At 41.6% G+C, this 144,179-nt stretch overlaps 1 protein-coding gene across 4 annotated transcripts; it reads right to left on the bottom strand.

Moving 5' to 3' along the window:
• Nucleotides 1-56,517: 56,517 nt before the first annotated feature.
• Nucleotides 56,518-106,057, bottom strand: PIK3CG (phosphatidylinositol-4,5-bisphosphate 3-kinase catalytic subunit gamma). Of its 4 annotated transcripts, none has more exons than XM_032761354.2 (11): nucleotides 105,913-106,057; nucleotides 101,772-103,778; nucleotides 98,719-98,784; nucleotides 98,383-98,608; nucleotides 96,510-96,613; nucleotides 91,937-92,083; nucleotides 89,401-89,491; nucleotides 88,442-88,572; nucleotides 87,348-87,459; nucleotides 85,343-85,500; nucleotides 65,382-66,095 (listed from the first exon to the last, which is right to left on the bottom strand). In XM_032761354.2, exons 2-11 carry the CDS (start codon nucleotides 103,764-103,766, stop codon nucleotides 65,817-65,819), a joined length of 3,309 nt encoding a protein of 1,102 aa, XP_032617245.1. In that variant the 5' UTR covers nucleotides 103,767-103,778; nucleotides 105,913-106,057; the 3' UTR covers nucleotides 65,382-65,816. The 4 variants fall into 4 exon arrangements, with proteins under 4 accessions (XP_058281777.1, XP_032617245.1, XP_032617244.1 ...); XM_032761353.2 differs by lacking the exon at nucleotides 105,913-106,057 and adding an exon at nucleotides 105,557-105,860; XM_058425794.1 differs by lacking the exons at nucleotides 65,382-66,095; nucleotides 105,913-106,057 and adding an exon at nucleotides 56,518-56,658 and having other exon boundaries at nucleotides 101,772-103,679.
• Between the last annotated feature and the right edge of the window lie 38,122 nt (nucleotides 106,058-144,179).

The following is a 144,179-nucleotide window of genomic DNA, read 5'->3' as shown; positions in this document are numbered from 1 at the left end:
CCTATGTGATAAGCACATACGCTTCAAGTTGCTGTTATTTTTCCATTTTAGGCAAAGATAAAATATTCAATGCATAATGTAAGATCCAGTGTTTACTGTGCATGATATGCTCCATATTAACATCTAGGTTTCTAGAACATAAGTGTGGCATTGTTTCCATCACAGTCACATTTTTAAAAATTCCTCTAAACTCAGTATAAAATAAACAATGTTTTAAAATTTTAACTTAATTAAAATCCTAGTGCAGATGCATTTATTACTAGGTCTACTAATTAAGTAGGGGAAGGAGGAAGGCAAATAAATTATTTCAACCCCAAACTCAACCCCTCCTATTCCCCTACATGCAAGGGATTACATGAGATTTGTGCCAAGAGATGAGAATTTCCATCCTGTTTGGATTATGCTGGAATGCTTTTGGAAGATACGTAAGAGAAGAAAACAGTATGATTCTCTATTTACTTCTTTTTTTGGATACACATTTACAAGCCCTCAGAAGCATGCCTCAAGAAAGCATGATTTCTAATCTAAAGTAAGGAGAAGCTGGGGTTTTTGAACGGAATGGCAGAATTGCCTCAGAGGGGATCCTCTCCGGTGATAATGGCTGCTGTTTCCATGGCAATTGCAGATTCACCTGCACATCCAGTCTCTGCTCCTTTTGTTCATAGCAAACTATCATTAAGCCGCAACCAGTACTATCAGCAAGGCAGAGGCATTTAAGGAAACTGGTTCCCACCATTCTGTGTTCAGATCTTTTGTTCTGTAATGGATCTGTAACTCCCTAGTGTCTTGTTGACATAATAGCATGAGGGTGCTAGAAAAAAATGTTTGTGATCTCACCTGGGCCAAATTTTTCTGAGAAAGTGGTAGTGTTTAATTCTCATATCCAGTGATTCCCAAACACTAGTATGTTTCAGAATCCCTTAAATTTCCAAAAATTCCCAGGCCCTACCTCCAGAGAATCTGACTTAGTAGGTCTGAGATGGGGGACAGGTTTGAGGTGGAGCTGAGGACTGATTTTTTTTTTTTTTTGAGAGGGAGTCTCGCTCTGTTGCCCAGGCTGGAGTGCAGTGGCGCAATCTCGGCTCACTGCAAGCTCCGCCTCCCGGGTTCACGCCATTCTCCTGCCTCAGCCTCTCTGAGTAGCTGGGACTACAGGCGCCCGCCACCACGCCCGGCTAATTTTTTTGTATTTTTAGTAGAGACAGGGTTTCACCGTGGTCTTGATCTCCTGACCTCGTGATCCGCCCACCTCGGCCTCCCAAAGTGCTGGGATTACAAGCGTGAGCCACCGCGCCCGGCTGATTTTTTTTTTTGAGACAGAGTCTTGCTGTGTCGCCAGGCTGGAGTGCAGTGGCGTGATCTCAGCTCACTGCAAACTCTGCCTCCCAGGTTCACGCCATTCTCCTGCCTCAGCCTCCCGAGTAGCTGGGACTATAGGTGCCTGCCACCCCATCCAGCTTATTTTTTGTTATTTTTAGGAGAGAAGGGATTTCACTGTGTTAGGCAGGATGGTCTCGATCTCCTGACCCCGTGATCTGCCCACCTTGGCCTCCCAAAGTGCTGGGATTACAGGCGCGAGCCACCGCGCCTGGCGGAGGACTGAATTTTTAACAGGTATCATAGTTTATTCAGTTACAGATGGTCCCAAGACAATATGTCAGGGACACCTTATTTTGGATACTCTCCAAATAATCCAGAAGAGGAGAGAATTGGACACTGTCCCCTTCATAATTTTAAAGAAGCTTATGATTTTAAAGAGAACAGTTGAATCTCAAGGAATTTCTCTGGCAAAGAATCTAGTTTGAATGTACTCAGGCCATATGGCTTTAGTTAGGTGGCAAAGTCATTTTAGGATAGGCCTGAGTGTTAGATTTGCTTTTGAGGCTCGGATCATTATAACTCATTTTCAGGGCTCCCTCAGAGCAGTATCTAACATCTGCTTTCTCATCTATAGAAAAGACAAGAAACTATTCCCATGGCAGGACCAGGCCAGCTTCAGAAAACAGGCAGGTGGGGCTGTTACTTCCAAGGGCAAAACAAAGATCAAGTACTAAACCATGCTCTACCTTTCTCATAAAGGTCAGTGTGGGCTTCAGCTTTAGGAAGGCTGGAGCTTCAAAGCTGTAGGAGGGAGAAGAAGGCATCTCTTTGATTCCTTTTCTTGCTGATGCTTAAAAAAGCTGTGAGCCCCATACCTTGAAGATGACCTCCTGTAGTAATCTCTCTTCCTTCATCTTTCAATTTTTCAGCCTCCTAGGCTTTAGGTGTTCTAAGATAAAGTCTCTCCCCACTCTTTTAGTGTCTAGGTTGTGCTGATGCCTCTTTTAAACATACTGTGTTTGTTAGATACAGACTACTGCAGGCACTTGCCTCTGGGGATGGCCTTGGAAAAGACTATGGTACATCTAGGAAACCTTCCCACAGAGTTGGCATTTAAGGTACACAGGAATCACACATGGTGGCTTAAGTTTAAATTCAGAGCATCTTAAGTACACTTTGCTCCTGCCCCAACCCCCACCGTCCCCCATTTCAGAAATAACTTCAGCGTGCGTGTGCCAAAGCGCTGCAGGTGGTACTTGAGCTTTTATTCAAATGCAGTTTCTCTTTGAAGGAGAACAAAGTAGATTGGAATAAAAGTCCTCTTTTTGGAAAAGAGAAGTGATGCCCTGATAGATATTTGCAATGTAAAAACTCCTTTCTATAGGAAAGCATCCTCAATTACTTCACTTTCTTTACAGCAGGTGACTCAGGAAGAGCTCCAAATCACAGCAAGTACCTGTTGACTATGACTGCTTGTATTGCTGGTAACTTGGTAGCTTTTCCCATTTTCACAAAATGAGAACAAAATGACTGATTTCCATTGCAATATGTAGGCAATTGTTGGCAACCGCTTTTATTTTTATTTTATTTTTTAACCTCTACTCATTGTTGTGAACTAGAACCTCCCTTGCATCAATAACTACAGGGCCAGCTTTGTAAACAAGTCACAGTTTAGGGGTGAGTACAGAGGTGCTGAGTTATTATCCATGTCAAATGAAATACAACATGGAGTTGCTCTACTTTGAAAGTGGCAGAGAAAAGAAGCAGTAAAATGTGATGATGAAACCTGCAAGTTTGTGAACCAGGATGCCTGAGTACTAATCCATGCTGTACTGCATTCTCAACAGGCTCCTCATCTGTAAAATGGGAATAATGAGAGCTGGGGAGAATTATACAAGGTGCCTTTAGTGGAGGGCCAGCACTTAGCCAGGGCCCAGTACACATTTGCTATTCTGGATGTGCTATTCAATGGAGTGATAACTCAGTGGACACTCCTAGATTTATTTGGAAGATCAGGGAGACAATGCTATCACTGATTTGGACTAGAAGAGTTAGCTTTCTGGTTGCCATCTTGTATTCATGGGATGGATGCTCAAATCAGCCCCTGTGAATCCCTTAAACAAGCAAGTGGGAGCAAGCATGCCAATAGAGTTGAATTTGGTGCTAGCCATTTGTTTCCTTCCGACCAAGATCCCCTTTCCTACACACCCAGGTTCCATGATCGGATCTCTTTATCAGATCTTGTGGCTTGCCTCTTCAATATTAAGAACTGCCATTTAGGGCCAGGTACAGTGGCTCAGGCCTGTAATCCCAGCACTTTGGGAGGCTGAGGTGGGTGGATCACTTGAGGTCAGGAGTTCTAGACCAGCCTGGCCAACATGGTAAGAACCCATCTCTACTAAGCACACACACACACACACACACACACACACACACACACACACACACACCACACACACACACACACACACACACACACACACACACACACACACACACACACATTAGCTGGGCATGGTGGCGTGTGCCTATAATCCCAGCTACTCAGAAGGCTGAGGCTGGAGAATCACTTGAACCTGGGAGGTGGAGATTGTAGTGAGCCAAGATGGCGCCACTGCACTCCAGCATGGGCAACAGAGCGAGACTCCATCTCAAAAAAAAAAAAAAAGATCTGTCATTTAGCCATTTATTGTCAAGCTCTTTTTACTATCTAAAAAGAAATCAAGGGACTCTATGTCTCAATGGAATCATTTCTTCCTGTGCAGTTGAATAAAGCAGAAGGGTTTGGAATAAATAAGGAAAAATCCAGCTCTCCTTGATGCCTCCAACCCCTCACCTCTTAATCTCTTCATCCCTTCTTCATATGTCCATTGAGTACCTATCCTGTGTGCTAAGTGCTAATGACACACAGTGAAGCAGATAAACATGGTCCTGCCCTCAAGACACTCATATTCTAGAGGGAGAATGATCATAAACAAGAAAATGGACAAAGAAGCAATTTTATGTTGTAATAAGTGTTTTAGTAAAAAGAAAGAACGAAGGGGCTGAAGGAAGAGAACAGTGGATCAGAGAGTTGGGGTACTGCGATAGGGTGGTCAGGGAAGGGGCTGCTATGGGTGGGACCCTAAGCTGAGAAAAGACTGCCTCTTTGCGAGGTGATTGTGGGCAAGGTGATGTTTTTAACAATGAGCCAGGCTTGGGTTGAGATGAGGAGGTAAAAGTTCTTTGAAAAAGGCTGAGATTACGATGCTGGTGCTGGGCTCAGAGCATATACCCCAGAGGACTCAGGGAAATATGTATATGGGGTGGGTCCTTGGGTTCCTGGCAGATCAGGTGTATACAGAACACAATGCTAATTCATTCAGTCATTCTTTCACTCCACAAGTTTATGGAGTATTATAATAGGTCATGTACTATTCTGTGTGCTTAGACTACATTAACAAACAAAACAAAGATTTCCACTCTGGAGCTTGTGTTCTAGCTGGAGGAAATAGAAAACAACTAACAAAAGTAACATGCAAGAAAATTATGTCCGATATTGGAAGGTGTTAAGTGCTATCAAAAAAAATAAGACAAGGTACATTAAGGTAAGAAGGAATTGGGAATGCCAGGGGTAAAGGTATCTGCACACACATTGTACATATGTTTGTGTGTAATTAATTTAAAATAGAATGGTCAGCATAGGCCATGTCAGAAGGGAGTGTCTTAGTCCATTTTATGTTGCTATTGCAGAATACCACAGACTGGATGATATATAATGAACAAAAATTTATTTGGCTCACAGTTCAGGAAGCTGGGAAGTTTAAGAGCATGGTCTTCGCATCTGGTAAGGACATTTGTGCCATGTTGTCCCATGGTGGAAGGCAGAGGGTAAGTGAGGGTGAGAGTGAGAGACAGAGAGGGCTAAACTTGTCTTTATAATAGCACAGTCTTGAGATGATGAACCCACTGTTATGATAATGCCATTAATCCACTCATGAGGATGGAGCCCTCATGGCTTAATAACCTTTTAATAGTTTTACCTCTTAATACCATCACAATGGCAGTTAAATTTCAACATGAGTTTTGGAGGGGACGCTCAAATAATAGCAGTGAGATTGAAGGTGAGGGGTTTAGCCTTACAGGTAACTGGGGAAAGGGGTCCAAGTAGACTGAATAGCCAGTACAAAGGCTGGAAAGTAGGACATGAGACTCTGGTAATGAGTATCTGGGGGACCTGGACCTCTGGGGTGACTAAGCAGGGATGTGAGGCACCGTGAGCCAGTCCTGAGGGTCTCTGAGATGAAGTGGGGCTGCAGCTCCTAAGGCACACCGCACTGGTGCTCACAGCAGCTGCCACTCTAGAGGCTGGAGCTGGTGTTGCAGGTTTATGAGCTGAGACTCAGGAGGCTGTGGGTGGGACACTGCCAGGTACTGGGGTCATACAAAGATGCTAACCTGCTTCTCTCCCTGCCTCCAATATTTCTGAAACCTTTCTCTGTAGCACCACTCTGGCTTCCTCAGCCTCCTAAAAGGCTTCATGGACCCAAATTGCCGGTATCCTCTTCTAGTCCTATCTTGTTCAATCCCAACCCCAACTCCTCAATGCAGAGGATCTCAGTGAGAGGTTAGGAGGGAAGCAACCAACCTGAGCTAACAACCCAGGGCTTTCTGGGGTGGCAGGAGTTTTGACTGAATTCCTGGAAGTGCCTGTGGCTGGGGTGCTGTGTAAGCTGATGAGTTATGGGACTGACTACACTTGGCATTTAGATGGTAGAAAAGCAGAATATTCAAGGTCAGACAAATTTTGGTTTACATTTCACCTTTGCCACTTTTTTTTTTTTTTTTTTTTTTAGACGGAGTCTTGCTCTGTCCCCCAGGCTGGAGTGCAGTGGCACGATCTCGGCTCACTGCAAGATCCGCCTCCCGGGTTCACGCCATTCTCCTGCCTCAGCCTCCCGAGTAGCTGGGACTATAGGCGCCCGCCAGCACACCCGGCTAATTTTTTGTATTTTTAGTAGAGATGGGGTTTCACCATGTTAGCCAGGATGGTCTTGATCTCCTGACCTCGTGATCCGCCTGCCTCGGCCTCCCAAAGTGCTGGGATTACAGGCTTGAGCCACTGCGCCCGGCTTTACCTTTGCCACTTTTTAACTGAGAGACCTTGCAAAAGTTATTCTGTTATTCTCAGGCTCTCCTAGAAGCCTCAGGGAACCCTGGGCAGCTTTTGGATTTTGAAACCCCCACCTTTGGACATATTTATGCAAATATATATATTTGAAGATATAATTCACATACCATAAAATTCAACATTTTAAAGTGTACAATTCAGTGGTTCTTCTATTCATAAGGTTGTACAACCATCACTAATATCTCATCCCAGACACCCCAAAAAAACTCATATACATTGGCAATCTCTCCACATTTGCTCCTGCCCCCAGCCCCAGCAATTATGAAACTACTTTTTGTGAATTTGTCTATTCTGGACATTTCATATAAATGGAATCATAGAATATGTGTCCTTTTGTGACTGGTTTCTTTCATTTTGCATAATGTTTTCAAGGTTCATTCACATTGTAGCATGTATTAGTACTTCCTTCCTTTGTTATGGCTGAATAACATTCCCCTTGGATTTATCTTATTTTATTTTATTTTTATTTTTTGAGACAGAGTCTCTGTCACCCAGGATGGAGTGCAGTGGTATGATCATAGCTCATTGCAGCCTCGACCTCCCAGGCCCAAGCAATCCTCCTGCCCCAGCCTCCCAAGTAGTTGAAACTCCAGGCACACACCACCATGCCTGGCTAATTTTATTTATTTTTTGTACAGACAAGCTCTCGCTATGTTGCCCAGGCTGGTCTTAACCTCCTGGGCTCAAGTGATCCTCCCACCTTGGCCTCCCAAAGTGCTGGGATTACAGATGTGAGCCACCACACTGGGTGGTCCCTCTGGATTTAGTTAGCAACAGGGATCAGTGGATTTCTGTAAGACCTCTGTGATGAGGCTTCACCCTACTTTCCACACAGATTTGCCATCCATTAGCAGTCTATACCTCCATCCCCTAAGCTTGATGCCTGTATACAAATGCTTTTACTTTTATTGCCTTCTAGATCCTGGGTATTTATCCCCATTGGGCTGTTGTCGAGCTGTAAATGAGACATACTAATTGCTATCTTACGTGTTGTGGTAAGGGCAAATGAAACAGCTTATAAAAGCATCTACCCTCCCCCTTTGCACTGTATATGCTTCATAGAGGACTCCATTAGTTCAGGAAATACCTTGCTCTCCAGCCACTCAGCAGGAATGTTTCTAGTCTCCTTGTTCCTGTGATATGTCTGGGAGCAGGGCTTTCTGGGGTGGCAGGAGTTTTGATTGAGTTCTTGGGGGTGCCTGTGGCTGGGGTGCTGTGTAAGGTGCCTACCTGCTTCACCTGCTGAGCCCCAGGGTGAACAATATGCAGTGGGTGTCTGGGGGAAGCTTGGATAGTGTTTTTAGATAAAGGCCTGAAAGGAAAGCTGATAAGTGACTGTAACTGACATGATGAGACCCCTTGGTCTCCAGCCAAAAGTGTTAAGTCTTAGCTGGTGTCCCAGCACAGCCAGTTCCTCATCTTATTGCCTCACTTCTCTGGCCTAGCCAGTCACCATTTCTCCTTGCCACTACTCACCATCAGTGAGTGACCCTCTGGAATAAGAGGAGTGTTTTTCACATAGCCTCAGACAACTTGCAGGCTCTGTGGCTCTAATCTGAGCTGCAGAGAGGGAGACTTCTTGGCACTGAGAATCCAGGCTGGGCGGTAGGGTATGGTAGAAAGGAGAGGCCTTGAAAACACCAGAAGGAAAACGCCTTTCTTAGGACATTTAGGAAGAACCCTGGAAAGATCCAGAAATTCAGGCAAAAAGGGAATGGTTTGGGAAAGACCGGAGAAAAGAAGTAACAGCACACTGGTTTGGTTTTGGGGGTACCTCTGTACTGTGATCCACCCCTCTTATCATCACAGGTCTGCCTCTCTTGTTTGAGCACCTGGAGCAGTAGTTCTTTTGTTTTTTAGATGGAGTCTTGCTCTGTCACCCAGGCTGGAGTGCAGTGGCACGTTCTTGGCCCACTGCAACCTCTGCCTCCCAGGTTCAAGTGATTCTCCTGCCTCAGCCTCCTGAATTGCCTCAGCCTGGGATTGCAGGCACATGCCACCACACCTGGCTAATTTTTGTATTTTTAGTAGAGACGGGGTTTCACCATGTTCGTCAGGCTAGTCTTGAACTCATGACCTCGTGGTCCGCCCACCTCGGCCTCCCAAAGTGCTGGGATTACAGGCATGAGCCACCGCGCCTGGCCTTGGAGCAGTAGTTCTAAGTCACCCCTGTGAAGCAGAATCACCTGGGGAACCTTTAAATATACAGATTCCTAGGCCCTTCTCTCAGTGATTCTGATTCCCCTAGGGTGGGGTCCTGGCAGTAAGTATTCCTTCCTTTTTTCCTTCCCTTCCTCATCCTCTCTCTCTCTCTTCTTTCTCTCTTTCTCCCTCCCTCCCTTCCTCCCTTCCTCCCTTCCTCCCTCCCTCTCTCTCTCTCTCTGTTTCTTTCTTTCTTCCCAGGGTCTCGCCTGTTGCCCAGGCTGGAGGGCAGTGCTGTCACACAGCTCACTGCTGCCTCAACCTCGTGAGCCCCAGTGATCCCCCAATTTCAGCCTCCCAAGTAGCTGGGACCATAGGCAGGTGCCACTATGCCAGCTTTTTTTTTTTTTTTTTTAATCTTTGTGGAGACAGGGTTTCCCTATGTTGCCCAAGATGGTCTTGAATTCTTGGGTTCAAGTGATCCACTCATCTAGGCCTCTCAAAGAGCTGGGATTACAGGCATGAGCCACCATGCCTGACCAACATAGGGAGACCCTATCTCTACAAAAATAAAAATAAAAAAATAGCTGGCATAGAGGTACCTGCCTGTGGTCTCAGCTACTTGGGAGGCTGAGGTTGGGGGATCACCTGGGCCTGGGAGGTTGAGGCTGCAGTGAGTTGTGATTGCAAAAGTGGGCAAGGGACATGAACAGATACTTTTAAAAGAAGACATACACGTGGCCAACAATCATATAAAAGATTATTTTATGATAATCATAAAGTAATCTGATCATTGGAGAAATGCAAATCAAAACCACAATGAGATCATTGGAGAAATGATCACTGGAGAATCACTGATCATTGAAGAAATGCAAATCAAAACCGCAATGAGATACCATCTCACACCAGTCAGAATGACTATTAATAAAAAGACAAAAAATAACAGATGCTGGTGAGGTTGTAGTGAAATATAAGTGTAGCACTTATACACTGTTAGTGGGAGGGTAAATTAGTTCAACCATTGTGGAAGACAGTGTGGTGATTCCTCAAACACCTAAAAACAGAAATATCATTCAACCCAGCAATCCCATTACTGGGTATATACCCAAAAGAATATAGGTTTTTCTGTTATAAAGACACATGAACACATATGTTGATTGCAGCATTATTCACAATAGCAAAGACATGGAATCAACCTAAATTTAGCCCATCAATAATAGACTGGATAAAGAAAATGTGGTGCATATACACCATGGAATACTATGCAGCCCTAAAAAAGAATGAGATCATGTACTTTGCAGGGATTTGGATGGAGTTGGAGGCCATTAGCCTTAACGAACTAATATAGGAACAGAAAACCAAATATTGCATATTCTCACTTATAAGTGGAAGCTAAATGATGAGAACACATGGACACAAAGAGGGGAACAACCCACACTGGGACATATCAGAGGATGGAGGATGGGAAGAAGGAGAGGATCAGGAAAAATAACTAATGAGTACTAGGCTTAATATCTGGGTGATGAAATAATCTATACAACAAACCCCCATGACACAAGTTTACCTATATAACAAACCTGCATGTGTACCCCTGAACTTGAAATAAAAGTTAAAGAAAGGTGTCCAGGTGATTCTAATGTGCACAAGGTTAAGGAGCACTGAGTTGGAGTCACCTCTCCGTCACCTCCAAGGAAACTTTCTGTAGGCTGTCATACAGGGGCCAGCAAGATGCAGTCTTCTACACATCTTGGAGAAAGCCTGTGTCTTAGTCCGTTCATATTGCTGTTACAAAAAATCTTAGACTGGGCAATCTATAAATAGCAGAAATTTATTGTTTACAGTTCTGGAGGATAGGAAGTCCAAAATCAAGGTGCCAGCAGATTCAGTGTCTGGTGAGGGCTTGCATTCTGCTTCCAAGATGGCACTTTCTTGCTGTGTCCTCATATGACAGAAGGGGCAAGGGAGCTCTCTTCAACTTTTTTTTTTTTTTTTTTGGTAAGGGCATTAATCCCATGACCTAATCACTTGCCAAAGGCCCTAACTCCTAATACCATTACCTTGGGGGTTGGCTCTCAACATCTGAATTTTGGACCATAGTAGCCTGCTTTCAGAGTTGAGGGAATCCCTGATCTAGCAGGAGTTCATCAGAGGCATTCCCCTGCCTTTACACTGATCTGATCACTGCCATTACTGCCTGTTTGGCTTTGTGGCCATGGGCAGCCACTTCTGGAGCAGGCTGAGTCTGTTCCTCCAGAGCAGTAGTCTGTGCTAATATTTGTCTAGGTTGGAAGGCATGGGAGGGAAGCCAGCAGAACCCACAGCAAGGCGATGTGGGCAGGGTAACTAGTCATAGAAAGTGGGCTAAGGCTTCAGGACTATCTCCTATCAGCTCTAGTATTTGATTATTTGTGAGGTCCATATTTCTTCTTCTTTTTTTGGAGACAGAATCTCACTCTGTCACCCAAACTGGAGTTCAGTGGTGAGATCTCAGCTCACCGCAACCTCCACCTCTTAGGTTCAAGAGATTCACAGCCTCCCAAGTAGATGGGACTACAGGCGCACGCCACCACGCCTGGCTAATTTTTGTATTTTTAGTAGAGACGGGGTTTCACTTGTTGGCCAAGCTGGTCTGGAACTCCTGACCTCAAGTGATCCACCTGCCTTGGCCTCCCAAATTGCTGGAATTACAGGTATGAGCCACCGCGCCTGGCCTGTGAGTTCCATATTTCTAATCTCAACAACTTTCCTAAATGATTGTTATGAGGTTCCAATAAAACAATGTATTCATGAAAGGGCACTGCAAATTGTGAAGTTCAACAGAAACATTCATTATATTATTATGGAGTGGCCTCAAGTCCCTCTTTTCTTTTGAGTGCTTAGACATCACCCCATTAGATTGGAACCCATCTCTGTCCCAGGAGTTTGGGGGCTCAAACAACAAAGGGTCAGGAGCAAACCTGTAGATTAGTAAATCTCTTTGTAAACATATTTACAAAACATGATGCTGCCAAACTGGATGGTGAGGACAGAGTGAAATTTTTTTTTCCAACAAAGGGGATAAAAGGATAGAAAACAAAATGAGCCCGGCATGGCTGGATTCATTGGAATCCTGAGCTCCTGTGACGGCTCGAAACTCTCTTACTTTTTTTTTTAGACAGAGTCTCGCTTTGTCACCCTGGCTGGAGTGCAGTGGTGTGATCTCTGCTTACTGCAACCTCTGCCTCCCAGGTTCAAGCAATTTTCCTGCCTCATCCTCCTAAGTAGCTGGGATTATAGGCACCCGCCACTATGCCTGGCTAATTTTTGTCTTTTTTTTTTTTTTTTTTTTTGAGATGGAGTTTCGCTCTTGTTGCCCAGGCTGGAGTGCAATGGTGTGATCTCAGCTCACTGCAACCTCCGCCTCCTGGATTCAAGTGATACTCCTGCCTCAGCCTCCTGGGTAGCTGGGATTACAGGCATGCACCACCACCCCTGGCAAGTTTTTTGTATTTTTAATAGAGACGGGGTTTCTCCGTGTTGGTCAGGCTGGTCTCGAACTCCCCACCTCAGGTGATTCACCCGCCTCGGCCTCCCAAAGTACTGGGAATATAGGCATGAGCCACTGCGCCTGGCCATCTTTTTTTTTTTTTTTTTTAAGTAGAGACAGGGTTTCACCATGTTGGCCAGGCTGGTCTCGAACTTCTGACCTCAAGTGATCTGCCTGCCTTGGCCTCCCAAAGTGCTGGGATTACAGGTGTGAGCCACCGCACCCGGCCTGGAAACTCTCTTTCTGAGAGAAAGCTGAGACCAATGCAAGGACAGGTCAGTGCAATGGAGCCCATGGGAGGCCAGGGACAAGGGAGAGCCTTCCCAGGATGGGGCTAGGTGAAATGGGGATGCGAAGGGGCTGCAACTTGAGTGGGTGGAGAGAGAATGCAGACAGGGCTAGGCGTCCTCTGAGATACCACGCAACAACCTAGCTGCTTTTGCTCCCCTAAGGGAGCTCCCTGAGGGCCCCCAAAAGTTCTCTAAGGACCTGATGTGCTTGTCTATACCATCACAGAAAAATCCCCACTCCCTCCTCCCATCCTTACCATCCTTGCTGAGGCCAGCACATTTCTCCCATACTGGCAGGGGGAAGGAGGGGCATCTTCTCCTTGTACTCAAAGGTAGAGGCGGGTGGAGTGTGCAGCAGATCCTGCAGCAGGCCCGTTTTTCACCAGTAATGCCATTTATGGGGAAGCAGGGAGATGAGGAATCTGAGCAGGAGGAAGTGGGTGGAGAGTGCAGGAGTCTAGAGGATTTGTATTTTGCTGTTGCTGGGCAGGGCTCTGAGAAAAGGGAAGAAAGGAAAGAAAAGCACAGCCCTAGTCATCATTCTGGTCACTGTCACCACGGCCACAGCGGGGCCATGGCTCAAGCTGAGCAGGAAGAAAGTGGTGTGTTGCTCATGTGACCAGAGCTGAGGTCTCCAGGCAAGCTCTTATTGAACCCCACAAAACTGCTTCAGGAGGAGGGGATATAGGCTTTGTGAAAATACCTAGATAAATTCCCAATTATTCGTGTGCCTCATTCCCATTTTAAGAAATACTTTACCTTTTAACTCTTTGGATTCTCACAAGAAGTCTGGAAAGGAAGTTGAGCCAATATGAGCAATTCCATTTTATAGGGAAGAAACCTGGGGTTTGCAAAGGTGAAATGAATCATCTAAGAGTCTGGACTTGTAGGTGGTAGTGCTGTGAGTTGGACACATGCTGACTTTAAGTTGTTTGGTATTTGCTCACTTTTCATTTTTGTTTCTCTCTCCAGTGCCTTGGATTTGGCCCTACCAATTCTGCAGGTGGGCAGATCAGGTCGCCGGGCCCTCCGATCTGACATCCCTTCCCTCCAGCTCTCTGGGCAAGCTCACGATGTGATCATGTTTGTGTCTTGGCTCCACTGGCCAGAGACCGGGTTTTTGGCTAATGTGCGAACTTGAGCTCCTGCTTTTGCTCTATGCATTGTGTGTATTTAATCATGTTTGACGGAATTTACTTTAGCCCAAGTTCAGCCTGTTAGCCATTTTCCTCTCATTGTCTCTTTCATTTTTACCAACACTCCATGCAAGTGATTTGTCTTCCCTTAGACTTCAAATAGACAGTTCCCTCTCACCACCCACACTGCCACAGAAGATGCTATCCTTTAAGAACCTCTCGCTCTTGCGCTTGGAAGGGGCATTTACTTTTGGGATAGACTCTTGCCTTTGGAAGAGAAGCCAAAGTTTTTTTGGCTCTTCTTCTTTAAGCTGCACATTTGTTTTACTCTTCCTTTCCCTGTCTTAGTTATTTTCCAAGTTTCTTTCCTGGACTGACTTGAGACTTCCCCTGCAAAGTCAGCCTGACATTTTCCTGCTGCTCTGAGCCCTTCCCCATTTAATTATTCCAACCAAAAATTATACTAACTTTTTGTTCTTGTTAAAAAGAAAATAAACAAAAAATTAGGGACCAATATTTTAATGTGCAGTTCTCTTCTGGGTTAAAGTGACAGGCAGGGGCCCGATCATGGGATGGTTGCACGTTTGCAGAGTGTGTTCTCATGCATTTGATTGTCACAACAACGATGACAATGATATGAGGCTGGCAGTGTGAGAATTATCATCCCCATTTTACAGAGGAGGAAATGGAGGATCACAGAGGTTGGCTGGCTCATCAAGGGTCATCTAACTTCAATATTGGCCTTCAATTATGATTGTGAATTTTGCATAAGAAAACTTACTGTTTTGGAGTAGAGTATACAAGTTCAAATACAGAGTCTAAGTTGATATTGGGGGTGCTTAGGAGATATCAGCTTGACTTCTAACACATTATACATCTTAGTGAATTAACTCTGGCCCAAGGGCTGGCCAGTCCTCAGACCTGAAGTCTCACAAGCTCAGTTCAGCCCTGTCTATGTTCCAGAGGTGATCAGGTATTGGTTGCTGACACATCCTATCCAAGCTCCAAGGTTGCACATTTTTTAAGATAAGTTAAACATATTACGGTCAAATGTTGCAGTTCTAAGAGCTAGTAACTTCCTATACCTCCAATCTCATCTATTAAGTGCTGATTTATATTTACTCTCAGAGAGCCATCTTACTTCTGTTTCTTACGGAACATCTCACTGTCACTTCCACGTACCACTTATAGGGCCAAGAGAGGTCTGTTTACTCTCAGTTAAGCTGACTTTTCCTCTTTTTGCTCCAATTATCCTATTTTGGTAATTTCGTTGATATTCACAGATTCTTCATTTCTTGCGGCAGGGAAGACAGATGCTATATCTCACCTTCTGCATTGTGTTAATATAGGATTCTTACTCATTGTTTCCATGAAAAATCAGACTCAGGAAACTCTTATTTCCATTTTAATTTAATAACACTTTCTTTTGGGAGACTAATCTTGGAGACAGAAGGAATCTAACACAGTGATAACATTCTTACCTCAATAAACACTTCTCGACCGGGCGCGGTGGCTCACGCTTGTAATCCTAGCACTTTGGGAGGCCGAGGCGGGTGGATCATGAGGTCAGGAGATCGAGACCACGGTGAAACCCCGTCTCTACTAAAAATACAAAAAAAATTAGCCGGGCGTGATGGTGGGCGCCTGTAGTCCCAGCTACTCGGAGAGGCTGAGGCAGGAGAATGGCGTGAACCCGGGAGGCGGAGCTTGCAGTGAGCCGAGATTGCGTCACTGCACTCCAGCCTGGGCGACAGAGCGAGACTCCGTCTCAAAAAAAAAAAACAAACACTTCTCTAAACCCTGCCTGAAATGTTCACTTCATTGTTGTTAGACTGCCTGTAAACCTATTCATTTCAGATTTCACTTTGAAAAACTGTGAAAACAATTGGATCAATTATTTGTCCATTAATTCAGCAAATGTTTCTTTAGCACTCTCTCCATGCCAGACACTGTATTATGTATGCTTCGGGTACGCTGAGGCAAGGAGTCTTTGTTCTCTGGAAGCTTGCAGGCTTATGTGGAAACCAGAAAATGTGCAAAAAATTATACGATGGAGCATTATAAAAGATAGCATGGGAATCCTTGGGTTTATGTGTGGACGTTCTAATCCTCTAGGCAGCAACGGCATCTCCCAACAATTACACTTTTAAATGCTTGACACCCTCTTTCTCCCCATGGCTCCAGCTCTCCCTGGGCTCTGATATTATTTCCTCTCCTTGTCTCTTCATTCCTGGTGTGGTGGTGGTTTCCTACCATTGCTAATCTATGGGCACACCATCTTCCTTTGTTGATTCACTTAACTCTTCCCACGCCTCTGAAAGTGGTTCTTTCATTCAAGTGTCTTCATTTGAACCACCTTAGGTGAGTTCTATTTCTGCCAGGACTGCTGTTATTGATACAGGCACCAGAACAAGAGGGATTTCTGCACATGCAGGGAACTAAATGTAGTAAGTAGGACCCAAGTATAGGGTGTGAGGTGGAGGGAGGATAGATGAATGGTTAGGGATGGGGCTGAAAGACGCCAACTCACGAATGCTGGAGATTTTTATTCTGAAAGCTCTGATTAGCCATTGAAGGATTTTAAGCAAGAGAGAGACATCGTTAGATTTCTACTTTAGAAGGAAAGCTGGCTGGGCATGGTGGCTCACGCTTGTAATCCCAACACTTTGGGAGGCCCAGGCGGGTGGATCACGAGCTCAGGAGATCGAGACCATCCTGGCTAACATGGTGAAACCCTGTCTCCACTAAAAATACAAAAAATTAGCCAGGTGTGGTGGCGGGTGCCTGTAGTCCCAGCTACTTGGGAGGCTGAGGCAGGAGAATGGCGTGAACCTGGGAGGTGGAGCTTGCAGTGAGCCGAGATCGCACCACTGCACTCCAGCCTGGGTGACAGAGCGAGACTTAGTCTCAAAAAAATAAAAATAAAAAATAAAATAAAAAGCTTATTGGCTACTGTATGTAGACTGGATTGTCAAGGTGGTATGGGAGTGGTTAAGACAAGATTAGCTAGGAGGTACATAAGCACATGAGATGACTGGAGCTGAATCAGCTAATGGTAAACCTTAGAAGGTTTCTTACCTCTGTAAGCCATTGGTTCCTCCATCCTCCCTGAGGATGAAGTTGCTCAGGGAGAGGTCTAGTTAGTCAGTTTTTCTTCAGTTTCGGGGAGCTACCCAGTATCTTTCTGATATGTGTGTGTGTGTTTGTGTATTTTTTTTTCTTATAACCAATTTTCCAGAACTAGTTTCTGTTGTTTGCAACAAAAAATCCTGATAAAAGATTCAAAGAAGAAATGAATAGAGTCCATATGGGATGGGTCCATTCCATAGATACTTAGGAATAAGTACAACTGACTGAACTTGATGATAGAAAGAATGCATGTGGCCAAGTGGCCAAGGGAGAGAGGAGTCAAGAATGACTCTTGGTTTTTAGATTTGAGACTGGGTAGATGATGCACCATTCACTAAGATGAAGGATATTGGAGGAGGATCACATTTCCCACTCCCACTGTCGGGGAGGGATGAGTAATTCAGTTTTGACAAGCTGAGTTTAAAGTGCTTATGGAAATGTCCAATAGATACTCGGTTATGTGGCTCCAGAATTTAGGAAAAAGATCTGGCTGCAGATGGAAATTTGGAAAGCATCAGCTTATTAGTAGCAGCTGAAGCTGTGGGAGTAGATGAAGTCACTCAGGGAGAGTATGTAATATGAAAACAGGAGAGAGAAGAGCTGGGAAGAGAAAAGAAGTCTACCGGCCAGGCGCGGTGGCTCACGCCTGTAATCCCAGCACTTTGGGAGGCCGAGGCGGGCGGATCACGAGGTCAGGAGATGGAGACCATCCTGGCTAACACGGTGAAACCCCGTCTCTACTAAAAATACAAAAATTAGCCGGGCGAGGTGGCAGGCGCCTGTAGTCCCAGCTACGTGGGAGGCTGAGGCAGGAGAATGGCGTGAACCCCGGGGGGCGGAGCCTGCAGTGAGCTGAGATCGCGCCACTGCACTCCAGCCTGGGTGAAAGGGCGAGACTCCGTCTCAAAAAAAAAAAAAAAAAAAAAGAAAAGAAGTCCACCTATTGAGAAATTGGAGATGGTAGAGTACAAGGGATTGAAGTGAGCATGGAATCTAGGGTGGAAAAGAGTAAAGGAAACTGCTGCCTCCAGTCCTAGGTGGGATTCAGAACTGGCGGTAGCAGTCTGGTTGAATGGTGGCTGTATTGTGATGATCTAGAAGAACAGAATGTGGTGGTGGAGGTGGAAGTGGTATTGGAGTCTAAGATTTCCAAGATGGAGCAATTCTGGGGAGTAATTAAACTCAAGGTGTGGTCATGAGAGTCAAGGTACTGTAAGCCTAAGGTGGCTTATGTATGGAGATTTAAAGTCCTCCAGGTGGAAGTAGTGACCCAGTTGGCCGAGTTTATGTTGAATGTGTAGTGAGGTCAGAGATGAGAATGACAATGAGTGACTAAAGGAAGTATTAATAGTTTGGAAGCAGAACAGGAGAATTCTGCAACCTTCCTTGCAATACACACAAACAGAGCTTGAAAATACAGAACAGCTCTTACTCCAGTCCCAGAGGACTGCAGAAATGTGGTGTCACAGGTACTGCAGAGCTTCACTCTATGCAAGGAGAGTAGAGAGCAGGGAATTTATTTGAACAGGTTGAGAATAATAAAGAAGTTTGTTTACCACCAAATGGGGAATCCAGATGATAATAAGAATGAAGGAGGAAAATTGTGGAAAATTGGATTTTGGGAGCAGAATAGGGAAGGGGATAGATGATAACTGTGTTCAAGGATGATGGAGGTGTTACTGGAATTCTGACAAAAGTTAAGTTTATGCTGGTGCTCAAGCTTGGTCATTACCCATGAATGGTGGCCTTTCCTTTTCTTTGTCCTTCCACAGGACAAAAGTGAAAACAACTGGGCTGCAAGAAACTTTGGGATATTTGTTTTCTCTCAAGAAAGTAATTTTGACTGTAACATAAGGAATTCTGATAGGAATATCCCCCAAAATTAAGTGTTAACCTGACATTTTAACACCATAAACATTTTAAACATTAGTTCTTAGTTTTTGCCTTTGCCATACTCTACATCTGAGGTCAGATACAAATGTGCTTCTGTGAAATGGTTTTCTGAAAAGTTTTTGTGAATTATAATTTATATATATACATAATGTATTTTTTTCTAAAAAGATACATACAGTAGTTTCAAGACAAGGAGGAAGAATTATATCAGCGTGAAAATAGAAGCTATTTGGTCTAAGTTGGAAAACCAGCAAAGAACATTATTTCTTGCTAAAGGATTAGGAAAGACTTAAAATAGTTGTCTAAATTGTCAAGTCAGGAACATTTTTGTGCAATATACAAAGGGTTCATTAGCCTACTCACAATGATTTTTGACATTGCCTCTTCTTTTTGTCATCCAGACCTACTCTGATATCTTCAGGTAAAGAGATGTAAGAAAGTTCTTTGGAGAAAATTTCAATTCTCTCACAACAGATAAGAGTATGCTCTCCAGAGAAATAGAGCTGAGGGTTCTTGAGCTAATGACTAAAACCCCTAAGGCCACTTCTAGTTGGTTAATTCTGACCCCTGGGGGTTGGTTTCTGCAAACGCATCTACTTCAACATGAAGGCAGGACATGCATTACTATAAACTGGCTGGTACTGCTTTTAAAAAAGAACCTTCACTGAGCTGAAGCAAGAATGTGGACCCATTTATTACTAAATTGAAGAGAAAAAGTGGTATTACGAGGCACTTAAATGCAAAAGTGAACTCATTTAAAAAATAAAACAAAACAAAGGACTTCATAATGTACTGGCAATAATAATTACCCAGAAAAGGATGCATTATTTACAAAATCATAAAATGTCATTGTCTGTCAATTTTCTTCATAAAGACAAAAACTGGTAAATCACAGTACCTCTTTCTCTTTCTTTCTTTCTTTCTTTCTTTCTTTCTTTCTTTCTTTCTTTCTTTCTTTTTTTTGGCAGATTCTCGCTCTGTTGTCGAAGCTGGAGTGCAATGGTGTGATCTTAGCTCACTGCAACTTCTGCCTCCCAGGTTCAAGTGATTCTCCTGTGTCAGCCTCCTGAGTAGCTGGGATTACAGGCCCTTGCCACCATGCCCAGCTAATTTTTGTATTCTCAGTAGAGATGTAGTTTCACCAGGTTGGCGAGGCTGGTCTAGAACTCCTGACCTCAGGTGATCCACCTGCCCTGGCCTCCCAAAATGCTGGGATTACAGGCGTGAGCCACCGCACCCGACCCTACAGTACCTCTTTCATTAAAGCATCAAATATGTGCCAGGTATATGCAAATGTATTGTTACATGGCCCATGTAACGAGAGAGTAGGATGGTGCCATTTAGCTCTGGGGAAGCTTATATTGGTAATAGATGGAATTAGTAAAGGTAGGAATCTTCACTTATAATTTTATTTTAAAAAGGCACGATAAGTGTGAGAATGAAAAAAGATTCAGCATATGAGACTAAGGCTGCAAGGAATTCAGTATTTTTCTCATTTGTCCTAATACCTCATAGTGGAGAATAGGCCCTCGGTTTGCTAAATCTGTAGGTTTGTGAAAGACTCAGAGTTGAATTGCTGCTAATGCCAAGTCCCCAAAATAAAATAAAAAACTAGTTAGTTGAAATTCCTGAAGGTCTTTAATATCACCACAAAATACAGATCATGTGAAAGAGAGATTTTGCTCAAGAGCATCTTCTAAAAATTCTCAAGAATACTTTCCCCATTATTTCAACTATTCAGCCATTGATTGATAGAACTGGCTATAGCATAGAACTGTTTCTATGCAGTGGCATTTGATGAGTAGGGTCTCATTTGTGCAAATAGGGTGGAGGTAGGGAAACCTTCTAGTCCTAATACAACTGTGGCCAAGTGGAAGGCTTCGAGTATTTCTGCTAGAAAATGTTGTTTTCTGGTTTGACCCCAGAAATTAAATGGTGGGCAACCCAGTAGATCTTAATCAAAATTGTGAGGCAAAATTTGTCCTTGGTCTGTTCATCAACACTCTTTTAAGCTTTTTCTTTTTTGAGCACGTAGGCCAGGCACGATGGCTCACGCCTGTAATCCCAGCACTTTGGGAGGCTGAGGCGGGTGGATCACTTGAGCTTAGGAGTTCGAGATCAGCCTGGACAACAAGGCAAAACCCTGACTCTAGAAAAAATACAAAAATTAGTCAGGCATGGTAGTGCGTGCCTGTAGTCCCAGACACCCAGGAGGCTGAGGTGGGAAGATTGCTTGAGCCCAGGAGATGGAGGATGCAGTGAGCCTGGATCGTGCCACTGCACTCCAGCCTGGGTGACAGAGTAGGGCCCTGTCTCAATAAATAAATAAATAAATAAATAAATAAATAAAACACTTATTATGTGTCAGGCATAGGTACTAGGGATACTTGGTCCTAATCCTAGTGAAATGCATATTCTAATGAGAGAATAAAATAATGACTACACATTTTGATGGATATTATTTGGGAAACAGACAAGGGAAACAAAAAAATGGGAAATATTTAAACTGGGCTTTAAAGATGAAAAGGAGCTTGAGTTGGGGAAGATCTTAGTGGGTCCAAGAATCTGAGAAAGGCTAGTTGGAGTTTTGTAAGATAGAGGAGAGAAAGTAGGATGAGGCTGGAATTGGTATCTTCTTACCTATCATTTCAGTCTCGCTCTCCACCTTCCGTGACCCAAAGCACAGTGTGTTGTCAATCATTCATTTATTCTGTCAATGTGTAGGCACTATTCCAGCTGCTCAGAATAGGAGAGAGAACCAAACAGACCAAATTCCTGCTCATATGGCTCTTACATTGTAGTAAACCCCAGGACATTGATTTGATTACTGTCTTTTATAATGCTTGATGTGAAAGCTGGATATGTGGATGGAAAGAGATAGAGGTGAAGTGGGAGTTGGGGGAAGGAGGGAAACTTGATACAGGGTGGTCTGGGAAGGCTCTATGATAAGGTGACTATTGTCAGCTTTTCAAAATAGAAAAAAAAGATAACCCTACGGCCAACAGGATGTTAGTTGATTGGCTCAAGATGTTGCTTGTCCTTGGAGTATTTTATTCAACACTTGACACAAAATGCATTGGGGTAGTCCATTTGCTCCCTAGAAGTGGTTGGAATGCAGACTAGGGGTGAATATGTATGGGAATTAGAGAAAGATTCCTGGAGAAGATAGAAACAAGTAAGGTTTTGACAGACAAAAGAAAGAATAATATTCCCGGCTGAGAGAACGACTTGAACAGAAGCCTCGAGGTATTGAAGTATGCTTTTATTGTGTAAGTTTTTTGTCACTGTGGGAAGAGGGAGTGGTGCATCTTTGTCAGTTTAGCCCGAAAACACACAGCACTTTAGGTATTTCAAGAAGAGGAAATGTAATGCAGAGAATAGGGTATGTAAGTGATGGAAGGGCTAAGAAGTCAAACAAAGGCGGTGAGGCAGCTCAGAGTTCAGCGTACCAGGGAGCTGCTGCTTCCTCTAGGACTGGAGGGAAAGAAGGTGGTGCTACCACAGCCCAGGTTCTGGGGCCATCTTGTGGAAGTGGGAATCACAGTAGACCTTCCTTAAGGGAATGGGGTCTATGAAGGAAGACAATGTTGCATGGGAACTGGGAACAAGCCAGGGGAGGAGGTCAGCGTTAAAGATGCTGACCTGAAGCAGAGCGAGGGGCAGGATTCCGGCCTTTCCCCGACTCCTGCCGTCCAGTCTCCTGCCGCAGCACCCACTGGCCAACGCTACTCCAAAGCTAGAGAGAGGGAAAGCGAGCTTGGGAAGTGTAGTTTCTGGGGTACAGAGCAAAGGGAGAAGGGCAGGGAGTGGATGTGAGAGCAAACAAGCAAATTACCACCAAGTGGATGAGGGGAGCAAAAGAAGGAGGGCAGGGCAGTTGAGATTCAGGAAATGAGGCTGCAAGGGAGGGGTAGATCAGAAACAAATCATGGCAGCCTTTGGTAGCTAAGGAGATTGGGCTTTATTTTTTGGCCACAGGGAGCCATAGTAGGATTTTTAAGAAGATACTAATTTTTATGAGTTTTTTAAATTATAAAAATAATATACATTCATCATAAAAACATTCTAACAGTACATAAATTTAAAGACAACAGTAAAATCAAGGTTCTCAACCTCCTTCTAGACTAACTACCTCTCCTCCCATCCCACTCTGCACAGGTTAGCAGTTTGGTACTGCCACCGACATTCCTGAAGTGTGTACAAACAACACATATGCACATGCTCTGCTGTGTATAAGACTCATTTATTATCTATATATGCATACTCTACCCCATTTATGTATTTATATATAAAGTACATACAGATACACAAATAGGGTCATATTATGCATATTTATATACATAAATACATAAATGGGTTCATATTAAACATTCTCTTCTGTAACTTTCTTTTTTCCACTAAAAATACGTCTTGGACATTTTCCATGTCAATACATATAAATATATGCATCTATCTTAATCTTATTAATGGCTATATAGTATTCTAGGGTATGGATTTTATTTAACTAGTGCCTTATTAAGGGGCATTTAGACTGTTTCCAGCATTTTGTTCTGATGAGCAATGTTTCAGTTAATAACTTTATACAGGCCTGGTGTGCTGGCTCACGCCTGTAATCCCAGCACTTTGGGAGGCCGAGGTGGGTGGATCACCTGAGGTCAGCAATTTGAGGCCAGCCTGGCCAACATGATGAAACCCTGCCTCTACAAAAAATACAAAAATTAGCCGGGCATGGTGGCAGATGCCTGTAATCCCAGCTACTCAGAGGCTGAGGCAGGAGAATTGCTTGAACCTGGGAGATGGAGGCTGCAGTGAGCCAAGATCGTGCCACTGCACTCCAGCCTGGGCAACAGAGCGAGACTCCATCTCCAAAAAGAAAAACAAAACAACAACAAAAAACAACTTTGTACATAGTCATGCATTTTTGACTAAGTATTTAAAATTGTTAGGTAAAAGGGAATGCACCTTCCTAATTGAAAATACATGATCAGACCACTGATGGTGGCTCATACCTGTAATCCCAGCACTTTGGGAGGCCAAGGCAGGAGGATTGCTTGAGGCCAGGAAATTAGACCAGCCTGAGCCTGAACAACACTGCAAGATCCCATCTCTACAGGAAAATTTTTAAAAAATTAGTTGGGAATGGTGGTGCATGCCTATAGTCCTAGCTACTTGGTTGGCTGAGGTGGAAGATCACTTGAGCCCATGAGTTTGAGGCAGCCATGAGCTATGATTGCATCACTGCATTGTAGCTTGGGTGACAGAATACTACCCTGTCCCTTAAAAAAAAATGTGGGCCAGGGGCCGGGCGCGGTGGCTCACACCTGTAATCCCAGCATTTTGGGAGTCCGAGGCAGGTGGATCACGAGGTCAGGAGATTGAGACCATCCTGGCTAACACGGTGAAACCCCGTCTCTACTAAAAATACAAAAAATTAGCTGGGCGAGGTGGTGGGCGCCTGTAGTCCCAGCTACTAGGGAGGCTGAGCCAGGAGAATGGTGTGAACCAGGGAGGCGGAGCTTGCAGTGAGCTGAGATTGTGCCACTGCACTCCAGCCTGGGCAATAGAGCGAGACTCTGTCTCAAAAAAAAAAAAAAAAAAAATGTGGGCCAGGCATGGTGGCTCATGCCCGTAATCCCAGCACTTTCGGAGGCCGAGGCAGGCGGATCACGAGGTCAGGAGATGGAGACCATCCTGGTTGACATGGTGAAACCCCATTTCTACTAAAAATACAAAAATTAGCTGGGTGTGGTTGTGCGCACCTGTAGTCCCAGCTACCCTGGAGGCTGAGGCATGAGGATCACTTGAACCCAGGAGGCGGAGGTTGCAGTGAGCTGAGATCGTACCACTACACTCCAGCCTGACAACAGAGCAAGACTCTATCTTAAAAAAAAAAAAGTATACACACACACATAAATGTATACACACACACATATATATGAATTTGTGTATATATGTATATATAACCAAATTGCCTTTCAAATCGCCACTGCACCAGTCTATGTTCCCACCTACAGTAAATCAAACTGTTTATCCCATATCCTCAGCAAACTGATTATTGTGATTTATGTCTTAGTTAATCTGGTAGTTGAAAAGTGATATTTAATTGTTCTTTAAAATTTACATTTATTTAATAGTAAAGAAATAGAATATTTCTCATATTTATTAGTCATTTATATGTCTTTTGTCCATTTTTCTCATTGAAGGGTCAAGTCTTTTTTTTTCATGATGAATTTCTTTTTTTTTATTATTATACTTTAGGTTTTAGGGTACATGTGCACAATGTGCAGGTTTGTCACATATGTATCCATGTGCCATGTTGGTTTGCTGCACCCATTAACTCGTCATTTAGCATTAGGTGTATCTCCTAATGCTGTCCCTCCCCCCTCCCCCCGGGTCAAGTCTTTTCTTACTGATTTTTTTTTTGTCCATGTTTCTCATTGAAGGGTCAAGTCTTTTCTTACTGATTTTTTTTTTTTTTTTTTGAGATGGAGTCTTGTTTTGTCACCCAGACTGGAGTGCAGTGGTGCAATTTCGGCTCACTGTAACCTCTGCCTCCTGGGTTCACGCGATTCTTCTGCCTCAGCCTCCTGAGCAGCTGGGATTACAGGCATGCACACACCACCATGCCCAGCTAATTTTTTGTATTTTTAGTAGAGACAGCGTTTTACCATGTTGGCCAGGCTGGTCTCAAAATCCTGACCTCAGGTGATCTACCCATCTCAGCCTCCCAAACTGCTGGGATTACAGGCATGAGCCACCACACCTGGCCACTTACTTTTTTTTTCTTTTTAGGCAGAGTCTCACTCTGTTGCCCAGGCTGGAGTGCAGTGGTATGATCTCGGCTCACTGCAACCTCCGTCTCCTGGGTTCAAGCGATTCTCATGCCTCAGCCTCCTGAGTAGCTGAGATTACAGACACCTGACACCACACCTGGCTAATTTTTTGTATTTTTAGTAGAGAAGGGGTTTCACCGTCTTGGCTAGGCTGGTCTCGAACTCCTGACCTTGTGATCCACCTGCCTCAGCCTCCCAAAGTGCTGGGATTACAGGCGTGAGCCACTGCGCCTGACCTCCCACTTACTATTTTTAATTGCTCTTTGTGTTTTATGTAAATTAGTCCCTAGACTTTAATTTGTGTTGCAAATATTTCTCCCTATTTGCTAACTAAAAAATATTTAAAAGGGTCATTAGATTTTCTGGACAGTCAAACTAACCAGTAAGCTGTATCTAGTTGGCCTATCAAAGACTAACTTTCAGGGTTAATAAAAAGTGGGGGCCAGATGCAGATGCTCATGCCTGTAATGCCAGCACTTAGGGAGGCTGAGGTGGGCGAATCACTTGAGTTCAGGAGTTTGAGACCAGCCTGGGCAACATGATGAAACCTATCTCTACAAAAAATAAAAAAAATTAGCTGGGTGTAGTGGCTTGTACCTGTAGTTCTAGCTACTTGGGAGACCAAGGTGAGAGGATCTCCTGAGCCCAGGAGGTTGAGGCTGCAGTGAACAGTGAACCGTGATTGTGCCGCTGCACTCCAATCTGGGCAATACAGTGAGACCCTGTCTCAAAAAAAAAAAAAAAAGTAAAATGAGTATGATGTTAGGGTAAGTAGCTGAAGCTTTAGAGGAAAGTGGGAAAATATAATGGATCTGACGTTGTTGAAAATAGATGGCATTCACAGCTAGAGGATTAAGGCATTTATTTAGAATTGTGTTCTACAAGACAATGTTTTTCTGTAATTGTCACAGAGAAACCTCATTGTTTGCCTTAAGAGAACACTTCATTAATCCTGTGGTGCAGAAAGGAAGTTGGAATCTTACATTTGTCTGTGAGTGTCTCAACTGTTTATGTATTACATTGGTGGATTTTAAGGTGTTGGTATTATGTGGAGAGGTATTTAAAGAAAAATCCAACTGTTGAGGGAATCTAAAAACACCCAGAATTTTTTTTCTTTTTTTTTTTTTTTGAGACAGAGTCTCACTCTGTCGTCCAGGCTGGAGTGTAGTGGCACGATCTAGGCTCACTGCAAGCTCCACCTCCCGGGTTCACGCCATTCTCTTGCCTCAGCCTCCCAAGTAGCTGGGACTACAGGCGCCCACCACCACACCCAGCTAATTTTTTGTAATTTTAGTAGAGATGGGGTTTCACCGTGTTAGCCAGGATGGTCTCGATCTCTTGACCTCGTGATCTACCCCCCTCGGCCTCCCAAAGTGGCTGGGATTACAGGCGTGAGCCCCCGCGCCCGGCCAAAACACCCAGATGTTTTAAGATCATAAAGAATTAAATAATTTTCCAACAGACTCTCTGGTTTATTTTCCAAGCTTCCTCTGCTTTTCTGGCTTTTCATTGTTCTTTCTTTTGGAGGACACAAATCTCCACTGAAAAGATATTTAGGGCTTCAATATTGTTTTAACTGGGTCAGCGAACAGGAGGAAATGATCTGTAACAGTGAGTAGAAGACCTTGTATAGGGCTGATTGCTCGATAATTGTATTTTGTTCAATGTCTTAGGAGCTACTGGGAATATTAAACATGAGAAAAGCTTTGGGAAATCATCAACTAAATACCAATGCTAATGGATGGTATTTGTCACAGACTGTGGTATAGCAAAGTTATTTGTAGCTGGGAGTGGTAGCTTACACCTGTAATCCCAGCACTCTGGAAGACTGAGGTGGGCAGGTTGCTTGAGCCTAGTAGTTTAAGACCAACCTGGACAACATGGCGAAACCCTATTTCTACAAAAGTACCAAAAATTAGCTGGGCCTGGTGATGTGCACCTGTAGTCCCAGCTACTTGGGAGGCTGAGGTGGAAGGATTGCTTGAGCCCAGGAAGTCAAGGCTGCAGCGAGCCACAATTGCAGCACTGCATCATGGCACTCCAGCCTGGGTGACACAGTGAGACTCTAAAACAAACAAACAAACAACCCAATCAACCAACCAATCAACCAAACAAACAAAAAAGCCAAAAAACATAGTCATTTATGCCCTTTATCCACTCATTAGACTAAGATCCTTGGGATTTGTATCTGAATCACTTCTTAACCCCCAGCATACTGCATATAATATTCAGTAATCATTGTGCCAAAATGAAATTTCATTTAAAAACACAAATTTCACCATCTTAAGGAAACTAGAATCCCATCAGCATGGAAATATGAAAAAAGCACAAATTAAATATAAGTGGGGAAAAGCCTTAGTGTGCTGAGCTCTTATTGCATTAAAATTATTCAATTATTCCATTATCCATTATTGAACTTTTCTAGATAGAGGGATATCTCAGCCAGAACTTTCTATAAGAGCTTTTGAGACAATCTAATAAAAAGTTTGGCCTGAGAGCAGGCTACCATCTAAATATGCTGGGTAGAAGAGAGAAAAACTGATAGAACCCCAATCTAAATTTAAATTTTAAAATTTAAAATCACATATTAGTGTTTCTCCTCCAGTCTGCTCTTCTTTCTATCTTCTTGGAGAGCTTCTCTTACCCATGGAAAGCTATCTTTGTAGCTCTTTTCTTCACACCCTCCAGTGACTGGTTTCAGATTTTTAGAAGGCTGTGGTATGTATGTATGTATGTATGTATTTATTTATTTATTAATTATTATACTTTAAGTTCTAGGGTACATGTGTACAACATGCAGGTTTGTTACATATGTATACATGTGCCATGTTGGTGTGCTGCACCCATTAACTCATCATTTATATTAGGTATATCTCCTAATGCTATCCCTCCCCACTCCCCCCACCCCATGACAGGCCCCAGTGTGTGATGTTCCCCTTCCTGTGTCCAGGTGTTCTCATTGTTCAATTCTCACCTATAAGTGGGAACATGCGGTGTTTGGTTTTCTGTCCTTGCGATAGATTGCTGAGAATGATGGTTTCCAGCTTCATCCATGTCCCTACAAAGGACATGAACTCATCCTTTTTTATGGCTGCATAGTATTTTATGGTATATATGTGTCACATTTTCTTAATCCAGTCTATCATTGATGAACATTTGGGTTGGTTCCAAGTCTTTGCTATTGTGCATAGTGCTACAATAAACATATGTGGGCATGTGTCTTTATAGCAGCATGATTTATAATCCTTTGGGTATATACCCAGTAATGGGATGGCTGGGACAAATGGTATTTCTAGTTCCAGATCCTTGAGGAATCACCACACTGTCTTCCACAATGATTAAAGTAGCTTACAGTCCCACCAACAGTGTAAAAGTGTTCCTATTTCTCCACATCCTCTCCAGCACCTGTTGTTTCCTGACTTTTTAATGATCGCCATTCTAACTCATGTGAGATCGTGTCTCATTGTGGTTTTGATTTGCATTTCTCTGATGGCTAGTGATGATGAGCATTTCTTCATGTGTCTGTTGGCTGCACAAATGTCTTCTTTTGAGAAGTGTCTGTTCATATCTTTTGCCCACTTGTTGATGGGGTTGTTTGATTTTTTTCTTGTAAATTTGTTTAAGTTTTTTGTAGATTCTGGATATTAGCCTTTTGTCAGATGGAAAGATTGCAAAAATTTTCTCCCATTCTGTAGGTTGCCTGTTCACTCTGCTGGTAGTTTCTTTTGCTGTACAGAAGCTCTTTAGTTTAATTAAATCCCATTTGTCAATTTTGGCTTTTGTTGCCATTGCTTTTGGTGTTTTAGACATGAAGTCCTTGCCCATGCCTATGTCCTGAATGGTAATAGCTAGGCTTTCTTCTAGGGTTTTTATGGCTTTAGGTCTAACATGTAAGTCTTTAATCCATCTTGAATTAGTTTTTGTATAAGGTGTAAGGAAGGGATCCAGTTTCAGTTTCTACATATGGCTAGCCAGTTATCCCAGCATCATTTATTAAATAGGGAATCCTTTCCCCATTTCTTGTTTTTGTCAGGTTTGTCAAAGATCAGATGGTTGTAGATGTGTGGTATTATTTCTGAGGGCTCTGTTCTGTTCCATTGGTCTATATGTCTGTTTTGGTACCAGTACCATGCTGTTTTGGTTACTGCAGGAAAGCTGTGGTATTTAAAGGCTGGCTGCGGTGACTCATGCCTGTAATCCCAGCACTCTGGGAGGCCAAGGCGGGAGGATCACGAGGTCAAGAGATCGAGACAATCCTGGCCAACGTGGTGAAACCTTATCTCTACTAAAAATACAAAAATTAGTTGGGCGTGGTGGTGGGCGCCTGTAGTCCCAGCTACTCGGGAGGCTAAGGCAGGAGAATCGCTTGAACCCGGGAGGTGGAGGTTGCAGTCAGCCGAGATCCCGCCACTGCATTCCAGCCTGGAGACAGAGTGAGAATCTGTCTCAAAAAAAAAAAAAAAAAAAAAAAAAAAAATGGCTGTAGTATTTAAAAATCTGCTGGTACCAAAGTGCTAAAGGCATCAGTCAAAAAGAAGTTAATGCCTTCAAATTAAGGCACATGAAAGCACCCATGGACAGAAGAAAAGGACCTTTTGGGTTTGGCAATATTGTAAAATAGTAATCAATATCATACTGTTTTTTTTTTTGAGATAGAGTCCTGCTCTGTCATCCAGGCTGGAGTGCAGTGGCATGATCTTGGCTCACTGCAACCTCCACCTCCTGGGTTCAAGCAGTTCTCCTGTCTCAGCCCTCTGAATAGCTGGGGCTACAGGTGTGCACCACCATACCTGGTTAGTTTTTATATTTTTAGTAGAGACAGGGTTTCACCATGTTGGCCAAGCTGGTCTCAAACTCCTGACATCAGTTGATCCACCCACCTTGGCCTCTCAAAGTGCTGGGATTACAGGTGTGAGCCACCGCATCCCATCTGGCCTATCATACCATTTTTGAAAAAGATGCTGTTGATATTGAGCAATACCTTTCTTTTTGTACATGAACATAGTTACCACACAGTAGCCCGTGAAATTGATAGGATCCGGTGATTTCATTTTAGAAATCACAGTAGGGAGCGATGAAAGCAGGGTGAAATTAATTCATTTGTATAGCATCACTTTTGTCCTAAATTAAGATGTGAGACTGAATCAATACTTACAGTAGGATAAGACCAGGGGAACAGAAGCATATTAATACCAGGGTCTTAGTTTTAGAATAGAAAGAAAAATACCCAGAAAAATAGGCAACAGTAATTACTATATTAATGTTTTCTCCTCAGTGGCAATTAATCTTAGCTTAAAATCTAACACGAGGTTTGTCTTAGGGAAGACTGGGTTGATTAAGGGAGTTGTTAGAATTGGAATGAAGACCTGATGGATTCACTTTTTCTTAAGGGCCTGCAAACAGCAGATTTTCATCTAGTGTTATTACACAGATGTTGTAGCTGAAAGCAGCATAGATAAGTTAACTTAATTCTTGGTGAGTCTTCTGATCTTAGGGTTCAATGATAGAAGAATTGGTATTTCCTGGTATTGTCTCTGATTTACATTCAGTAGAAGAGTTTTAAGATATAATTCACATACCAATCTTCATTTAAAGTGAAGAGTTTTAGTATATTCACACAGTTGTGTAACCATCACAATCAATTTTAGAACATTTGTATCACCCCTAAAACAAACCCCATAACCATTAACAGTCACTCCCCATTTGCTTTCAATCATCCCAGTGCCAGGCCTAGGCAAGCTCTAATATATTTTCTGTCTCTACAGATTTACCAATTCTGGACATTTAATGTAAGTTGAGTCATACAATATGTGGTCTTCTGTGACTGGCTTCTTTTACTTAGCATATATTTTCAAGGTTCATCCATGTTGTAGCATGTATTAGTACCTAGTTCCTTTTATTAATTAATATTTCATTGTATGACTACATTATATTTTATTTACCCATTCATCAATTGGACATTTGGGTTGCTTCCAGCTTATGTCTATTATGAATAATGCTGCTATTACTGTACCAGTTTTTGTGTGGACATAGGTTTTCATTTCTCTTGGTATATATTTAAGAGTGGAATAATTGGGTCACATAATAACTTGATGTTTAATCTTTTGAGGAACTGCCAGACTGTTTTCCAAAGGAGCTGTGCCATTTTACATTCCCACCAGCAGTTTATGAGGATCCCAGTTTCTCTATATCTTTGCCAACACTCATTGTTCTCTGTTTGATTATAGCCATCTCAGTAGGTATGAAGTGGTATGTCACTGAGGGGTTGATTTATATTTCCCTTATGGCTAATGTTGTTGAGCAAACTTTCATGTGCTTATTTAATACTTTCTATGGAGAAATGTCTATTTAAATCCTTTGCCCTTGTCAAAATTGAATTATTTTTCTCTTTTTTTTCTTTTTTAATTTTAGAGACAGTATCTTGCTCTGTCACCCAGGCTGGAGTGCAGTGGCAGGATCATGGCTTACTGCAGCCTTGACTTCCTGGGCTGAAGTAATCCTCTGCCTCAGCCTCCCGAGTAGCTGGGACTACAGGTGTGTGCCACCATGCCTGGCTAATTTAAAAAAAGTTATTTTTTGTAGCGGTAGGGGTGTCTCACTATGTTGCCCAGGCTGGTCTTGAACTCCTGGCCTCAAGCAATCCTCCTGCCTTGGTCTCCCAAAGTGCTGGGATTACAGGTGTGAGCCGCTGCACCTGGCTTTATTTCTGTTTTTATTATTGAGTTATAAGAGTTTTTTATTCATCCTAGATACAAGTGTCTTATCAGATATATAATTTGAAAATATTTTTTTCCATTCTGTGTGGGTTTTATTTTATTTATTTATTTAGTTTGAGACAGAGTCTCACTCTGTTGCCCAGGCTGGAGTGCAGAGGTGCGATCTTGGCTCACTGCAAGCTCCTCTCCTGGGTTCACGCCATTCTCCTGCCTCAGCCCCCCAAGTAGCTGGGACTACAGGCAACTGCCACCACACCGGCAAATTTTTTGTATTTTTACTAGAGATGGGGTTTCACCGTGTTAGCCAGGATAGTCTCCATCTCCTGACCTCGTGATCTGCCCGCCTTGTTATTTCAGGTGCGAGCCACCGTTGGCCTGGTTTTCTTTTTCTCCTTGGACTCCCATGAGACGGAGTCTCGCTCTGTCACCCAGGCTGGAGTGCGGTGGCGCGATCTCGGCTCACTGCAAGCTCCGCCTCCTGGGTTCACGCCATTCTCCTGCCTCAGCCTCTCTGAGTAGCTGGGACTACAGGCGCCCGCCACCACGCCCGGCTAATTTTTTTGTATTTTTAGTAGAGACGGGGTTTCACCGTGGTCTCGATTTCCTGACCTCGTGATCCGCCCGCCTCGGCCTCCCAAAGTGCTGGGGTTACAAGCGTGAGCCACCGCGCCCGGCCTAATTTTTTGTATTTTTAATAGAGACGGGGTTTCACCGTGTTAGCCAGGATGGTCTCGGTCTCCTGACCTCGTGATCCACCCGCCTCGTCCTCCCAAAGTGCTGGGATTACAGGCGTGAGCCACCGCGCCCGGCCATATGTTGTTTTTTTAGTGTTCTTGATGGTATCCTCAGAAGCACAAAAGTTCTTAATTTTGATGAAATTCAATTTATTTTTTTCTTCTGTTGCTTGTTCTTTTGGTATCATATCCAAAAAACCCATTGCCTAATCCAATGTCATGAAGATTATATCTAAGATTTCTTCTAAGAGTTTTATAATTTTAGCACTTAGATTTAGATGTTGGAGTCATTTTGAGTTAATTTTTGCATATGGTATGAGGTAGAGTCCAACTTTACTTTTTTGCTTGTGGATATCCAGTTGTCCCAGCATAGTTAGTTGAAAAGACTGTTCTTTCCTCATGGAATTGTCTTTGCACCCTTGCTGAAAACCACCCGAACATAAATGTAAGCATTGGCCAGGTGTGGTGGCTCAAGCCTGTAATCCCAGCACTTTAGGAGGCTGAGGTGGGTGGATCACCTGAGGCCAGGAGTTCAAGACCAGCCTGACAACATGGTGAAGCCCTGTCTCTACTAAAAGTACAAAACTTAGCTGGGTGTGGTGGCACACACCTGTAGTTCCAGCCACTGTACTCCAGCCTGGGAGACAGAACAAGACTCAGTCTCAAAAAAATAAAATAAAATAAAAATAAATAAATGTGATCACTTATTTCTGGACTCTCAATTCTAGTCTATTCATCTATGTGTCTGCCCTTATGCCAGGACCACGTGGTCTTGGTTATCATACCTTTTAAAATAAGTTTTGGAATTGGGAAGTTTGAATCCTCCAACTTTGTTTTTTGTTTTTGAATATGTTTTAGTTATTCTGGGTCCCTTGCATTTCCTTATTAGGATCAGCGTGTCAATTTCTGCAATGAAACCAGCTGGGATTTTTTTTTTTTGAGACAAGAGTCTCGCTTTGTCACCCAGACTGGAGTGCAGTGGCGCGATCTCGGCTCACTGCAAGCTCCGCTTCAGCTGAGATTTTTAAAATGTAGATTATGTAGAATCTTTTTGAGTCTCTGATCCATGTAAATGAATGTGTTTTCATTTATTTAGGTCTTTAATTTATTTCAATAATGTTTGGTATTTTGCAGAATGTAAGTTTTGCACGTTTTTTGTTAAATTTATTATTAAGTATTTTATTCTTTTTGTGATTGTAAGTAAAATTTTTTTAAAATCTCATTTTTTAAAAATTTCATTTTCAGATTATACATCGCAAAGTCTACAGAAATACAATTGATTTTTGTTATTTGATTTACTTTTGCTTTAAGGTAATAATTAATCTGGTAACAGAAAATCTAGCTGCAAGAAATATGTCCTAAATAGATTATGCTAATGAAATAGAACATTATAGCGTAAACAGTAGCTTCGTTTTGTCCTAGGGTGAAAATATCTAATTAAAAAGCAGATACATAATGCAAAGGCATTTAAATATATCATAGCAGTCCCATAGATAGCTTTTAATGCTCAAGTACCCCAGAATATGTGAATAGCATCGTCTGTTTCTGTATTTACATAATTTTCACCAGCAGCAGTTAATAATTTAACTACTGGCACTCTAATGCTCTCCTTTCAAGTCTCAACTCAGATGTCAATTCCCCAGAAGGCCTTTCCTGACTCACCTATATATGGTTGCCTGCCTGTATTTACTTGGTAACACATAATCTATTTCTTTAATGACACTTATTACAATCCATAATTATCTGGTTTATTGTCTGTCTCTCCCACAGAGTGTAAACAAGCCTATCAATTTATCACAGCCTAAGTTTACATATTACTTGACTCATTCATCATCACATTAAGTAATCTGAAAACATTTGAGTTACAACTAGAAGCCTCTAAAAGAAACCTTGCCTCTATAATACAAGGGAGAGCTAGGTCCTTGGCACATTCAGGTTTAAATAGTGGAATATCGAATATAGCCATGGACTTGTTCATATCACATATCTGATCCAATGCTAAATTTAATTTTATATCTGTATCTATAATTTTGGATGAGAACCATCACTACTTAAGTCCTCTTTACTTTTTACTCCTCACCTCATACACTAGTGTTTGATATTCTTTAGGTGGCAATTTTTAACTTTACAAAACCCAATTAAAAGACATTACTTCATGAGGACTGATATACACTCTAAAGAATCGTAGAGATATGAGGGCCTGGCCCAGTGGCTCATGCCTGTAATCCCAGCACTTTGGGAGGCCAAAGCGGGTGGATCACGAGGTCAGGAGATCGAGACCATCCTGGCTAACACGGTGAAACCTCGTCTCTACTAAAAATACAAAAAATTAGCCGGGCATGGTGGCTGGCGCCTATAGTCCCAGCTACTCGGGAGGCTGAGGCAGGAGAATGGCGTGAACCTGGGAGGCGGAGCTTGCAGTGAGCCCAGATCACACCACTGCACTCCAGCCTGGGTGACAGAGCGAGACAACTTCTCAAAAAAAAAAAAAAAGGAATTGTAGAGATATGAATATGATGGGTCAACTCACCTATTAGCTAAATGCTTCAACCCTCACATCAGCCTCAAAGCCTGGATTCAAAGTTAGTTTCTTACAAAAAATGATCAATTAGTACTAACAAACCTTCAGATTTGCTCTTCACTAGTTGGGTTCTTGGTTGTTAGATCTGCAAGTGTCTGTGCTATACTTTGTGGTTGTCTCAGGGATGTTAATGAAAGGTTTTTAAAAATCTACATACGTTTAGATTCTAGTAATTCTAATTGTCATAATAATATTAATCATTTGATTATTTAGTCCAATTAATTACACACCCAGAAATCTTTCATTCTATTTCATAGTTTCTGCATCTAGATCTGTGTAACTTCAAAATATTCTCAAGTCAATTCAAATGCTTAGTAAGCCAGGTACGGTGGCTGACACCTGTAATCCTCAAGCTCAGGAGTTCGAGACCATCCTGGGCAACAGAGTGAGACCCCATCTCTGCAAAACAATACGAAAAAATTAGCCAGGTCTGGTGGCACACACCTGTGTTCCAGCTACTCAGGAGGCTGAGATGGGAGGATAGTTTGAGCCCTAGAGGCAGAGGTTGCAGTGAGCCAAGATCGTGCCACTGCACTCCAGCCTGGGTGACAGAGCCAAAAGCTGTCTTAAAAATAAATAAATAGATTAAAAAAACCTGGCCAGGCACGGTGGCTCACGCCTGTAATCCCAGCAGTTTTGGAGGCCGAGGTGGGCGGATCATGAGGTCAGAAGATCGAGACCACCCTGGCTAACAAGGTGAAACCTTGTCTCTACTAAAAATACAAAAGCAAAATTAGCCGGGTGCCTGTAGTCCCAGCTACTGAGGCAGGAGAATGGCTTGAACATGGCAGGCAGAGCTTGCAGTGAGCCGAGATAACACCACTGTACACGAGCCTGGGCGACAGAGCAAGACTCCGTCTCAAAAACAAACAAAAACCAAAACAGAACAAAAAACCTTTAAAAAAAGTACTTAGTAAAGACAAAATATTCCAAGTATTCAAAATTGCCTTACATATTTGCCTTACCATAAATATAACATTTTCAGAGCATTCTGGAAATTTCGAGAAAAAGGGAATGCAGCTTTTAGTTATGAACCAACACATTTTAAATTTGTGATTTGCAGACACAGAGCAGTGAATTTAGAGGGCAGAGCCACTAACAGAATGATAAGCCCTCACTGATCTTTGCAGGAGAGTTGATGGCAGTTCTTGCTCACACAAATCCTATGTTCATTTGGATTGCTGGCTTCACTTTAGGGCTAAGAAGAGCAAAGGCCAGGAAGGATAAGAATCATTCATCAGTGATAAACATTGGAAGAACTTGAGCTCTTGTGTTTTAGAAAAATTTAGAAAGCCAAGTTTATATGAGAAAGTTTTTCCTAAATAACAGTTCATCCAGACTAATTAGGGAACATGATTAAAGTTTTCCTAAAAGTGAGCCAGGAAAAGATACAGGTAGAAGACATAAAATTACCCTATCTCTGAAGAAATTGTGTGTTATTCTGAATTCCAAATATTCCATGGTGTCTGGCACAGAAATGTTTGAAAATCATATTGAAAGAGAAGGGACATTATCCTGAAAGTAGATTGGGTAGTTTCAGCTTTGACCTCCTGGCATCCTAAGTGTTGAGGATGGTTTCAAGTAGAAAGAGGGATGCTGTTTTGGAGGCTTTGATTAGTAAGGGAGACTGGAGTAAGCACTGCTTGGGCTATTATTTCTTTCCCTTGCCTATTCAAGACTTGTGAGTGTTATAGTTGTACTGCCTGTTCTGATCTATTAAATGGAGTCATGCAGTCTCTTCCATATCTTAGAATGATACTCCCTTGTCCTATGTGATTTTCATCTGCTGTATTGATGTTGGACATGAGAGAAGACCTTGATACCAAGATATAGGACTCATGCCTTAAAATATCAAGAGTTTCCTTGTTGGACATTTGGCTTGGTTCCAAGTTTTTGCTGTTGTGAATAGTGCCCTGGATCAAGAAAATGTGGCACATATACACCATGGAATACTATGCAGCCATAAAAAATTATGAGTTCATGTCCTTTGTAGGGGCATGGATGAATCTGGAAACCATCATTTCAGCAAACTATCACAAGGACAAAAAACCAAACACCGCATGTTCTCACTCATAGGTGGGAATTGAACAATGAGAACACATGGACACAGGAAGGGGAACATCACACACTGGGGCCTGTTGTGGGGTGGGGGGAGGGGGGAGGGATAGCTTTAGGAGATATACCTAATGCTAAATGACGAGTTAATGGGTGCAGCACACCAACATGGCACATGTATACATATGTAACAAACCTGTACGTTGTGCACATGTACCCTAAAACTTAAAGTATAATAATAATAAAAAAAAACATATCAAGAGTTTCCAAGGAAGAAATAACATGGAGCTTCCAAGATAAGCATCTTTATATTAGAGGCTAAGATCACAGAGGCAAGCTGATTTCTTCCCGATAAAAACCCTGGGTGTTAAGGAGATGGAAGTGAGGAGGAAACAGGAAGATGACTGAAATATTGCAGTGGAAGGAGGGGTCCTTAATGCTATGATCTAAATGTTTATGTCTTTCCAAAATTCATATTTTGAAACCCTAATCCCCATGTGATGCTTTTGGAGAAGCCCTTGGGACATAATTAGGCCATGAGAGTGCAGCCCGCATGAATGGAATTAATGCCCTTATAAAAGAGGCCCAAGAGAGACCCCTTGTCCCTTCTGCCACGTGAGGACACAGCAAGAAGTTACCGTTTATGAAATGGGCCCTCACCTGACACTGAATCTGCTGGTGCCTTGTTCTTGGACTTCCCAGCCTTTCAACAGTAACAAATAAATTTCTGTTGTTTATAAGCTACACAGTCTATGGTATTTTGTTATATCAGCCCAAATGGACTTAGATGCTTATATAAGCCTGGCTGTCTATAATATATCCCCTTATGCCAGATAAGAATCATTCTCAACCTAGCTTCCTTGGCACTTTGGGAATTAAGGAATCAATAGTCTCTGAAATTCTGCAAACTTGATAGTTCTTTGCCCCTTCCTCCCTCTCTCTCTCTTTCCTCTTCTCTTCTCTTCTTTTCTTCTTTCTTTTCCTTCTTTGTTTCAGACAGGGTCTCACTCTGTCACCCAGGCTGGAGTGGAGTGGTGCAAGCTTGGCTCACTGCAACCTCTGCCTCCCAGGTTCAAGCAATTCTCCTACCTCAGTCTCCTGAGTAGCTGGGACTACAGGTATGTGCCACCAAGCCCGGCTAATTTTTGTATTTTTTGGTAGAGACAGGGTTTCACTATGTTGGCCGGGCTGGTCTCGAACTCCTGACCTCAAGTGGTCTGCCCGCCTCGACCTCCCAAAGTGCTGGGATTACAGGCATGAGCTGCCACATTCAGCCCTCTTTCTTTTCTTCTCTTTTCTTTGTCTTTCTCCCTCCCTCTCTCTCTCCCTCCCTCCCTCACTCCCTCCTGTCTCTCTCTCTCTCTCTTTCTTACCTTACCCAAGACTCTGTAAGGTCACAGCTATTAGAAAAGGCCCTGAGAGACCTGCCCTTTTCCAGGTTACTTTTATTCTAATCTGCAATGAGGTCTGAACATGACTGCATTGAGAATTCAGATTCAAATAATTTTTAATAATCAGTAAACTATCTCCTCTTGTTCCCTGAGAAATCCTCATCACCCATTCTGATATACACTATAGGACTTCCTCTGCTTCTCTTTGATAAGCCAGAACTTGCAAATCCTTCAAAAGATGTCAAAAGCTACCTGAGCATGTTTTTCTCACTGAACAAGCTGCTAAAGAGAGACTTGACATTAAATAACCTTAAGCAAAATAAGCCCAACCACTGTTCCTGGAGCTACAACTGAGGAACCCTGGCCTTGACCCTTTAGCGGATAGCCTAGGGCAGGGAAGAGTCCTCAAGCTGCAGCACCTGCTTCTTGAGAAGGTGCATGTGCAAGCTCTTTAGAAAAGGTTTCCAGGGAAACCATATAACTTGTATTCTTCTTTTCTGAAATTTATTAAGCGCTAAACGTGCCTGCTAGTGCCTGGAGTTCTCATTTGAAGTCAGAAGCTGCTGAAGAAAAGCGTTTGCATGAAACACACCCACATATCCAGAAATCATTTTTATGCTTCCTTCACTAAATGTCAGCTGCATACTCCACTGGGGAGAACTAATGACCCGAGTTCACTTAAAGGGTGAAAGAAAGGAGGATTAACTTCTGTTAGATGAATTGCTTTTCTTTCGTGTCGTTGTGATGGCTATTAATGAATGATAGTGATGTTCAGTTTAAGCAGTGGTGTCTTCCCAGTGAGACCCTATGTACCTAGGCTATGCAGAAAACGTGAATACCAGAGAATGTGTTTTTTTTTCAATGTTTATTTTAGATTCAGAGGGTACATGTGCAGGTTTGTTACCTGAGTATATTGCATGTTGCAAAGGTTTGGGGTATAAATTATTCCATCACCCAGGTACTGAGCATACTACCCAACAATGAGTTTTTCAACCCTCCCTCAACTCCCTTCTCTGGTAGTCCCTCGTTTCTACTGTTGCCGTCTTTATGTCCATAAGCACCCGATTTTTAGCTCTCACTTATAAGTAAGAACATGCAGTATTCGGTTTTCTGTACCTGTGTGTAATTCACTTAGGAGAATAGCCTCCACCTGTATCCATGTTGCTGCAAAGGACACAATTTCATTCTTTTCCGTGGCTGCATAGTATTCCATGCTGTATATGTACCATTTTTTTTTTATCCAATCCACTATTATTGAGTACCTAGGTTGATACCATATCTTTGCAATTGTGAACAGTGCTGTGATGACCACGTGAGTGCATGAGTCTTTTAGGTAGAACAATTTGTTTTCTTTTGGATATATACCCAGTCACGGGATTGCTGGGTCAAATGGTAGTTCTAGCTTAAGTTCTTTGAGAAATCTCCAAACAGCTTTCCATAGTGGCTGAACTAATTTATATTCTTACCAACACTGTGTGTTTCCTTTTCTTTGCCTCACCAGCATCTGTTGTTTTTTGAGTCTTTAGTAACAGCCATTCTGACTGGTGTGAGATGGTATTTCATTGTGGTTTTGATTTGCATTTCTCTGATGATTAGTGATGATGAACAGTTTTTCAGGTTTGTTGGTCGCTTATATGTCTTCTTTGGAGAGTGTCTGTTCATGTCTTTTGCCCAACTTTTAATGACATTATTTGTTTTATGCTTGTTAAATTGTTTAAATTCCTTCTAGATTCTGGATATTAGATCTTTGTCTGATGCCTAGTTTGTGAATATCTTCTCCCATTCTGTAGGTTGTGTATTTGCTCTGTTGATAGTTTCTTTTTTTTTTTTTTTGAGGTGGAGCCTCACTCTGTCACCCAAGCTGGAGTGCAATGGTGTGATCTCAGCTCACTACAACCTCTGCCTCCCGGGCTCCAGTGATTCTCTTGCCTCAGCCTCCTGAGTAGTTGGGATTACAGGCACCCACCACCACGCCTGACTAATTTTTGTATTTTTAGTAGAGAGGGGGTTTCACCATGTTGGCCAGGCTGGTCGTTCAAGACTGGTGAGGCTGGTCCTGACCTCAGGTGGTCCGCCCACCTTGACAGTTTCTTTTGCTGTGCAGAAGCTCTTTAGTTTAATAGGTCCTACTCGTCAATTTTTGTTTCTGTTGCAATTGCTTTTGAGGACTTAGTCATGAATTCTTTCCCAAGCCTGATGTCTAGAATGGTGTTTCCTCTAGGATTCTTTTTTATTTTTATTTTTTGAGAGTCTCCCTCTGTCGACCAGACTGGAGTGCAGTGGTGTGATCTCGGCTCATTGCAACCTCTGCCTCCCAGGATCAAGCAATTTTTTTTTTTTTTGAGACGGAGTCTTGCTCTGTCGCCCAGGCTGGAGTGCAGTGGCACGATCTCGGCTCACTGCAAGCTCCACCTGCCGTGTTCACGCCATTCTCCTGCCTCAGCCTCCTGCGTAGCTGGGACTACAGGTGTCCGCCATCATGCCCGGCTAATTTTTTGTATTTTTAGTAGAGATGGGGTTTCACCATGTTAGCCAGGATGGTCTCGATCTCCTGACCTTGTGATCCGCCCGCCTCGGCCTCCCAAAGTGCTGGGATTACAGGCTTGAGCCACCACGCCTGGCCTCTTTTTTTTTTTTTTTTTTTTAAATTTTATTATTATTATACTTTAAGTTTTAGGGTACATGTGCACAATGTACATGTTTGTTACATATGTATTCATGTGCCATGTTGGTGTGCTGCACCCATTAACTCGTCATTTAGCATTAGGTATATCTCCTAATGCTATCCCTCCCCACTCCCCCCACCCCACAACAGTCCCTGGAGTGTGAAGTTCCCCTTCCTGTGTCCATGTGTTCTCATTGTTCAGTTCCCACCTATGAGTGAGAACATGCGGTGTTTGGTTTTTTGTCCTTGCGATAGTTTGCTGAGAATGATGGTTTCCAGTTTCATCCATGTCCCTACAGAGGACATGAACTCATCATTTTTTGTGGCTGCATAGTATTCCATGATATATATGTGCCACATTTTCTTAATCCAGTCTATCGTTGTTGGACATTTGGATTGGTTCCAAGTCTTTGCTATTGTGGATAGTGCTGCAATAAACATACGTGTGCATGTGTCTTTATAGCAGCATGATTTATAGTCCTTTGGGTATATACCCAGTAATGGGATGGCTGGGTCAAATGGTATTTCTAGTTCTAGATCCCTGAGGAATCGCCACACTGACTTCCACAATGGTTGAACTAGTTTACAGTCCCACCAACAGTGTAAAAGTGTTCCTATTTCTCCACATCCTCTCCAGCACCTGTTGTTTCCTGACTTTTTAATGATGGCCATTCTAACTGGTGTGAGATGGTATCTCATTGTGGTTTTGATTTGTATTTCTCTGATGGCCAGTGATGATGAGCATTTTTTCATGTGTTTTTTGGCTGCATAAATGTCTTCTTTTGAGAAGTGTCTGTTCATATCCTTCGCCCACTTTTTGATGGGGTTGTTTTGTTCTTATAAATTTGTTTGAGTTCATTGTAGATTCTGGATATTAGCCCTTTGTCAGATGAGTAGGTTGTGAAAATTTTCTCCCATTTTGTAGGTTGCCTGTTCGCTCCAATGGTAGTTTCTTTTGCTGTGCGGAAGCTCTTTAGTTTAATTAGATCCCATTTGGCAATTTTGGCTTTTGTTGCCATTGCTTTTGGTGTTTTAGACATGAAGTCCTTGCCCATGCCTATGTCCTGAATGGTATTGCCTAGATTTTCTTCTAGGGTTTTTATGGTTTTAGGTCTAACATGTAAGTCTTTAATCCATCTTGAATTAATTTTTGTATAAGGTGTAAGGAAGGGATCCAGTTTCAGCTTTCTATATATGGCTAGCCAGTTTTCCCAGCACCATTTATTAAATAGGGAATCCTTTCCCCATTTCTTGTTTTTGTCAGATTTGTCAAAGATCAGATGGTTGTAGATATGCGGCGTTATTTCTGAGGGCTCTGTTCCGTTCCATTGATCTATATCTCTGTTTTGGTACCAGTACCATGCTGTTTTGGTTACTGTGGCCTTGTAGTATAGTTTGAAGTCAGGTAGCATGATGCCTCCAGCTTTGTTCTTTTGGCTTAGGATTGACTTGGCGATGTGGGCTCTTTTTTGGTTCCATATGAACTTTATTTTTTATTTTTTATTTTTATTTTTGAGAAGGAGTCTCGCACTTTCACCCAGGCTGGAGTGCAGTGGCGCGATCTCGGCTCACTGCAGGCTCCACCCCCCAGGGTTCATGCCATTCTCCAGCCTCAGCCTCCCGAGTAGCTGGGACTATAGGCGCCCGCTACCTCGCCCGGCTAATTTTTTTGTATTTTTAGTAGAGATGGGGTTTCACCGTGTTAGCCAGGATGGTCTCGATCTCCTGACCTCGTGATCCACCCGCCTCGGCCTCCCAAAGTGCTGGGATTACAGGCGTGAGCCACTGCGCCCGGCCCATATGAACTTTAAAGTAGTTTTTTTTCCAATTCTGTGAAGAAAGTCATTGGTAGCTTGATGGGGATGGCACTGAATCTATAAATTACATTGGGCAGTGTGGCCATTTTCACGATATTGATTCTTCCTACCCATGAGCATGGAATGTTCTTCCATTTGTTTGTGTCGTCTTTTATTTCATTGAGCATGCCTCAGCCTCCTGAGTAGCTGGGACTGCAGGTGTGTCGGTGCACCCAGCCAATTTTTTTTGTATTTTTTGTAGAGACAGGATTTCCTCATGTTGGCCAGGCTGGTCTCTAAATCCTGGCCTCAAGCAATCCTTCACATAGTCCCCCCAAATTTCTGGGATTACAGGTGTGAGTCACTGTGCCTGGCCTAGGATTCTTATAGTTTGAGGTCTTACATTTAAATATTTAATCCTTCTTGAGTTAATTTTTGCATATGGTGAAAGGTGGAGTCCAGCTTCATTCTTCTGCATATGGCTAGCCAGCTATCCCAGCACCATTTATTGAACAGGGAGTCTTTTCCCTATTGCTTAGTTTTGTCAACTTTGTTGAAGAGCAGATGAGTGTTGATGTGCAGCTTTTTTCTTGGTTTCCCTATTCTGTTCCATTGGTCTATGTGTCTGTTTTTGTAACAGTACTATGCTGTTTTGGTTACCATAGCCTTGTAATGTAGTTTGAAATTGGGTGATGTGACGCTTCTGGCTTTGTTCTTTTTGTTTAGGATTGCTTTGGCTACTCAGGCTCTTTTTTGGTTCCATATGAATTTTAGAGTAGCTTTTTCCAGTTCTGTGAAAAATTGATGTTGGTAGTTTGATAGGAATAGCATTGAATCTGTATATTGCTTTGGGCTTTTTGTTTATTTATTCAGAGATAAGATCTCACTCTGCCATGCAGGCCGGAGTGCAGTGGTGATATCATAGCTCAGTGCAGCCTTGAACACCTGGGCTCAAGTGATCCTTCAAGCCCAGCCACTTGAGTGGCTAGGAATACAGGTGTGTGCTACCATGCTATTAAATTTTTTTTTGTAAAGATGGGGTCTGGCTGGTCTCAACTCCTGGCCTCAAGCAGTCCTCCTGCCTTGGCCTCCCAAAGTGCTAGGAATAGGCATGAGCCACTGCCCCTAGCGCCTGAGAATATCTTGATGTACAGTTTTTTTTTTAGACAAGGCCTCACTCTGTCACACAAATTAGAGTACAGTGGTGATCACAGCTCACTACACCCTCAACCTCCTGGGCATAAGTGATCCTCCTACCTCGGCCTCCTGAGTAGCTGGGACCACAGTTGTGCACCACCATAATCAGCTAATTATTAGAAATTTTTTTTTTTTTTTGAGATGGAGTCTCACTCTGTTGCCCAGGCTGGAGTGCAGTGGCGCGATCTCGGCTCACTGCAAGCTCCGCCTCCTGGGTTCATGCCATTCTCCTGCCTCAGCCTCCGGAGTAGCTGGGACTACAGGTGCCCACCACTGCACCTGGCTAATTTTTTGTATTTTTAGTAGAGACGGGGTTTCACCGTGGTCTTGATCTCCTGACCTTGTGATCCACCCGCCTCGGCCTCCCAAAGTGCTGGGATTACAGGCGTGAGCCACTGTGCCCGGCCTAGAAATTTTTTTGTAGAGACAGGGTCTTACTATGTTGCCCAGTTTGATCTCAAATTCCTGGTCTCAGGCAATCCACCTGCCTCTGCCTACCAAAGTATTGGGATTACTGGCATGAACCATCTGATGTACATTTTTAAATATGCAAATAAATATTTGAATAAGAAGTATTTATTTGAATATTTAATATGCAAATAAATATTTGAATCAGAAAATTACAGAAAATTAGGCTGAAATATTTCTATATCTACATATCTGCATTAATGACCAAAGAATTTGAGATATAGCCATCCCTTGGTACCTGCAGGACCCCCTGCATAAACCAAAATTTGCACATGTTCAAGTTCTATAATCAGCCTTGCAGAACCTGGATACATGAGGAGTCAGCCTTCTGTACATGGGATTTTGCATTTGTGAATATTGTTTTGTTGAAAAAAAGCTGCATGTAAGTGGCCCCATGCAATTCAAACCCATGTTATTCAAGGGTCAACTATGCTTGGTCTGCCATGTTTCCAGTGTCATGGGGTAGATCCCAGCAGCCACATCTCCACCATGTGATCCCACATCCCTGATCATAACTGATGGGCCCTGATGTGGACTCTTGACCAAAAGCTCAGCCAATGCCATTTGAAGTAGAACAAAAGATTCTGGAAGTTTAAACTAAGTAATCAAATCAGAGGAGAGCTGAGAGGCATCCCTGCTTAACCACCTACTCACTCAAAGAAGGAAAGCTGATATGCAGGGAGAGAAAGAGATTAGAGTCCACACAGAGAAAGATAAAGCAGAGGGAGGGAGAGAGAGGAAAAGAGAGATTGGAAGAACTTGTGTTGGCTTTCTAGTTCCTGTTTCTTTGCCTGGGAAGCCTGGGTGTACTCTCTATTGCAAGATTTTGTGAGACAGATTGATATCCTCAAAATAAATTCAACTTCGTTCTTTTTTTTTGATGATTTTTCTAGGTATTTTTTGCAACTTTTTTTTTTTTATTATACTTTAAGTTCTAGGGTACATGTGCACAACGTGCAGGTTTGTTACATAGGTATACATGTGCCATGTTGGTTTGCTGCACCCATCAATTTGTCATTTACATTAGGTATTTCTCCTAATGCTATCCCTCCCCGGGCCCCCCACCCCGTGACAGTTGCTGGTGTGTGATGTTCCCCACCCTGTGTCCATGTGTTCTTGTTGTTCAACTGCCACCAATGAGTGAGAACATGTGGTGTTTGGTTTTCTGTCCTTGTGAGAGTTTGCTTAGAATGATGGTTTCCAGCTTCATCCATGTCCCTATAAAGGACATGAACTCATCCATTTTTATGGCTGCATAGTATTCCATGGTGTATATGTGCCACATTTTCTTAATCCAGTCTATCATTGATGGACATTTGGGTTGGTTCTAAGTCTTTGCTATTGTGAACAGTGCCACAATAAACATACATGTGCATGTGTCTTTATAGTAGCATGATTTATAATCCTTTGGGTATATAGCCAGTAATGGGATGGCTGGATCAGATGGTATTTCTAGTTCTAGATCCTTGAGGAATTGCCACAGTGTCTTCCACAATGGTTGAACTAGTTTACACTCCCACCAACAGTGTAAAAGTGTTACTATTTCTCCACGTCCTTTCTACTATCTGTTGTTTCCTGACATTTTAATGATCGCCATTCTAACTGGCGTGAGATGGTATCTCATCGTGGTTTGTTTTGCATTTCTCTGATGACCAGTGATGATGAGCATTTTTTCATATGTCTATGGGCTGCATAAATGTCTTCTTTTGAGAAGTGGCTGTTCATATCCTTTGCCCACTTTTTGATGGGGTTGTTTGTTTTTTTCTTCTAAATTTGTTTAAGTTCTTTGTAGATTCTGGATATTAGCACTTTGTCAGATGGGTAGGTTGCAAAGATTCTCTCTCATTCTATAGGTTGCATGTTCACTCGGATGATAGTTTCTTTTGCTGTGCAGAAGCTCTTTAGTTTACTTAGATTGCATTTGTCTATTTTGGCTTTTGTTGCCATTGCTTTTGGTGTTTTAGTCATGAAGTCTTTGCCCATGCCTATGTCCTGAATGATACTGCCTAGGTTTTCTTCTAGGATTTTTATGATGTTAGGTCTTACATTTAAGTCTTTAATCCATCTTGAGTTAATTTTTGTATACAGTGTAAAGAAGGGATCCAGTTTCAGCTTTCTACATATGGCTAGCCAGTTTTCCCAGTACCATTTATAAAATAGGGAATCCTTTCCCCATTGCTTGTTTTTGTCAGGTTTTTCAAATATCAGATGGTTGTAGATGTGTGGTGTTATTTCTGAGGCCTCTGTTCTGTTCCATCGGTCTATATATCTGTTTTTGTACCAGTACCATGCTGTTTTGGTTACTGTGGCCTTGTAGTATAGTTTGAAGTCAGGTAGCGTGATGCCTCCAGCTTTGTTCTCTTTGCTTAGGATTGTCTTGGCTATGTGGGCTGTTTTTTGGTTCCATATGAACTTTAAAGTAGTTTTTTCCAATTCTGTGAAGAAAGTCAGTGGTAGCTTGATGGGGGTACCATTGAATCTTTAAATTACCTTGGACAGTATGGCCATTTTCACGATATTGATTCTTCCTATCCATGAGCATGGAATGTTCTTCCATTTGTTTGTGTCCTCTTTCATTTCATTGAACAGTGGTTTTTAGTTCTCCTTGAAGAGGTCCTTTGCATCCCTTGTAAGTTGGATTCCTAGGTATTTCATTCTCTTTGAAATAATTGTGAATGGGAGTTCACTCATGATTTGGCTCTCTGTTTATTATTGGTGTATAGGAATGCTTGTGATTTTTGCACGTTGATTTTGTATGCTGAGACTTTGCTGAAGTTGCTTATCAGCTTAAGGAGTTTTTGGGCTGAGACAATGGGGTTTTCTAAATATACAATCATGTCATCTGCAAACAGGGACAATTTGACTTCCTCTTTTCTGAACTGAAGACACTTTATTTATTTCTCTTGCCTGATTTCCCTAGCCAGAACTTCCAACACTATGTTGAATTGGAGTGGTGAGAGATGGCATCCTTGTCTTGTGCCGGTTTTCAAAGGGAATGCTTCCAGTTTTTGCCCATTCAGTATGATATTGGCTGTGAGTTTGTCATAAATAGCTCCTCTTATTTTGAGATACATTCCGTCAATACCTAGTTTATTGAGAGTTTTTAGCATGAAGGGCTGTTAAATTTTGTCAAAGGCCTTTTCTGCATCTATTGAAATAACCATGTGGTTTTTGTCATTGGTTATGTTTATGTGATGGATTACTCTTACTGATTTGCATATGTTGAGACAGCCTTGCATCCCAGGGATGAAGCCGACTTCATCGTGGTGGATAAGCTTTTTGATTCGGTTTGCCGGATTTTTGCTGTTGGATTCGGTTTGCCAGTATTTTATTGAGGATTTTCTCATCGATGTTCATCAGAGATATTGGCCTAAAATTCTCTTTTTTTGTTGTGTCTCTACCAGACTTTGGTATCAGGATGATGCTAGCCCCATAAAATGAGTTAGGGAGGGTTCCCTGTTTTTCTATTGATTGAAATAGTTTCAGATGGAATGGTACCCGCTCCTCTTTGTACCTCTGCTAAAATTCGGGCTGTGAATCCGTCTAGTCCTGGACTTTTTTTTTGGTTGGTAGGCTATTAATTATTACCTCAATTTCAGAACCCGTTATTGGTCTATTCAGAGGTTAAACTTCTTCCTGGTTTAGTCTTGGGAGGGTGTATGTGTCCAGGAATTTATCCATTTCTTCTAGATTTTCTAATTTATTTGAGTAGATGTGTTTATAGTATTCTCTGATGGTAGTTTATATTTCTCTGGGATCGGTGGTGATATCCCCTTTATCATTTTTTATTGCATCTATTTGATTCTTCTCTTTTTCTTCTTTATTAGTCTTGCTAGTGGTCTATTTTGTTGATCTTTTCAAAAAATCAGCTTCTGGATTCATTGATTTTTTGAAGGGTATTTTTTATCTCTATCTCCTTCAGTTCTGCTCTGATCCTAGTTATTTCTTGCCTTCTGCTGGCTTTTGAATTTGTTTGCTCTTGCTTCTCTAGTTCTTTTAATTGTGATGTTAGGGTGTCAATTTTAGATCTTTCCTGCTTTCTCTTGTGGGCATTTAGTATGTAAATTTCCCTCTACACAGTGCTTTAAATGTGTCCCAGAGATTCTGGTATGTTGTTTCTTTGTTCTAATTGGTTTCCAAGAACATCTTTATTTCTGCCTTAATTTCATTATTTACCCAGTAGTCATTCAGGAGCAGGTTGCTTGGTTTCCATGTAGTTGTGCAGTTTTGAGTGAGTTTCTTAATCCTGAGTTCTAATTTGATTGCACCATGGTCTGAGAGACAGTTTGTTTTGATTTCTGTTCTTTTACATTTGCTGTGGAGTGTTTTACTAATAATTATGTGGTCAATTTTAGAATAAGTGTGATGTGGTGCTGAGAATAATGTATATTCTGTTGATTTGGGGTGGAGAGTTCTGTAGATGTCTATTAGGTCTGCTTGGTGCAGAGCTGAGTTCAATTCCTGGATATCCTCGTTAATTTTCTGCCTCGTTGATCTGTCTAATATTGACAGTGGGGTGTTAAAGTCTCCCATTATTATTGTGTAGGAGTCTAAGTCTCTTTGTTGGTCTCTAAGGGCTTGCTTTATGAATCTGGGTGCTCCTGTATTGGGTGCATATATATTTAGGATAGTTAGCTCTTGTTGAATTGATCCCTTTACCATTATGTAGTGGCCTTCTTTGTCTCTGTTGATCTTTGTTGGTTTAAAGTCTGTTTTATCAGAAACTAGGATTGTAATCCCTGCTTTTTTTTTTTTTTCCATTTGCTTGGTAGATCTTCCACCATCCCTTTATTTTGAGCCTATGTGCGTTTTTGCATGTGAGAGGGGTCTCCTGAATACAGCATACCAATGGGTCTTGACTCTTTATCCAATTTGCCAGTCTGTGTCTTTTAAGTGGGGCATTTAGCCCATTTGCATTTAAGGGTTATATTGTTATTTGCGAATTTGATCCTGTCATTATGATGTTAGCTGGTTATTTTGCCCATTAATTGATGCAGTTTCTTCATAGCATCAATGGTCTTTACCATTTGGTATGTTTTTGCAGTGGTTGGTACCGGTTGTTCCTTTCCATGTTTAGTGCTTCCTTCAGGAGCTCTTGTATGGCAGGCCTGGTGGTGACAAAATCTCTCAGCATTTGCTTGTCTGTAAAGGATTTTATTTCTCCTTCACTTATGAAGCTTAGTTTGGCTGGATATGAGATTCTGGGTTGAAAGTTCTTTTCTTTAAGAATGTTGCATGTTGGCCTCCACTCTCTTCTGGCTTGTAGGGTTTCTGCCAAGAGATTCGCTATTAGTCTGATGGGCTTCCCTTTGTGGGTAACCCGACCTTTCTCTCTGGCTGCCCTTAATATTTTTGCCTTCATTTCAACCTTGGTGAATCTGACAATTACGTGTCTTGGGGTTGCTCTTCTCAAGGAGTATCTTTGTGGTGTTCTCTGTATTTCCTGAAGTTGAATGTTGGCCTGCCTTGCTAGGTTGGGGAAGTTCTCCTGGATAATACCCTGAGGAGTGTTTTCTAACTTGGTTCCATTCTGCCCATCATTTTCCAGTACACCAATCAAATGTATATTTGGTCTTTTCACATAGTTCCATATTTCTTGGAGGCTTTGTTCATTTCTTTTCACTCTTTTTTCTCTAATCTTGTCTTCTTGCTTTATTTCATTAATTTGATCTTCAATCACTGATATCTTTTCTTCCACTTGATCCAATCGGCTACTGAAGCTTGTGCGTGCATTACGAAGTTCTCTAGCCGTGGTTTTCAGCTCCATCAGGTCATTTAAGGTCTTCTCTACACTGTTTATTCCAGTTAGCCATTCGTCTATCCTTTTTTCAAGGTTTTTATCTTCCTTGCGATGGGTTAGAACATGCTCCTTTAGCTCGGAGAAGTTTGTTATTACCGACCTTCTGAAGCCTACTTCTGTCAACTCATCAAACTCATTCTCTGTCCAGTTTTGTTCCGTTGCTGGCAAGGAGCTGTGATCCTTTGGAGGAGAAGAGGTGCTCTGTTTTTTGGAATTTTCTGCTTTCTTGCTCTGGTTTCTCCCCATCTTTGTGGTTTTATATACCTTTGGTCTTGATGTTGGTGACCTACAGATGGGGTTTTGGTGTGGATGTCCTTTTTGTTGATGTTGATGTTATTCCTTTACTGTTTGTTAGTTTTTCTTCTAACATTCAGACCCCTCAGCTGCAGGTCTGTTGGAGTTTGCTAGAGGTCCACCCCAGACCCTGTTTGCCTGGATATCACCAGTGGAGGCTGCAGAATGGCAAATATTGCTGCCTGATCCTTCCTCTGGAAGCTTTGTCCCAGAGGGGTACCCATCTGTTTGAGGTGTCTGTCAGCCCCTACTGGGAGGTGTTTCCCAGTCAGGCTACATGGGGGTCAGGGACCCAATTGAGGGGGCAGTCTGTCCATTCTCCAAGCTCGAATGCCATGCTGAGAGAACACTGCTCTCTTCAGAGCTGTCAGACAGGGACGTTTAAGTCTGCAGAAGCTGTCTGCTGCCTTTTGTTCTACTATGCCCTGCCCTCAGAGGTGGACTCTATAGAGGCAGTAGGCCTTACTGAGCTGTGGTGAGCTCTGCCCAGTTCGTGCTTCCTGGCCTCTTTGTTTACACTGTGAGCTACTCAAGCCTCAGCAATGGTGGATGCCCCTCCCTCCGCCAGTCTGCAGCATTGCAGGTTGATCTCAGACTGTTGCACTATCAGTGGGTGTGGGACCCACTGAGCCAGGCATGGGAGAGTATGTCCTGGTCTGCTGGTTGCTAAGACTGTGGGAAAAGTGCAGTATTTGGTCAGGAGTGTACCCTTTCTCCAGGTACAGTCTGTCATGGCTTCCCTTGGCTAGGAAAGGAAATCCCCTGACCCCTTGCAATTCCCGGGTGAGGCGACGCCCTGCCCTGCTTCAGCTCGCCCTCCATGGGCTGCACCCACTGTCCAACCAGTCCCAATGTGATGAACCAGGTACCTCAGTTGGAAATGCAGAAATCATCTGTCTTCTGCGTCGATCTCGCTGGGAGCTGTAGACTGGAGCTCTTCCCATTCGGCCATCTTGGAAGCCAGTGCCCCAACTTTGCTCTTCATGAGAGTGATTTTCCGTTATTTCCAACCAAAAGGCCCCTCATAAAAACACTGAGCTTTGCTAGACCCGTCCTTTACCCCATTTCTTTCCAAATGGGCAGGGCTTGCTGGTTGTTGGGCCTGCCATTTCTGAACTAAGCTGTGCTGTGCTCCATGTTCTATGTTATAGGACTGCAAGGGCGACGTCCTCCTGCACTGGCCATCTGAGGGGTGGGTGGCATGACTGTGGCCATGCTCTTCACACTGGAGGTGGCTGTTGACCTATCCAGGAATGCTGCTCCCCAACCATGTGGTATTATATTTTTCTGGTGACAGTGACCATGGGGCTTTTTGTAGAACTGACACAGAGCAGGTTGGCTAGGGAAACAGAGTCAGGGAGATTCAAAGTTTTCCCTGTGAAGGAAACTCCTAGGTTTGGGGAACTTTTGGGTTTAGGATCATAAAATGGTAGACAAGAAAGGGACCTTTGGCAAAGTCCAGCTCTACTTCTTCTTTGTCCAGATAAGAATCAGGGAGCCCAGGAGGCTGGCATGTCTTGCCCCAGGGTGGAGCCAGGACTCCCCATGTCCCAGATTCTCTCCCCATCCCATCTGCTTCTAGTACTTTCTTGATGAAAAGAGAATCCTGCATTTTTCCATTTGGGGCTATGGTAGTAATATATAGAATAGAGTTCTTATGTCACATATATGGCTATGGATTTTATAATCCTAGTGTTGAAATTTAAGTCATTTCTTTTTAAAGCAAATTGAAGAGAAATGTGAATCCACAGGCAGTATGAAAGAATAATTTTTTTTTCTTTCAGTAGACCTGTGTACATAGTGTTTGTCTGACTTCAACCCAAGTTGTCTTAGGTTGTGCTTATTCTGATATCCGGTAAACCATGATAACCCATTAAGGTCACCTGAACTTATTTAACATGGGTAGAAACATGCTAAATAGAAGAAATCAAGTTTTGACTTTGTACCATATTGCCCCCCAGACCATGTTTATTACAAAGACGATTCCCAAATCTACTTCTCTCTTGATCCCTAGACACTCTGTGTGAAGTCCTGAACAACTATTTGGTCCATGCCATGCCCATGATCCTGTCCTGATTCACACCATTTTGTCTCTTGTCTACTCTATTGTAGAGTTTTCCTTGCCTCTGGGATACTCTTCTCTCTCTGTTTTTTTTTTTTTTTTTTTTTTTTGAGACAAAGTCTTGCTCTGTCACCCAGGCTGGAGTGCAGTGGTGCGATCTTGGCTCACTGCAACCTCTGCCTCCCAGGTTCAAGTGATTCTCCTGCCCCAGCCTCCCCAGTACCTGGGATTATAAGCACGTGCCACTATGCCCTGCTAATTTTCTGTATTTTTAGTAGAGACAGGGTTTCACCATGTTGGCCAGGCTGGTCTCGAACTCCTGACCTCAGGTGATCCACCTACTTCAGCCTCCCAAAGTGCTGGGATTGCAGGCATGAGCCACCACGCCTGACCTCTCTCTCAATTTTCTTCAACAGATTACCGCTGGAATAATTTTTTTCTATTTTTTAATGAACAGTTTCTTTTGCCAGATTTGCAACCATTTCTTCTTTTGAAAACAGCACTTAGACTTTCCTTTAAGTAACACCCCCCTTCCGCTGTAAATGAGTTAATGAGGCTTAGATGGTGCTGACCCTACTCTGTCTCCAAGGGTAAGCAATGTATTCCCCTGGCTGTGGTGTTCATATTTGTACTGGGTGACCAAAGTTATCACATGAGACTCAGCCCAGGATCTTGATGGAACTACTGGGGAAGAAGCAATCTCTTCTCCCAAGGGAATCCAAGCTATTAGGATATAAGCCTCAAGCTGATTTGATTTGCCATCTTTGCCACATCTTTGGCAAGAACTCCCTTGAGAAAGAAATCAAGAAGAGGAAAGCAGAGCCAAGAGATGACATCATTTTATTCCTTGGCATCAGTTGAGCCTGAAGCCAGATGCATCTTTGAACTTCCCAGTTAAATGAACCAATACATTCTTTGTTGCCTAAGGCAATTTGAATTAGGTTTCAGTGACTAGCAACCTAAAGTGTTCTTACTAATGAACGGCCATATCACTATTGTTCTTAAGTTATTAATGCCTTTCTATTTATTGCAGAATAAATCCAGCCTCCTCTCCTCAGTTTCAAGACCCTTGTAACCTCTGCTTCTACTTTTCAACATTAAGCTGGCATTCCTGCCATAGTGCTCTATTGGTATTTCTTGACTCACCTTGCATGTTCGCCCCTTGCTGTCTTTGTCTTGCTGCTCTCACTCTCACCGCATTTGGAATGCTCTGACCCACATGTTGAGATCCTACTTACACCTCAAGACCTATCTCAAATGTCACTTTCTCTAGAAAGCCTTTCCTGGTCCCTTAGTTGGAAAAGCTCTTACCACCTTCGTAAGAGCTCTTTATTTATACTTTGAATATAACCCGTCACAATCTGTCATGTGTTCCTAGTCAAGAGGTCTTGTTTCTATTCCTGCCCCCATGCTCAAGCCTAGAACAGAACGGGCATCAGTAGATCATGATTTATCACAGATTTTCTTCTATTATACTCAAGTGTGCATGAGCCTGTTCCCTCCATCAGACAGTGCCTGACTTATTTTTGTTTCCACAGGATGATCTAGTATGGGTGAGGGCCACATGCATAATAGACGCTGAATAAATGTCTGCTGAATGTGGATTTGGTTTTAGAGGCTTTCACAGTGATTTTCATAGAGGTTTTGGTGGTACTGAGCCAGTTTCAACCACTGGTTTCAATGCTTTCATCTGTGACTTTACTCCAGCGCTCAGCACCATCTTATTAGCCACCCTAGCCAGTTTTAGGTACCTCTGAGTGATCTGTGGCAGTGTTTGCTAAAATCTAAATGAAGGCAGAAGCAAAAGCATGGCTAACAATTATTCAGGCCTTTTGAGGGCTTCTGCATGAGCTGTCTGAATGCTGATCCTTTTCTTTCTTTCTAGCTGAGGATGAATGGCTGTTACTGCTGTTAAGAGAGTAGCAGCTTTAAGCCTGGGACTGACTTCCCTTAAATGTTTCTTGATAGTTTCCATTTGGCTTGATGCTTGCGGTTGAACTTGCTTCTTTGAATAAACTAGAAGTTAGGAGAGGGGAAATAAGAAGAAAAAGTGGGATCATCATTTTACAAAACACAGCTGAGTGGGAGCTCCCCTTCCACCATCATCATCATCATCAACATCGTTATCATCATTATCATCATTGCCTGAGTACCTGCTGGGGTACTTGATCCTGCTCTAAGATCTAGGGGAAAAAAAAACAATCTTACATTTTATTTTATTTTATTTTATTTATTTATTTATTTTTTTGAGATAAAGTCTCACTCTTGTCCCCCAGGCTGTAGTGCAATGGCGCGATCTTGGCTCACTGCAACCCCTGCCTCTGGGTTCAATCGAGTCTCCTGCCTCAGCCTCTCGAGTAGCTGGGATTACTGGCATCTGCCACCAGCCCGGCTAATTTTTTTTGTGTGTGTTTTTTTTTTTTTTTTTTTTTTTTAGTAGAGGCGGGGTTTCACTATGTTGGCTAGGCTGGTCTCGAACTCCTGACCTCAGGTGATCCACCCACCTTGGCCTCCCAAAGTGCTGGGATTACAGGCGTGAGCCACCACACCTGGCCCAATCTTACATTTTAAAAGTGGGTTTGTTTGGGAGGCTGAGGTGGGCGGATCACGAGGTCAGGAGATCGAGACCACGGTGAAACCCCGTCTCTACTAAAAATACAAAAAATTAGCCAGGCGTGGTGGCGGGCACCTGTAGTCCCAGCTACTCGGAGAGGCTGAGGCAGGAGAATGGCGTGAACCCGGGAGGTGGAGCTTGCAGTGAGCCGAGATTGCGCCACTGCACTCCAGGCTGGGCGACAGAGCGAGACTCCGTCTCAAAAAAAAAAAGTGGGTTTGTCTATGTATATGTAACACACCTGTGGACATTTAGTTGTTTCTTTGTACTTATGTGTATTAGACTTTTGGGTCTGAAAGTTTCCTGACAAGGGGAAACTAGCAAACTTTATACACATGGATTATCCTTAGTTTACTGGCTGCTGGTGCTGTTTACAAGTACTGGTGATGTTTGTGACTTGGCTGTTTTTAGATTTGACTGACATCATCAAGTAACTACCCTGTGCTAGGCGCTATGCTAAGTTCTTTCCCATACATTAATGTGTTTGTCTTCTTTAATCTTCATGACAACTCTGAAATGTATTAGTTATCTATTGCCACATAACAAATTATCCCCAAACTTGGTGGCCTAAAACCACAGTATTTATTATCTCATAGTTTCCATAGATCAGGAATCCAGGGATGGCTTAGCAGGGTGATATAGCTCTGGGTCTCTCCCAAGGCTTGACTTGAAAGGATACCCACCCTGACTCACTAGTGCGGGTGCTGGCAGAATTCTGTTCCTCACGAGCTGTTGGTTGGAGACCTCCCTGGCTTCCTTGCCACATAGACCTTTCCACAGAGCACCTCACTACATGGCAAGGGCCTTCATCAAGCTGAGCAGGTTCAAAAGAGAGCTAGAGAATGCCTGCAAGATGAAAGTTACAGGCTTTTTATAACCTAATCTTGGAAGTGAAATTGTACCGCCTTTGTCATGTTTTATTTGTTAGAAGCAAGTTGACAGGTCCAGTTCATACTCAAAGGAAGGGGATCACACAAAGGCATGAGAACCAGGAGGCTAAGATCATGAGGACCATATTAGGGGTCTACCTCCCACAGAGCTAGGTATTATCAGGCCTCTTTTACAGCTGAGAAAATTGAGGCACCATTTGAAAAAAGAGATTGATGATGCATGTATGCGTGTAGTTCATCATGTATGATGACAATTCATGTCTCTGAGTAGTATTGCACAAGCACAGATTGGTACATATTTTCAGCCCTCTTGTTGATTTGACTTTCCTCATTCACTGAATCTGCCTCTATGTCCTACAGAGCCTTGCTGTGCAAAGTGTGGCCTGGGGACTGCCAGCATTGGCTTCACCTGGGAGCTTGTTGGAACTATAGAACCTCAGGGCCCACCCTAGACCTGTGGAATCAGAGTCTGCAACCCCAGGTGATACATGTGCATGGTGAAGTTTGAGAAACTGCTCCATAAGGTCTCTTTAAGGTTCTCTGCTGACTTCAAGTGTTCCTGTACTCTTCTGTCTGCTGGCCCCGTGAGGGGATTTTTTTTTAGCAGTAGTGAAGAATGTGTTCTATTCCTACACTATTTTAAAACCAGAGCAGAGCCAGGCATCGCGGCTCATGCCTGTAATCCCGGCACTTTGAGAGGCCAAGGTGAAAGGATCACTTGAGCCCAGGAGTTTGAGACCAGCCTGGACAACACAGTGAGACCTCATCTCTACAAAAGATAAAAAAATTAGCCGAGTGTGGTGGGGCATGCTTCTGTCCCAACTACTTGGGAGGCTGAGGTGGGAGGACTGCTTGAGCCCAGGTGGTCAAGGCTGCAGTGAGCCATGATCACACCACTGCACTCCAGCCTGGGTTGGAGCAAGACCCTATCTCAAACCAAACCAAACCAAACCAAATCCGAGAAAATAAAGCCTCTGAAATGAAAGCTTCTTATCACCTACTATTAGTATCTTGTATAAATAGCAACAAGGTAAGTATAATAATAATGAGGTCTCTTAATACTCTAAAATGGAGCAGGAGCCACTGGTATGGATAATCATACACAGCAGACAATTAAAAATGAAACTTGGCATTTGGCTCTAGAATGAACTGCAGCAAATCTGTCCAGAAACTGAGCCTTCCTAAATTATGTTTTATTTAGGCAACATAGATGAATCTCAAAAGCATTATGCTATGTGAAAGAAGCCGGGCACAAAAGACCACATATTGTAGGATTCCATTTATATAAAATCCTAGAAAATGCAAAACTATAGTGATAGAAAGCAATTCAGTGGTTCTTAGGGGTTAGAATTGGCTGCAAAGAGGTATGAGAGAACTTTCTGGAGTGATGGAATTGTTCTTTATCTTGAACATAGTGGTAGGTGCATGGGTTTATGTATTTATTAAAACTCATCAAATTCTACATTGAAAATTGGTGAAATTTATTCATGCAATGTTCCATAAAGCTGATTCAAAAAGCAAATGGGAGTTGGTAGCATTGTCAATTGATTCTAGCTTCTCTATTTTTCTTTAAGCCCAGACCCAGGAACTAATTTGCATTGATTAGAATAACTCATCAGAGAAGGTTGCTATTTAGAAGATTCCTTGGTATCTGATGTTGACAGAGAATGGAAATTATTTTTCCTTTGAAGTCCTACTGAGAAGATACTGTACTTAGAAAATTGTTAAGATTTTCATCATTTAAAGTACTCCTAAAAGTCACACTCCAAGGGTGATGCCATTGAACTTCTGGCTTTAATTTCTTGAGATTTTTTAGCCTTCTTTAAAAAGAATATAGAAATGATAGTGATCACTTATTGAGCATTACCTCTTGGCCAGAATTCTACTTAATGCTTCATTTTCATTATTTCAATTAATCAGCACAATAATTCTGTAAAGCAGGTACTATACTGTCCTCCCTAGTTTACAGAGGAGAGGGCTGAAACGTGGCAACTTGTTCAAGTGACAATTGGTACCTGAATTTGGAATGATCTAATGCCAAAGCCACTTAAACCACTCTTTACTTCTATCTTACATATTAACTGCCCCTGCAGTGTCTTGCTCAGGCTCTAAAATAGATTATTCCCGAATTGCTGGCTTAAGGTCACCTTGTGTCCACAGCCACACATGCTCACTCTGCATTTTCTCCAGGATCTCACGAGTCGCATACGCCTTTAAATCTGCACAGATTAAAGTAATCAAATCCATCTACCTGCTGAAAGCCTGTAGAATGTGCCCTGCCACTTTGAGCAGGTAGTGCCTGAGCAAGGAGTTGCTTCAAAAATGAGGAACTGTCTTCTCTGAACCATAGATTGGGGAGAGCGGATCCTGGGAGAGGTCAGGGATTTGGCAGTGATGTGTGGCCATGGGATTTGACCGGAGGAAGCCCTCAGTAGTAACAGGGCTGTTTTTTTTCTTTTTGTTTTTGTTGTTGTTGTTGTTGTTTTTGTAGAACAGAGTGCTTAGTGATGCAAAGGAGAGGTGCAGAGTGGAGGGTGCTGGGGACCAGCATAGCTTTGGCCACCATACATATCTGGTGATGGAAGGTGCTGTGTAGCTACAGATCTTGCACACAGTGGTGATAATGATGGGTGGATCTCTGCCAGGTAGTAAGGACCCATTTTAACTCTTACATGTAATCAAAAGATTCTGAGTTTGATTCTCTGAGTATAAAACTTCTCAGATGGCTGTCCATCTGCTGCGAGAGGTAGAGAATTGCCACTGAGGTGCTGCAAATGGACTCTGCATTCCTTGGTATATCCCTGTGCCCCATTACAGTCCCCAAGACAGATGCCAAGTGCATTATGGATGCAGACTCAGAGTCCAGTCCCAGAGAGAAAATTCTTACCCAAGCAGCAGGCAATGAGCTTTACTCATACTAATGAGCAAATGCTTAGAAAAGAATCTGACATTCATGAGAAGTGAAAATGAGGCTGTCTGCACCTCCAAGGGGGACCTCAGATGTGAGCTAGAGAGCTCAGCATGGCCAACTGGCTGCATGAGGTCTGCAGAGCTGAGAAGAGCTGCACCAGCCAAGGCATCCCTCACTGATTAATAGACAACATCCTTAGAGGCCCTTCTCCAAAAGCATTGCTATTTTAGGGGAGAAATCAAGGCCAGCCTTAGCAGTACAACAGATCAAAACCAGGTGTGGCTGGTAAAGCAGGAAACTTTTACATGGACATTTTTACACCAAGAAGTTCTGACAATAGCTTTGATGCTGCTACTTAATAATTATTGACTTCACATAATTTTTTTTCTTTTGAGAAACCAAATTTTCTGAGCTTTAAATGAGTCATGATGTAAGCTAAAGGATATAATTATTATGCAGATTGTGTTGTTTTTCAAAATGAAAAGATATAACTTTTTCCCCTTATAAAGTAATTCAAATAATAGAAAGTCATTTCCTAAAACTCAATGGAAAAAAATAAATGTGAGGTAAAAAAAAAAAAAATCACTATTTGCCGGGCACGGTGGCTCACGCCTGTAATCCCAGCACTTTGGGAGATTGAGGCGGGTGGATCACCTGAGGTCAGGAGTTCAAGACTAGCCTGGCCAATGTGGTGAAACTCCATCTCTACTAAAAATATAGAAACTAACCAGGCATGGTGGTGGACACCTGTAATCCCAGCTACTCCGGAGGCTGAGGCAGGATAATTGCTTGAACCCAAATGGAGATTCCAGTGAGCCTACACAGTGCCACTGTACTCCAGCCTTGGCAACAGAGTGAGACTCCATCTCAAAAAAAAAAAATTACTATTAACAGTGTGGTGTAAAAACATCCTCCCAGCCTTTTCATGCATATATAAGCCTACATTTTAACTCAAATATAATCATAGCATAATACAGTCCTGTAACCACCTTTTTCACTCCTCAGTATGTCATAGATCTATCTACACAGATCTCAATACATTTTGATCTAATTTATCTTTTCAAAGGCTTCATTGTGAGTCCACTGTATGGATGTAATTTCAATGTGATTTCAGTCCCCTACTGAAGGACTTTTAGGCTATTTTGAAATTTGGTTATTATAAAGAATGTTGACAACTTATTTTTGACCATAAGTCTTCCCACACTTGTGCAATAATTCCTGAAGGATAAATTCTTAAATATGGACTTGCTGGGTCAGAGAATAGATACCTTGATTTTGATAAGTTTTGCCAAAATGCCATGCATGAATTTCCCAACTTGCACTGCTTTCAACAGTTTGATAGAGTGCCCTTTCTCTAAAATTAGTACTCACTCTGGACTTTACCAGTCTTTACTAAGCTGATAGGGAGAATAAACTTACTTTAATTTGCATTTGTTTAATCAATCATGACTTGGGGTTTGTGGTTGTATGTTTATTGGCCACACATATTTCTTTTCTTGTGAATTATTTTCTGATAAGGTATTTATCTTTTACTTATTGAATTATTAGACCTTTTTATATATTAAGAATATTAGCCCTTCAAATATTTTGCATGCAGTTAAATCTTTTGTTAACAGCAGAAAAGAGATGTACTTACATAACCTCTGTGATCCCCCTACTAAAAAATAAAAGCCTCCACAAAATTTTTGGGTATTGACACTATTTTAGTTCCCTAGAGATCCATAATAAAGTGCTACAAACTGGTGGCTTAAAACAATAGAAACATATTCTTTCACTTCCAGAGGCTAGAAGTCCAAAATCAAAGCACTGGCAGGGCATGAGCCCTTGGAGGCTTCTAGGGGCGGATCCTTCCTTGCCTCTTCCAGCTCTTAGTAGCCCCAGGTTGTTCCCTGGCTTGTAGACGCATCTCTGCCTCCATCACATGGCACTCACCTTGGATTGGGGCCACTCTCATAACTTTGCCTTAACTTGATTATATCTGTTATAACCTTATTTGGAAACTATTTCCAAATAAGGTTACATTCACAGGCACCAGGGTTGAGACTTCAACATATCTTTTTGGGGGACAAAGTTCAACCTACAACAAACATGCACCCATTATGAAGTATCAGCTGTCGCTAACATATTATAAACATGGTAAGAACTGGGACTAGGTCAATCTTGCTCCGTATTTGAATCCCCAGTACTTAGCACAGTGTCTGGTAGGTGGTGGGCCCTCAATAGTGATATTTTTCTTTTGAGACAGGGTCTTGCTCTGTTGCCCAGGCTGGAGTGTAGTGGCGTAATCATGCCTCACTCCAGCCTCGAGCCTCTGGGCTCAAGCAATCCTCCCACTTCAGCCTCCTGAGTACCTGGGACTACAGGCATGTGCCACTACACCTGGCTAATTTTTGTATTTTTTGTAGAGATTTTTTGTACAGTATTTCACCATGTTGTTTCCTAGGCTGGTCTAGAACTCCTGGGCTCAAGTGATCCGCCCATCTTGGCCTCCCAAAGTGCTGGGATTACAGGCATCAGCCACCATGCCTGGCCAAGGTGTGTGTTTTATGTTCCCCAGATACCTGTCCTGAAATGAATCTTTGAGAATATACAGACAAGCACCAAACTAGAACCAAATTTATTTACCAGAATTATTGGGTTGGATGAAACAGAAAATAAGCCAACAGAACACTTAAAAATACAAGTTTATTTTCTTCATATTGTTAAGTCTAATTATGATTTATTTCAAAATCATGAAAAGCAGAGCCTAGCATACCAAATGCTAGGTCAGATTTGCTCTGGAAACTTACTTTCTAGATTATTTTTTATTATTTATTAAAAAATAATTAATTTCCATTAATATAGCACTAATAGCCTCCAAATTATGCTGCAGAATTCCTATATGTAACCTTTTTTAAAACAATAATTCATCACCTGAAAAAGATATATTTACTATAGTTAAGTTTTTAAGTCAAGAGTTTTCTTTGGGAAGTGATATATTTTATCTATAATGTCTCCACTTCTCCATACTTTCATCAAAGTATCACTGAAGCAGTCAAATGCAGTCCTTTGGGGCTAGGTCTACAACATCTGCTTAGGTTTATTTTAGTGGACATGGTTCCAGTCTAAGAGCAATGGGCCACTGTTCTAGGTCCTAATGTACAGCCATAGAGATGAGGTATTTCGATTTGAACAGAAGCAACATTTTGACCCAGGCACTATATTTACCACTCATGCAGACGTGGTAGACTGTGTGTGCTAAACTGAACACCAAAGCCATCATTCAGACACACACAGTGCTGGTCTCATGAACCCATGCAGTCACACAGAGCCTCATGCTCAGAAAGGCACTGTGCTTGGTGTGACAACTGCTGTTGCCATCTTGAATTTCTTAATAATTTTTGAATGATGGGCCTGCATTTTCATTTTTCACTGGGCTCTGCAAATTACGTCGCCAGTCCTAGATATACATAAAAGTTGCTTTGGCCTGATTCATCTGACTTGTGATCTGTGTTTTCATCTGGCATTGAAGATAGAGCTGTGGGTAGTTCCCAGCAGCAGGATGATTCTAGTTCTAGAACATTTTCAAAGGTATAGAAGTTGTGGGTCATGTAATTCACTGGGAACAGTAAAGGAAGGAAGCCCACAAAGATGATTTTTATTTATGTGTAAGTCTATAGAACTGAAATTATGCTCTTTGGAATACGGAAGAATCAAGCCCAACTGTGATATATATATATATATATATATATATCACATATATATATTAGCATATATATGTGATATATATATATCGCACATATATATTAGCATATATATGTGATATATATATTAGCATATATATGTGATATATATTAGCACATATATGTGATATATATATTAGCCTAATGAAATGAAAGAACTGGTTCATTTGAAGAGGAAATATGTATGCACATGTGCCAATAAGCTAAATATAAATATATTCCTCTCTAATCTTTTTTTCATCATCAAGAAATTATTTCAGCAATTTAAATAAAAAGAAGAATCTGTACAAGGTCTGAACTTGGCTATTGTTTATCAGAATAGTGAAAACATCCTCTTCTGAATTAGAAAGTACTCTTCCTGCCTTTCTTCAAAAGAATAGTAGGGAATAGTTGGTCCAGAAGTGCCACAAAATGTTTATCCTACATTTATAGAGAGGAATAAACATTTCATTATAGGGCATGGTCCTCTGTACAGGCAGGTAGAGTGTGATTTTAAAAGGACAGGTTGCCAAAGAAGAGGAGTTTTTTTCTAGATACCTGTGAGACGGGGAAAAGCTCAAAGGGCAAGGAAGAAGAATCATCTAGACCTTCAAAGGCCACGCAGGGCTTCCAACTCTGGCTGTGAATTAGAATCACCTAAAGAATCTAGAAAAATATTGATGTCTGGGCCTCATCCCACAGTAATTAAATTATAACCTGGGAATGGAGCGCAGGCAAGGGTGTTTTTATTTTTTATTTTATTTTTTTGAGACAGGTTCTCGCTCTGTTATCCAAGCTGGATTGTAAGGACATGATCATGACTCTCGGCAGTTTCCACCTCTTGGGCTCAGGAAATCCTCCTGCCTCAGCCTCCCGAGTACCTGGGACTACAGGCACACACCACTATACCCAGCTAACTTTTTTTTTAGAGATGGGGTCTCACTGTGTTGCCCAGGCTGATGAGTGTTTTTAAAAAGTGTCCCTGTTGATTCTTCCTTGCAGCCAGGCTTAGGAACCATTGGGCTTTTGCACAGATTTTAAAAAAAAAAAAAAAAAAAAAAGGTCTGGACTACCTCAAAGTCAAACAGGTAGCTATTTTTAAAATTAAAAAATTAAGTATATATTCATATCTGATTATACTTAAACATAGACACTGTTAACATAGAGTTTTTTTCTATGTAATGTATTAACTACAGGTAATTACAAAATATTTTATAAATAATTTAATGGTCTCTCTAAGGTTAAACAATACCTCCAATAAATAATGAGATATTTAAGAGATGAAAATATTTTTAAAGTAAGATATTTCAGTTACTTTTAGGAAATCTGAAGGATATGTCAAAGTTTAAAAGTCCTTTAAATGGGAAATGGATAAGGCAAGTAGTGTTCTTCCTAACTTGGAATATTTTTAAGATATTAAATATCTTCTTCTATTAAAAAAAGAAAAAACTGTTCAGGCCGAAGTTTAAAATTAAGGCATTTGGAAACTAATTCATATTTTCTAGAATGCCTCCTTTAATAAGACACTTGAAAAAAAAGTCACTAAATGTCTTTACAAATAAGTACCTAAGATTCTAATAATCCTTGAGAAGTAATTATTTTTCAGCTAATTTTTGAGTTCTAGAGTAAAGGTGTTCTTGAAGATTTCACAAGTCTGTAAAGAGTTGTGGGAGCATCGCAATTGATGAAAAAGGGAGGCAGGGAAATAGGAAGGGAAGAAATGTCAGGCATAAAAGAGGCCCTGTAGTTACTTCCTGCTGCCATGCTGGAGAAAGCTATACTAATCATACTAGATAACTCACTCTTGTGGACAGAGTTGACACAAAAAGTCTCATCTCTATTTTTTCATATTCATAACCCTGGAACAAGACCAGCAGAGGAAGGTCAAGTCACAACGGTTCGGATTTCTCCTGCTGTGTTTGTGTGTCTCAGTTATACATGACAAAAGAATTGAATTGCAAAAGACACTGAAAAGACTAACTCACTTTCCTTGCTTTTAGCACACCACTAACACCTGCAGACACTAAGGAGCTGTTTGGAAGCATCATTTAAGGAATGAGACAAAGGTTACAATGATTACATCTTTTTCTTTAAAGAGCTCGAGGAACACAAAGATAACCAAAATTGAGACTAAACCCAGATGAAAATAGATGTCATCAATTATTCCAAAGAATTTCCAGAAGCACTCAATAGTAAGACAGTCAAAATATCAGGGACAATAAGGAAGTCATTAGTCTGTTTAAACCGAGAATATTCTCCAATGCCACTGACAAATGAGAAAAAACCAAAGCTGCAAATAATCCTAGCACTGGACATTGCTTAACCAAACAATCAGCAATGCCAACATCTTTTCTCCAGGGAAGAGTTCAGGTAGGAAAAGAGCTATACTTCTGAAATGCCAGCTTTCGCAATGGTCTATTGCATTTGAAATCCAAGTTCGATGATTGCCATGCTAATTTAAAGCACAGAACACTAACTTGTTATTGATTCTAGCCTAAAGTATTAGGCTGAATGTTTCTCTCCTTGTTTTATGCCAAGAACAAGATGTAGAAACCAATTAAACTGCACAGTCCATCCTTTGTCTCTGCAAACTTCGATCTGATCAAGAAAATACTTTTTAGCATCCTCCTCATTTTTCCCCACTGTGAGGGCATCCCGGATATATTCAATGTCTTCTTTGCTTGTTAACTGGGGCATTCCCGTCATCAGCATCATGGAGAACAGGATGATCAGTAGGTTTGTGTGATGACGAAGGGCTAGATAAGCCTTTACACAGATGTCCTGGATAAAGGAGAAGAAAATGCTGTTACTGTTGTTATGGTAACTAACAAGTAGGCTGAAGATTACAGGGATGTACTGAAATATACATAGCGTTACCTGTCCATGAGGAGAAAACATCACAAATAAGGTAGGTCCTTGCCTCAGATGAAAAACTTGATGAGAAACTGTTTTTATAATCTCTTAAATACTTTCGTGTAGTTGCATATATCCAGGGAGTGCTCAAGGAAAACTAATTGATACAGACAAGTTTCATCTTATTTCTTATGCTACCTTTTTAATTCAGTTTCTTTCCCAAGAGATTGAGGGTAGACATTTCTGTAATTTCTGAAGAGCAATGAGTCAGCTTTTGAACATCATACTGTAATCAATAAACTTTATGTAAGTGTAAATAATGTTTGCCAAGAACTAATGAAATCCAAAGAACTGATGGAAATGTTTGAGATTTAGTTTTCATGTTTATTTTATACTCTGTTCAAGTCTAAGAAAACAGATGAATTGGTCGGGCGTGGTGGCTCACGCTTGTAATCCCAGCACTTTGGGAGGCCGAGGTGGGCGGATCACGAGGTCAGGAGATCGAGACCACGGTGAAACCCCGTCTCTACTAAAAATACAAAAAAATTAGCTGGGCGTGGTGGCAGGCACCTGTAGTCCCAGCTACTTGGAGAGGCTGAGGCAGGAGAATGGCGTGAACCTGGGAGGCGGAGCTTGCAGTGAGCCGAGATTGCGCCACTGCACTCCAGCCTGGGCGACAGAGCGAGACTCCGTATCAAAAAAAAAAAAAAAGAAAACAGATGAATTAGCTTTTCACTTTCGGATAATCAAAATTGTTAAATTAACTTTGAAATTTTAATACAAATTCTGAACACTGAGTGAGAGAGAGGGCTTTAAAAAATGCTATGGCTCATGGTCCCCCAAAAAGCTTTGGAGCAGGTGATACAGGTGAGTTAAGTCTGCTTATTAAGCAACAGGTATGATTATGCCATTTAAATTGTTCCAAAGCATAGAAAAACGCAAGAGTCTCAATTTTACAACATGAGACTAATCCAACCTTAATACCATAACTTGACAAAGATAGTATATTAAAGAAAACTAAAGTTAGTGATTTTATATATATTTCAAATAATATTGAGCATAATGTTAAAAGATTAATACACCATAGCCAAATAAGGTTTATTCTAAAGCTGAGGGATTAATTCACCATAAGGTACTGTATTAACATCTATTTTTGATTTAAAAAATATATGACTTCATATGTCATTAAAATATAACAATGTGAAGAATTATTTGAAATTATAAAAATAATTCTAAATAATGAAATACCAGAAAAAGAAGTGAAGTATTAAATCAGAAAAGTGGGCCTGGTGTGGTGGCTCACACCTGTAATCCCAGCACTTTGGGAGGCCAAGGTGGGTGGATCACTTGAGGTCAAGAGTTCAAGACCAGCCTGGCCAACATGATGAAACCCCATCTCTACTAAAAATACAAAAAAATTAGCTGGGTGTGGTGGCATGGGTCTGTAATCCCAGTTACTCAGGAGGCTGAGGCAAGAGAATTGCTTGAACCCGGGAGGTAGAGGTTGCAGTGAGCTGAGATCACACCACTGCACTCCAAACTAGGCAACAGAGTGAGACTCTGTCTCTAAATAAATAAAATAAAATAAAATAAAATCAGAAAAGTGAAGGTAAACTTATTATTTACAAATGACCTAATTGTCTTTAAAAAATCAAGTATTATTGTAACTAGTTTTTAATAAACTAGCTTTTTATAAAAATTAATAAATAGAATGCTGTAAGTAGGATCCACAAGTTGGAAAGTAAAATGCAAAAACAGATGCTAAAATCAATGGTAACAACAATAACATGATTCCTGGGATGAACACATAAAACATGTAGAACCTATGTTTTTATAATTTTTATAATTTATAATTTTTATACTCTTAAAAAATTATAAAACTTTAATCTCTGAAGAGCAATGAGTCAGTTTTTGAACATCCCTCAGTGACGAGACTGCTTATAATGATATAAATTATTGTTAGATTAATCTATAAACATAAAATTTCAATACAAATTCTTATTGGGTGTTTAAATTCAGATATGGTTTAAAGCTCATCTGAAATAATTAGGGCCTGAGAGAACATTTTGAAAAACTATAATAATGAGAAGTAGTGCTTGCCAAACCAGATATTAAATCATTTTATAAAACTACATTATTAAAAACAGTGTGAACCAGTATGAATTCTTCTCCCAAAAAGACAAGGAATTTTGTGGAACAGAAGGGAAAGTTCAGAGACATACTTAAGTACATAAATATGATATATAATACAGGTGACTTTTCAAATTGGTGGGGAAAAGATCTATTATTTGATAAATGGGACCAGGACAAGTGGTTCATCATTTGGGGGAGAAAATAAAATTCTACTCCATGTGATATACCAAAAATAAATTCCACATGAATTAAATGTAAAAAGGGAAAATATTTAAATAATCATGGAGTGGGAAAGGACTTTATGAAGATGACTTCCATGGTGGACTCTATGAGGAAAAGATGGTAAGACTACAGGAACTTAAAACTTTCGAGAGAAAAAAAGCTATATATAATATTAAAAGAGGCTTAATGACAAAAGAAAATGTATTTGCGACATGACAGATCACTCTTTCAACCCTAGCCCCCTAATAGTTCTTAAAAATCAATAAGAAAGAGATAGTTGGCTAGAAATACAGGCCAAAAACATAATAAAAATTCACACTGTAAGACATAAAAACAGATAAACCTATGAAAAAATATGCAATCTCATTAATATTAAAAAATGTAACTTAAAATGAGATGGAAAATTTACCTACAAACTGGAATTTTTTTTTAGTCTTTTAAGGACAATACCCAATGTTCACATTTTATAAGCTGATGGTAGATAGGAATACATATAATGTTACCAGCAGATAATTTGATTAACATGCATCAGAAGCTTTAAAGTGCTTATAAATGTTATATAACTTAATTGTGATGGTGGTTACATGACTGATGCATTTGTCAAAATTCATAGAACTGTACACCTCCAGCAGAAAGGGTGATTTTACACCTCCAGCAAGCTGCAGCTGACCCAAGGAGAGGAGGCCAGTCTGTCTCCCGTGCATCCCACACACCCCCCGCACTGCTTGACACAAGACAGGAAACCCCTGGCTTGGGCCCACAGCACAGACTCTCCATCCTGGGATGCTTGCACTGAGTCACTGCTGACCTGCATCTCTCTGGGTGGAGTCCCCAGGTGACAAGCAAATGACCCTTGGCCACAACCAATACCAAAGTCCCTTCCTCTGCTGCCTCCAAGTTGGGGAAGGAACATAAACACTGAGATTACCCGAGAGCTGCAGTGGGCATCCAAGGAGTGCCAAGTCATGATCTACAGACAGCATTCAAGGAGGAGAGAAACCCACACTTTCAGAGCATTGACAGAGAACATGGCTGCAACTGTGAGGTAACATGGGGGAGCCCCACAACCAAGCAAGAGTCTACCAACTGACCAATAAGCCTAAGTGCCACCTGCTGGATCATACCCCAAAGCTTCAACACCAAAAATACCTCACTAACATACCTCCCTCTGAAACCAGGGACAAGAAGTCAGCTTCAAATAAAGACCCTGCACAAAGCCTTGGCCTGGTGAAAACATCCAGAAAAGAATTCTGTTGACTGTACTCAATCTACAACTGGTTAAAGGAGCACCCACATGCAGAGATGAGAAAGGAGCACCCACATGCAGAGATGAGAAAGGACCAACACAAGAACTCTCGTGACTCAAATGGCCAAATTGTCGTATGTCCTCCAAACAACCACACCAGTTCTCCAACAAGAGTTCTTAACCAGGTTGAACTGGCTGGAATGACAGACACAGAATTCAGAATATGGACAGGAATAAAGATCATCGAGATTCAGGAGGATGGCAAAACCCAATCCAAGGAAAATAAGAATCACAATAAAGTGATGCAAGAACTGAAAAATGAAATAGTTGGTATAAAAATGAACCTAATGGGTCTGACAGAGCTGAATAACACAATATAAGAATTTCACAATGCAATCACAAGTATTAATAGCAGAATAAGCCAAGCTGAGAAAAGAATCTCAGAACTTGAAGACTGGTTCTCTGAAATAAGACAGACAAACATAAAGAAAAAAGAATAAAAGGAAATGAACAAAAAAACCACAAAAACCTCTGAGAAGTATGGGATTATGTAAAAAGGCCAAATCTACGAATCACTGGCATCCCTGAAAGGGAGGAGGATAAAGCAAAGAACTTGGAAACACATTTCAGGATATCGTCCATGAAAACTTCCCCAAGTTTGCTAAAGAGGCTGACAGTCAAATTCAGGAAATACAGAGAACTGCAAGATTCTACACAAGAAGATCATCCCCAAGATACATAATCATCAGATTTTCCAAGGTTGAAATGAAGGAAAGAATGTTAAAGGTAGCTAGAGAGAAAGGGCAGGTAACCTACAAGGGAACCCCATCAGGTTAACAGCAGACCTCTCCACTGAAACCCTACAAGCCAGAAGAGATTTGGGGCCTATATTCAACATTCTTAAAGAAAAAATCTTCAACCAAGAATTTCATATCCAGCCAAACTAAGCTTCCTAAGTGAAGGAGACTTAAGATCCTTTTCAGATAAGCAAATGTTGAGGGAATTCATTCCCACCAGACCTGCCTTACAAGAGACCTTCAAAGGAGCACTAAATATAGAAAGGAAAGACTGCTATCAGCTAATACAAAAAACACACTTAAACACACAGACCAGTGTCACTGTAAAGCAACCACACAAACAAGCTAACATAGTAACCAGCTAACAGCACAATGACAGGATCAAATCCATACATATCAATACTGACCTTGAATGTAAATGGGCTAAATGCCCCACTTAAAAGACAGAGTGGCAAGTTGAATAAAAATGCAAGACCCAATGGTAATGCTGTCTTTAAGAGACCCATCTCCTGAGTAATGACACTCATAGGCTCAAAATAAAGGGATGGAGGAAAATATACCAAGCAAATAGAAAACAGAAAAAAAGCAGGGGTTTGTCCTAATTTCAGACAAAACAGATTTCAAACTAACAAAGATCAAAAAAGACAAAGAATGGCATTACATAATGGTAATGGGTTCAGTTCAACAAGAAGACTTAACTATCCTTAATAATATATAAAGTAGCCATATATATATATATATATATATATATATATATATAAAATCCAAATAAACACAATTAGAAATGAAGAAGGGAATGTTATTACTGACCCCACAGAAATAAAAACAACCATCAGAAACTACTACAAATATGCACACAAACTAGAAAACCCAGAAAGATGGATACATTCCTGGACACATACACCCTCCTAAGACTGAGCCAGGAAGAAACTGATTCCCTGAACAGACCAATAATGAGCTCCAAAATTGAATCAGTAATAAATAGCCTACCAACCAAAAAAAGCCCAGGACCTGGTCGATTCACAGCTGAATTCTACCAGATGTACAAAGAAGAGCTGGTACCCTTCCTATATAAGCTATTCTAAAAATTGCGGAGCGACTGCTCCCCAACTCGTTCTATGAGACCAGCATCATCTTGATACCAAAACCTGGCAGAGACACAAAAAAAGGAAAACTTCAGGCCAATATCCTTGGTGAACATCAATACAAAAAATCTTCAACTAAATACTTGCAAACTGAATCCAGCAGCACATCAAAAAGCTAATCCACCATGATCAAGTAGGCTTCATCCCCAAGATGTAAGGTTGGTTCAACATATGCAAATCAATAAATGTGATTCTCACATACAAAGAACTAAAGACAAAAACCACATGATTATCTCCATAGACACAGGAAAGGCTTTCGATAAAGTTCAACACCCTTTCATGTTAAAAACTCTCAATAAACTAGATATTGAAGGAACATATCTCAAAATAATAAGAGCCATTTATGCAAACCCACAGCTAACATTATACTGAATGGGCAAAAGCTGGAAGCATTCCCCTTGAAAACTGGCACAAGACAAGGAACCCCTCTCTCACCACTTCTATTCAACATAGTATTGGAAGTCCTGGCCAGAGGAATCAGGCAAGAGGAAGAAATAAAGAACATCTAAATAGGAAGAGAGGAAGTCAAACTATCTTTGTTTGCAGACGACATGATTTTATATCTAGAAAACCCCATAGTCTCTGCCTAAAAGCTCCTCCAGCTGATAAACAACTTCAGCAAAGTTGTAGGATCCAAAATCAGTATAAAAAATCACTAGCATTCCTATACACCAACAACAGCCAAACCAAGAGCCAAATCAGAAAGGCAATCCCATTCACAATTGCCACAAAAAGAATAAAATACCTAGGAATACAGCCAACCAGGGAGGTGAAAGATGTCTACAATGAGAATTATAAAACACTGCTCTAAAAAATCAGAGAAGACACCAACAAATGGAAAAACATACCATGCTCATGGATAGGAAGAGTCAATATCATTAAAATGGCTATACTGCCCAATGGAATTCAATGCTATTCCTATCAAATTACAAATGACATTCTTCACAGAACTAGAAAAAACTATTTTAAAATTCATATAGAACCAAAAAAGAGCCCAAATAGCCAAGGCAATCCTAAGCAAAAAGAACAAATCTGCAGGCATCATGTTACATGACTTTAAGCTATATTACAAGGCTACAAAAACAGCATGGTAATGGTACAAAAACAGGCACAGAGACCAAAGGAGCAGAATAGAGAGCCCAGAAATAAGACCACACATCTATGACTGTCTAATCTTTGACAAAGCTGACAAAAACAAGCAACAAGGAAAAGACTCCCTATTTAATAAATGGTGCTGGGATAACTGGCTAGCCATATGCAGAAGATTGAAGCTGGACCCCTTCCTTATACCATATACAAACATCAACTCAAGATGGATTAAAGACTTACATGTAAAACTCAAAACTATAGAAACCCTAGAAGACAACCTAGGCAGTACCATCCTGGTTGTAGGAATGGGCAAAGATTTCATGACAAAGACACCAAAAGCAACTGCAACAAAAGGAAAAATTGACAAGTGGGATCTAATTAAACTTAAGAGCTTCTGCACAGCAAAATAAATTATCAAGAGAGTAAACAGACAACCTACAGAATGGGAGAAAATATTTACAAACTATGCATCTGACAAAGGTCTAATATCCAGCATCTATAAAGAACTTAAACAAATTTACAAGAGAAAAACAATCCCATTAAGAATTGGGCAAAGGACTCAAACAGATACTTCTCAAAAGAAGACATACATGCAGCCAATAAGCATATGAAAAAAGCTTAACAGCATTGATCATTAGAGAAATGCAAATCAAAAGCACAATGAGATACCATCTCCTACCACTCAGAATGGCTATTATTAAAAAGTCAAAAAATAACAGATGCTGGTGAGGTTGTGGAGAAAAAGGAACACTTATACATTGTTGGTGGGAGTGTAAATTAGTTCAACCATGATGGAAAGCAATGTGGCGATTCTTCAAAGAGCTAAAAGCATGACTACCATTTTGATCCAGCAATCCCATTACTGGGTATATACCCAGAGGAACAGAAATCATTCTACCATAAAAATGCATGTACAGAAATATTCACTGCAGCACTATTCACAATAGCAAAGACACAGAATCAACCTAAATGCCCATTGATGATAGGCTGATTAAAGAAAATGTGGTACATATATACCATGGAATACTATGCAGCCATAAAAAGAATGAGATCATGTCTTTTGTGGGAACATGGATGGAGCTGGGGGCTATTATCTTTAGCAAAAACGCAGAGACAGAAAACCACATACCGCATGTTCTCCCTTATAAGTGGGAGCTAAATGATAAGAACTTATGAACACAAGGAAGCAAACAACAGACACTGGGATCTACTTGAGAGGAGAGAATGAGAGGACGGAGAGGAGCAAAAAAGATAACTATTGGGTACTGGGCTTAACGCCTAGGTGACGAAATGATGTGTACAACAAACCCCTGTGACATGTGTTTACCTGTGTAACAAACCTTCATGTGTACCCCAAGCCAAAAATAAAAGAAAGGGTGATTTTTACTCTATGTAAAACATACCTCAATAAACTTGGATTTAAAAACATCTATATCCTTTTACCCAGCAACTTCCATGCTAGGAATCTACCTTTAAAAATACTGAATAATTTTGCAGTGATTTATCTATGAGGATGTTCATTAGAACATGGTTTAAAATTGTGGAAACTTGAAAGCAATCTATTAATAATGTCCTACAATAGGGGACTGATAAAAAAAGATTCACGAAAAGTACTTAAAATTGCATGTCCTGGAACTACTAGAAAGATACTGTAGAAGGATATTTAATAAACATGTAAAAGTGTTTAAGAAGTAGGTATAAAACAATGCATCCCATTTTGGTAAATTAACACAAAATATTACTATAGAAAAAAGAATATAAATTTATAGGACAAAAATTAATAGTGAGCTTTCTTTTGCTTTTAGCTGATATTGTCTGTGACATTTGTGTGTGGCAGGGTAACTGCAATGATAATTAAGGTCAGGTTTGTGTCATTCTGTATGTCAAGGCTGGGCAGTGTACACATCATCCTATGTGATACAAAACCCATGGAATATTCTGGCATTTTCTAAGTGAGACAGTATACATAAAGCGCCCAGCATGGAGGCCGGTACCTAGTGAAGGCTCAATAAACGTCAGTCCTCTCCCTTGCCTACCATCCCCTCTGCATCTCCTCCCTGTTCACCAAGAAGTGGGAGACTTGTGTGGGCTGTTGCTGCTGCTGCCCAGCTATCACTTGTCCCCTGGAAGTGGCCCCAGTGCATTAGTGCTCTTGCATTCTTAATGACTCCACTTATGTCCGGAAATTATTTTATTTTGCTCATCCGTAGGACCCACTGAGGTCTCTCTCATTTCTTAGTAATTACACAGGCTAAGTGCAGACTTCACCCCAGGCAACAGCCTCATTAATTTGCCAACTTGCACAATTTTCACAAGGACATAGATGGGGACGCCTTTTGGTTTTGAATTAGAGTACATTCTGATTTTTAATTATTTTCTATCTTTCCATACACTGGGGGATCCACACAAATCCCCTGCTGTGTGAACCCACTGTGTGGTCAAACTCTTTTTAATAGAAAATTTTCAAGGAGGGAAATTAAACTGAGGCCAAGTTATTATAATACCAATCCACTGGTGCTCAGTAAATACTTGTTAAGCAGTGACGCAGGAATTCACCTATCCCTGCTGCACCCAAGGAGTGGCGTTAAAGGAAATAACTGCCCTGCTTTTCTCGAAGCCTACTTCACTCACATAAAGAATTTCTGTTGACTCGAAGCCTACTTCACTCACATAAAGAATTTCTGTTGATTCTAATTTATTCAGATAGTTCTAATTTTCACACACAAGGATCTCTTCTATGAGAAAGAAATTTCTTCCCCAGTTTAACTGCATGTGCCATGCTTGTCAAACAGTGTCGAGATTCTGACGGGCTGTACACACTTAGAGACTTGGTGCAGCTTTGATCACCCTTTGCTGAAAGGCAGTGTGTTGTGGTGGTTAACAACACAGATTCACATCAAGCTGAATGAATTCTAATTTTGGCTTTATTACTGGTAAACTATATATCACTGGAGAAGTCACTTAACCTCTTTTAAATATAAAGAATAATAAGAATGATACCCATTTCATGTTGTTGTGGTGAGATTTAAGTGCTACATAAGTAGTTGGCTATGATTACTAATCAATACCACGAGGAGCTGCATTATTGAATACACATACTGTTCAACGCTAAGGGGCTCACTGTCCCTCTAGACCATCTGCCCACAAGGTCTCTTAGTAAAGGCCTAGGGGGTGAGGTAGGTTGGAGTCAGGGATAAGCCTCACTCCAACCAGTGTCAAAGGGAGGCTGTCATGGTGCTGGCCCACTGAGGTGGGCAGGATGGAAGCATACAGCAACACTGGCTTCCTGCAGGTGGTTCTCTCACCTTGGGGGGCACAGCTGAGCACCTGCCCTGCCCACTCAGCCCCAGAAGTTTCATTTCTGCCTTTTGGACTCAGCCACAGGGTCTGTGGGAGTGTTCTGATACTACCTTGGCCTAGAGGCCTGTGGTTTCAGGGACTATGAGGATGTGGCCTGGGGAGCTCAGGGGAAAACAAAGAACACAGAAGTTACTGGCTGTAATTTTCCCTTCTGCCAGGGCTGCCTCTCCTTGACCTCAAACATCCTCATTCTCTCCTTCTTAACTGACTGTTGAAGGATTTGTATTATTGAGAGAAGAAGAGTAAGGGAAAAATCTGACTTCGAGGACTTGGTTTAATGCACTTGTTAATGAGTACAAATGTGGGGAACACTACATTATTATTAATGCCATTAGCTAGAACATTCTCCATTAGTAGCTAATAAATAGATTGAGCCTACGTAGTACATCTGCTCTCAATTTCATTGTTGATTCAAATGCCTTAATTATAGCATCTAGTACTAACAGAAAGAATTGTTTTTACAAAGCTACCGCCCTCAGAAGTCTTGGGAACAAAGGAATTCATTATCATTTCAGGGCCCAAACTTTTACTTGATTTGCTAACTGCCCCAACTATCAGTTCACTAAACTGAAAACAAACTACTTCTATATACAATCTACTAATTTATTAACCACTGATGAGCTGTGGCTGCTACAGACTGTCTGAGGTCACATGAAATACTTTTCTTAAGATCAAAATCCTCCATTTTCATCTAGAAATGAAGTGGAACCTCCACTTAGTTTTCCTAAATAGTAATGTTGCCTCTGCTAGAGGAAGGAGACAATGGATAAAAATCATTCCAGTCAAAGGCAGAGAATTTTATTTTCTTTTTGTTTTTTTAATAAAAATCAATGCACTGGCTAGCCAGTCTTTAGGAATTATTTTGGCAAAACAGAGAAGGTCACTGATTATTAGACCTAAGGGTGCATGAGAGCACACTTTCTGGTAAACCCGAAAGAGGAGTGTGTCTGGTACTTGGCCATGCTTTTGATGAGTTTGAATTAGGATTTTTATCTATAAGTACTTGAAAAATGATTCTCAGACTAGCTCTGTTTACCAGGGGAAGGGCTGTACTGCCATCTTCTTGAATATTTAGCTAGAAGTGCATTAGAAACCTAAATGTTACAATAAGCTATTCTACTTTAGTCGATATTCTGATAGCGTGCACGTAGGGGTGTGTGTGTGTGTCTGTGTGTGTGTATGATTTATCTTTCAGCCTTGTTCCAAAAAGGATTTAAGGTGGGCTATTTGGAGATACAAAAGTCAAAATAACATTAGTTAGAACTGGCTGAAAAAAGGAAAGGAAACAATCCACAATGGGTTGGGGAAGGAGGCTAATTTAAAACTGTACATCACAAGTCCTATATACAGTCATGTACTGCATAACAATGTTTTGGTCAACCATGGACTGCATATATCATAGTTGTTCCATAAGATTATAATTCCATATTTTTACTGTACCTTTTCTGTTCAGATGTGTTTAGATACACAAGTGCGTAACATTGTGTCACAACTGCCTACAGTATTCAGTAAGTAACATGCTGTACAGGTTTGGAGCCTGGGAGCAATAGGCTATATCATATAGCCTAGGTGTGTGGAAGACTACCATCTAGGTTTGTGTAAGTTCACTCTGGTGTTTACACAATGACGAAATTGCCTAATGATGCATTTCTCTGTACGTATCCCCACTGTTAAGCAATGCATGACAGTACTTGCTACAGGAAGTCTTCAAATATATCTCTAGCTAAAAGGACATAATCTGTTACTCTAGTCAATGTTCAGAAAATTTAAAAGAAAACATCTCTATTTAGGAGAAGCACAGCTTTTCTAGAAACTAAGACCAATAGAATTTTCACAAGATCTTTATAGAGTATGTTTTGTAATATGGTAAACAATGTCCTTGACAGTATTCTATGTTAGACAAAATGTTCTGAAAGAAACTAAATATTGAGAGAATAATGTCAATTAAAAGGTTATTATCTTTCCAGTTTTGGATTCATGTATTTTCCAGAATAGTAATTTAAATTTGACAAGCTTAATAAAGTCCTAATAGTTTGACAAGCCCCACAAGTCTGCATATGGGGGAGATACCACACCAACATATTCAAACTCCTACAAATAGCTGAAATCAGACCCTTCTTTGAGGATATCTTCCAATGCATAATATGGAGAGATAGTGAGTACCGAAAGTCTTCACACTAAGACAGAGGAGGCTGAGCCTGGCCTAGTCAGTGGGTCAGGGTGCAGATCCCAAGACGGAATCCTTTATCAGCTCAGTACATTATGGGTGACAGATGAACTGGTCATCTCCCGCTTGACCTGTAATAGACCTTAATTATGGTTATTTGTGATTAATCGAATGAGCTCCAAATGACTTCTTTGCTCTGCTCTACCCTCCACCCCTGTAATCTAGCCTATGTACTGCTTCAAGTTGGACCCAAATTTCCTTTCTTGACTCAAATTCGACTACACACTTCCAGAAATACCCACTTTCTAGCCATACCAGGTAAATATACTTCTTGTTCCTAAATACTGATTGTATGTACTTTTCTAACTTCATGCACTTGCTCGTGCTGTTCTTTCTGTCTGGATGTTCCCTCCCTTCCCTGTATCTGCCTGGAAAAATGAAACTGAATGCATCCCTTAAGGCCTGAGAAAAACACATGCTTCTCTGAATAGCCCTTTTCTATCCTCTAGGGCAGGATTAATTGCTCCCTCTGCAAACCACTGTGGACACTCTTAGCACAAAGTATTCCTTGGCACAAAGTTATGTAAGTAGCTTTCTTGCCATGTTCTGGGACCATGCTCTGTTGTCTCACCTGTGCCCAGTAGAGTGTCTGATACACTACAGATAATCTGCATATATAAGATGGATGAATGCTTAATGTTCAGAAGCCAAGTTCAATATTGGACAAGATTCACTACTTTAAAATCAGGATGAATTAGGGAACAATTGTATTTGAAAGGGACCAAACTGGGAAAATATCATGCCTTGCCAAAGGCGGTACCTGACCCTTCTTTATGCCTGGCACGGTGCCTAAAATGTAGTACGTATTTAGTCAGTGTACGTCGAATTAGTGTCCTGTTTTGGATATGGTGAATAAGGCCGGGTAACTACGACAGGCTAGAGCAGGAGGCTGAGAAAATCCAGCCTAGCAGGTTATAAGTATAGACAAGGATGAGGGCTACCACACAAAGGAAGGGGAGGTAGAGAATAGTGACCGGAAATGATGCTGAGATGGCCGCAGCCCTCGGAAGAATGTCAGATCACAAGGTCTCTGTGGTCCCTGTGGCTCGGCTTGGGAGAATACTCGAGTCTCCAGAAGAAAAATGACAGGAGGGATTAGGGCCCTAGTTCTAGCAGCTGGGTAACAAACAGAGGGACCTCTGGTGGAGAAACTGAAAGAGAAGCAGTTAAAACGATGTGGGACCCAAGAGTAGAGCTAGACCACACAAGAGATGGACTCTGAACAAAGGTTCTTAAAAACCTCCTGAGTCAGGACCCTGCATAGAGACTGGGCATGTGGCTGAGCCTCCAGGTTGGAGGCTTGGGTATACGCTGGCATGGGGATGAGACTGCGGAACTGGAAACAGGGCGGGCCTGATAAAACTGGCAAGAAAATTTCCACAGTCATCCTAGATTAAAATAACACAACGAATGGGCTCCAGGCTTTTCTCCTGTAAAATGCTTCTTAAGAGTGACATCTAGGGGCAAGTGCCTTTTAAAGACACTCCTCAAATGACCTGCTTTGCATAGATTTGTCTGTGGACGTGTTATTTGGCTCCCTTGATGGCTTCAGATTTGCTTGGTGCCTACTGTGTGCACAGAGCATCTCCAAAATGCTTGTTTATAAAAGAACAAGTTGTTCCTGCCCTTTAACCACTGTCCTGTATTGAATGTACACTATGTGTATACACTGTATGCCCTGTTCTCTTGGCAAAAAGTACAGCTCTGACTGGAAAGAAATATTTAAGATTTATGTCAATAAGGAAATCTCTACAAAAATGTGAATATGTACCATAATACACTCACATATTTGTATTATTTAATGAAACATTAAATTTCACAGTTGGATTTAGTTCCTCATCCAATGTACGCATGTTTAACCTGCCTCCTGAAGGCTTATTACCTTCCATGTGATGGTGGTCTGTCAATCTGGTCCTGAGTTACTGTGAAACTCACAGAATACAATGTATGATATGGAAGGAAGACACCCCAGAGGTTATCCAGTGCTGTCCCTCCACTACTCCACTCAGCAAACACCTACCGAGTGCTTACTGTGGCTCAGCCCCTTGTGAGGGACACAGGACACATGTGGCCCTGCTGCACAGAGCTCACAGTTGGGATAGGGAAAGACAAACAGCAAACCAGTACAAATAAATGTATTTTGTGATACATGCAATGAAGGACCTGGCAGGGGACTGTGGCAAAGGGTAACAGGAGGGAACTGACTTAGAAGACTGCTCTGCAGAATGACATTTATGCTGAGACCACAGGGCAGCACAGAGCATTCTGGGAAGAAAGCAGTGGGTAGCTGGGATGGGGAAAGATGTGGAGGAAGACCACAGTGATGAGGGAGCAGATGAGGGGAACAGTGTGGCATGAGGCTGGAGGGACAGGGGCCTCCTCACACAGGGCCTAGCAGGCCAAGCCTGGATATTTAGATTTTATTCAAAATGACAAACTACTATCTCATGGATGTTAATCAGCCTTACTCAATTTGAAGAGACGAACATATCTATTTCTTAAGTTCAGTTTTTAAGCAAATTCTGATTAATTTACAATCTTCTAAAAAGACTAAACAGTTAATTAATTGAATGAAGGAGAAACTTTAACATGTTGACAGTATTATCTTTGGAAAGCAGGATAGTGAATTTTTATGTCTTTTGGTATTTTCAATATTTTGCTGGCTCTTGATTTTAATAAACAACATTTACTAGTTTTAAAATTTTAAAAAACAACACATTTGGGGCTGGGTGTGCTGGCTCACGCCTGTAATCCCAGCACTTTGGGAGGCTGAGGCAGCTGGACCACGAGGTCAGGAGATTGAGACCACCCTGGTTAACAAGGTGAAACCCCATCTCTACTAAAAATACGAAAAATTAGCTGGGTGTGGTGGTGGGCGCCTGTAGTCCCAGCTACTTGGAAGGCTGAGGCAGGAGAGTGGTGTGAACCCAGGAGGTGGAGGTTGCAGTGAGCCGAGATCACACCACTGCATTCCAGCCTGGGCAACAGAGCGAGACTCCGTCTCAAACAAAACAAAACAAAACAACAAGAACAACAAAAAACACATTTTGACATTTAAAAAAACTTAGAAGCCAAATTTCATTTGCCAATGATATAAATATATTTGTTTATTATATATATTCTATAACTGTTCAGTGAAATTTAAAATAACGTGGTCTAGAATAAATTACCAATGAGTAAAAACACTGTTTTCCTTTTTATTCCTCCCATAAGGGAGATTTTTCTGTGGAGAATTTATCAAAATCGTCACTATTGAAATGTGTTTGTTTAGCACCTGTGTGTAGGATGCTGCTCCAATGGCTAACAAATACTCCTGGGTTCAAATGCTGGGCCTTGGTTTTGTGTTTCTCTATCTAATTATAGCTTGTTCCTGAACTCTCCCCTATTCTAGAAGTAATTGTGACTATGGTCCTAGGCTAAAGTAGCTCCCTTGGGAAGCAGAGAGGTGGGATGCAGTAGAGCTTATTTCAGTTCCTCTTACTTCCGTGCTCAAGCCACTAGTTAGGTATGCTTTTCTTTGTGGACCAGGCTCACCTCACCCTTAACAAAAAAGTGGGTCAATTTCTCTCCATTGTTCCTAACAGGTTATTCAAATACACAGCATGTATTAGTTAACCTTATCAATTCAAAATAAGCGATTCACTGGAAATGAGGACACCTTTAATTCAAAATGCAAATGTATACAACATTTCCCAGCTTCCCTAAAAATGGCAGCCTTTATTATACAAGATTCTGAGACACTATTTGGAGAATTTAGAGATGTGGTCCCTGATCTTGAAGAACTTCGATTCTAAAAGAAAACATAAAACCAAGAAACAGAAAATCTTTTTGGAAGGCTCAGCAGTATGTAAAAGAAAAAAAAGTTGCCACAAGGTCAGAGTCAAATGATGAAAAAATCTGCTGTCCATCTTTGTCATGCTGTAAACTTTGGAAATTCTGCATATATGTAAGTTAAAGCTAATTTTTTGTATTTTTAGTAGAGACGGGGTTTCACCGTGGTCTCGATCTCCTGACCTCGTGATCCGCCCGCCTCGGCCTCCCAAAGTGCTGGGATTATGAGCGTGAGCCACCGCGCCCGGCCTCCACTTACTCTTTAAGCAGAGCATGCTACTTTGTTTTATATATTACCTGAGATCTCATTTCAAAAATGGTTTCTCAACTTAAAAGTTTTCAAAGTTTGAAGACACACTGTGATGACTACAACAATGGCGGCTACCGTTTATTGATTTTCTGCTATGATCTAGGCACTGGGCTAAGCATACTGAATATTTCATTTAAGTAATCCCTAGAAAAAGCACAAGAAGTAGGTCTTATTATTCCCACTTTACAGATGAAGAAACTGACGTTATGAAAGGATGAATAATCATCATATATGTGGTTATTAAGTAGCAGGTCCAGCATTCAAACTCAAGTTTCTCTGCTACGAAGCCCATCCTTTCAACCACCATGTTATGCTATATGTGTGCTTAAGGCTCAATGTGCACAGATTCACAGGCATTTAACATGTATGCTTAACACGTATGTTTAACAGTACTCCAAAACACGGACACACACAAGTACAACAAATGTACCAAAGTGTGTTTTTAGTGGAGCACACTGCTTAAACGTTTCTTTAGCAAAAAAGGTTTTAATGGCTTGAGAAACAAACTTTGGTCACTAAGGATGGAGAAATATTCCAGACTGAGAGGACAGATTGCACAAAGGCTCACCGCAAAGGTTTGTTGCTTTGGGTGGAAGATGCCGATAGTGGGAAGAAACCTCTCCTTGGCCTCCCCATACTGCAAATCTTTTTGTGAAAGAATATTTTGAAACTTAAAAATAGCAACAACAGCAAAGAAAGAGAAGTACTGCTGGGATCTGACAGGGTGACATGGGCACCAGAGGGTCTATGGGAATGTTGTCAGCAACAGGACAGATGTGCAGTCATTCTAGGAAAAATTACTGGCAAAAAGGAAGAGAACATATATACAAAAAGAAGGAGAGCCAGCTGGGCACAGTGGCTCACGCCTGTAATCCCAGCACTTTGGAAGGCCGAGGCAGGCGGATCACAAGGTCAAGAGATCGAGACCATCCTGGCCAACATGGTGAAACCCTGTCTCTACTAAAAATACAAAAATTAGCCAGGCATGGTGGCATGCACCTGTAGTCCCAGCTACTCTGGAGGCTGAGGCAGGAGAATTGCTTGATGCTTGAACCTGGGAGGCGGAGGCTGCAGTGAGCCGAGATCATGCCACTGCAGTCTAGCCTGGGCGCCAGGGAGGACTCCGTCTCAAAAAACAAAACAAAACAAACAAAAAAAAACAAAAAAAGAGCCGTCAATGAGGCCAAATTCCTTGTGTATGTCTGATTCTTTAAGTTGCAGTTTATTGCTGCTCTGTTTGTCCGAAGCAAACAGACAAACAGATGAACCCCGCTGAGAGGAGAGAAGACATGAGTGTTTTCCCCCCTTTAAATGGTGAAATTCTTCCAGGGTTTTTTTTTTTTTTGGAACCATTTTTCTGTTCCAGGAAGTTGTCAAAACATGTGATTTTTAACTTTAAAGAAAAACAGGACTGAAATGTGTCAAGTCCCTGGAAATAGCCTGAAACTCAATTGAGTTTATGCAGAAAAACACACACTAAAAATCACAAGACCATCTGGCCACAGAGATCTCAGTTTCTCTGACAACACCACTGGAACTGTGGGAGGGTAAGTCTTGTAATCACCAAATTGAAAATCAGTCAGGAGAACAAATAAGAACAGACAGGTTTCAAAACAATGTATCCTACTTCCTGTTCTACTGAACTTCAAGGGTCATGTCGTCTCCCAAGGGTAACCTTGGACTCAAGAAGAGACTCAGGGAAAAGAGAGCAAGTCTGAGATGTGAAATGCAAAGCAAATCATGTTTAAGATGTACTAAGGGAGGTGGCTATTTAAAGGGCACCCAAGGCAAATGTACATATAAAGTAATTATTCTTTGTCTTTGTTTGGTGTTTGCATTGCTATAACATAGGTATATTACAGTAGTAGTTACAACTCTTATGAATTATGTTCATTAACAGTTATTAATTTTGCCAGTGTTTAATTCTCTTGGGTATTTGAAGTATTTGATAGTCAAAACTAGTTACAGACCAGGAAGGAATGGAAAGCCAGTAGAATCTACACCAAGCTTGTCCAACCCGAATGTAACCCAGGATGGCTTTTAATGTGGCCCAACACAAATTCGTAAATTTTCTTAAAACACTGTGAGGCTTTTTTGTGATTTTTTTTTTTTTTTAGATCATCAGCTCTCTAGTGTATTTTATGTGTTGCCTAAGACAATTCTTCCAATGTGGCCCAGGGAAGCCAAAAGATTGGACTCCCCTGATCTACACACTCTCAGGGAGACAGACAGACTCATGTAAGAGCTTGTTTACAGGTAAGCAGGAAAAGCTAGAGGTCTTAGCAGAACCTGTGATCAGACCAACAAGATTTCAAATGAAATATCTGGTATTCTCCCTTATAAAAATGAGATAAGCCCAGTTGGCACATCAAGAATTCACCTATAGCAAAAACCAAGAGAAGCTCACAACTTTTGTGAGTTCTGAAAAATATGTGTAAAATTTGAGTCTTCTAGCTAAGGTCTTGAATAGACAAATATCTAGTGGCTAACCTGCTCAGCAGACACCCTTCCTGAAAGCCCTCTTTAGTGCCAGCATCATCCTGGTGTTCCACATTTGCCCATCCCACTGCTTATGCAATATTTCTACTTCTGTTTGGTTTTAGGTGGGAGGATTACTGAGAAGTGTCATTTTGCACCTGGGAAAGGAATGAATGGAAGTGAAAGGGAGGAGGTAGGGTTGGCCATGCCAGAAGAGGGTAGGGGTAGAGGCTGGACCGGCCTCCAAGCTGAGTGAGAGGTGAGGGCTGCGGTGCGCTGCAGGCACCATCTGCTTGGGTGCTATTCTCAGCAGGCGATGAAGAAGGAGGTGACTTACCTGAAATTTCTGGAAGTGTGGGCTTGTCTTCTTTCCAGAAGTTCCCATCACAAAGAGGAAGTCAGGGGTTAGCACAAATGGCACTCTCTCTTTATTAATGCCCAGGAAACTTTTGTAATTCCCAAGAATGTGCCCGAAGTCAATATGAAATAGATTTCCTTAAGAGAAGAAAGTATCTGACATCATTACAGTGGCACAGCACTTCGTTCCTTAAAATATTTCTTTTGAGTTGCCTAAAAATGAGCTATCTCGTGTTGAAAGCATTTTTTACAATGTTTGTCAGTTTGTGATATTTTTCGTCTTAGCAGGTGTGTGAAAGTCGTAGCCACAAAACATTCTTTGAACCAAGTATGTTTTTGATATCCTTCTGGTGTTCTTTAGATGACAGCCAGATGCCACTATAAAATTCTCATCTCAAAATTATTCTTAGAAACATAAATCAAACTCTCTGGCCAGTATGTCATCATTATCCCTAAGACTCTCTCATGCTCTTTATGTAACTCAGGATAGACTGATGTTTTACTCTGCTTGGGGGCAGGGGTTACTCACCTTTTCCTTTTGAGTAGCCATCTATGGCCATACCATCCTGAATGTATCTAAGCTCGTCTGATCTCAGAAACTTGGGCAGCATGATAGAAGCAAATCATTTTGAGTCTCCTTTGGGTCAATTTCTACCACTACTACTATCACCACCACAATAATCATCATCTTATTTGTTTATCCCTTTATCATTTCTATTGTCCATAAATACATTTTCTCTTTTAATTCTCATAGGAAGTAAGCAATCTGTCCCCATCTGATGCTTTTTCCAGACTCTACTCTTAAAATGGCCCAAATTCATAGAGAAAAATCTCATGCTTTGGTGGCCACTACTGACTACTGTCAGAGTGGACAGTGAACCACTAAAGTGGAGTGGGTTAGGGAGATTTAAGGATATCTATTAGTTCTTTCTGTTCTTTCTCTGCAACATCTGTCACTGGTGATCACTCCCACCTTTGCCAGCTTCTGGGATATGACCCTCTCCTAGTTTCCCAGCGGTCCCTCTAACTTTGCCTTCTTAAGACTCATTTCCTGCCTCTTCTTCCTTCACTCACACCTTAGTCCTCAAGTGAGGTGGTCTCTCTAGAGCAGAGTTCCCCAACCCCTGGGCCATGGACAGGTCCATGGCCTGTTAGGAACTGGGCCACACAGCAGGTGAGCGATGGGCAAGTGAGCAACTTCATCTGTATTTACAGCTGCTTCCCATCACCTGAAGTACTGCCTGAGCTCCGCCTCCTGTCACATCAGTGGTGGCATTAGATTCTCAAAGGAACGCAAACCCTATTGTGAACTATGCACAAGAACGATCTAGACTGTGCACCCCTTATGAGAATCTAATGCCTGATGATCTGAGGTGGAGCTGAGGTGGTGATGCTAGCGCTGGGGAGTGGCTGTAAATACAGATTAACATTAGCAGAGAGGTTTCACTGCACAGAGACCATAATAAATCAATTCCTTACATAACAAAACCCTCTCAGTGAGTGGCAAGTGAAAATTGAGCTGCATCTGGTGGCAGGCTTTATAGTGGCAAGTGAGTTGAAAAAAAAGTGCGCAATAAACGTAATGCTCTTGAAGGATCTTGAAACCATCCTTGCTCGTGGAAAAGGTGTCTTCCAAGAAACCGGTCCCTGGTGCCAAAGAGGTTGGGGGCCACTGCTCTAGAGTAACTGAAGCACCAGTGTCCCTACACAATGACTTCTAAATATGTGCTCTAGTCTTAAACTCCATTTAAAGACTACTCCGTTCTGAAAGGAGCGGGGCATGGGGAGTTAGTGTTTAATGGGTACAGAGTTTCAGCTGGGGAAGATGGCAAAATTCTGGGGAGGAATGGTAATGATGGTTGTACAACAAGGTGAACATATGTAATGCCACTGAACACTTACAGTTAATTACAGTTAAAATAGTAAATGTTATGTTATATATATTTTACCACAATAAAAGTTTATTCTGCACTAAATAAACTCACCTGTCTCGGTGATCATAATATTGTCATTGTGTCTGTCGCCTATTCCAAGAACAAAGGTTGCCACACAGTAGCCTGCACAGGAATAAACAAATCTCTCCACTGCTGCCTGAAACTAATTAAAATGCATTTGAATATTAGTTGTCTTCTAACTACAAAAAACATCATGAATCTACAAATGACTTCTAAAAAGAGACTACTCTGGAAACCATTTTCAGAGAGCAAGTTATTTGTGCCTGATTTCATTAGCGTTATATCTATGAATTGCCACCTTTCTCATTGCTTATATTTTAGGTGAAGATTCAGTGAATCACAATGGCATGAGGAAGAAACAGGAGTCAAAGGGCAACAGCAATTTAATCAAAGGGTTCATTTCCTCTCCATGCATCACTTGCCAACAACTATACAGAACCCATGGTAATTTCTCCTTCATTTGTGAACATGTTTTGCTTGTGACCACTAAGAGTATGCTTGGGTTCACAGATCCACATGTATAACAGATTAATAAGTGCTACTCATTATATTTCCTCCCCAAAAGGCTGCTCACCATGCAAATGAGAAGTGCTAATCCTGTGCAGCAGAAATTTAAACGACAGCCAAACAGCTAACACACAGCTTGTGAAGGATTGAGCATATGCACTTCCAAGGAATGGTGGAAGTGACATTTTCAGCATCCATGATTTACCATTTAGATTAGAGTTCAGCAGTAAATTATAAATTACTTTGTTGTGTATGTTGTATTTCCCAGGTACATAAGAATTTATACATGGTAACTAAATATTTTGGCTGAACAACAAAAATAGCCATAAAAAGTACTAACAGATTATTTTACAGAACCAAATTTTAAGCAAAGCATGCCTGATAATCAAAAGAGAAGCAAATGCTCATGGAGTCCTGAACTGAATGCCTCTGTTTCACAGAGATATGCTGTCACCATGGGAGGGTACTTAAAACCTCCATTATTTCACAAGTAAAAAACTTCACTAATATGTCAGGAGGCAAGACACTGGCAGATTCTCTGAAAACGTGAAGCCACTATTGCTATATAAATGACAACTTGTAAGGAACCATTAGACTGGGAAAAAGCATGAGCTCACCTTTTCTTCAGTAGGGGATTTTTCTTTGAGCCAGTGATTCAGGACTTCATCTTTAAATGCTCCCGTGTTGCCCACTGTGCTTTGCTGAATTTTGGCAATTGTCGTGGCATCTTTCACAATCTCGATCATTCCTATAGAAGGATGCACAGAGTCTGATGGAGATTGGGGGCCAGTGCCTGGCCCAGAGGAGGAAAGGCTATGTCTTTGTTGAGTGAAGGGCAGAGGGTTTTTTTTTTTTTTTTTTTTTTTGACCAGAGAGCTATTTTCCAGGTCTATGCTATTGGTTTTCTTATGAGGAATAGAAAGGAAAGAAGGAGGATATGGAAGTTGTGTGGGATATGTTTTCAATATCCCAGAATGACAAGAGGAAAGGGCTGGTTTTGAATAGTAATAAATAAAAGCATTTATATGCTGAGCATATCCTTCCTCAGATGGCAATCTGTGCGTTTTCCTTTTTTAAATTACAGGGTTAAATGTAAATGGTTTTGTAGAGTTCTCAGATCAGAAACTTGAATAAACATATGTTTGATTGAAACTAATGCTGAATGTCTATAAAAATACCTGATAGTAGAGTGTGTAATAACTTTGATAATGTGAATTCTGGAATACTAAAATAAGTGACAGATCTTTCCATCTATTTTTAAATGTTATTTGTGAGAGAAAAGTTTAATGTGTAATGAAATGAGTTAAAGTTTAGAGATGGAGAAGGAAAGAGGAGGGAACAAGTTCGTACTAAAATCATTTCCATGTATAGTCACAGGGATTTGAATCATGCATTCATGTATTTTCAATATATCCACATTAAATTGAGAGTCACATTCACCAGCATGGAAATGTTTTCTTCCTTTTTATACAGATTAAGATTATGATTTTTCAGTTATTAAATGTCTACACTGAAGGAATTATAATCTTTTCAAATGAGCTGAGTGGTCTATTCATCTCCTGAGGTAACTACATACCTATTTTGTCACCAGTTGAAATGCAACCATATGGCAGGAGGCACAGATCCAAAGATTCAGTCTCCCAAATAGACTCCATGATTCGTAGAATCTGGGCATCGAAACACAGATATGTTTATATTATATATATATTAACTTAATATATTTTTCTTCTCCCTTAAAAATAGCAATCATATCTAGTAACACAAAATATAAAAGTAAATGTAAAACATATAAGTAACAACTGTACGTTTATTGGTCAATCTGGTACTCTAAAGTTTCTCTTCTTTGTGAGCTTGTTAATTTTGGTTTCGAAATGTACCTTGGGAAGAGGATAAATAAATTTCTTGTTTTGTTTTGTTTTGTTTTTGTTTTTGTTTTGTAGATGGAATCTTGCTCTGTCGCCCAGGCTGGAGTGCAGTGGTGTGATCTTAGCTCACTGCAACCTCCGCCTCCCAGGTTCAAGTGATTCTCCTGCCTCAGCCTCCTGAGTAGCTGGGATTACAGGCGTGCGCCATGATGCCCGCTAATTTTTTTTTGTATTTTTAGTAGAGATGGGGTTTCACCATGTTGGCCAGGCTGGTCTCAAACTCCTGACCTCAAGTGATCCACCCACCTCGGCCTCCCAAAGTGCTGGGATTACAGGTGTGAGCCACCATGCTTGGCCAATACTTTTCTTTTGGAGTGGGTTTTAGCTGTGGTTCATCACCTCTCTGTTCAAATGTTCTGCTCTACTTGTGTCTATTTTATCACAAAACTCTAACATCCTTACACATATTTATCACTCTAAGGCAACAACCAAAGCAGCAGTAACTACAATGATGATAATGATAGTAAATATATACTGATTGCTGCTTTATGTATGATCCTTGCATTGCCCTATAATGTGGATAGGATTATTATTCCCATTCTACAGGTGAAGGAACAAAGCCTTAAAGAGCTTAAATAACTTGCCCTTAGCTGCCAAACTATGTGCCCCAACAAATAAAGCAGGCTGGGCATGATGGCTCACACCTAGAATTCCAGCAATTTTGGCGATTATCTGGCTCATGCCTAGAATCCCAGTAATTCTGGCAATTGTCATGGTGTCTTTCACAATCTTGATCATTCCTATAGAAGGATGAAGGGTCTAACGGAGATTGTGGGCTAGTGCCTGGCCCAGAGAAGGCTGTGTTTTTGTTGAGTGAAGGGCAGAGAGGTTTTTTTTGACCAGAGAGCTATTTTCCAGGTCCACACTGTTGGTTTTCTTATGAGGAACAGAAAGAAAAGGAGAAGAATGTGAAAGTTGTCTGGGAGGCTGAGGTGGGAGGATTCATTGAGCCGAGGAGTTTGAGGCCAGCATGGGTAACATGGCAAGACTCCATCTCTACAAAAAATATAATTTGCCAGGTATGGTGGTGCACACCTATAGTCCTAGCTACTTCAGAGGCTAAGGCAGGAGGATTGCTTGAGCCTAGGAGTTTGAGGCTGCAGTGGGCTGTGATCGTGCCACTGTACTCCAACCTGGGCAATAAAGCAAGACCTCACCTTAAAAAATTTAAAAAAAAAAAAAAAACCAAACCACGAAGTACATAAAGGGCAAAGGCAAACTTTCACTCAGAATGAGAGGACCAACAGGGTAATTTTTGTGTTTTTAAAGTGTCCATCTTCAAACAATTCAAAATATTCTACAGATTTATTTGAAATTTAATAAACTCACAAAAAGTTTGAAGGATTTCTCTTTTTCTTTTCTAAGATACCTCCTGGACAAAACATAGACCATTCTTGAAAGCAAAGCAAAGGCAAAGCAAAGGTATTCCTGTTTCTATATTAGAAATAAGTAAAAACAGAAACTTCGGATTGGAAACATGACCAGTTTTAAACAGGCTACCTTGAAATCAATGTGATTTGTCTACTTCAAATAAACCATATTAAGTATTAGAAATTATTACCTCTACAACACTGACCAACTAGAATCTGGAGAATATTACTTTACAGACTTGTGAAGCTAAAATTTATCTGGAAATGTTAGAAAATATGAAAATAATTAGCACTGATACATTGACCATTCACCTTCTGCCCTAACAGTACTTCACTCTTGTCACTTACCTGCAGGATTTCTGTGGTGACCTACTTGTTCATCTTTCTCCTTCCCATCAAATCATTTGCTTGATTTGTTTAAGTGCATCAGAGGAGATGTATCTAAAAGAATGCCTAGAGATGTGCAGACATGTCTATGGGCAGGAATGAAGTGAGTGCTGGGGATAAATATGGCTATTTTCTATGTTATCAAGCTTCGAATGGAGTGTATAAAAAAGACGTCAGGTAAGGGAGGTATATCTGGCTACTTGGGAGTGTTAGATATGCAACTTGGACAGAACCATAATGCTCATTAGATTGCATATCTCATAGTCTGCAGCCATATTCCCCAAGTGAAAACTCTCTATGATGTAATATTTGATCACAATTCATCATATGAAAGAAGAGAGTGGGAATAGAGCCAGTAGGAGAAAGCATGTTTTTGATAGAATATAGAATTGTTTTCAGATAATTGAAAACAATCTTAAAATTAGCATACCTGTAAAATAAGCATGTCTTGGCGCAGATCATCACCGTGTTTAAAGATAATTCCAATTGTTTCATTTGATAGGGCTGTAGGATCAGCACATTTAAACTCAAGCCACAGTGGTTTTTTCTTGGAGGCCATTACTTTACATTTTTCAATCTGTAAGGAAGCAGTCACATGTTCCCCACACACAATGAATAATGAATATACATGGTGGAGACACAAATTCTCTTGCAAAACATCACTATAAACAACAAGGACAAAGTCCTAGTTGGAAAATGATTTTCAATATTCGGGTAAAAATACAGAAGTTGTTTTCACCAAATCTGGAAATGCCATGTGAGAGCGAATTCACAACTCTTAAACCAGTACCTCTCAAACTGTGCTCCAAAGAACCACAAGAGTCTTTGGAAGTGCCTAAGAGGTATGGCAGATCTCACCCTCCCCACGCACACAGAGCTCTGACACTCCCACATCCTCTTTAATAGACAGCAACCTGGCTATTATATTTGTCCGCCTTCTGAGATTTAATTTGAAAAAAGAATTCTAATGCTACCACAATGTCAAAAAAAAAAAACTATTATTGCAGAATCAGATGCAATAGGCTACATCTAAGAAGATGAAATTTAACATAAATAAATGGAAAATCTGGCATTTAGGTACAACATGCCCTCCCCCTAAACCTCATACATCTAAATAAATTCAAGGCAGGGGAAATGTGGCTTGGCAGTTACTCACTTAAACATAAAAAAGGTAGGTGTTTCAGGCAAAGGTGAGTTCACCACAGATCAAAATTGTGATGTAGTCGTTTAAAGAAGCAAACACAATTTGAAACTGTATTAATATGTCATAATTCCTACCAATCTCTAAATAATGGACACTGGACAGTGTGTGCTTTTGCTATAGCGCCAGTTTGCTGGTAATTGTATATAAAATTAAACATTCAGGGGAAGAACTTCCTCATCTTTTCATGTGGCTTCACTGCTACAGGAGTTGCCGTTCTGCCATAAACAACCAGAAAACTATGCAAAATATATAAAACTCTTTTCAGACATTGAACAGGCAGTGTAGGTCCGTGATCCCTGAGAAAAGGAAGACAAATGAAGTGAGCCCTGTAATTGCCCCAGATTACTGCCTGGGGGCTGTTTCTAGGCTACAGCACAGAGGAAGGAAATCCAGACTGAGCCCAGAGTCCAGCAGTCTAAATTACTGTAACTGAAGTCTCAGAGAGGAGAGAAAAGAGACAACATAAAAAATTGGTTGAAAAATTTCCAAATTTGATAGACTACAAACTCACAAATTCAAGGAGCTCCATAGACTCCAGCATGCTAAACACAAAGGAAACCCATACCAGGGTACATCATAATCAAATTGCTGAAAACCAGAAATAAAAAAGAATCTTAAAAACAGCCTGGGGAAAAAAAAAGACATTATGCAGACAGAATCAAAGATAAGACTCATCATCAGAAAATATGCAAGCCAGAAAAAAATGTTACTGCAAGAAAAAAACCAGTCAATCTAGAATTCCATATTCAGGGAAAATATTTTTCAAAAATGAAAGCAGAATAAAGTGTTTCAGATAAACAAAAGCTGAAAGAATTTATTGTCAGCAAACTTGCGTAGAAAAGATGTTAGAAGCTCAAGGAAATGTGGACCGATATAAGGCAATAAAGAGTACCAAAAATGGTAAATATGTAGGTGAATAGTTAAAAATTATTTCATCTATTAAGTCTGTTAAGTCTATTTTTTAACTGCTTAGGGCAAAAATAGTAACTTCTTGTGCCATTTATAACATATGTAGAAGTTAAAATCATAATAAAAATAATGCAAAGGATGCGGGGGTTAATGGAAGTATACTGTTGCCTGTATAAGCACACGTATATGAAGTGCTTTGTTATTTAAACATAATCAAGAATGTGTGGTATTGATGTAAGGACAGACTTTATTTCAATGAAACAGAACAGAGAATCTAGGTGTAGACCCACACATATCATCAGTCGATACTTGACAAAGGTGCCAAGGTAGTTCTCCAGGAAAAACAAACCAAACCAAAACAAAACAAAACAGTCTTTTCAACACATGATGCTGAAAAATCTGGATATTCAGATTAAAAAATGAACTCTGACCTTCACCTCACACTGTACACAAAAATTAACTCAAATTGGATTGCAGACTTCAATGTAAGAATTAAAACCATAACCCTTCTAAGAAAAAATATCTGCCACATTGAGTTAAAACAGAATTTCTTAAGCTTGGCACTGTTGCCATTTTGGGGTGGATAGTGTTTGTTCTGGGGGACTATCCTGTACCCTGCAGGGTATTTAGCAGCATCCCTGGCCTCTACGCACTATATGCCAATAGCATTCTCCCAGTTATAACCATCAAGAATGTCTTCAGACATTGCCAAATGTCCCTTGGCAGACAGAGGGATTACCCCAGGCTGAGGCACTGGATTAGATAGATTTCTTTTTCATTTTTTTTGAAACAGGGTTTCACTCTGTAGCCCAGGTTGGAATGCAGTGGCACAAACACAGCTCACTGCAGTATCAAACTCCTGAGCTCAAGTGATCCTCCCACCACAGCCTTCCAAGTAGTGGGGACTATGGCATGTGCCACCATGCCCAGCTATTTTTTTTTAATTTTTTGTAGAGATGGAGTCCGCCATGTTGCCCAGTCTGGTCTCGTACTCCTTGCCTCAAGTGATCCTCCTGCCTTGGCTTCCCACAGTGCTGGAATTACAGGTGTGAGACACTGTGCTAGTTCTAGACAGATTTCTTACATAAGACACCAAAAGCACAAACCATTTAAGAAAAAGTTGCAAATTTGACTTAATCAAAATTTAAAGCTTCTGCTCTTTGAAAGACACCTCTAAGAAAATAAAAAGGCAAGCCACAGACTAATAGAAAATATCTGTAAAATGTATATCTGATAAATAATTTGTATCCAGTTTATATAAGTAACTCTCATAAATAAAACTAAGGTCCAGGTGCGGTGGCTCACGCCTGTAATCCCAGCACTTTGGGACGCCCAGGCAGGTGGATCACGAGGTCAGGAGCTTGAGACCATCCTGGCTAACACATTGAAACCCTGTCTCAACTAAAAATACAAAAAAAAAAATTAGCTGGGCATGGTGGCGGGCACCTGTAGTCCCAGCTACTTGGGAGGCTGAGGCAGGAGAATGGTATGAACCTGGGAGGCGGAGCTTGCAGTGAGCCGAGATGGTGCCACTGCACTCCACCTTGGGTGACAGAGTGAGACTCCGTCTCAAAAAAAAAAAAAAGAAAGCAACCCACCTAAAAAACTGGTGAAATATTTGAATAGAAAATTTTCAGAAGAATGTACTCTAATGGAAAATGAGCACATAGAAACTCAACCTTGTTATGGAAATGTAAATAAAAACAACAGTGAGATACCACTTCATACTCATTTGAATGGCTAAGATTAAAAAGACTGATAATAACAAGTGCTTGCTAGGATGTGGAACAACTAGAACTCATTGTAAACATTGCTGGAATTTTTTTTTTTTTAAGTAAACAGAAGTATATTTTTTGGAATTTAAATGGTATAACCACTTTGGAAAAATGGTATCTTGTAAAATTACACACACACACCATCTGACCCAACTACCCCACTGTTAAACATTTACTCAAAAAATGAATGGAAAACAAACTGTGGTATATCCATACAAGGGACTACTACTAAGTCATAAAAAGAAACAAATTACTGATACATACAATAACATGAATGAATCTTAAAAGCATTATGGAAAGTAAAATAATTCAGATATAAAACTATGTACTATATGATTCCTGTTAATAAAAGTCTAGAAAAGGCATTTTATAATAGAAAGTAGATCTGTTGCATTAGCAGAGAGAATGGGAGGAGAAAAAGGACTAACCGCAATGGGACATGACAGAACTTTTTCTATAACGTCTATGGAAATGTTCTATATCTTGATTGTGGTGGTGGTTATATAATTGTATACATTTCTCAAAACTCACTGAATTCTACCTTTTTTTTTTTTTTTTTGAGACGGAGTCTTGCTCTGTCGCCCAGGCTGGAGTGTAGTGTCATGATCTCGGCTCACTGCAACCTCTGCCTCCTAGGTCCTAGTTCAAGCAATTCTCCTGCCTCAGCCTCCAGAGTTGCTGGGATTACAGGAATGCACCACCATGCCCGGCTAATTTTCTTTTGTATTTTTTAGTAGAGACGGGGTTTCACCATGTTGGCCAGGCTGGTCTTGAACTCCTGACCTCGTGATCTGCCCGCCTCAGCCTCCCAAAGTGCTGGGATTACAGGCGTGAGCTACCGTGCCTGTTCCCTGAATTCTACATTTTAAATGGACAATTTTTATTGTATACAAAGAATATCTCAAGCAGATTTTAAAAAATATGGAAGGTAAATTATCCAGTATTGAGGCTTTCATAACCAGTGATTAGACAAGGGCTTATGAGAAGCCCACCTAGAGACTCTCCAGCTTCCCTGTCTCTGCATAAACATTAGCTTTTAAGTACTGGGCCCCAGCAAGCATGTTAGACATCTTCAAGACATAAAGACCACACGGAGACATCCAAGTGATACCTACTGCCAGCGCTCCTGCTTTCAGTCCAGGATCATATGGAACTCTAAAGCTTTTGGGGAGTTGAGAATTCTGCAGGTTTTCAAGCTTTTGTTTAAGTTGTGAAATAACTGTAATTGTCAAAAGTATACAAGAGTTATGTGAGTTCTAGAAATCACCAATATTATCTATTACATTTCCTGAGAACACACTTATTCATAGCATTCTATGTATTTGTTCTGGTGTAGAGCAGGAGAAAAGTGGGTGGGCCCTGCCTTTGAGGAACTAACCATATGAGGTGGCAAGATACATTGGGCTTAAGGTGAGCAACATAACCATGTACACATACTACAACAGGGGACAGAAATATGTGAATATATGTGGGATAACACATAGACACCTACACAATCCAAGTAGAGAAGGATGCTCTGAGGGTGATGCTAAGGAATTAATACTGTAGTTTTCTTTCTGGCACGTTAAACTTTAAACTACCGTCTGATTTGAGGAACAGACATTTGAAGAAAATAATACATGGAATTTGGTTAGGGTTCTGTAATTTCTTTTCAGAAGAGGAAGTTAGGTTCTGTAGAGAAGTAGAGAAGATGGATGTGACAGCCTTAAAATTCTAAAGGCAAAGTATGTGAATTAAAAATTACTGGATAACTGACAGAATGAGGGTCAGTACAAATGTTTTCCTTTCTTAAAATACAAATAAAATATTATTATTACCATTATCATTTTTAGGAGGAAGCATTGTAAGAATCAAAGGGAGAAAGAAATTTTAAATATTCAGGAGTTTAAAATACTGGTTGAGTACACGAAGTGTCTAGTCTATATACCTACAGCCATAGTGCTAGGTCTAGGTATATAAAAATGAAAAAGAGATATTCTCTAGATTCAAGGTTTATACAGTTTACCAGACCAGGATGATATGTTAAAGACTTTAATTTAATGTAGTATCAACCAAAATCTACAGAAATACAGAGAAGGAGTGATTAATTTTCCTAGGGCAGGGGCAGGTTTTCTTAGGGCAGGAATAAGATATTGGAAACGGCTTGAGAGAGAAGGTAGTGTGTGTGTGTGTGTGTGTGTTTATTACCTTTACACACACACACACACACACACACACACACAGATACAGAGTCGTCTCTTGGTCTGGTTCCAGGACCTCCTGCAGATATCATAATCCATGAATGCTCAAGCCCCTGATATAAAATGGTGTAGTATTTGCATATAACCTATGCACTTCCTCCCATATACTGTAAATCATCTCTAGATACCTGTAATATCCGATACAATGTAAATGCTATGTAAATAGTTGTTACACTGTACTGTTTAGGGAATAATGACAGGAAAAAAAGTCTGTACATGTTCAATGCAGATGCAATTTTTTTTCCAAATGTCTTCCATCCATGCTTGGTTGAATTTACGATGTAGGACCCCAGATAGGGAAGAATGAATGTATCTCTATATATTACTCTGAGATATATAGACGAAGAAATGCCAAAAAATTAAAATAGCCTCTCAAAACTTCATTTTATAAGACTGAAAACTTGAAAACTATATGTGCATATTCAGAGATGTGAAGAAAAAGGTAAAGATTTGGAAATATCTAATCTTTGTGTATGCAACTGTTCTTAAAAACTACATCTTACATCTGCATAATGCTACTTAATTTTTCAGAGTTAAGAATATGTAAATATATAGTTAAAAATTATGAACTTGTAAAAGGAGAACTTTAAATTTGTTTACTCCATGCAGACAGAAGACTCAAAAATGTGTTCTTGGTGCCTTCAGGAGGATGCAACTTGGATTCCAGGAAGAAAAAGAATCGTAGGAACAAGGGCATTTGGAGATGAAGGCATTTGGAAAGAGAACCAAGAAAATATAGCCACCGTACCTTGGGAACTGACGTCATACTTTTCAGCAGAGAGCGATTTAATATCAAGGGTGACTTTTTGTAACATCTCGATTACTTGGACTTGTTGGGTAAAGTCATGCAGCATGGCTGTGCCACAGCCCCTCAAATAGGCTTCCAGAATCACAGCGAACCTCTGCTGATAGTGTCTGGACTGGGCTATCTCACTTCTCAAGAACCAAAACAAAAAGTGACCAATTCTTTTGTTCTGAGGGCAGGTACAAGAAAGTTGAAATTATTATGACTAATGCTTTAGGTCTACCAGTTAATTCTTGGCAACTTAAAATTTCATGCTATTATCAAAATGGAAGTACTTACTCTCAAACCACGCTTCAGCAGAAATCTGGCAAGGGCGCTATCATGGTATGGTTCAAATTTCACAGCCTAAAGGAAGAACACATTGGCATTTGTAGGACTGTACTCTATGTTGTTGAATCAGGGAAAAGGAAATGGAGAAGAACTGGTGCTCTGCTTTACTGGGTCTTCATGGCTAGAAAGATGAAAATCTTAACAGTCACTTAAGTTTAACCCTGTCTTTTAGAGGACACTTAGGACCAGACTGAACCACTTGCTTAAGATCATAGAGCAGCCGATGACATAACTGGGATTAGAGGCTGAAACTCTTGACTCACAGTCATGTGCTGTTGATAAATTCAAAGGTGAAGAGGTGAGGGAATTTTCTCTAATTAGGTCTTATTGGTTTTGTTGGAGGGGTAGAGGGGAAAGATGGAGACACTGTAACCAATCTATAAAGTGGAAGGTAAGAGAGAATGTGAGAAAGAAAATGGACAGTGGAGATATAGTATAATAGACGTAAGGAGAAAAATATTTGTTAGATGAAAAGGTCCTAAAAGCCCTATAGCTTCCCTTTTTGGCATCTCACTGGCAAGTCACTGAACTGTCTCACAGGTTCTTAACTACAAGTAAACAGTGGCTCTAGATCAATCCACACAGAGCAATCACTACCCCCTGCCACACTGTGGTGTGTACAGAACTTTCTGTCCAAAAGTCCCTGATTTTATGTTTTCTTAAGTATAATTTGATCTTCAGTTTTAGTGTTTAGTAATTTTCATATCACTTGGCTGATGTTAGAGAATATTGACTTAGTACAGCTCCATTACTGATGAGGAAGAACCGATAAAATGTAAAAAACACAATTAAATCTTGTGAGTGCATAGGTGTTTCATTGTTCTCTGTGCTTTTCTGTAAGTTTGAAATAGTTCATAATTTTAAAAGCAGCAACACTAACAAACATTATTCAGATTATTATAAAAGCATATATAAAGTTAGAGGATAGATGTCATATGTAAACATGAAGAGAGACTTAATATTAAATATCTCAGAGTATACACTTTATGAATAGAAATGGTGTATCCTTTTTTCCTAAGGAACAGAAGAAATTCACATTCTAGTTTATATTTTAGGAACTGGACGCTTGTTGGAAGGATTTATAATTCTTCCTCTGGTTTTCCAGTTTGGACATGATCACTAGTGGCTTCATCATGTTTCAATTATACAAGTGTTTACAAAAATGCTTTTCAAAAGTATGGTCAAATAGGTGCCACTGTAGCTGCATCAAAGGCCTTAATTCTGAGAATGTGGTCTTTTAGCCACCAGTACCCATTTTTGCAATGTTTTAAGTTTCTAACCCAGATGTGAGTCTTTCTGACCTTCTTCAGGTTTCACTTCTGTAAAGACAGTGCAGATCTCAAGTAGGAGACCATTTTGATCAGGAATGAGTCATTTAGCCATAGCTGAAAATGTCTCAAGTAGTTTTACAAATGACTATTCTTCTTCAGATTTAAGACCACAAATTCAATGTTAATATTATGTATTGACCTCTTTCATTTAACACATTTCTAAAAAGAACATTATTTATTTTCCAGCTCTTTAAAGTTTACTTGTGAACATGACAATGAAAAATAATTCCTGTTAGCCTTGGGATTTGCAATAGAGCTCATCCAAGTTTTTTTCATGTTGTTTTTGTTATGGAGAGCTAGAAAACTGAAGATTCTTTAATTATTCTGAAATTCTTTAGTGTTATACAAATATCTGAACTAGTGTAAAAACTACTGAATATATTTAATGGATGAAAACAAAGCCAAATGTAATGTTTTAAGTATCTGACTAACAGGAAGGTGAAGATTGAGAGTTAAAGTTGAGGCTATCCAAAATGCTTATCAGAAAACTCCAGAACTTCCTATAAATACAGATAGTGATTAGACAGTTTAGTGTGTAAAATTTAGTCTGGCTAATCCTGAAGACCTCAGGTCAAACGTCACTTACTCAGAACTGTCCCTGGGTCTCTTAATCAAAATTAAGTGTCCCTTGGACCCCTGGACTGTTTTCTCATAATACGGTATAGTTTTCCCTAAAGTATTTGTCACAATTTGGTATTAAACATCTATTTGTGTGTGTACTCATTTAATGCCAGTCTTCTCAGTACATGTTGTTGAATTAATGAATGAATAGGTCTTTGCTCTAAAACAGCATTTCTATTCAAATTCCTTTACTTCCTTTCCCTTGTCAAGCAGTACAATGTAAGTTGAGAACTGCTAAAGTGAGCAGGGGAACTGTTCCCCCTTCTTTCTTTAACTTCTTAGCTAAACCTTAGAAAAATCACGTCTCTCAGGACCCCAGGGAACATCATGAGAAACGGAGTAGAAATACATACAGTCCTGTGCCTATCTGCAGAGAGGAGCTTTCAAGATCCTACCCAGATATGAGACACTATTCTGTGAACTGTAACAGACATAGACAGAGAGTAAGACCTATATCTCTAGCCCCAGAATCCTGACACCAGACTGATGAAGGATATGGTGGTGAATTTGTGAAGGATTTGGGGTAGTGAAAAGAGCAGGATCTGGAGGCAGACCTCCTGGGTTTGAATTCTGGTCTACCTCTTTCAAAGTATGTGACCTTGGGCACATTACTTAGCCTCTTTGTACCTCAGTTTCCTCATGTACAAAGCGCAAATGTTAATCTGACCTCCATCATAGTTATTGGAAGAGTTAAATGAGATAATACACTGAAAGCATGTCAGTCACTTGGAGCCTTGGCACAAGGAAGCATTCAGTAAGTGGAATCTATCATTAAAATAATAAATGAGAACAAAGTATTCCCACATGGCCAATTCTCCTAAACACGTGAAGTACTAATGTCTGCAAAACGTTTGTCAGCAAACCCTCCAAGACAGTAAAAATGTACATGGAACAGTTTACTACTTTTTGAGGCAGCTTCATCAGATCTACTTTTGCCGATGATGAAGCTCTGAACAAAGGGCATTTGATGACAACTGAATGGAGTGCCTGTGCATATGCAAATAAATTCCTTTTGAGAAGGCTTCCATTGATAACACCAACATCCCCTACCTGGACCAACTGTAGAAGGTAATGCAGAACATCATCGTCCTCCAAGCTCTCCAGTTTCTGAACTGCAATGGCTCTTACATTTTCATCTGAGAAGTTGCAGTCCAGGAGTTGCATTGTTAACCCAACATCCAAAGCACTTTGATCCCAGACTTCTCTTCTGGCCAACAATTGGTATGTTTTGGCCACAATTTCTTGCTGTCCCCATTTCACTGAACTAAATAGCTTAGGATATGCTTTTGGGTGCTTAAGGCTTTCATATCTAAAATGCCAGAGCAATTCTTTGTCCTCTGCTGTGAGAGGGTTAAGTGGATCAGTGGCTATGATCGCCTCCAATTGCTTGCGAAGCTGGTTGGGCATTTCTGCTCGAACCCGGTCCCCTTCCGGGTCAGGGGTGGGCTGATGCTTAGGCAGGGCTATCGGGTGGCAGTAATTGTCCAGAAGAATGGAGATGGACATTGAGTTCTCCTTGTCTGGGTTAGTTGCAGACGTGAGTTTGTCAGCATTGAAGCTTCCTTGGTCTTCTCCCTTCCCGGATATCTGCCACATGTGGAGGACGTATTCTCCACGGCGCAGGAGGAAACGGTGGTCTATCAGCAGCAGGTTCACATAATAGAGAAGCTGAACTTTGCCCTTGGACTCAGAACTGGCGGACTCTGCAGAGGCCTTGCTGGACAGTGCTGGAGCTTTACCGCAGTAGATCTGGAGGTTCAGTAGAGCCCCTTTGGGCAAGTCTTTGATTTTGATACTGAACTCAAGCCACACATTCCACAGCACCTCCTCTGTGAAGGGTTTGGGGCTGGTTCTCCTTTGGCAAAGGACTTGTTGCCCATGCTGGATGTTTGCCTCTACAAAAACTGTGAGGTCGGTGTTCCGGGGCAGGACGGGGATATCAATGCCTCTGATCTTGACCCTGAACTTGCGGTCGCAGTCCCACAGGGACACGGTGAACACACTCTCGTGGTCCTTGCCGTGGATGGTAAGCTGCTCATGGTAGCCGGTGACTCCCGTGCAGTCGTCCACCAGCGGCCACTCTTCCTTCCTCACCTCGTCTAGGGCCGGGTCTGGAGGCGTGTCCAGCACCAGGTGAATCTCTTCTCTGTTCTTGAGGCAGTGCCTCACCCACTGGAAGTTTTTGATGGGCGTTTCGCCCACCAGATACTCATCCCGGCCACAGACGCGCAGCACAAAATCCTGTTCGCTTTGGCTTTCGGGAATATCCATCAGAGATTTCTTCTTGGCCATCTTGGTGAAGAAACTCTGCAGGATGTCGCCGGGGGTGTCGTCGGGCGAGACCTTAATGGTCTGGCTGGTGGTGCTGCGGTGAATGACGATGAAGATGCAGTTGTTGGCAATCTTCTTCCACAGGTACTCCGGGAGGGGCTTGGACGTCACCCAGGGGTGCATGGCGTAGAGCTTGGGGTCGCGGCTGGCCACCTCTGCCATGCGCGGGGTCACCAAGCCACGGCGCGTGAACTCCAGCTCGTCGTCGTGCACGTTGCTGACGTCCGTGACGTCATAGCCGATCAGCGCGGTGAGCTGCCGCTGGAACGTTTGCGACTCCTCAGAGGGCGGACGCCGCTGCACCAGGTGGATCTGACCCGGGCTCCGGTGCGTGGCCTTCCAGTAGCGCAGGCAGTCCAGAGTCTGCACCACCTGGTACTTGTCGTAGATTTCGTACCACTGCCCCTTCTTCTGATACAGCAGGAGGAAGTGGTCCGGGCCCAGCCGGTGGTAGAAGTCCGCCGCCACGCTGGTCTCCAGCGCTCGCAGCCACACCTGGGCCTTCATCTGCTCCACGTTGCCGTGGCCGGCCACGTGCAGCAGCGCCGTTTCGGGGCTCTTGCATTTGCGCTGGCTGGTGGGCAGCACGAATTCGATGGGGATGAGCTCCATGGAGGACAGGCTGGCCGCAGCACTGCGCGGCTTCATCCTCCGGCGCCTGCGGCAGTTGTCCTCTCTCAGCACCACGGGCTGTTCATAGTTCTCCAGCTCCATGCCCTATGCGACCTGGGAGCGGAGGGACACAGGGATTTGTCACAAGAAAGGCACTTTCCCCTTATATTTTCTGGTGAGATGAGGGAAGAGGAGGTATAGGCGGCGTACATGTGCACAGGGAACCAGAGGAACCAAGTATTTTAAACTGGAAGCACTACAGCCCTTCAGAGCATGGGCTTTGGAGTCGGGCCCGTGAGTTCTGGCCCAGCCACTTACTTTCTGGGTGATTTGGGCTGTTTAATCTCTGAGCCTATTTCTCATCTCTCAAACGGGTTAGTAATGAATGCCCCAGAGGGAGAGTTAAATAAAGTAATACTTGTTCAATATGGGTGACAGGTATATGGGGGCTTATTGGTCGTTCTACTTTTGTATACTTTGAAAATTTTAAAGAGTTAGGTAAAACACTCATCCAGCACAGCGCATGACACATTATAATGGCTCAGAATGGAAATTGTTCTTAAACACACTGAAACATATAGATGTCTAAAACAGTACAGTTAAGGATCAAGTCCCAGTTTACAAGGTGCAACACGAGATGCCAAAAAACCTCACTTTGAAAACAGGCCTTTAACTTACTTCCTCTTTGTTAAGTCTCACACTTCTTGGAACCCAGACACCTCACTCAACCTTGCTTCACGTTGCCTGTTTTCAAACTGCCTGGACCCAGGATCTACTCCCTAATAAATTTCCTGTCTCTTGGTTTCATTTTTTCTTTCTAATTAGGAAAGCAAGTCGTTTCATTTGTAAAGCTAAAACATGTCGGAATTAGTAAAGTTGCAGTCAAAACCGTTTGCATATATGTAAAATTTTGAATCATGGAATTTGTCAGCATTCTGGCTGTCATTGCTATATTAGGGCAGTATCTTAGAAGAGTCACCCAAGGCTGTACTCTCCCAATAGGAACATTTAGGTAATTTTAACATTGTTTAATTAATTAATTTAAGTTAATTTGATCTGTCTCTACTTAATAGTGGAGGAGCCACAGGATGGAAGGCAGGATTTCTGGACTCCAGTGACCTTCTGTTAAGACCCCCAATCATTTAACTTCTTTTTTGCTCTAATATTTTCATTTTTGTAACACAAATTCACAAATTTATTCTCATTAACCTATTCACTCTTTCCACAAAATTCAGTAAGTACCTACCCTTCACAAAGTACTTAAGTATAAATGGGACATACTGCAATATGAAATCCTTCAAATAGTAATTGAAATTTGAAAGGTATTAACACTGAAAGATTAATAGGTATTTTGCTTTCAATATTTAGTATCACTACATTGTAATACATTATATTCTAAACAAGAATCAATTATTGAAACAAAAAATTAATGTTTCAGAAAATATCATTTACTCTCTTAAATAACTAATGTTAGACTTAAAACTACAGTATTTCCTTAAGAAATAGTGGAGCATTTGATGTATACAAAAAAGGAGAGCTTGATAAAAAGATAAGAAAGACAAATTTCATTTGATCCAAACTTATGTTCAAATCTTGGCTTAACTTTTAAAACCAATATTCCCTCTCTTAAAATATGAAGTTATACTTAGTAAGTGAAACCAACTGTCCCAAAGAACTGTCTCTTGTGGCTTAAAACAGTCATTTTGGTCTTTTGCTACATTATAGAATAACTAACAAAGAAGACAACTGTAAGATACATTGATATTGACACTAACTTGAAATAAAACATGTCCAAATTTAGGCAGCATATAAATACACAGCAATAACTTCTGCCTCAGTGATACCAAACGATCTTATAAGATGCAGAGGAAAACAGGCTGACTAATACTCACTGGTTTCCTTCATGGTTGAGGCTATGAAGCTTTTCCCTTTTATGAGAAGATGTTGGAAACACTGTAAGTACAGTAATCTTGAAGCATGCACTTGTAGGAATATGAAGCCTGGCTGCCGTGCCCTCCCTTTTCCTCCCAAAATGAAAACAAAAATCTGATGCACCTGCAAAACTATTGCCGGAACCTTGTGGATATCCACAATACAGGTTGGACTAGACAATGAAACACAGACATTCGGTGGTAGTATCATCTCGAGAACCGACAACAGTTTCAGATAAAAATAATCTAGCAGAGAAGGAAGTGCCACTATTCCGAGTCAGACCCCACAAAGAGCAAAAAATAGAAGGAAGCAATACCTGATAAAGCAGCGGAGGCGATGATGCTGAAGGATCATTTGTTTAATTTTTGAAAACAAAACAAATTCAAACCTATCCAGTGTGCGTCTAAATTCTTCCGCTTTTCTGGGGCTCCCTTCATATCCAGATGCAGAGGAAGTGTTGCAGTTACCAGGAAGGAAGTTTTAACCAAGTTGATTATACGTGCGATTGCTCGTTTTAAGTGTCAGAAATGCATTTCCTGTTTTAGCATAGAGAGGGTAGGAGTATGAGACTGAGCAATGTTTACCATGGTTTTTCTTTTTTTTTTCTCTTTGAACTAATTTTTCAAAAATTGTGATGCTGAGACAAAATGACATAAATCCAAACCAAAATTACCCATTATTAGACATAAACATATGAAATATATCTTTGTAGCTAGTTCTAAGAGCCACAGTATTAGGTATCCTATTAGGAAAACTTTTACCAGTCAAATTAAACTCATTCTCCTCCTGGGAATTCAAAAGAATCCTTGTTCGCACACGCTAACTGAGGGGTGGGGGAAGAGAAACCTAGTAATCTTGAGGACTAAGTTATCAAGCTGAAAATTTTTAAAGGCATGGTCTGGGAGCTCACTTCCTTAGCTTGGTGAGAGCTTTCTCTATTTTTTCAGAGCGTTTGGGGCCTAAAATATCACTGGCTCAAACTGAAAGCACTGCAGCATGTGCATGTGTGTATATAAATGTGACATACTGCAGTAAGTAACCCTTCAAATAATGGTTGAAATGCTAAAAGTATTAAAATTGAAAGATGAATAAAAAGGTATTTTGATTTTAATACTAAGTACTACTACATTGTAACACATTATATTCCAAAGAAGGATCAACTATTGAAACAAAAATTAATGCTTCAGAAAATATCCTGTGTTGACAATGGAGCCTTACTGTCAGCAATGTTGATTAATTGACTGTAGACAAAATAGAAGGAGGTTGCCTGGTATCATGGGGAAATTGGGGAGCTGAACACTGTTACAGCATCAGGCAGATTCCATCCTGGGAGTTGGGTCCTGATTCCTGTGGGAGTAGAGAATGCATAGAAAAGCCATCCTGAATCATTTTTAGAGTAGCGTTGTATCTTCCAGGTGACCTCAGTTCTTTCCAGAACCTCCAAGCATCCTGAACCAGTGCCCCCTCCCTCCATCTCAGAATTCCCTATGCTAGAGTTCATCCTCCAATCGGGGTGTTGAGGGAGTCTAGCTGAGCTTCAAGGGCAGCAGATAGAAAGGAGTTGACTTCACAAGTCTCTTGGAGGTATATAATTCAGAGTTCCTCTGATTTACTCTGATATCGAGATAAATGATTGATTTGACTTATCTCCTTTTACATATGCCTCTTGGGTTTTAACTTGTAAATAGCACTCTAATAGTTGACATCAGCAGGCATATAATTTAATTCAAAGGCTGCCTCCCAAATATTTAGAGGGGACTTATGAGCTTCTCAAAGTATATTCCTATATAGGAATACTCCCTTAGGAGGCTGGCAGCTTTAGAAGCACCAAGGCTGGCTTTCTTGGTTGGTCCTGAGGGAAGATCAACACACTGTAGCCACCAAGCCATGATGTGAGAGCTTACCAAGCTGTGTTTTACCCAGAGTGTGTGGGAGGGTTCCTGGGGGTGGGTGGAGTGGGAGGAGGTTTGAGGATGGGAGGGCTGACCTCAGAGGGACCATGAGCTAGGCCAGCTGTGTTCCCCAGACCATTCAATAGATCCATTCCCTGTCCTGGCTCAGTCACTCCAGGGGGCCAAGTCCCAATCTGGCACTGCACATACACACACACGCCACATTATTCCAGAAACACGAGACTCAGCCTCTTGGCCCTGCCTGCTTCTGAAGGAACTATTCAGCTAAGTTTGATTAGGCAAAGGATTTTCTGTTTTATGACTAAACATGCAAATACGTCAGGTTTATTGGTGGCTTGAGATTAAAAGTACCCTGCTTTTCCCTAAATCTTAATATAGCCACTAAAATTTGACTATCTGTAGTAAATGTTCCCAGGCAGAAGTAATGGCAAAGATTTCCTTCCTCTGTGGATACTTCCTCCATGCAGAAGCATCCTTTATGAGTAAGAATATTTTATATCCCCAGAATATTTAGAAGACCTTCAGTCCTCATTAATATCGTGTTTTAATAATATATTATTTTTCCCTTCTGTGAATCTGTGGACATAGAAATCATTTTGGTTGGGAAAAAAAAAAACACAGTCAAAGGTTCTGACCTTCTATATCATGTCAGTGGTCACAGCAATGACAAGATAGAACAGTTTAGAAAATAAGAACACAGTAGGAAGTATCAGTGATTAATAGACATTAAAAATTAATTGTTATGAGGAAGGCTCTTTGCAATGGCCTTCAGAGAGATTATTTATGGTCTACTTGGAGAGACAGAACATGCAGAGGAAAGAATAACATGTGCAATGCGTTAGCATATGCGGTCCAAGCGGTTTAACTGTGTGATGTAACTTTCATTATGCAAGCCAACAGTTTACTGGAGGAGTTCACTTTGGGTGAGATTTGAAAATTTTTGTTTTAAATACGCAGGGGAAGGTCCAGGATTCAAGGCAAGAGGAATCACAGGGACAAGTCCTCAAGCCAGAAGGCAACTGTGGGACAGTGAACAGATCAGTTCACTGAAATGGAGAGTCTGAGAAAGAGAGCAGTGCGAGAGATGGGGAGAGACATGGCCAGACAAGTGTGTGCTTCCCATATGTATTTCATGTGTTGCCACATGTAAATAGTGGTGACATGTGTATGGCACACTGGGGTGAACTGAGGAAGCTCCTCAAAGCGTGAGACAATGGGTGCATCCCCAAGGACCTCACTGCTTTGGGCATACTGGCTGGGAACTCTGTTATTGGTTATTTACTGTTGGAGTAGCTGTGTCACTCAGACTCGAGGGAATCTTTCATCTTGAAAAAACATGATCATCTTTTCATATTTTTTTTAGCTCAGCTTCAGATGGTTTATACATTGTGATAAAAATGCAAAAAGGCATTTTAATCTAATCTGACAGTTTAGTTCACCTTCATACCTTGCTTTGTTGTCCGAGCACAAAGGCAAACCTTTATGAAGCTGTGCTTGATATTTTTTGGTCTGTATTTGGTAAGATTTAAGAGAAGCATCCTGGTATTGTAGAAACACACACATTCATGAGACCTAGGTTTATTCCTGCACATTCTTTAGGCCTCATATATGCCCCTTCATTTCTTTTGGCCTCCTAATCTACCAAAGGATAACAACCACCCTACATATTTCATAGGAAGTTGTTATAAATCTTCAGTTTTCAATGGAACAGAAACTTATCTCACTGTACTATGTAAGATATTATGTTAGATGACTCTAGAAGGTACAGAATTCCAGGTATCAAACACCAACAGGACACACGGAGGAAGAAGAGTCCATGCCATCTTGTGTGTTTCTTTTTCAGAGAGAGGAAGACTTTCCCAAAGGTCTTCTGGGTCCCCTTATGTCTCTGGCCAGAACTGTGGCAAGGGCCCATCGATACCTTAGCCAATCAGTAGGAAAGGGGATAGAATTATGTGAATGGTTTAAGCTAATCAGGATTTGTCCCCTGAGTTCCTGGCTGGCTAGAGAGTAGTGGACACCAGAACCAAATGTCAGGGCTCTGACTGTAAGGACAAATGGGATTAGGGAGGATTGTAGGAGACTGTACTACAGTCTTGATGCCATTAGGAATGTAGGCTATTATTATGCCGTGTGGGTGGGGGGGAGCCACTTCAGGTTCTGAGAAAAGAAGCTATGGGAAATCAGTCACAGTCAACACAACTACATGGACCTACAGCCAGATCTAGGTCCCTATGGGACCTTCCACTTCGTTCTCCATTCTTAGTATCAGAAACTGACCATTGAGCGCATTTTTGTTTCCTTGTTTAGTTAAACTTTGCCAATACATAGTAGTAAGCACTTCACAAATTTCTGGAAAATATTTTTCTATAAATTGGTTTTTAAAAATCCAAAATCCTTTGCGTGATACTTTATTTTATTTATTTATTTTTTTTGAGATGGAGTCTCGCTCTGTCGCCCAGGCTGGAGTGCAGTGGTGCAATCTCGGCTCACTGCAAGCTCCGCCTCCCGGGTTCACGCCATTCTCCTGCCTCAGCCTCTCCGAGTAGCTGGGACTACAGGTGCCCGCCACCACGCCCGGCTATTTTTTTGTATTTTTAGTAGAGACGGGGTTTCACCGTGGTCTCGATCTCCTGACCTCGTGATCCCCCCGCCTCGGCCTCCCAAAGTGCTGGGATTACAAGCGTGAGCCACTGCGCCCGGCCACGATACTTTATTTTTATTTTATTTTTTATTTTTGAGACAGAGTCTAGCTCTATCTCCCAGGCTGGAGTGCAGTGGTGTGATCTCAACTCATTGCAACCTCCACTTGCCAGGTTCAAGTGATTCTCCTGCCTCAGCCTCTTGAGTAGCTGGGATTATAGGCATGCGCCACCATGCCCAACTAATTTTTGTATTTTTAGTATAGACTGGGTTTCACCATATTGGCCAGCCTGGTCTTGAACTTCTGACCTCAAGTTATCCACCTGCCACAGCCTCCAAAAGTGCTGAGATTACAGGTGTGAGCCACCACACCCGGCCTGCATAATACATTAGACCTTTTATGATTTATCTCTTATGAACTATCCTTAACTCTCTCTTCCAGATTCTCCTCTTCCAATTCCCTTCCATGATTGAATTCCACCAATTTCTACTCTCATACCTTCTGTGTTCCACCACACCTCTGTGCCTCTGTGTGCCACTCCCTGTGTCCTGTCCCCTCCCCTCATTCTCTCTCCTCTCCCTCCCCCTTCTCTCATCCCCTCAGCCATTTGACCAGCTCCTGCTTCATTGGTATTCAGAGTGAGTAACCTCCACTGAGAGGGCTTTCTGGTCAGGAAAGCATAGGGTTAGGGAAGCTTTCTCCCAATAGTAACCACCACAATAACAATATCATCACCAATAAGTGGAAACTCTTTTTTAGGGAAGGGTTTCACTCTGTTGCTCAGGCTGGAGTACAGTACTGCAATCTCAGCTCACTGCAGCCTTGACCTCCCGGGCTCAAGTGATCCTCCCATCTCAGCCTCCCGAGCAGCTGGAACTACAGGTGTGAGCCTCCACACCCGGCTAATTTTTTGTTTATTTACTAGAGATGAGATATCGCCATGTTGCCCTGGCTGGTCTGGAATGCCTGGGTTCAAGTGATCTGCCTGCCCTGGCCTCCCAAAGTGTTGAGATTACAGGCATGAACCACTGTGCCTGGCTCACTAACTCTTTTATGGCACTTTCTTTGAGTCTTACGTTGATCTAAGAACTTTAGTACATTCATTCATTTAATCCTCACACCCTTCCAAGGAGAGAGGCACTGCTATTATCTCCACTCACAGGTGCTAAAAGCAAGGCACAGAGAAGTTGAGTGGCTTGCCCTTGGTGCCATAGGTGGTAAGTGGCAGACATCATAGCACTTCTCCTGGGTGAGGATAGCTGGTGACTGGGCTGCCTCCTCTACCAGACTGGGTTCTTTGAGTGACTGCTCTGTATTCACTCACTGTATTCCCCAGAGCTTAATACAGTGCTTGCCACATACAAAGCTAGGGCCTTGATAAATGTTGGTGGAATGGTTAGTTTGTATAGAGTCTCTCTTTTTGGAAGCCATTGGATTCCTTTGTATTTACAGAAGCAATGGGAGTACTGAGTGATATTCCCAAAGCCTCCCAGACTAACCAAAACCCAGACAGCCCCTCCCTTCCATGTAACCACGTAACATAAAACTCTCCAATCTGCCTCCTCTTCAAACCTTGCAATGTGAAACTTGGGAGGAAAATGGTCTGCAGAGTGTGGAACTTAGGAGTTAACCTAGTTTGACATTATAAGGAACCACAATGCTTTAGAAACATCTCCTTTATAGCTCTTATTTGGTCCAATTTAGTAGTTTTCTTTGTTCCATTCCTAATATTGACTGAAATATAAGACCAAAGACCATTGGTACCATGTCCTGTGAGCAAGAAATCCTCCCATAGAATGGACATTCAGACCCATCCCTGAGTCCCTGCCTTCAGAATTACCTGCTTGCTGCTAAGGAATTTTATCTACCTATCTATGCACCTATCTAATCACCTGCCTAACTGTCTCATCCACCTCTCACACACACACCATGATCCTGACAGAGACAAAGCTGATTGAAATAAGGGAGTAGTTTCTGAACCAAGTCTGTTTCCTTCCTTCATAGGATTTTCCCTGTTCAAGAGCATAGCAGAGGGTCCTAGGAGAGAGGAAGACTGAGTAGACCAGCTTGGTTGGAGTCTGCTCTCAAATCCCTGGTCCTGAGGCTGGAAGGGAGATTATAATAGGAGCTGCTTCTCAGGCCTTCTTAGGGAACATTGTTCCTTCCAAAGCCCTGGGTTCTCAGCTTTGAGTCTGGCAGGAGTCACATCCAGCTGGAAGGAAGCCAAGAGGGTGCCCCGCCTCTCCAGGTTCAGAAAAAGGGCACAGGAGCAAAGCAGGCTGGGGCTGGGAAGTGGGTGGTGGGGCTGGCCAGGAGCCAAGTGCTTTCCTGGCCCCCAGGAGGGTGAGCCGGGTCGCTGTGAGGCCAGGGCCCTGCACCTCCTTCTTCTTCTTTTCAAGCCAAAATCAACTTTATTCCAGTGGCCTCTGCACTGCTTTCTTCCCTGACCGGTAGACAAGGACCTTGCGGACACGGCACTTGCTCCTGCAGGGACCTGGGGTGGGACAGGGAGGGATCTCTACCTGCCTTGCTCTGTACCTAGGAGGAATCTTTTTGCCTCCAAAGCTTGGCCTGCATTTTCTGGAATTACCCATCATGTGTGTCTGTTGAATCACGTGAGAATTTTCTGCAGATTGGGAAATGCCTTGCAGGGTGTGTCTCAGTGAGGGCTCGAGTTCCCCCGGGTGTGCCCCTCTGCTGCCATGGCATTTCTCATTTTCTTTTCAAATAGATGCCTGGGCAGTCTCCATTCCTCGAGCCTTTTTCATTCTCTCCTCCTCCCCTCTTGCCTCCTTTTCTTTTAAAATAGTATGTACAACCTGAAGGGGAGGAGCTTTTGGGTTGCTGGTAGTTTCTTGATGGGGTGCCGGCCTAGCTTATGATCAGTTTGTGGAAGTTCACGAAGCTTGGCACATAAAAAGCTTGTGCACTCAATGATCACTTTTCTGTATATGAATGTCAAAAATTAGTTTTATCTAAAGATTTAAGCTACTTTCCATACCTTTTTTTTTTTTTTTGGAGTCGGGTTCTCACTGTGTCTCCCAGGCTAGAGTGCAGTGAAGCAAACAGGGCTTATTGAAGCCTCCATCTCCCTGGCTCAAGCAATTCTCCCACCTCAGCCTCCCAAGTAGTTGGGACTGGAGGTGGTGCACCACCATGCATGGCTAATTTTTAAATTTGTCATAGAGATGGGTCTCGCTATGTTGCCCAGGCTGGTCTTGAACTGCTGGCCTCAAGCAGTCCTCCAGCCTTTGCCTCCCAAAGTGCTGGGATTACAGGCATAAGCCACTGTACCTGGCCATACTTTCTTAAACAATTAAGAGTGTTTCTCGCCCACCCCGCCCTCCTTTTCCTGCTACATTCTTGCAGACTCCTTTCCATGTGAACCTTGATGTTTCAAGTGGAGCCTAGATCGGAATTGTTGGGTTTGCCTCTCACAATCTCTGCCCTTGGCATAGTGGCTCCATCTTTATATTAGCTGGGGGCCACGGGTAATTCAGACTCATTTGGAGGGAAAGGGGTCTCCCATTCAAGCTGATGTTGTGGCATTCCATTCAATTATTCATTGACTTATGCAATAAATGAATGCCATGAGTGCATTGTGTTCATGCATTCATTAAGCATTTGTTATTGAATATCTTATGTAATGGCACATGGAGTTTCTGTGTGCATGGAACTTGAAACTTAGCAGGGCAGAGAAGATGTGCACTTGTCATCATCACAAAGCATGGCATGTAAGAAGTGTCCTCTGGGCTGTACAGGGAAGGATGTACAGCAGGATGCTGCCCTTTCCAACTGAGCCTTTCAGCAGAAAGGCCGCAGTAGAAGTGGCAGGGAGAACAGCGCAATTCAGGTAGGCAGGGGTGAGGGGAAAGAGCATTCCAGAGAGGGAATAGTGTAAGGCAGCCAAAGTTCAGAAGAGTGAAATTCATTCACTTAAGTAGCCTTGAATGGGAGAGGAGGCCCAAGGAGGGTGAGCTGTGGTCAAGCCATGGTGTTTCTGAGAAGGCCATGGCAAGAAACATGGCCTTCATTTGTAGACATTGGTAAATAATTACGAAGAACCAAATTGAACAGGGTGGAAGTGGGAGTAGAAGAGGGGATGCAGTACAACTCTAAAGACCCCTTGCTTTCTTTTTAAAATCATGGCTTTATTCAAGTATACTTAACATTCCACCCCCACCCCTGCCAGTTTTAGTCTTTGACATAGTTCTCTGAGACAAATGAAATAGTCTTAACATATTCATTAGGTTATGCTAACTGTGCTGATCGCTGTAACAAAATCTCAGTGGCATGTTTCTTTTTCACCCTATAGTCCCATGCAGGTTGGATGGAGAGGAGCTGTTCTAATCATTCATTCTGAACCTGCCTCCTTCTAGTTGGTGGTTCTGATTTTCCCTTGGGCCTTGAGTCCTCCATTCAGTCTGAGAATGGCTCACATTTTTGTGCCCATTTTCCATTGGCCAGAACTCTGTCACCATGACCCATCTAACCATGGGATTGGCTGGGAAATACAGCCTATCTATGTGACTAGAGGGAAAAGAAAATAGGTTTGGCAAACACATAGCATTATGTTTGCCAAGAAAATACTATACATAATAGAACTTTATGAATATGATAAAATTTAAGTACTATCCTACATCTAATTTCATGTGTTATGAATTACTTCTATCATGAGACACTTAGAATTATAGCCTTCCAGCATTAGACAATCATTGATGTCATGATTATATCTTGTCTCTATGGTGAGTGGAAGTGATAAGTAAAGGGTTTTACAAAACTAGAAACTGGCAGTCCTAACCCTGTTGCCTTTTCCAAACTGTTCTATAACGATGCAGTTCTTCCTTCACTCACCAGGAAATTCTGTTCTAATCAGACGGTGCACATAACATGAAGAGAGATTAATAGGTAGCTACAGGATTACATTGTTAGAACTTGTCATTGTCAAGGCTAACCCCAGAAATTTTTCTTTCTTTTTTTTTTTTTTTTTTTGAGACAGAGTCTTGTTCTGTTGCCCAGGTTGGAGTGCAGTGGTGCCATCTTGGCTCACTGCAACCTCCTCCTCCCAGGTTCAAGCGATTCTCAGATCTTAGACTTCCAAGTAGCTGGGACTACAGGTGCCTGCCACCATGCCTGCCTAATTTTTGTATTTTTAGTAGAGACAAGGTTTCACCATGTTAGCCAAGCTGGTCTCGAACTCCTTACCTCAAGTGATCCGCCCGCTTCAGCCTCCCAAAGTGCTGGGATTATAGCCATGAGCCACCGCGCCCAGCCCCCAGAAACTTTTTAAATTCACACTTTTGAAGTGTTTTGTCAATTTATTCTTCTACCCCATCACTATGAAAGTTTACCATAATAAAAATTTATTTTCGTGAACTTTAAAAATGAAACTATTTTTCGTAATAGGTTTATATGTACTGTCAGCAGGGAGGGAGACTGGTGGAAGGTCTGTGTGATGTAGTCATTTGGAGACTGGGATGACAGGGGCTCTGCCTTCTTCAACACGTGGCTTTCAAGAAAGCCTCAGGCATCAATACCAGGCCAGAAGATGAGAGTGGAGGATGGTGCAGGAGGTTTAGGGCTGGGTGTAACATGGGAAATGCCACTTCCATCAACATTTCATTGAGTATTGTGAGAATGGGGGTCAGAGAGATACAGCTCCTGCTGCAGTTCAGCAGTGACTCTACCTATGGTGGGGGTGGGGATGGGGTGGAGACAGAGGGCCGGTCTTTGGTGAATAACTAGTCATCTCTGTCACAGCCAGGCTACCAACTTCTCTTTTTTTTTTTGAGATGGAGTTTAGTTCTTGTCACCCAGGCTGGAGTGCAATGGCATGATCTTGGCTCACTGCAACCTCCTTCTCCCAGGTTCAAGAGATTCTCCTGCCTCAACCTCCCGAGTAGCTGGGATTATAGGCACCCCTCCCCATGCCCGGCTAATTTTTGTATTTTTAGTAGAGACGGGGTTTCATCATGTTGGCCAGGCTGGTCTTGAACTCCTGACCTCAGGTGATCCACCCTCCTTGGCCTCCCAAAGTGCTGGGATTACAGGTGTGAGCCACTGCGCCTGGACCCAACTTCTCTTCTTAAAAAAACTTACATGTAGTACGCTGACTCTGCCTAAATTAGATGTACTAGACATACTGCTTTTACGAAAAAGAAAGGAAACTTTGCTTTAATATGATAGTTCTAAAATAATTCAATGTTTGTTGTTGGTGATATGATAATATAAATTTGTTGGATTGATAATATGAGTCCCAGACAGGGGAACAGTGTGGATTATTACATGGTGCCAAGGTCCAAAGGAAATGAAAACCAAAGGCAAGTGTGGTAGTCAATAGGGCTGGTCATGCATACTCAAATTCAGAAGGCAGGAGGTACAACTATATTCTCCCACCCTTTGAAATTAGGAGTGATGATGTGATTTACTTTGACCAATGAAATGTGAGAAGAAATTTGTCACAATTTGCCATGTTTCCTTCCCTCTGCTGTGGAGACCTTGGAAGCACTTGTGATGGAACCGTGTCTACCTGACTCCTGAGAGACTGGGGTCAGTAGAACCCCCAGCTGACCCATGTTGGACATTTATGTGGGCAAGAAATACACCTTTGGTGGGTCAAGCTGTTGAAATCTTGGGATCGTTTGTAACCATAGTCCAATTTAATATGTTCTGATTGATACAAAAGATTATTCTTGAAAAAATAGGCTGACATAATATTTTGGATCAGATTTTTATAAGGTTAAATTTCACTTAATAGGATTTGAAATGTAAGGATTTCTTGGGGGTGGAAATCTAGTTGAAATCAACTTTAAGTGATATAAAAAATTCTATTTATTCATTAAATGTAATAATTTAAAAATGCTTCAGAAGTGTGATATTATAAACTCCTTTATTATACAAATACCAGAGAGACAACTAATAATTTATGTAATGTTTAAGGTACAAAATTATAGAAAAATATTAGCAAATTTCTTTTATCAGCAGCTTTTAAATGAGATATAATTTTCAGGGTTTTAGATGTGTTTTTTAGTAAAAGTAAATTATATTTAAATCTTTTTATCTTTCTTTATGAAACTGCTTCTCCTTTCCCACAGGGATTTTGTGTGGCTTTTCTTAGAACCTCCTCCTTCTTAATGGTATTGAAATAACCAGAATTAATATCAGATGATCCTATTTCTCCTTTTGTCTCTTCAGTTCTGTTTTGAAAATTCTGTGATTACCGTATTTAAATTGCAGTATCAGTATGTTTGCTAACAGTGCCAAGATTCACTGTGGATACCTTATATTCTTTGCCCCCTGTATGCCTCAAAATGAATAAAGATGATGACAACAGTAAACCATGTATATACACCTTAATGTGAGATAATGGGTTATGAGTCTATTTCACAGTACAGAATGAAGTTCAAAGCTTGGTAGGAAACAGGGTGGGGTATACTAATGGTTCACAAATGCCAGTTTATATCCTGGCTACATCAAAACCCTCTGGGAAACTTATAACACAGATTCCTAGGTTTCCCTCCAATTTCCCTGAATCAAAACATCCAGAGAAAGGAGTTGGGGATCTGTATTCTTAACAGTCTCTCTAGGTAATTCTGCTGGGCGGAGGGTCTGCCTCAGCAAAGGGCATAGAGGGCCATTCAGAGGACAGCACATGGAGCCGAGTGCCCTCCTTGTCTTCCATCTGCCATGAGGATATGTGTGTACTTCACTCTGTGCCCAGAAGCCACCTTGAGGTGGTGGTGGTGACACTGTTTGAGAGGGGAGAAAAAGCTCTGAGTTTCAACTTTTTGTTTTGTTTTGAGACAGAGTTTCGCTGTGTCACCCAGGTTGGAGTGCAGTGGTGTGATCTCGACTCACTGCAACCTCTGCCTCCCAGGTTTAAGCGATTCTTGTGCCTTAGCCTCCCAAGTAGCTGGGATTACATACAGGTGTGTGCCACCATGCCTGGCTCTTTTTTTTTTTTTTTTTGTATTTTTAGTAGACACAGGATTTCGCCATTTTGGCCAGGCTGGTCTTGAACTTCTGGCCTTAAGTGATCTGCCCACCTTGGACTCCCAAAGTGTTGGGATTACAGGCGTGAGCCACCACACCCGGCCCGGAGTTTGAACTTTGACTTAGCTAAATATTTACCTCCAAAGAGACAATTTCAAAATTGGTAACACTGAGGTACTTTTAAGTGGAAAGTTTAATTTTTTCCTGTTGGTGGGAATGAAGACTCTGAAAAAAGATGAGATCGGATATAGAAAATAGATGCGATTTTTTCTTTGCACAACAGAATCGTGGTATATATAATATCCCTCTATTCTGTAACCTATTATTTCCAAAATTTATTTGACATTAGCATGGTTTTTCAAGTAAAATTTATTGAAAATTCTGTGGAAACTACTGTTCCTTGGAATGTATTTTGGGAAATGTTGCTCCAAATTATTTTGCTTCGTGTGTGTGTGTGTGTGTGTGTGTGTGTGTTCAATGTATATTTATACAATCTTGCAAAGCATTGTCGTGCACAATTGGTGGCTTTCCCAAGTGGCAAACTCAAAGCACTATTAGATGGCTGATATGGGGGGTATGATGCCACATTGATTTGAAGATCTCTGCTCCTAAAACTGAGATACAGGAATGAACAAACATGGAATGGAAGGTTCAGTGTCTTAGTTTAAATTTCTTAAAAAATGATGGATTCCAAAATTGAGATAATGATTTGAATGCAAGTCATTTATTTGGGAAATAATCCCAGGAAGCCTGGTGAAAGAATGAGATGGTGAGACAGAGAAGGGGGAAGTCAACAACGGATATATTGATGATCACTCTGGGCATGAGGACTCAATTCCTCTGGTATCCTCTAAGAAAATAGGTGAAACATGCCTCAGAACTGGCCTGTTGATGGAGAAGGAAGTTGATTATTTATTCTTCATTGGTTGGGGGTTGCTCCTGTGCATATTAATTCTTTGGCACTTCTGGTCTCTCCTAAGCTTGGGCTGAACATGCCGTTGGGTAAAGAGATACAGGTGCTTAAGGTTGGAATCTTTTGGTATTTGTGGGTACTGTTTTCTGAAGACTTCTACATGGGGAGAGGGGGATATGAGAGGTTTATTGACAGCATCTGTCATACCCAGGTTAACTCATCTTTTAAGGTCACTGCTTCTGCTTCTTTTTTTTTTTTTGAAGATGTGCAGAGTATTTATTTGGCACCCATTGCATAAATAGTCCTATACAGTAATTCCCCCTTATCCTTAGACAGTACCTTCCAAAACCCTCAGTGGATGCCCATAACCTCACATAGTACCAAACTCTATAGGTTCTATGCTTTTCCTGTACATACATACCTATGATAAAAGTTTAATTTTAGGTACAGCATAAGAGATTAATAACAATAACCAATAACAAAATAAAACAATTATAACAATATGCCAGAATCACTCCTTTTTTTTAAATTTTATGCATTTATTTATTTATTTTTTTTGTGTGTGTGTGGTTTTTTTTATTATTATACTTTAGGTTTTACGGTACATGTGCACGATGTGCAGGTTTGTTACATATGTATCCATGTGCCATGTTGTTTTGCTGCACCCATTAACTCGTCATTTAGCATTAGGTATATCTCCTAATGCTGTCCCTCCCCACACCCCCCACCCCACAACAGTCCCCAGCGTGTGATGTTCCCCTTCCTGTGTCCATCAGTTCTCATTGTTCAATTCCCACCTATGAGTGAGAACATGCGGTGTTTGGTTTTTTGTCCTTGCGATAGTTTACTGAGAATGATGTTTTCCAGTTTCATCCATGTCCCTACAAAGGACATGAACTCATCATTTTTTATGGCTGCATAGTATTCCATGGTGTATATGTGCCACATTTTCTTAATCCAGTCTATCATTGTTGGACATTTGGGTTGGTTCCAAGTGTTTGCTATTGTGAATAGTGCCACAATAAACATACGTGTGCATGTGTCTTTATAGCAGCACGATTTATAGTCCTTTGGGTATATACCCAGTAACGGGATGGCTGGGTCAAATGGTATTTCTAGTTCTAGATCCCTGAAGAATCGCCACACTGACTTCCACAATGGTTGAACTAGTTTACAGTCCCACCAACAGTGTAAAAGTGTTCCTATTTCTCCACATCCTCTCCAGCACCTGTTGTTTCCTGACTTTTTAATGATGGCCATTCTAACTGGTGTGAGATGGTATCTCACTGTGGTTTTGATTTGCATTTCTCTGATGGCCAGTGATGATGAGCATTTTTTCATGTGTTTTTTGGCTGCATAAATGTCTTCTTTTGAGAAGTGTCTGTTCATGTCCTTTGCCCACTTTTTGATGGGGTTGTTTGTTTTTTTCTTGTAAATTTGTTTGAGTTCATTGTAGATTCTGGATATTAGCCCTTTGTCAGATGAGTAGATTGCAAAAATTTTCTCCCATTCTGTAGGTTGCCTGTTCACTCTGCTGGTAGTTTCTTTTGCCGTGCAGAAGCTCTTTAGTTTAATTAGATCCCATTTGTCAATTTTGGCTTTTGTTGCCATTGCTTTTGGTGTTTTAGACATGAAGTCCTTGCCCACGCCTATGTCCTGAATGGTATTGCCTGGGTTTACTGCTTCTGCTTCTATTGGCAAAAGCTACCTCTTATATTCTGGGATTGTGTCATCAGCTGGAACTGCCTATTTTGGCACCAACTACATGATCAGTAGTAGCATGTAATACATTTTCAAAGGACTTGCCATAGAAACAAATTCTGGGGACATCTTTTCATCTTACATTACAAGAAACAAATGATGTTTGATAAAAGCTGGCCCATAAGTAACTTAAAGTCTGAATATAGGATGAAATGTAGACAGGCATTTCATGGCCAAGTTAGTGCTTGAAAGTCCTTCAGATTAGAACCCATCACTGGTGATATCGTTTGGCTGTGTCCCCACCCAAATCTCATCTAGAATTGTAGCTCCCATAATTCCCACATGTTGTAGGAGGGAACTTGTAGGAGATAATTGAATCATGGGGGCAGTTTCCCTCATACTGTTCTTGTGGTAGTGAATAAGTCTCATGAGATCTGATGGTTTTGTAAGGGGAAACCCCTTTCACTTCATCCTCTCTTGTCTGCCACCGTGTGAGACATGCCTTTTGCCTTCCGCCAAGTAAGATGCACCTTTCGCCTGCCACCATGATTGCGAGGCCTTCCCAGCCACATGGAACTGTAAGTCCATGAAACCTCTTTTTATTTATAAATTACCCAGTCTTGGGTATGTCTTTATCAGCAGCAGGAAAGTAGACTAATACAACTGGTGACCTGTGAAAGTGGTCTAGGTCAAATCTAGTCCACCATACTTAGGCAACCAGACAGGTCATTATGGTAACAAACCTGAAATTAAGTAGTTGACTTATTTTAGCAAACATTTATTGGGTCCTTATGTTTATAATAAAGAGCATACTGAAGGTGATTTTAAAAGTAGTATTACTGAACTTTAGAGCTGCTTGGAATTATGCAGCATGCATTATGAGTCTGTTTAATGTAATGTTTAGGAACATGGACTCAGGAACCAGACTGCCTGGGTCCAAATCCTGGTTCCATTGCTTGCAAGCCTGCCTTGGACAAGTAACTTCACATTTCTTCACCTTTGTTTATTCTATATAATAGTACCTCCTTATAAAATTCTAAGGATTAAGTGAATGAATACACGTAAAGCTTGTAGAACAGAATCTCACACAGGGTGACTATTAAGTACATTTTAGCCGTTAAGTAGTTCCATCTTGGTTTACAGATGAGGGAACTCCAGCCAAGAGATGCTTAGTGACCTCCTCAAGGTCACTCTGCCTTAAACTCATAGCAGAGTTTAGACTGGAACTCATGTCTTCTAATTTCTAGAGCAATTTGTTTTTGTTATAAGTTGCTGAATGATGGCAGACAATCTCTACAGGTTAGATGTTTGTTATTATTTGAGAGACGAAGTCAATAATATTTTGAGAGCAATTTAAAAAGATTATAAATGTAGGATAAGTCTGGGTGTGGTGACTCATACCTGTAATCAGCACTTTGGGAGGCTGAGGCAGGTGGATTGCTTGAGCTAAGGAGTTTGAGACCAGCCTGGGCAATATGGCAAAATCCTGTCTCTACAAAGAACACAAAAATTAGCCTGGCATGGTGGCATGTGACTGTGGTCCCAGCTATTCAGGAGGGTGAGGTGGGAGGATTGCTTGAGCCCAGCTGGTTGAGGCTGCAGTGAGCCAAGGTTACGCCACTGTACTCCAGCCTGGGCAACAGAGTGAGACCCTGTCTCAAAAAATAAATAAATAAAAAAATAAACATAGTATAAAGTATCAAGTAGAATCTATGAATGCTAAATATAGAAGAAACTAAAAGTAATGTGTGGAAATCATCATGGCATCAAATTATTATAGAATCTTCCTGAAAGAGAAGAGCCTGGAAGTTTATTTGGCTCTTGACTTGTGCTTTTAGGAGGCAATGGATTTGACTGGGAAGGTAACATGGGAAAGGAATGTGTGGATGAAACGTTAATGCCTAAGGAGACGGGCTGGATTGTCGGGGGACTGAGGTTATAAACTGGTGGCGTGACATAGGATCTAGGCCCAGGTATGTGTTTTGTTTGGCCTACACAGAGTTTCACAAAAATTTGAGTTGGCTACTTTATCAGTGAGGGTTCTTCAGAGGAACAAAACCAGTAGAATATGTATATGTCTATATATGTATGTGTATATGTGTGTGTGTATGTTTATATGTATACAGAAAGCATGCATATATACACATAGAGAATACATATATATATATATACATATACGTGTGTGTATATTTAGAGAGAGAGAGAAAAAGAATCATTTTTAAGGAATTGGTTCATGTGATTGTGAAAGCTGGCAAGTTTGAAATCTGTGGGGCAAATCAACCAGCTAGAAATTCAGATAGAATTTTTGTGTTACGGCCTTGAGTCAGAATTCCTTATTCCCTCTTCTCTGGAAACCTCGGTGTTCTGCTCTCAAGGCCCTTAACTGATTGGATGAGGCCTCTCCACATTATTGAGGATACTCTCCTTTGCTTAAAGTCAGACAATTTTAGATGTTAACCACATCTACAGAATACCCTCACAGCAACATTTAGATCAGTGTTTGACTAAACAACTTGCCACCATTGTCTAGGTGACACATACAATTCACCATCACAGTTACCAACACTTAAAAAAATCTCTAGATTTTAAAAGGAAGAGTCAGAATTCCAGCTTCTTTTGAAAAATGGAAGATCTGGCAACCCTGAAACTGCAAGTCCTTTAGATGAGGAAGGAGCATTGGTGGGAGTGGGTAGGTTGGTTCCTTTGTGTACTCTAATATGAGTGGCTCTATTTTTCATCTGTTTTATGTTTTGTGCTGCTCAAGTGTTTGAAAACCACCCCTTAAGACTAGCGTGGCCATTTTACAATGGAAGAAACCAAAGCCCAGTTTCTCAGCTTGGTTTTGTATGACCAGCTGTCTTAGTCCATTTACTGCTGCTGTAAGAGAATGCTACAGACTGGGTAACTTATACAGGATAGTTTATTTGGCTCATGGTTCTGGAGGCTGAGAAGTCCAAGGGTGTGAGCACCTTTGTGCTGTGTCATTCCATGGCAGAAGTGCAAGTGAGTGTGCAAGACAGAGAGAGGATGGGGGATAAACATCCTTTCATAAGGAACTCACTCCTGAGATAACTATTCCCACAATAATTCATTAATTCATTCGTGAATATCCTCATAACCTAATCACTTGTTAAGGATCCTACCTCTTATTGTCACAATATAATTTTAACATGAGTTTTTGAGGGCGCATTCAAACCACAGCACTGTCAACAGAAAGCCTTTGAGCACTCTCCAACTGAGTAGTCATGCATTCACAGAAAATTCTCATCTGGTGAGAAATAACTGAAGTAGTGAGAGACGGAGCCAGAGGATCAGTGCAGAAGCCATGCCATTATCCATGTGCAGCATCCATGTCCTAGACCAGATAGTGGCTCTGAAAATAGAGAAGGAAAATGAGTAATAACTGTACACAAGCTGAATATCAGTAAGTAAGGAGTGGGTAAGGCAAAGAAACCTCTAAGGTGTCGAGCCTGTGGACAAGGAAAACAATGACGTTTTTGGCAGAAATGGGAAAACTGGAAAGGGAGTCCATTTGAAGGGCCAACATCTTTAAAATCACTTATTGCATTGGGCACTTACTTTTTTTTAATAGTAAAATTGCCTGAAACTGGGTAAAACAATTTTTTTTTAATAATTCACTCTTTTAAAAGCTGTGCTTCGCTTTCATCCATCCTCCATTCCTTAAAACAAATCAATGTTTTACTTTGGCTGTGAGAATTTGCTGACAGCAAGTGCCAGGATAAACCTAGTGCCTGATGGGAATGAAAATTTGGTAATCTTATAAATGTATAATTTTTACCTGTACTTTAGATTCTAAAAGATTTATATAAAGAATTTAGAATCTTAAAGCTTGTAGATAAAAATATACATTTAAAAAATGTAGCAAAGTAAGCATAGGTAATATTAAATGAATTAAATTCTTATTAAAGAAAATGTGTGAAATAATACACTTTTAACCTCTGTGATGAATTCTCTAGAAATAGCTTTAATTGGCTCCAATACAACTACCTTTCTAATATATGTAAATTATCACCTTGCATAGTGTGCCGGAAGGTTAGCTATTCAATTTTAATGTAATTTTCCCTTTAAGTTAATGCTCTCTTAATTGAACTAGTTTAGAAATGTCCTCAATCAGAATTAAACTCTGCACAGTCTCATCCTTAGATAATCCTCAGTTATCCTCTCTCAGAATGCTTTGTTTATATATACCCTAAGTAAGAATACCCTCTCTAACTCCAATATGAAAGCATCCTCTGAACTGATCACTGACTTGAATGGGCTGTTTCCTCACCAATATATTGTGTATAATATCTTGCCTATAGCTATACGTGTTAGTGTTCTATACAACAACAACATTTAAAGAAGGTATAACTGCGACCAATTAAAAGACTTTAGGAGAGCAGAGAAGTAGACAAGACAAGGATGAGTGTAGTAGAAAGACTGAAAAATGGAGACTGAATTTTAGGAGATAGCTACAACGGGGAGTTGAAGAAGGGAAATATAGCCATACAGAGATAAAGAAGAACTACAGAGAGTCAGTCAGAGGAACGAAGAGAACCTTGCTGTCTTAGTCCGTTAGGACTACAACAAAATACCATAAACTGGGTAGCTTTATTTATTTATTATTTTGAGATGGATTCTTGCACTGTTGCCCAGGCTGGAGTGCAGTGGTGCGATCTTGGCTCATTGCAACCTCCGCCTCCCTGGATTCAAGAGATTATCCTGCCTCAGCCTCCCAAGTAGCTGGGATTACAGGCACCCGCCACTACGTCTGGCTAATTTTTTTTGTATTTTTAATAGAGATGGGGTTTCACTATGTTGGCCAGGCTGGTCTCGAACTCCTGACCTCGTGATCTGCCCACCTCGGCCTCCCAAAGTGCTGGGATTACAAGCATGAGCCACCGCGCCCAGCCTTATGTAATTTTTTTTAGAGACAAGGTCTTGCTTTGTCACCCAGGCTCTAGTGCGGTGGAGTGATCATAGCTCACTGTAACCTTGACCTCCTGGACTCAGGTGATCCTCCCACCTCAGCCTCCCGAATAGCTGGGACTACAGGCATGGGCCACCAGCCCAGCTAATTTTTTGTATTTTTTAGTAGAGATGGGATTTTGCCGTGTTTCCCAAGCTGATCTCGAACTCCTGGGCTCAAGGGATCCGTGTGCCTTGGCCTCCCAAATTATTGGGATTACAGGCCTGAGCCACTGAATCCAGCCAGCTGGGTAACTTTAAACAACAGAAATTTATTTCCCATGGTTATAAAGGCTAGGAAGACAAAGATCAAGGCACCAGCAGATTTGGTGTCTGGTGAGGTTGGTGATGGCAGTTTTCTCACTATTTCCTTACCTGGCAGAAGGAACAAGAAAGTTCCTGGAGGTCTCTTTTTTTTTTTTTTTTTTTGAGATAGAATCTCACTCTGTTGCCTAAGCTGGAGTGCAGTGGCTCGATCTCAGCTTACTGCAACCCCATCTCCCGGGTTCAAGCGATTCTCCTGCCTCGGCCTCCCGAGTAGCTAGGATTATAGGCATGTGCCACCGTGTCCGGCTAATTTTTGTATTTTAAGTAGAGATGGGGTTTCACCATGTTGGCCAGGCTGGTCTTGAACTCCTGACCTCAAGTAATCCATCAGCCTCGGCTTCCTGAAGTGCTGGGATTGCAGGCGTGAGCCACTGCGCCTGGCCTGGAGTCTCTTTTATAAGGACTCTAATTCCATTCATGGGGACTCTGCCCCCCGTTACTTAATAACTTCTCAAAGACCTCATCTCCTAATACCATCACCTTCAGGGTTCAGATTTCAACATAAGAATTTGGTGGTGGTGTGGGAGAATGGGAGGCAGTCACAAACATTCAGACCGTAGCACTGGTGTCAGAGAATTCAAAAGAGAAGAGCTTTCCAAGAGAAGGTCAAAGTGGATGGTGATCAACCAGGTCAGAAACAGCAGATGAAAAGGTTGAACGGATTATTGAACTCAGTCGGCAAATGTTTGGTACTGATGTGGAGAGAGCAATTTCCGGTGGAATAACTATCTTCTTGAGATGCAAGTGGATTTGAGAGAACAAAAAAGAGGGCCTAAAGACACAGGCTGCAATTCAAGGAAAATTTTACCACCTTTAGCCAAGAGCTGACTGTTGACTCCCTTGAAATGCCTCATTTACTTCAATTAATGACTGAAGCAAACTATTGGTATCTGTAAATTATACTCAAAACTGTGACTTCATATTGTTTCCATTAATTACCCAAGACAGGAGTTCATTAGCTAGTGAGAGCACACTAATGATTTGCCCAAGTAGCTGTAATTGTGGTTATTAAAATGCTTGGATTAATATCTCTTTTACCATGGATTTATCTGTTCATAGAGATGGGACAGTGGCTGTCAATTACAGAAACAGAATTTTTTGTCTCTATATCTAGGAATCTTTTTACTCTAAGGCTGGCAGAAAAATTTTAAAAAGGAAACAATTTATGGAGGTTATAGCAATTCTCTAAATTGTACCCAATGCTAAACAGTAAGAGTCACCATGGGAATATCCCAGAAATTATCTTTGGAGTCTTCTCAGTAGTCCTTCCATTACAGCCTTCTGCTGCATCTGAAATTGCTGGCCATTTTCTCAACTGAAAATATACTCCCTTGGTTCATTAGTTACCAGCTCTTCTCTTGTTTCTTCTTCTCTGACTGTCCCCTCACGTCTCTGACTCTCCCCCCACATCTCCTTGATCCTTTTCCTCTGCCAGCCCCTTAAAGGGTGCTTTCTCCCCCCAGGTACAGTCACAGCCCTTTTCTTACTTTGTGCCACTTCCTGGAAAATCCCAGAGCTTTTCCTGTCACTCAGACTCAGGTGGTCTCCACATGCCCAGTTCCTTTCTCCTTAGCTTCATTTCCACATTCCCAGCTGTCTACTGAACAGCAACTCTGGGAGGTTTTACAGGCAACCTGAACCCAGTATGTCCAAAACCAAGCTCACACACTCTCCCCTACCCAGTGCTTCATTCATTCCCCACCAGACCTGTTCCACTTCTGTTGGTTGATGGCATCAGCATCTACATGGCCAACTGAGCTAGAGACCTCAGAACCATCCTCAGTGCTTCCCCCTTTCCACCTCACACATCCAGTTGGTCTCTGAATTGTGGCTACTCTGCTCTTTGACATTTTAATCTACCTACTTATTTAACTATATTCATTCAACAAATGAGTCTCTTGTGTGCAGGCACCTGAGTGATGGCAATTAACAAAACAGATAAAGTCCATGCTCTTGGAATTTATATCTAGTAGGGGAAGGTAGGCAGTAAACAAACAAAAAAATACACACTGTAATCATAGCTGGTGTTAAGTGCTAGGGAAAAGAAGGAGAGTAAGGGGACAAAAAGTGGTGGAAGGGGATTGCCATTTTAGGTAAATTTGAAACCACCTTAGCAAAAATTATAACTGAGGAAATTATGACAGTGAAAGAAATCAGACATAACCAACTCCATCTTGGTTCTAACGTCTATGCTCTCCTTGTTCATTCCTGGGCATAGGCTGAACTAACCTTGGGAAGGAATATAGTTTGTAGTTTAACTTTGAAACAAAAATGATAATAGCCCTTTCCCCGAAAACACCAAACCAAGCCAAACCAAAACCCTTCTTGCTTGAGGACCGGTCTGCCTTTGCAGGTCTGACAAATTAGCTACAAGAGTAGAAATTATGGTTTAGGGGCCATGCAAGCTCTGGCTGCAAGAGTCTCAACCTCCCTCAATTGCTCCTGGGAATAACATCACTGTTGCAAAACCTAAGATCAGTGCTTGAGATATTTTGCAGATCCTCATTCTGATGCACCAGCTGACATTGCCTAGACCGGTAATCTGGCTCAACCAGGTCTGCATCCCACCCGGGAACAGAAGACAGCAATAAAAACTCACTTCAACTCCCTGTGATTTCATCTCCAACCTGACCAATCAGCACTCCCCACTTCCCAAGCTCCTACCTGCCAGATTATCCTTAAAAACTCAGATCCCCGAATTTTCGGGGATACTGATTTGAGTAATAAAAAAACTCTAATCTCCTGCACAGCCAGCTGTGCATGAATTACTCTTTGTCTATTGCAATTTCCTTGTCTTGATAAATCAGTTCTATCTAGGCAGTGGGCAAGGCTAACCCTTTGGGCAATTACAAATTGATTTAAGAAGACCTCTCTGATGAGGTAACAAATGAAAACACATCTGAAGCGAGCAGGGAATGATGCTGTGACTTTCTAGACATAATCATGCTCCTGTATTCTCCCTGTCTCTAGCCTTCACCACTGCTCCCCTGACAGTTTCCTTTTTTTTTTTTGAGACAGAGTCTCACTCTGTCGCCCAGGCTGGAGTGCAGTGGCACTATCTCAGCTCACTGCAACCTCCGCCTCCCAGGTTCAAGCGGTTCTCATGCCTCAGCCTCCAGAGCAGCTGGGATTACAGGCATGCGCCACCACACCCAGCTAATTTTTGTACTTTTAGTAGAGACAGGGTTTCACCATGTTGGCCAGGCTGATCTCAAACTCCTGGCCTCAGGTGATCCGCCTGCCTTGGCCTCCCAAAGTGTTGGGATTACAGGCGTGAGCCACCACACCCGGCCTCCTGAGAGTTCCCTAACTGGCTTTCAGGCTCCATGCTTCAAACTTCATATTTCTTGGTCGCATATGACCTCTCTTTCCTGCTCTGGAACATCCACTGTGTGGTTCAGTACACTGAAGTCATTATAGTTCTCTGAACATCCTACCATTGTTTATTTCTTTAGATGTTGTGTGTATGTGTGTGTGTGTGTGTGTGTGTGTGTGTGTGTGTGTGTGAGTGTTGTACCTTTTGCCCGGAATGTCCCTTCGTTAACACCTGTGCTGGAAGAACGCTAAGCCTTTCCATATTCTTGTAGACTGCCTTACATTTTTTTCCTCAAATCTAAGGACAGAGAGTAGACACTTCTCCTAGAGTGGCCAGGTTTTGTTCCTGATTACTAATCAATTTGTATATATATGGCAACAATTTTTTTTTTTGAGACAGAATCTCACTCTGTCACCCAGGCTGGAGTGCAGTGGTATAATCTCAGCTCACCGCAACCTCCGTCTCCTGGGCCGAAGTGATCCTACTGTCTCAGCCTCCCAAGTAGCTGGGACTACAGGCATATGCCACCATGTCTGGCTAATTTTTTTGTATTTTTAGTAGAGATGGAGTTTCACCGTTTTGGCTAGGCTGGTCTCAAACTTCTGACCTGAAGGGATCCACCCACCTGTGCCTCCCAAAGTGCTGGGATTACAGGTGTGAGCCACTGCGCCCAGCCATGGGAACAATTTGATCTGAAACTTCTATTGTAACATCCACCTGGTAGTGAGTTTGTAGAGGTGACCACCTTTCTTCTAATCTGACAGTTGTTGATTGACCAAATTAGCTTAGGTTGGTATGCAACACTGAAATATTGATACCCCTGTCCTATGAAAGCATGATCAAATATTGTTCAGGTTACTTTGGGTTTCAATTTCAGGAAAAAGGGGATTATTTTTCTCAGACAATGTGTCTACGCAGGGGCAGTTGCTGTTGATGATGTGATAGAAAATATACCCCAAAGAGTTTATTAATCAACAGTAATCTGCATCACTTCTCTGATTTCCCCTCTAAGATAATGCAAGCATAACTTAGCCTCAGGTTTAGAATTACAGACTGAGTGAGCCAAGTTGGTTAATGAACAATGACAAAGAGACACCTTGTGAGATTTGTGAATATCAAACGAAATCCATGACTTCTGGCTTCACTTAGTGTGGAATAATCACTTATATACCCTTGAATGCTATTTTGTTTTGCTCTCCATGTTATTAAAAGACTAATTTTGATTTTCAGACTATAATGGATGTAGAATTGGCATTTCACTTTCCAGATGTGCTATTTGTCTGAGGACAATGCAAGTGAAAACTGAAGCAGAGTGCGTTAATGGCCTACAGCTACTCTACAGGAGATGTTTGCCTTCCCTCTAATGGACTTAATCACCAATCACTCAGCTCACCTTTAGGAGACCTCCCTGGCTGCTGAGAACAAAGGGCTGCACAGCTTGTCACTCTTCTCACAGCCAGCTGCTTCCTCTTCTGATTTGCAGCAGTGTCCTCAAGTCTGCTGAGAGGCCCCCCAGGCATCTCAAACCAATGGTCCAAAGCTGAACACAGGATTCTTCTCATTCAAACCCTCTCTTCTTCATGCACGTCCTGTTTCAGTCAGTGACATCACCATCTTTCCAGATGCCCATGCCAGAACCTGGGGATTCCCTTTGGCCCATCCTGCCTCTCACAAACTGCATCTAACCAGCCTCAGGTTCTGTTGATGCTAACTCCAAAATAACTCTTGGAATAGATCCACTTCACTGTGCCCCATAGCCAAAGCCCCGGTCCAGTTCGTCACTGTCATACTTAGATGACCCAGTACTACCCGATTTCCTTCCTTTCTTTTCCTTCCAGTAGGCTATCATTTGAGATAAAAACATATATTTATTTTATTCTGTATTTTCCTTTTTACATCCCCTCCATTCAACCATGCACAGTAATATCTACAGTAAATATCTACCATAAAAAATGGGAGAAGTAAGGTTAGAAAAATCTAATACTTAAATTGTGGGGTGGGTTATTTCATGGTTCATGAAATGTGTGGGGTGAGTCTGTGTAGCAGCTGGCCAGCTGTTCCATGGGTCTGACTATCCTGGTGGTAGTGGTTCACAACAGCTCAAATGTCAAAAGGGCCCATTCTGAGCTCTGTTTCTGACTGGGACTTCCAGGACTATAATGGTGATGGCAGACATTTTCCAGGTTTATTTGTAGAACTCTCCCTTCTGCCTCCCTGCTCTCCAATCTGGGGTTGCCTGTCATGTATCCATTCATCTGCCCTTCCTTCCATGTCATTCGCCAATCCCTCCCAGAATGTGTCAAAATTATCCTGTCTCTGCTAGAGAATGGAGGCTAGTTGGAGACCTAGAGTTCATGGTAGTCATGCTATAACAAAATTTTGATATCACAGGTATGTTCTCTTGGATTTTTGTTTTGTGCTCACTGCTTTAGGGGAGGTATATAGAAGGTAAGAAATTCTTGATTTTGTTCCCAAAACTTTATCAATGGATTGTGATGTTGATTATGGAAAAAAAAACCTGTCTAGGTCAAAGTAATGGGAGAAAAGACTTTACCCCAGATAAAAATATAATCTCCCACCCCTCCCTAATTCCAATTCCTGGTGGAAAGAGAGAAATGTGAGGGAGGTATGTGAATAAAGTAGAAGGGCTTAGGCTCAGGCTTCTGAAAGTACCCAGGGAGGCAACAGGACCACAGAATGAAATGCTGCACATACATCCAGGCGGAGGGGGCAAGAGTACCCACTTATACACACCCAGGCCCCATGCGATCTTGGAAAAGAAGTTGATAAATGCAATTCCACTGGTTATAAATAATAGAAAACCTCAAATGTTTTACCTTTCTCAGAGAAATCTTTATTTTGTTTTATTAAATTTGTATAAAATTATGGTGCAACTTTGTCACATGCATAGATTGTGTAGCAGTCAAGTCAAGCCTTTTAGGATATCTATCACTTGAATAACATACATTGAACCCATTAGAGATCTTTATTTTAATGTGAAGCAAATCAGTCTGTTGTCTTGTAGATGAGGCCTGGAGATGAGGTGGGAGAGAAAAGGTGGCTAAAAGGGCTTTCCTGGCTCTTCCAGTCCCTAAGATCAGCCTTCTGTGCTGTTAGCACAGGCAGGGGAGGTTTGGGTTAAATGCACAGCGTGGGGCCTTTCCTTCTGATTTGCATTCCCTAGGGAAGTAGAGACTCAGTTAAAAATTACTGAAAAATGAATCACTATTGCTGATGGGTTGGAGTATATTTCTCCTGTGTGTCAGAAAAAAAGTTAGCAACTGTAACTATTATGTTTGTAAAGAATTGAGAATAATCTGACATTTTTTTCAATGGCACCAGGGCTGAAAGTTTTCACTAGTATTTCAGAATCAACATAGTTCTTTACATTCTTTAATATAACTGAGGTATGTCTGGCTGTGAGATGAACTGAGTATTTTCAGTTAGTATATGTCAAATCTTGGGAATTGTGAATAACAAGAAATCTCAGAGTCATTCTGAGTGATTTGTGACCTGAGTAGCTAATTTTCTGACCATATGCCTGACAACTCTTAAATATATGCGTCTTGTTTATACACTACTAAATTGTGAAAATATTAAGGGTAACTTAGTAGGTAAGATTGCCCACAAGTGTGAAAAAATTAATTACTAACTGCTTCTTGCTTACCAATCATTTAGATAGATAGATAGATAGATATACACGCCTACATAATATATGTGTGTGTACATATGTAATATTCACCAATCATTTCTAGATATATTTAACTTCTGCATTAATGATAAAACTAAATATGTACATAAAATTGTAAACTTCACATGTGTTATTGTAAACATTTCATTATAAAACTACTTCCCTTTTTTAGTTGACACGAATCACTATGAAGCTGCAAATCCATCTTATTTAAATTCTCATTTGAATAAGTTCCTGTGACTGCATCACAAGTAAGTAGCAGGGTGTCCCCTCAGGGTTGTCCTAATGACAAGAAAGGCTCAGAGCCTCAGTGAAGTCAACTGTGCAACACGTCTCTGGTTAAATGTCTTGGTGGAACATCAAATAGAGTGTAGTTCTTTGCAGAAGTGTGGTCTCACTAAGATGGAAAAAAAAAAGCCATTAAAAAACAAAGCAGCCAAGTAAAGATCTCCGGATAATTTTGAACTAAGCAATTTGAATTAGATATGGAAGTGTGAAGCCATGCATTACTGGGAAAAATCATGACCAAAATGAAAGCCAGCATTCTACCTCTAACATTACGAATATGATTGCTCCTTAAATGTGCTTTCTTGCCAAAGTGAGGGTGAACAGAATTTTCATAATGTAGATCACACTTTAAATGTGTTGGAAAAGCTAATGATACAAGGAATCATGAAGTGTAGCCTTTTCTGAACTGAATACTTAATTGCACATGCAGGACTGTGTGTCATCTTTGGTGCAATTATTCATAGGTTTTCTTGACATAGGTTTCATTTTTGAATGAATCTAAGAATCTATAGATTGTAAGATGCACCATTAGTTTATGTTCCACCAAGAAATAAAATACTGTGACAAATGAACTCTGATATAATGCTTTGTTGCTTATTTTTATATGTGCTGAAAGACCTGCTAGACAAATTTGGACATAGATTTTTACTTTATATCAATCTAATGCAGTAGTTCTCATTAAAAAAAAAAATCTCAGAATCACTTTATACTCTTAAAAGGATTCTGAGATATTGTTTAGGAGCCCCAAAAGCTTTGGTTTATGTGGATTTTATCCATTGATCTTTGCAGTATTGGAAATTAAAACAGAAATTTTAAAAACTTTTATGAATTGCTTTTAAAATAATAAATTCATTATACATTAAAATAAATATTTTATACAAATAGGTTGTTAAAATATGAATGTGAAGGGTAGTGTTGCTTTACATTTTTCCATATTCCTTTAATATTTGGCTTAATAAAATTTAGCTGGATTTTCATATCTATTTCTGCATTCAATAATTCAATAATAGCCTTTTCAAGAATTGTGAATATTCAAAACTAGACAAATGGTAGTTCCTTAAACATTAGTTGCAATATTGTTAGCAGTGGCAAATCCATACGGGTCTGCAGCAACCTCAATTCTTGCCTCTTCGGAAGAAAGAATTTGACCAAGGGTCATAAGGCAGAGTGAAAGAGAGACCTAGGCAAGTTTTTGTTACACGTGTCCGTGTGAAGAGACCACCAAACAGGTTTTGCGTGAGCAACCAGGCTGTTTATTCACTTGGGTGCAGGCAGGCTGAGTCCGAAAAAGGAGTCAGCAAAGGGAGATAGGGGTGGGGCAGTTCTATAGGATTTGGGTAGGTAGTAGAAAATTACAGTTAAAGGTGGTTATCTCTTATGGGCAGGGATGGGGGACACAAGGTGCAGGGTGGGGAGATCATGAGACTCATTGTCCAGGGGAGGAATGTCACAGGGTCGACTGATTAGTTAGGGTGGGGCAGGAACAAATCACAATGGTGGAATGTCATCAGTTAAGGCAGGAATTGCCTGTTTACCTTCTTTTGTGGTTCTTCAGTTGCTCCAGGCCGTCTGAATGTATACATGCAGGTCATAGGGGTTATGATGGCTTACTTTGGGCTCAGAGGCCTGACATTCCTGTCTTCTTATATTAATAAGAAAAACAAAACAAAATAGTGGTGAAGTGTTGGGGTGGCAAAAATTTTTGGGGTGGTATGGAGAGATAATGGGCAATGTTTCTCAAGTGGGATTAGGGGCGGCATGGGAACCTAGAGTGGGAGAGATCAAACTGAAGAGAGATTTTGGGGTAAGGGGTGATATTGTGGGATTGTTAGAAGGAGCATTTGTTGTATAGAATGAGTGGTGATGGCCTGGATGCGGTTTTGTATGAATTGAGAAACTAAATGGAAGACACAAGGTCCGAATAAGAGAAGGAGAAAAACAATTGTTAAAGGACTAAGAATTGGGATGCCCCAGGACATCCAATTAGAGAGTGTCCAAGGGGGTTCAATGTAATTATTTGCTTGATTGGCGAGTTTTTGGGCTCTATCCTTGAGTTTTTTTTATGTTGTCATATACCAGGCCAGCATTCTGGCCTGGTTTTTTAGGTTAAAAACAACACTCTTCATTTAAAAATATACCGAGTTCTCCTCTTTCAGCAGTGAGTAAGTTGAGGCCTCAGTGGTTTTGGAGGACAACTGCAGCTAAAGCGTCAACCTGGGCCTGAAGGACTGATAGAGTTTGTGATATGTCTGCGGTGCTAGCAGAGAAGTCATTAGAGAGGCTACGGAAGGTCGTGACAGAGGTTGAAATGCCTCCTATTCCAGTTCTGAGAGCAACAGTGGAGGCAGAAAGTCCTAAACCAACAAGCAAGGGAATTAGTGGAATAATCCTTTTTTGTTGTGTCGGTGTCATGAGGGGAACAGGAAGCTGTTCGGTCCCATTTGCAAATTGAATTTTGGGGGAAAGGAAAACTAGTGTGCATGTGCCTGTCCAGTGAGCAGGTAGACACATGTTGGTGGATGAGCCACAGAGGAAAAAGAGACCGTGTGTAAGGCAAAACTGGAAGTGCAAAGTGAAAAGGTGAGAGGGTGTACTAAAAGAAGTGTCTTGCACCCAGACTCCTAGGGATCCAGCTAAGGCAGCAGCTGTCAGAGGTTGTAATGGGGATGATGGGGTAACTGCGTAGAGGGGAAGGTTTGATTTTCATGGTGTATGAGGAAGAACTGAGTGTCTACAAGCAACCTCTCACTGGTGTTTGTGGGGCTGGGTATGAGCAAACAAGAAGAAGGGCTGGGAGGAGAATCTGAAGAATAAGGGGAAGGTAGCCAAGGATGGAGTGAAATGCAGGGCAAATGTCTTCCTAAGCAATGGTAACTGCTAATGTTTTTAAGTTTGTCAGTTTTGATAGAGGGCTTATCTGTAATGCGGAGCTGAAAAGCCCCAATGGTTTTGGTAATGTGTGTAGTTGGGCTTTGAAGATGAAGAGTGAAGGAGCATAGAGAAGGTGAAAGGTTACCTAAGGGAATTCTGGTGGGTCTTCGCTGGGAGATGCACAAAGGAGTGGCAACAGGGATAGCAGTTTGTGTTGTGAGGGGTCCAAATATGGGAGGAGTAGAATTGACATAAGGAGAAAGGTTTTTTAAGTAGATGCAGAGAAGAGCATCAGCTTGCTGATATGAACTGTCTGAGGAGGTTTTGCTAGACCTGTCTAGAAAGTAAAGAAGTTCTTCAGAAGAGTAAAGATGAGGGCTGTTAAAGGAGGTTCGGAGATGTAGGGAGATAGGAGATGTTGCTTAGTTGGTATGTAAAGTGGGGACAGCCGTGTAAGCGCAGGAAGAAAGGGAAATGCAAAGCCAGCAATTGTTCACTAACGAGGGATTAGAAGCAGCTAGGAGAGAGTGAGTGAGATTGATAGTGTGGTGGAGACAGCTGGGGAGAGGTAGAGTGTGGCATCAGAATGAGAACGAGAATAAGAGTGAGTATAAAAGTAAAGACTAGGACTTCATCAGGGTGGAAGTATTGGAGGGTGCCCTGCCAGCAAAGATCGTCTACCCACTCCAAGAGGGAGTTGAGTGGCAGTTTGGGGATAGTACCAGGAGATATCTGCTACGATGGTTTGGAGGAAAAGTGTAAACTGGCAGTGTAAACAGGGTCAGGGCATTTATGAGTAGTTGAGAATGGTGAATAGGAGTATGACTAGACAGAAGATAGCAGGGATGACAAGTTTTTTGGGTGCAGTCCAAGTAGTGGTGGTGACTGCGTAAAGCCCTGTTGCAAAAAGTAGGGTAAGGATGAATAGACCTAATAGAATGAAGGGATGTATTAGGGTCATAAGGGTTATTACTGTTCTTCAGAAATCTGAGTGAGTTTAAGGGAAGCAGGGGAGAGTACTTGCGACTTCCCGGAGGAAGAGGAGAGAACAGGCTGGCTGTCCGATGGACACAGCTTTATTCTGGAATGGTGAACCCAATAGGGAGGGTCCTGTAGACAGGCAGCTGTTGGGGTGCTATAGATGACTAGGTAGGGTCCGGTCCATCGAGGCTGTAGAGTTTAAGGGAACAGACTCTTAAAAGAACCGATCGTCCAGCTAGGGTGTCTTCATATAGCTGGGAATCTGGAGTAGGCAAGAGAAGATTAGCAGCCTGGCGAATTTACTGTCTAGCCTCCTGGAGGACTGGAAGATAGTCACCCAGAGGGCTGGTGTCTGTAACAAGATTGGGGCCAAGCAAGAAAGCGTGTCCATATAAAAATTCAAATGGGCTAACGTGAAACCCCATCTCTACTAAAAATACAAAAAATTAGCCGGGCGTGGTGGTGGGCGCCTGTAGTCCCAGCTACTCGGGAGGCTGAGGCAGGAGAATGGCATGAACCCGGGAGGCAGAGCTTGCAGTGAGCCGAGATCACGCCACAGCACTCAAGCCTGGGCGACAGAGCAAGACTCCATTTCTAAAAAAAAAAAAAAAAAGTTCAAATGGGCTGTACCCTGTAGCATCTCAAGGACAAGCTCTAATTCTAAGGGCAACTGGTAGAAGTACTGTCGAGTACTTTTTAAGTTGGAGGCTGAGCTTGGTGACGTGTGTTTTTAAAAGACAATTAGTCCATTCTACCTTTCCTGAAGACTGAGGATGGTAAGGGGTATGAAGGTTCCACTGAATACCAAGAGCCTGAGAAACAGCTTGGGTGATATGACTAATAAAAGCCGGACCACTGTCAAATTGAATAGAAGTAGGGAGGCCAAATTGGGGAATTATATCTGTTAGAAGGGAAGAGATGACTGCAGTAGCCTTTTTGGAGCAAGTGAGAAAGGCCTCGACCCATCCGGTGATCCAAACCAGGAGATATTTAAATTTATGAACATGGGGCATATGAGTAGAGTCAATCTGCCAATCTTGTGTTGGAGTAAATCCATGAGCCTGATGTGTAGGAAAAGGAGGAGGCCTGAGAAAGCCTAGGGGGCTGGTGGCATGACAGACATAGCATTGAGAGGTGATGGTCTTAAGGATGGAGTTCCATGAAGTGAAGGAGATGAGGGGCTGCAGGAGGTGAGCCAGAGGCTTGTATCCCACATGGAAGTGGTCATGAAGGGAAGAAAGAATGGACAGAGCTTGTGAGGCAGGAAGAATGAATTTTCCATGATCTAAGAACCACTAGCCCTGACTTGGAAAAGGCTGGTAGAGCAGATTTTCAGAGTAGGTGGGAGTGACAGAGAAGAAAGAAAAATACTGGCCCTCTGGAGTGGGGGCTGGAATATTAGCAGGTGTGGAGACACTGGCTATTCTTTTGCTGTCCTGTCAGCATAGGCATTTCCTTTTGCAATAAAATCTGTAGGTTTCTGGTGTCCTTTACAATGAATGACTCCAGCCTTGGCCGGCAGGAGAGCAGCCTTAAGGAGGGCCTTTATTAGGGAGGCGTTGATAATGGAAAAGCCTTGTGTGGTAAGGAAGCCTCTTTCGGCCCAGATGGCAGCATGGTTATGGAGGATGTGGAAAGCATATTTGGAGTATTTGGAGTCAGCATAAATGTTAATGTGCATTCCTTTAGTGAGAGAGAGCGTACGAGTTAAAGCAATCAGTTTGGCTTGTTGGAAAGCGGTGGAGGGAGGAAGTACAGCAGCTTCGATAATAGAGGTGTGGGACATGACAGCATATCCAGCTTTAGCTGGTGAAAATTGATTGGGTTTAGAAGAACTGCCATCGATAAACCAAGTGTGGTCTGGGTTTGGAATTGGAAGAATAGAAATATGAGGAAAGGGGGAAGATGTCATGTATATTAGGGAAATACAGTCATGTGGTTCAGGACTTGTGTTGGGTTCTAAGTGAGAAGCTGGGTTGAAATTGGGCCCATGGGTAATAGTTACTGTTGGAGTTTCAATAAAGAGTGAATAGAGCTAATAGAGCTGGAGGAGTTGAGGGGCAGACAATAAATGTGAAAGATGTGAAGAAGATATTAATGCTTGAAGCTTGTAAGAACTGTAAAGGTAATTGGAGCATAGCCTGTGATTTTGAAGGGCTCTAGAAGTATTAAAGCGGCGGCTGCTGCCACACACAGACATGAGGGCCAGCCCAGAACTGTGAGGTCAAGTTGTTTTGATAGAAAGGCAACAGGTCGTGGGCCTGGCTCCTGTGTGAGGACTCCAGCAGCACAGCCTTGTATTTCAGCTGTGTGTAAGGAAAAAGGATGGGACGAGTCGAGGAGTTCTTGTGTGGGAGCTGTCTCCAGGGCCTTTTTGAAAGAGCGAAAGGTAGAATGGGGAAAAGACTTAGGGTCTATGGTATCAGTTAAGTTACCTTTTATGAGCTTGTAAAGTGGTTTGGTTAGGATAGCAAAGCCTGGTATCTGGAGTCGGAAATATCCAACAATGCCTAAGAAGGAAAGGAGTTGTTTGGTGGTGGGGATTGGGGTCTGGGAGATTAACTAAACACGGTCTGCAGGAGGGGGACATGTATGTTGATGGAGGATTATACTGAGAGAGGTAACGCTAGGGGAAGAAATTTGTGCCTTGGAGGGAGATACTCGGTACCCCTTTGAGTAGAGATGTTGAAGAAGCAGGATAGCGTCCTGCTGGGAAGATTGGTAAGAGGGGCTGCAAAGAAGAAGATCATCAAAATATTGAATAAGGTGGGAGGCAGATGGGCGAAAACAAAGCAGATCATGAGAAAGGGCCTGGCCAAAGTAGTGTGGGCTGTCCCTGAAGCCTTGGGACAGAATAGTCCAGGTGAGTTGTTGGGATTGGTGGGTGTCAGGGTCAGCCCAAGTAAAGGCGAAAAGAGGCTGAGAGGAGGGATACAAGGGGAGAGTAAAGAAGGCATCTTTGAGGTCGATAACGGAATAGTGAGTTGTGGAAGGGGGTATTGAAGATAGGAGGGTGTACGAGTTTGGCACTATAGGATGGATAGGAAGGACGATTTGATTAATAAGGTGAAGATCCTGAACCAACCTGTAAGACTTGTTCGGTTTCTGGATGGGTAGGATAGGGGAGTTTTAAGGAGAATTTGTAGGTTTTAAGAGGCCATGTTGTAACAGGTGGGTGATAACAGGCTTTAACGCTTTTAAAGCCTATTGTGGAATGAGATATTGGTGTTGAGTGGGGTAAGGGTGATTAGGTTTTAATGAGATGATAAGGGGTGCATGATTGGTCACCAAGGTAGGAATAGAGGTATCCCATACTTGTGGATTAAGGTGGGGAGATACCAGGGGAAGATGTGAAAGAGGCTTTGAGTTGGGTAAAAGTGCAGCAATGAGATGTGGCTGTAGCCCAGGAATAGTCAACGAAGCAGATAATTTGGAGAAAGTGTCTCTGCCTAATAAGGGAATTGGGCAGGTGGGGATAACTAAAAAAGAGTGCATAAAAGAATGTTGTCCAAGTTGGCACCAGAGTGGGGGGAGTTTTAAGGGGTTTTAAAGCTTGGCCGTCAATACCCACAACAGTTATGAGGGCAAGGGAAACAGGCCCTTGAAAAGAAGGTAATGTGGAGTGGGTAGACCCCGTATCTATTAAACGGGATGGACTTACCCTCCACTGTAAGAGTTACCCGAAGCTCGGCATCCATGATGGTCCAGGGGGCTTCCGAGATGATTGGGCAGTGTCAGTCTTTAGCCACTAAGCCGAGGAGATCTGGGAAGGAGTCAGCCAGGAGCCTTGGCTTTTTGCTCCAGTAGATCTAGGAGCAGCTGTAATCCAAGTTGGACAGTCTGACTTCCAGTGGGGTCCTGCACAGACAGGACAAGGCTTAGGAGGAATCCTGGGCTGTGGGCATTCCGAGGCCCAGTGGCCAGGCTTCTGGCATTTGAAGCAAGGTCCATGAGGAGGTTTTGAAGGAGTGCCTGGAGGTTGCAGTTTTGTTGTTCTGAGGTTTTTGTGTGCCGTAGGTGTGGCTGGGATTTTTCTTATGGTGGAGGCAAGCAGTTGCAGCTTTGAAATATGTTGTCGCTTGGCTGCCTCTTCTCTATTGTTAAACACCTTGAAGGTGAGGTTAATTAAATCTTGTTGTTTTATAATAAACCCTTGGGTTTGAGGGCCGGTTTTTAATAAACCCTTGAGTTTGAGGGCCGGAATCTAGTTTTTGGAGTTTTTTCCTAATGTCTGGGTCCAGGATTGTAAAGCGTCTAAGGGTAGCCGCCAAGTGGGCCATGAACTGAGCTGGGTTCTCGTCCTTACCCTGGGTGGTTTCTTTAAGTTTTTCATAATTAACAGCTTGTATGCTGCCTTTTTGAGTCCCTCAACTAGGCAAGAGACCATGTAATCTCACCTAGCTATATCTTGGGAGCCTGTTTGGTATCCCCACTGGGGACCCTCCTGGGGAACTGCCCTGGTGCCTTCTTGGAGGCCTGGCTCATGATGCCGGCGGTTGTCAGCATGAGATTGGGCTAGGTTATAAACTCTTTCTCACTCATCTGGGGAGAGGGTAGAAGTCAGGGTGACATTTAAGTCACTCCAGGTTAAATTGTAGGACTGAGTTAAATATTGGAATTCCTGTATATATTTAGTGGGGTCTGATGAGAAACAGCCTAAATGCTGACTGATCTGGAAGACGTCCGAAAAAGGCACATGTACCCTGACTATGCCTTCAGCTCCACCCGCCTCTCTAAGAGGAAATTGTTGGGCAGGTGGGAGAGAGCTAGTCATGGAACAAAACTGTAAGCCAGACCAAGTGTGAGTAGGGGAGGTAATAGAAGGATTATAGTGTGGGGGAGTGGAGGCTGTGGAAGAATTGGGACACAATTCAGCCTGGCGAGGAGCAGCTGGGGGAGGAGGAGAGAGGTCAGAGGGGTCAGTGGAAAAGGAGGATTCAGAGGACTCTGAGCTTGGGGTGGTGACTGAAGGAGTGGACAGGAGAGAAAGAAGGAAAATCTGGGACAAGTCACATTGGGAGCATAGACTAGGGAGGGAGTGAAGTGTAAAAAAGGCCTGGACGTAAGGCGCCTCAGACCATTTGCCTCATTTTCGACAAAAATTATCTACGTCTTGTAGGATAGACAAATAAAAATCGCCATTCTCTGACCACTTGGAACTATTGTCAAGTTTGTATTGGGGCCCAGCAGTGTTAAAAAAGAATATAAGATGTTTAGGTTTTAGGTCAGGTGTTAGTCGAAGGGGTTTTAGGTTTTTAAGAACAAGGCTAAGGGGGAAGAGGGAGGAATGGATGGCAGAATGTTGCCCATAGTGGAGAAGGTAAGTTTAAAGAGGAAGGTAGAGACACAGAGAAGTGGAGGTGGGCAGCTGCCAGGCTTCTAGTAGGCGTCCCTGACTGAGTCCTGGGCTGTAATGTGGGTGAGCAGCCAAAGCAGGTGTCCCTGCAATTGACCTGCCACCAATGGAGTGTGGGTGAATGAACAAGGCAGGCGTCCCCGCTATGATCAGACACCAAGGGAAGACTGTCTTCCCAAATCCATGACCTACATCGGAGTTTTTGAGTTCATGGATAAAATGTGTCTCCTTTGTCTATACTAGAGAGGAAAAAGAACTGGAATTGGAAGGATAGGGAGATTGAAGGGTAGTGAGAGAGGCTGCAAAAGAGAGTGAAGAGACCACTTACCCAATCTGAAATTGGTGAGATGTTCCTTGGGCTGGTCTGAGGACCCGAGGTCATAGGTGGATCTCCTCCCGGAGAGAGGGTGAGGACAGGGGGCCGGTCTCCCGAAGGAGTCCCGCTGTCTTGGGTTTCGGCACCAAATGTTACGTGCATCTGTGTGAAGAGACCACCAAACAGGCTTTGTGTGAGCAACGAGGCTCTTTATTCACTTGGGTGCAGGTGAGATAAGGAGTCAGCAAAGGGAGATAGGGGTGGGGCAGTTCTATAGGATTTGGGTAGGTAGTGGAAAATTACAGCTAAAGGTGGTTATCTCTTATGGGCAGGGGCGGGGGTCACAAGGGGCAGGGTGGGGAGATCATGAGACTCATTGTCCAGGGGAGGAATGTCACAAGGTCGATTGATTAGTTAGGGTGGGGCAGGAACAAATCACAATGGTGGAATGTCATCGGTTAAGGCAGGAACTGGCTGTTTCACTTCTTTTGTGGTTGTCCAGTTGCTCCAGACTATCTGGATGTATACATGCAGGTCACAGGTGTTATGATGGCTTAGCTTGGGCTCAGAGGCCTGACAGTTTTAGAGCAGGAGAAAAAGTTTAGTAAAAAGTTTTAGAGCAGGAACGAAAGTAAAGTACAATTGGAAGAGGGCCAAGCGGGTGACTTGAGAGATTCAAGTGCAGGGTTTGACCTTTGACTTGGGGTTTTATACCTTGGCATGCTTTGGTTGGGGGTGAGTGGGTGTTGCATCCCTTCTTCCCTGATTCTCCCCTTGGGGTGGGCTGTCCGCATGTGCAGTGTTCTGCTAGCACTTGGAAGGGGCTGCAGGCCCAGTGTGTTTACTGAAATTGTGCACATGCTCACTTGTGGCGTTTTTCCCTTACCATTCAAATGCTCCTAGAGGGAGGTTATATACCAGTTGAACTCTGTCCTTTTGCCCATTAATGTGCATGCTTGAGCCCATATACCCAACTCCTGAGATCTTATTGGGAAGCTGTGGATCACCAGTTTCAGGTGTTTTTATCTATTGGGGGATTGCCTTTCCCTGGCGCTGCTTATGTCTGACTACCTACTTGTAACAATATCAAATCTGAAACTACATCAGTGAACTTTCATAATCTGTTATATTAAAGTTGATTGGTCTGTCTTGCACTTTGAATGGATTTTTTTATTCATGCACGATTTTGTAACATCATGCAATGTTCATTTAGAAAATATGCGTCCACTGAGTTATGCCAATTTTCCAAATGTTGACACATTTTATTATACAATATCCCCCAAAAAATCACATTTCTTACTATTAC

The sequence above is a fragment of the Hylobates moloch genome, unplaced genomic scaffold (assembly GCF_009828535.3).
Source record: "Hylobates moloch isolate HMO894 unplaced genomic scaffold, HMol_V3 SCAFFOLD_1, whole genome shotgun sequence".
NCBI classification, from domain to species: Eukaryota; Metazoa; Chordata; class Mammalia; order Primates; family Hylobatidae; genus Hylobates; species Hylobates moloch.
The sequence above is the reverse complement of the archived record's forward strand: the minus strand, read 5'-3'. Positions and strand labels throughout refer to the sequence as shown.

What these genes read in the sequence shown, in the direction of transcription:
- PIK3CG (XM_032761354.2), bottom strand. Translation starts at nt 103,766, where the DNA reads ATGGAGCTGGAGAACTATGAACAGCCCGTGGTGCTGAGAGAGGACAAC. An exon ending in GTATGACGTCAGTTCCCAAG is followed by an intron (nt 96,614 to 98,382) that starts GTACGGTGGCTA and finishes TGACAATTACAG; the next exon opens with TTATTTCACAACTTAAACAA. An exon ending in AAGACATGCTTATTTTACAG is followed by an intron (nt 89,492 to 91,936) that starts GTATGCTAATTT and finishes TTCGATGCCCAG; the next exon opens with ATTCTACGAATCATGGAGTC.